Source organism: Somniosus microcephalus, chromosome 24, assembly GCF_052327205.1.
Source record: "Somniosus microcephalus isolate GS21.2 chromosome 24, FLI_Smic_1.0, whole genome shotgun sequence".
Lineage (NCBI taxonomy): Eukaryota > Metazoa > Chordata > Chondrichthyes > Squaliformes > Somniosidae > Somniosus > Somniosus microcephalus.
In genome coordinates this window covers 19,344,252-19,488,430 of record NC_141010.1, presented here as the reverse complement: position 1 = coordinate 19,488,430, position 144,179 = coordinate 19,344,252, and the positions used below count along the sequence as shown (strand labels likewise).

Below are 144,179 nucleotides of genomic sequence, written 5' to 3'. Positions count from 1 at the left end.
CCCTCTGTCTCCTGTCCTTTAAATGGCTTTTTATCCAGGCTGCCAACATTGGGCCTTAAGTTTATCAACAAACCTCCTATGTGGCGCTTTGTTAAATACCTTGATCTTGGGGTATAGCAGGGGTAATTCTGTTATTTGGAGCAGGGAGACACAACCCAAGTTTTTTTTTTAAATTGGTGGGTGGGAGGGTCCACATCCCTCTTATCCCTCCAATAGTTGAGCCTTTGATAGCAGGGTCTATCCTGTAACAAAACACTGACAGACGTGCACAGAGAGCACAATTCCCAAATACTTATTTAAATAACAGTTTTAACACAGCTTCTGGGCTCGCAAACTCCAAAGCAAATGAAAATGAATGCTGTCCTTTACCTGTCAATTCAACAGCCTTTGCTGATTTTTGTCTGCCTCTATGCTGGCAGCTCATTTCCAGTGAGTGATTAGAAAGACTGACACAGCCTGGCTGTATGCTGTGCTGGCACTGACCACATCTTTCCATCTGTTTCATAACAGTTAGAGATAATTATTTGTCCTTCTACATTAAAAGCACAATAAAGCTTTTTATTTCAATGAAGATTATACAGCCATTCAATTCTCATGCTGTTCTTTCTATTCACTTCAGATAAAGCAATGATTATTATTGTCACAATCAGATTGACTCAAAGCTCAAAATAAACCCCTGCGGAAATAATTCCATATTACCATCATAACATCAGCTTTGTTCTTATCAGTTTCACACCATTCAAGTTGTATTGGCATTATTACATCACAAACCAACAATGTCTATCCTTGTCCTTTTTTTGCACCATATACTGTTAACAATCCATTGTATAATTTTATTGAACTCACTTGATTTTTTTTAACCTATGAATGTGTGAGAGCTGAGGAATTCTGGGATACTTTACAGACAGGAATTATAATCTAATACAGGCATTATACACTGCAATATATCTGGAAATGCAGAGCAGGTCATTAGTCATGGTAAGGCCAATTACCCAATCGCCAATGCTCTTCACTGTCCCTCACTCACCAAGGCTCTGCCTAACTTTCAGCCATCATCAACTCTGCCTCTGTTTCCACCATTGGCTGCCCACACTGCAACATGGACCCTGGGGAACCTGCTGCTCCACCGGACTCTAGGATAATTTTCCTCATCCCTGGTCTCCTAGATCAATCTTTACCCTGCTCTAGTTCCCCGGTCTTCGCTGTTCCTGGCTTGCTCCTGCTCCTCCATTGCATTATGCTCTGCCTGGATGAATCTCCATTCCTCCTGTGTTATCACTTGAACCCACTGCTGTGTCTGCACTGGATCCTTGGGCCAGCACCATTGGCTCTTGGTTGGCTCTGTTCCTTCTTCAACTCCGTAAATTCACTGGACTTTCTGTATAATCCTCCGTTAGCACTTTGGCTGATACTCTGCTCCCAGATCTATTTTTTCTCCTTCTCCAAACCAGATCCTCTCAGTTTTTCTGGTGGCTGCTCTAAGTTCCCCTGTCCTCCTACAAACGGATCTCATTTCATTGCTGTTTCCTGCCCTCAGATTCAGATTTTGGACAGGTTATTTTCGTCACTCTTTGTCCTCAACCTAAGACCTCTTCCTGCTTTGTCTAAATCGCTGTCATATTTTTGTAAATCAGATTCCCTCTGTGTCCATTTGCTTAGCTGCCACGCCGATGCTGAGCACAGAATTCCACTATTCCTTTTTTGCTCTCCAAGGGCACTGGGCTCCTCTCTCCCCTTCTTTCTGACAGCCAGCCATACCATCTTTAATTTCCCACCATCACTATTCCTTCACCTACCTTCTCTGCTGCTGAATCCGAAGCTTGAATTCTTCCTGAACAAGCCTATGGTTTCTCTCAATGCCTCCACTGGGCCCACCATGGTATGTGTCATTGGAACAGCAACCCCAGTTGCCCCATCCTTCACTCCTGCTGACCAACTTGCCCAGTGCGGTCTTTGGGCGGATTCATCCTCCTCCTTAACCCACTCACTATCTCCTACTGATCTCACCAGCAGATCAATAATCACTGCCCCTTCCAGAATTTGTTGATCACTCGTGAACAACAGCCTTGCTATACACAGCCTCACCATGGAGGATTCTATCGCCAACATGGTGCCGGCAGTGCAGTGCAGGTGCCGCTAATGGCAAATACGCAAGTTAAAAATATCCTCCGTTAGTGCTTTGAACTGAACTTTCATTATTTGAAGTCTGTCTGAATCTCCTATTTGCTGTTTAGTAAAGATACTTGGAATGATTGAGAGTTCCCAGAAGCACTACTTCCTCTTGTCAGCCTGATTATCTGAAGGTTGCTGCTTGCAATTAATCAGGAAATATCTGTCATGCTGTACTCCTGCTCCTGTTTCTTATGTTCTTATGTCACCTGTGCAAAGCACAGGAGGAACTTACACCAAGAAGATTCCAAAGACATTTTCTAGCAATGTACATAGTGTTCTAAATCTCATCATTCATCAAGAAACTAATCGTGAAATGATGCTGGACAGCCAGCTGGTGGTGCCGTCCAAGGAGTATAAATACTCGGGCGTTGGCCCCAGCTTTGCAGGGACATTTTGTAAGACAAGAAACCAGTGAAGTACAACTAGACCTCCATGTTCTGAAACAAGTTGATTAAAGCCTTGCTTTATACTCAAACCAAGTGCGTAGTGAGTTTTATTACGTCACAAAGTATATGGAAGATAATAGATTGGTTCTTCAAAGGATACGTGGGGTAGAAATATCAGAGGATCAGAAATGTCAGTGGTGTTACATTAATTGTTCCGATCAGTCTTCACAACAGAAGACTGTAAATAGATTGTAGATCCAATCTTTTAACTCAGGAATCTCATGTATGATAGCAACAGTAAAACACGTTATGAGGAAAGTCACACAATTAATTTATACATTTTAAATCTTAAAGGGAACGGGCAAGGCTCTGGGTAATAGGTTTTATGCTCCAGCTGAGGAATCAAGGAAAACAAATGTTATCCCAAAATTCAAAATGTGAGTGAGGTGTGAAACCAAGAATGAAAGACTAGTGAGCATAACATCATCAGTGGGCAAAATGCTGAACGGCATTTTACCTGCCATCACTATTCAGCTAAAAAGCACAAAGGCCATAAAGGATAGTCAGTATGGGCATAGGACACTAGGTATTGCTAACAATCCACTGAATTCTTTGAATTGATAATGGAATTAGTTGACAAGGGCGATTCAGTAGATACTGGGGTGAACAGAAAGCATTTGATAAAGTCCAAAATAGAAAGAAACTTAGGGCGGAATCTTACCTTCCAGGCCAAGTTCGAGGCAGGACTGCTGGTTTTCAGGTTCCAGTCCCGCCCCCAGCGACGTCTGACGAACAAACGCTATTTTGCCCTGATTGGCCTTGTTAAGCCCGCCCTGTGAGCTTGCCAGCCAATTAAGGGAAAGCTGGCGTCAAATGACGTCAGCTGATGATGCTTCATCTGCCGGTTTTCTTAAAGGCATATGCACCACACTTGTTTGACAGATGATTTGACAGTGTTTGACAGCATTGAGGTGCTGCCAAACACTGACAATCATTGTACACAGGTGAGCCCTTGCACCCAGACTCTCCAATTACTCTCTCCTTAGGAAAAAACAGATGGCAACTGCAGCTGAGATTGCAGAAGCCATCTGTTACTTCTCCCGATGAGATGAGGCTACGCAAACACTTCACAGCTTGTCACCTGCAGAAACAGCTAACCACATTAAAAATTACTTTCACAACATGTCCTTACCTCTGATACTAACCAGTGTCAAATTGCATCCTTCACACCACTTCTGCAGCTGTCATCCAAACACCAACATAACAACAGATCCACAGCACGCCTCACTTACCCTGGCGGGGTTCCCCGATGTTGGGAAGCCTGCAGCAGCAGTCAAAAAATTGGAAAAAGCCTCCTAACTGCCTGTTAACAGGCAGTTAAGCGGCTATAATCCTCTTCCCACCGCTAGGAGTCGGGTCCATGTGCAAATCGGGGACCCAACCCCTGGGAAGATTGGTTGGAGGCGGGTTGGGAGCGGGTTTGGGACCCGCTCTCATTTTGGGGGATTTTCCCAGCAGTCCTGCCTCCAAACCCGCCTCCTCAGGGCTGGTAAAATCCAACCTGTAAGTTTTATGGGATAATGATGAATATATAATACAACATAGCATACCCTTAAAAACAAATTAAGTATTCATTAATCAGTCAACTTTTCTGTTCAAATTCTATGTAAGTAAAAATTTGAAAACAAAGCCTTATTCATTTTAATTCTACACCAGATGCTTCAAACTGAATGTTTTTCGGATGAGACGTTAAACCGAGGCCCCGTCTGCTCTCTCGGAGAGATCCCATTGGACTATTTTGAAGAAAAGCAGGGGAATTATCCCCGGTGTCCTGGCCAATATTTATCCCTCAATCAACATCACTAAAACAGATTATCTGGTTATTATCACATTGCTGTTTGTGGGAGCTTGCTGTGCGCAAATTGGCTGCCGCATTTCCTACATTACAACAGTGACTACACTTCAAAAAGTACTTCATTGGCTGTACAGCACTTTGGGACATCTGGTGGTCATGAAAGGCGCTATTTAAAAGCAAGTCTTTCTTTTTTCTTTTACGATATATATGTGAAGAGTGAAAAATATTGAGGCATCAGAATATTAAAATAATCTGAAGGAGGTGTTAAAGGGTTAAGCATCTAAAGGGTTAAAATACTGGAAAGATAGGAACAGAGGATGTTACATTTTATGGTTATCGTAAGGTGTCAATATTGATGGCCTATAGCTTTTCACATAGAGCAACCAGAATAACACCTTTTAGAGAAAAGAGAAATAGTACATATAAAGAGTCACAATTCAGCAACGTGATGAAAGTCTAGATGAAACCCTGCAGTTTTCTGAAGGGAACAGGGAACTAACCAGAGCTGTCTTGTTAGCTATGTGATGTACCTGTACAGCTGATGTTCACGATTATCATGTCCTCAGTCAAGTGCAAACTGCAGCCTGAGAGTGCAAAGGCCAATATTGTAAAGTATCAGATGTAGCAGAATGCGAGATATTGAGCTATGCCCCTCACTGACCTTAATGCATCGTATTTTGTTTTTGTTCTTTCACTCAAGGCAATGATGATTTCTTCAGCCTTTTCTTCGTCCCAGCCTCTTTCTGTCGTCTTGTTTCGTTTTCTGCTACATCAATCCCTCGTTTTAGTGACTTGTTAAATAAAATTTGGGCCAAATTTTAAAATATAAAAGGACAAGTGAATCTTGGGTAGGCTCGCGAGCCTGGTGACTCACCCACCAGCACAGTTAGCTTTGCCATCTCCCTCCAGGAGGGCACCCGGGTGCTGCAGAGGGTACATGGCAAATATTATGTAAGTTGTCAATTACTGTCAAATTAGGAACAGTTTTGTGCTGTAAACTGATGTTCACTAGGAACTGAATTGAGACTGCACTAAGCTCATTTCAAAAAGGACCCCTATACTGCAACAACAACTTGCATTTATATAGCACCTTTAACAGAGTAAAACGTCCCAAGGAGCTTCACAAGAGTGTTATCAAACAAAGTTATTAGGACAGGCGACCAAAAGCTTGGCCTAAAAGGTAGGTTTTAAGGAGCATCCTAAAGGAGGAGAGAGAACTAGAGAGGCCGAGCGGTTTAGGGAGGAAATTCCAGAGCTTAGGGCCTAGGCAGCTGAATGCACGGCCGTCAGTGGTGGACCGATGAAAATCGGGGATGCGCAAGAGACCAGAATTGAAGGAATGCAAATATCTCGGAGGGTTGTAGGGCTGGAGGAGATAGGGAGGGGCGGGACCATGGAGGGATTTGAAAACAAGGATGAGAATTTTTTTAATCGAGGCATTGGTTAACCAGGAGCCAATGTAGGTCAGCGAGCACAGGGGTGATGGGTGAACGGGACTTGGTGCGAGTTAGGACACGGGCAGCAGAGTTTTGGATGAACTCAAGTTTACAGAGGGTGCATCATGGGAGGCTGGCCAGGAGAGCATTGGAATAGTCAAGACTAGAGTTAACATAGAGGCAGCTGACAGAGGACACTTTTGTACCATCATTCTGGGCTTGATTGAGCCCAGGTCACAGGTGTATAATCCACTACACCACTCAGTCCTCAAGTAAAGCTTTTCATTGAATACATTTTACTTAATAATTGCCAAAATAATGGGGTTTTCCCTGTGTGTGCATTTTTAAAATCATTTTCTTTAGGTGCTTAAAGACTTTTTTAAAAATCTGTTAAGTGTTCCTGCCCTGGGTAGACAGCTGGCATGCAGACTTAGTTTTTTTTTATGTTTTCTATTTTGACTCAAAATGCTGAAGTGCTCACACCAGGTAGAAAATCCATAACCTTGGAATGTCCTGGGAATTATCCTTTGGAGTTGTGCAGAAAACTACATTAATGTCACTGTCAATCAAGAGGACCTTGAATCATCACACTTGACATGTGTCCCAACATGCAGGCTCATGCCAGATAAAACTTTGAATTACATTGATACAGACAGGCCTGAGAGCTGAAGATGCTTCAATCCCGAATGGCCTCAGACCCGAAGGTAATATAATTCACGCCGGACTCTCGTCTAAGAGTACTTGAATCCATTGACTTTTCAAGATAATACTTTAATCCTGACAAGATTCAGGCCTGTAGAAAATAGAATCCAGAATGGAATAAAAAGTGAATTTACCTTAGTCTAGAAAGATGGAGGCCTAAAGGTGCTTGATCCCTGTATTGAGTTTTCAAAAATGTTTTTCTAATAACGCTCTGCAGAAGACTCTGGGCTGGATTTTACTTGCCGAGACGAGTTGGGGGTGGGAGGGACTGCTGCCTTCCGGGTTCTAGTCCCGCCCACAGCGATGTCCGATGCACAGACGCTATTTTCCCCCGATAGGCCTTGTTAAGCCCGCCCTGCGGGCTTGCTGGCCAATGAAGGGAAAGCTGGTGTCAGATGACGTCAGTTGATGATGCTTCATCTGCCGGTTGTCTTAAAGGGACATGAAACATTTAATTTTGACAGATGATTTGACAGTGTTTGACAGTATTGAGGTGCTGTCAAACACTGACAATCACTGTACAAAGGTGAGCCCTTGCACTCAGGCTCTCTAATCACTCTCTCCTCAGGATAAAACAGATGGCAGCTGCAGGTGAGGGTACAGAAGCGATCTGTCACTTCTCCCAATGAGATGAGGCCACACAAACACTTCAAAGCTTGTCGCCTACAGAAAAATCTAAACACATTAAAAATGACTTTCCCAACATTTCCTTACCTCTGATACTCACCAGTGTTCCATTGCATCCTTCACACCACTCCTGCAGCTGTCATCTATACACAAACATTACAACAGACCCACAACATACCTCACTTACCCTGGCGGGGTTCCCCGACGTCGGGAAGCCTGCAGCAGAAGTCGCAAAATGGGAAAAAGGCTGATAACTGCCTGTTAACTACCTGTTAACAGGCAGTTAAGTGGCTATAATCCTCTTCCCGCCGCTAGGAGTCGGGTCCCTGCGCAAATCGGGGACCTGACTCCCGGGAAGATTGGTTGGAGGCGGGTTGGGAGCGGGTTCGGGACCCGCTCTCATTCTTTTTGATTTTCCCAGCAGACCTGCCTCCAACCCTGCCTCCTCAGGGCTGGTAAAATCCAGCCCAAAGAGTTTCTGTTCTAATCATGCCAATTCTACTCAAATTGAATAGTTTTTAATCCCTTCCCTCTCTGCTTTGGCCATCCAGAAGATGAATCTGCAACAAACTGTAGTGTATGTGCTTTAAGTCAGAACTACTTTTTACAGCTCCTGTATACTGTAGTACCGACAGTGACCACACCGGTATATAAGCTGTGCGCATGCCTCTGTACCCCAGTCTAGAGATTACACTCCTCCAGTAAAGACCTGTTATTTGTTTATGTACAGCATCCGTGTAATTATTTATCCACTGAACCACGGAAATAACAGTGGCGACGAGTGTTGATGCGCATCTACCTGCAACATAAAAAAAAAAATAGTCAAGTCCAGGAACACGGGCATCGACCACGAGCAACCGCCCAGCAGCCAGGCAGAGATCCAACTTCGCTGGGGAGGCTGTGGAGAGCCGGGCTTGGTTACCCAGCCACAACGAGCAGTAAGAGACCGACGACAGGTCCAGAGCAGACCCTTCCCGAGCAGCGGCGGCTGGAGCCGACCGACGGCAGAGAGAGAGAGCCGGGCAGCATCGACGGGGTAAGAAAGAGGGTGAAGAGAGCAGGGCACAGCCGGGGGTTGATCACCGAGCGGCGTCAAGGAAAAATACTGCAAACCGGAGAGAGAGAGGGTAAGAAACAGCCGGGTTCTAGACTGAGCGGCATCGACAAATATCAAGAGAAGAACGCGCAGAGCACAGCCAGGGATCACGGGCTGATCAGGGTCCGCGGGGCGAAGCAAGGGGAGACGCCATTGAGCCGCAGAGAAGCAGGGAGAGCACGGGAGGCGCCATTGAGCCGCGGAGAAGGAAGAGCGCGGGAGACGCCATTTTGCGAAGTCGCAGCGGAGAAGAAGGGCGAGCGCGGGAAGGAAGGAAAGCGCGTGAGACGCCATTTTCTGCCAGCAGAGAAGAAGGGAAAGCGCGGGAGGTGCCAGTGGTGATAGTTAACGCACAACCAAGGATGCCGAAGAGTGGCAGTATCTCTACGTTCGACAATGAAGTCGAAGATTGGGCGACATATGTGGAACGTATTGAGGTGTACTGCAGGGCGAATGAAGTGCCAGATGCTAATAAAGCACTGGTTCTGTTAAATTCCATGGGTGCAAAAACTTATGGGTTACTGCAAAATCTAATAACCCCAGAGAAGCCGGTAAACAAGAATTTTGAAAGCATAGTAGAAATCCTACAGGACCACTTAAAACCCACACCGCTGCTGATAGCAGAACGATTTAAGTTCCATAAAAGGAACCAACACAAAGACGAAAGCAATGCTGAGTACCTAACGGAACTGCGCAAGCTATCGAAATACTGCCAGTTTGGAGCGGAACTAGCAGACACATTAAGGGACAAGTTTGTGTGTGGGCTACAAAGTGAAGGAACCCAGAAACGGCTTCTATCAGAAAAGGACCTTACGCTGGACAAAGCTTTCAGTATGGCAGAATCACACGAAGCAGCCGCAAGGGGCGCTGCAGAGATACAACGGAGACTACAAGAATGTGGCACCAACGAAATGACCTATGGAACAGGGAAGTGCTATCGCTGCGGCAGAACAACACATGACCAGAAAGATTGTTGGTTCAAGGGCCAAGTGTGCAGACAGTGTGGGAAAGCAGGACACATAGCAAGAGTCTGCAAGTCTGGGAAGAAAACCAACAGTAAGAAATCGCCACAGGAAAAGTACAAAAAGGTACACCAGGTGATGGACAGTGGTTCAGACGAACAGAAAAGTGACACAGACTCCGGAAGCAAGGAGCTGGGTTGTCTGAAACTACATAATATAACCGAAATGGAGGATCCCCAGGTATCTGGGTTACACTCAAGATAGATGGAGTCCAAGTGGAAATGGAATTGGACACAGGGTCAGCTCTAACAGTCATAAATCAAAGAGACTACAAGCGGCTATTTTCACACATACCCTTGAAAGCTACAGAGATTGTCTTGAAGAGGTATACGGGGCAAAAAGTCTACCCCAAAGGAAAAATAAGGGTGAAAGTGACATATAAAGGTCAGGAAATACCTAAAATGGATATATATGTATTGCCAAATGGAGGACCACCACTGCTAGGACGTGAATGGATCCGGAAGATACATTTAGATTGGCATTCCATACAGACACTGAAGGTGGAGGCCAAAAAGGATGACGACGTCACACCTGGACGACTGTCAAAAATGCTAACTGACGCAAAAGAAGTGTTCCAGGAGGGACTAGGAACACTAAAAGGAATAACAGCAACAATTAAAATAGAGGATAATGCAAGCCCAAAGTTTCTGAAGGCCAGACCAGTGCCTTATGCGATCAGGCCAGCGGTTGAAGCAGAGCTGGAAGGGTTGGAACGTTCAGGAGTACTGTCCAAAGTGGACTGGAGCGAGTGGGCTACACCCATCGTTCCTGTAATGAAGAGATCATTGAGTATTACGCCTGGGGAACCAAAGAAGGTCCGCATCTGTGGGGATTTTAAGGTGACAGTGAACCCAGTCCTTCACACGGTGCAATATCCGCTTCCACGAATTGAGGATATTTTCGCCTCGCTATCTGGTGGTAAACGCTTCACAAAAATTGATCTAGCCCAGGCGTACTTGCAAATGGAGGTAGAAGAAGCTTCGAAACATTACCTTACGATCAACACCCATAAAGGTCTCTATCAATACAACCGGCTGGTGTTTGGAGTAGCCTCGGCTCCGGCTATCTGGCAAAGGGCGATGGATCAGGTCCTGCAAGGGATTCCAGGGACCCAGTGTTATTTGGACGACATCTTGGTCACGGGCAAAAATGATGGTGATCACCTCGCTAACTTGGAGAAGGTGCTCACCAGATTAAAGGAATATGGGCTACGAGCTAATCGCCACAAGTGCGAGTTTTTCCAGAAACAGATCTCGTATTGCGGCCACGTCATCGATGATACATAAGTCCCCTGACAAGATAGAGGCAGCAGTCAAGGCTCCAGCACCGGAAAATGTGTCACAACTGAGGTCGTTCCTCGGGCTGGTAAACTATTACCACAAGTTCTTACCAAATTTGTCTACGGTATTACACCCGCTGAACACCCTACTGCAAACAGGGGTACCATGGAAGTGGGATGACGAACGTAGACAAGCTTTCCAGAAGTGTAAAGAATTGATCACATCAAAAGAGGTGTTGGCCCATTTCAACCCAGCACTACCAATTCGTTTGGCATGTGATGCATCACCCTACGGCATTGGAGCGGTGCTGTCGCACAAATTCCCAGACGGGTTGGAGAGGCCAGTAGCCTTTGCATCTCGGTCACTAACCTCAGCCAAGCGCAACTACACCCAGATTGACAGGGAGGCCCTCAGCCCAGTATGGGGAGTAAAAAAATTCAACCACTATCTGCATGGACAGAAGTTCACCTTGCTGACTGACCACCAACCACTTGTCTCCATCTTTAATCCTAAAAAGGGCGTGCCAGTAATGACTGCACAGCAGTTACAAAGATGGTCCCTGTATCTGGGGGCAAATCAATATGAAATAGAATATAAAGGCACGAGACAGCATGGGAACGCTGATGGGCTATCGCGCCTGCCACTGCCTACTGTGGAGGAAGCACCAGCAGTGGACCCTATCGAGATATTTTATTCGTCGATAATTGAACGATTGCCAGTAACAAACGCGGATATAGAGAAGGAGACCCGCAATGATCCGACGCTGTCACGGGTATATGAATTGACGGTGAGGGGATGGCCAGCACATGGCGACTCACTGTTGCCAGCATTCTCATCCAGAAGAGAACAGCTGTCAGTATGTCAGGGGACAGTGATGTGTGGATCCAGAGTGGTGATTCCACCCAAGTTAAGGGAGAGAGTGCTAAAGGAGCTACATGAAGGTCATCTGGGGGGAGTGAAAATGAAAAGCCTAGCTAGGGCTTATGTGTGGTGGCCGGGAATCGATCAACAAATGGAAGACCTAACTAAGAGCTGCTTAGGATGCCAGAAGGTCCAAAATGCACCACCACATGTCCCTCTACACCCATGGGAGTGGCCCTCCTCCCCATGGCAACGGGTGCACATTGATTTCGCTGGTCCATTCATGGACTCAATGTTCTTAATAGTAGTGGATGCTCATTCAAAGTGGCCTGAGGTGATAAATGTGGTGTATGTAACCTGTTCCACCTTAAGAGAACTACCTTAAGAGATGTACTACTTTCTCTTGGCTGCTGTGTACTGTAATACCGGTGGTGACCACACCGGTATATAAACATTGTGTAGGGATTTGCTGGGCAGTTCAGCCCTGACCTCCGAATAGTAAAGACCTGTTAAAAGTTATTCATGTGGTCTGTGTCCAGTGATTTATAATAAGCATAGCTGGGACACACAGACTTAACAGTGGCGACAAGTCCGATCTTACCCTGCAGCAGTTTTACATCCAAGGCAGCTTCGTCCTCAGAACGGGCGTCGAGAAGAGGCATCCGCCCTCATCATCCTGCTGAGCACCATCGCACGGGAGGCATCGAGAACCCGGGTTAAAAAGAAAAATTTCTGACCACGAAGCCCTCCATCAGCGACAGGCAGTGATCATCCCTTCTACCACGGTGGTGGGTAAGCCGATCAGCGACACGAGCAGAAAGTCGGCCGCGTTGACTGTGGAGTGGGGGAGGGAAAATGGAGGAAAAAGGGCGGAGAACTCGGCCACGGCTGGTGAAAAGGGCCGGGCTGCAATCGAGGCCGAGAGGCGCAGCGACTGGGGCAGCTTAAGGCACGAGAGCCGCGGAGAACTCAAACGCAGCCGGTGTAAAGGACCGGGCTGCATGCGGGGCTGAGAGGCGCAACAGTAGGGGAAGCATGAATGCCCACGGGAACCGCGGGGGAGTAAAAGCAGCGTCGGGGAATTGAGAACCGCTGGGGAGGCGAGAACGGCAGCAGCACGGCAATCGCCATTGCAGCCAGCGGGGGAAGAAGGCAAACGCGGGAATCCACCATTGTAGTCGGCGGGGGAAGAAGACGAGCGCGGGAAAGACCGCCAAGCGTGGGAAGCCGCCATTTTAGTAGGCGGGGGAAGAAGACAAGCGCGGGAAGCCACCAATTTGAGAAAAAGAAAAATTTAAAAACTTGCAAGGATGCCTAAACATGGGAACATTAATACCTTTGATAGCGATATCGAAGATTGGACCACGTATGTAGAACGCATGGAAGTTTATTGTAAAGCAAATAAGGTACCAAATGATGAGAAAGCACTAACCTTATTAAGCTCAATGGGTGCGAAGACATACGGGCTATTGAAGCACCTTCTGTCACCAGATAAACCGGCGGATCAGACTTTCGCGAATATTGTTACTGTCCTGAAAAATCATTTAAACCCCACGCCGCTGATGATAGCGGAACGATTTAAATTTTACAGAAGAACACAGCTGAAAGACGAAAGCAACGCTGAATTTTTAATTGAACTGCGTAAGCTATCAAAGTACTGTCAGTTTGGAACAGGACTAGCAGATGCGCTGAGAGATAAATTTGTGTGTGGATTGTTAAAAGAAGGAACACAAAAGCGACTGCTTGAGGAGAATGATCTTACGCTTGATAAAGCTGTCACTATTGCAGCATCGCACGAAGCTGCAGCGACAGGCACTGCGGAAATGCAGCTACGGTCACCGGAACTCAGCACCAATCAAATGGTCTTGGGTACAGTAAAATGTTATCGTTGTGGAAAGACAACGCACGATCAGAACCAGTGCTGGTTCAAAAATCAGGAATGCAGAAAATGTGGCAGGCTTGGTCACATAGCTAAAGTATGCCGGTCAGGAAAGAAGACCAGCAACAAAAAGTACAGAAAGGTACACAAGGTGACAGAGAACAGTTCGAACGAACAGAAGTCAAATTCAGACTCCAGCAGTAATGAACTGGGTAGTCTAAGAGTACACAATGTTGGTAATGAAGCAGATCTCCAAACAATCTGGGTCACACTTCAGATAGCAGGAGTCCAAGTGAAGATGGAATTGGACACTGGATCAGCATTGACGGTCATGAATAAGCAAGATTACAAAAGGTTATTCCCACATATTCCCCTACGGGATACGGCGATTGTATTGAAAACATACACGGGGCAAAGAGTATACCCCATCGGGAAGATAGAGGTAAAGGTGGTCCACAAGGGCAAAGAAAGCCGAGGAATGGACTTATATGTGCTACCTGAGGGAGGTCCACCACTACTGGGACGGGAGTGGATTAGGAAAATAAATATGGACTGGCATTCCTTAAAAGCACTAACGGTAGATTCCGGTAAAAAAGATGTCAAACCTAAACGATTGTCCAGAATATTGGACGATGCTAAAGAGGTGTTCCAACAGGGACTGGGAACACTGTGAGGAATTACGGCAAACATCAAGGTTGAAGAACATGCAAACCCGAAATTTTTCAAAGCCAGACCGGTACCTTATGCGATACGACCTGCTGTGGAAGCTGAGCTGGAAGGGCTAGAACGTTCAGGAGTACTGTCTAAGGTAGACTGGAGTGAGTGGGCCACGCCCATTGTCCCCGTCATGAAGCGTTCATCGAGCAACAAGCCGGGGGAACCGGGGAAGGTTCGCATCTGTGGAGATTTCAAGATCACTGTTAATCCGGTGCTTCACACGGTGCAGTGTCCACTTCCGCGGATTGAGGATATCTTCGCTTCGTTGTCTGGCGGGAAACACTTCACCAAGATAGGCCTGGCGCAGGCGTACTTACAGATGGAAGTTGAGGAAGAGTCACGCCAGTATCTCACGATCAACACGCATAGAGGCTTGTACCGGTATAATAGACTGGTTTTTGGAGTGGCATCGGCTCCAGCAATTTGGCAGAGGGCCATAGAGCAGGTATTGCAGGGAATTCCAGGCACGCAATGTTACCTGGACGATATTCTGATTACAGGAGATGATGACGAGGAACACCTTGCAAATTTGGAACTGGTGCTCACCAGATTGAAAGAATATGGACTTCGAGTTAATCACCAGAAATGTGAGTTCTTTCAGAAGCAGATCTCGTACTGTGGTCATGTCATTGACCAGGAGGGGCTTCATAAGTCTCCTGACAAGATCGAAGCTGTTATGAAGGCTCCCGCTCCGGATAATGTATCCCAGTTGAGGTCGTTCCTAGGGTTGATTAACTATTACCATAAGTTTCTGCCAAATTTATCCACGGTGCTGCACCCGCTGAACGCTCTTTTGCAGAAGGGAGTACCATGGAAGTGGAGCGAGGACTGTAAGAGGGCCTTTCGCAAAAGCAAGGCATTGATCACCTCAGAGGAAGTGTTGGCTCACTTCAACCCAACGCTGCCTATTCGTTTGGCTTGTGATGCTTCTCCATATGGTATTGGGGCAGTACTCTCACACAAGTTGCCAAATGGCCTGGAGAGGCCAGTTGCGTTCGCATCCAGATCATTGACCTCCGCTGAGCGCAACTATGCTCAGATAGATAGGGAGGCTCTCAGCCTTGTGTGGGGAGTAAAGAAGTTTAATCATTACCTGCAGGGCCAAACGTTTACGCTTCTGACAGACCACCAGCCGTTGGTATCCATTTTTAACCCTAAGAAGGGTGTTTCGGTGGTGACAGCACAGAGACTCCAGAGATGGTCCCTTTTCCTAGGGGCACATCAATATCAGATCGAATTCAAAGGTACAAAGCAGCATGGTAATGCTGATGGGCTGTCGCGCCTGCCACTACCTACAGAGGAGGAGGCACCGACGGTTGACCCTGTTGAGTTATTTCACTCGACCATCATCGAATGTTTACCAGTCACCAATGCAAGTGTTGAAAGAGAAACCAGGAACGACCCGACACTGTCCCGGGTCTACGAAGTGACAGTGAAGGGATGGCCAGCACATGGTGATCCACTGTTACCGGCATTCTCAGCAAGACGAGAACAGCTGTCCGTCTGTCAAGGAACATTGATGTATGGAACAAGGGTGATTATTCCTCCTAAGTTAAGAGAGAGAGTTCTAAAGGAACTGCATGAAGGTCATCTGGGGGGAGTCAAGATGAAAAGTCTTGCTAGGGCTTATGTGTGGTGGCCGGGTATCGACCAACAGATAGAGGATCTGACGAAAAGCTGCTCAGGGTGCCAAAAAGTGCAAAATGCACCTCCGATTGCACCGCTGCATCCATGGGAATGGCCTTCAACCTCATGGCAATGTGTACATATTGACTTTGCTGGTCCATTCATGGACTCCATGTTTTTAATTGCGGTGGACGCACATTCTAAATGGCCAGAAGTGACTAAGATGACTACCACTACCTCGGAAAAGACGATCGCGGTGCTAAGAACGATATTTGCAAGAAATGGATTGCCAGAACAAATATGTTCAGACAACGGACCGCAGTTCATGTCAGAAGAATTCCAGAAATTCATGAAGAAGAATGGGGTGAAACATTATACCTCTGCCCCATATCATCCGGCTACAAACGGGTTGGCCGAGAGATTTGTACAAACGTTCAAAAAAGCAATAAAGGCCATGAGCGAAGATCAGATTCCACTACAACACAAGGTGGACAAATTCCTACTGGCATATCGAAACGCCACTCATGCAGTGACAAACCAAAGTCCTGCCATGATGTTCTATAACAGGAGGTTGCGGTTCAGGTTGGACTTGTTAAAACCAAATGTGCGGAGGGAAGTTGAAAACAAACAGTTCCAGCATATAAATAACAAGACCACTCGGAGTTTCGAAATAGGACAACCAGTGTTAGCCCGGGACTATAAAAACGAGAAATGGCAATCTGGAACAATTCGGGCCAGACAAGGACCCCTGATGTACACGGTAGATATTGGTGAAAATGTAATATGGCGTCATGCTGACCAACTGGTAGAATCGAGAACAAGGGTCGAACCCAGGGTTACGGCAGAGACAACCGTGGAAGAAGTTAGTGAACCTGAAGCATCTACCTCAGAAGTGAATGTACCTGAGGATGATGTCCAATCCATAAGAGATCAACTAGATGAGTCACCCCAGCAACGAGAATCAGAGACCCCTGAAAGGCGTTATCCAACTCGAATCAGGAGGCCTCCTCAGAGACTGAATCTTTGAACTGTTTTGCATGAAGTTGCATATATATATATATATCTATATGTTATTATGTTATGTTAAATGGGGATATAACTGTTAAGCTAAAAAGGGAGGATTGTGGTGTATGTAACCTGTTCCACCTTAAGAGAACTACCTTAAGAGATGTACTACTTTCTCTTGGCTGCTGTGTACTGTAATACCGGTGGTGACCACACTGGTATATAAACGTTGTGTAGAGATTTGCTGGGCAGTTCAGCCCTGACCTCCGAATAGTAAAGACCTGTTAAAAGTTATTCTTGTGGTCTGTGTCCAGTGATTTATAATAAGCATAACTGGGACACACAGACTTAACAATAAAGATGTCTTCAACCACTACAGAGAAAACGATTGCAGTCCTACGGGCCATATTTGCCAGAAACGGGATGCCAGAGCAGATCTGCTCTGATAATGGACCACAGTTTGTGTCCGACGAGTTCCAAAAATTCATGAAAAGGAATGGGGTAAGGCATTACACATCCGCCCCGTATCATCCAGCCACCAATGGATTGGCTGAGAGGTTCGTACAAACCTTTAAGAAGGCGATAAAGGCCATGTGCGACGAGGAAATTCCACTACAGCATAAGATGGACAATTTCTTATTAGCCTACCGAAACGCGACACATGCAGTTACCAACCAGACCCCAGCCATGATGTTCTTTAACCGAAGGTTGAGATCTCGTCTGGACTTGCTCAGACCAAATGTGCGAAGAAATGTTGAGGACAAACAATTCCAGCACATCAACGAGAAGCCGACAAGGAGCTTCAATGTAGGGCAACCAGTCTTGGCCCGGGACTATCGAACAGAGAAGTGGCAACTCGGAACGATATGTACAAGGCAGGGGCCATTAATGTACACAGTGGATGTCGGGGAGAACATTGTGAGACGCCACGTCGATCAGATCTTAGCATCACAGGAAGGCATCAACCCCATGTCTCGAGTACCTGGGGATGAACCCGACATACCGGTAGTATCTACTTCAGACCCAGTAGCGGTGGAACCCGATGAACTACCCGATGAAAGGGGGTCAGAATCGCCTCTGCACCAAGAACAAGAACCTCCGGAAAGGCGCTATCCCGAAAGGGTCAGGAAGCCGCCCCAAAGACTGAATCTATAAATGGACTTTTGTTATTGAATGTACATGTAAAAATGTAATTGTTATTTGAATATTAAGGGGGTATTATTAATCTAAAAAGGGAGGAATTGTAGTGTATGTGCTTTAAGTCAGAACTACTTTTTACAGCTCCTGTATACTGTAGTACCGGCAGTGACCACACCGGTATATAAGCTGTGCGCATGCCTCTGTACCCCAGTCTAGAGATTACCCTCCTCCAGTAAAGACCTGTTATTTGTTTATGTACAGCATCCGTGTAATTATTTATCCACTGAACCACGGATCTAACAGAAACCATTGAGGTGATCTAGTTCTTGAAGAAATCCGAGGCACATACCTCATTGGGCTGGGAATTGTTTTCGATAATTCTGTCAGGTTGAAATTTCTACTTGTCTGGAGATCATTCCAGCACAGATGGCTATACATGCTTCCTGCTATGATACCATTTGTTGACAGACAGTCAGTAATTTGTCCATGCCCCATGGCATGGTTTCAGAAGAGAAGTTAAAAGGATGTAGATTTCTGTGCCTAACACTCGTCCTCCGGGAGAATTTAAACCTAAGATAATTACTTTGAACTTCATATCAACTACATTTACAGAGGAAATTAATTATTACTTGCCTTCAGAGAAATATTCTCCTCTGCTCACCAATTTTAGTATAAAGAGGTGTTCTCCACTTTACACACGTTTGATTTTTCACTAAACATATATAACAGAGGGAAACATACTCTTCCCATCAGTAACTCTTCTCATTCACTTTCACAATGGAAAGCATTTTTTAATGTATTATTTTAGGGAATAAAATCATTACAGGACACAGGAAGACTTTGTTCAAATATTTAGTGCCAGGCTATGCTTCAATATCTCTCTGCTTTTGCCACTGAGCAGCTCTGGCTGATACTTAATGAGGGCTTCTTAGCAAAAACAATCATCATTACATTCCAGATGCTTTAAGCTGCTGAAATCTTCCAACCCCGCCACCCCCCCCTCCCCCGGCAACTCACTAATCGTCCTAATTGATGCTTTTGGTGATGGAACTCATCCAATGTCGCATTAAACCTATATTGGAAAATATAGCTCAAAATCAACCATGAAGAGACCTGCTTTAAACCGAAATCATTGGGCCAGAAATTTGGGTCCCCACGGGTGAGTACGCGCTGGGTACTCACGGGTAGGGCCAACGAAAGTGGCGGTTTCGTGCATGCACTGCGCATGCGCTGGAAACCGGAACTTCCGTTCCCTTGAAGGAAGGGGTTCACAGGTCAAACGCGTGCGCCTGGAACTTCTGATTTTTTTACAGGTTTCTCCGTGCGGGTAAGTCTCCAGCAGCTGCGCATGAAAAAGCAGTCGCAAGGCCTGCTTTTAACAAGGTAAGAGGTTAATTAAGTAAAATTAAAACATTTTTTCCACAGGTTTATCATTTTAAAATACTTTAAAGAAACGTAAGTTTATTTTTAGCCCTGTTAAAAACTTTAATTAATTTTTCCAAAAATTTAAATTTTTGTTTAAAATAGTTAATTTATGTAATTTATAGTTATTTTTAAAATGTGATTTAAAAAAAAATGTATTTGAAGTATTACTTAGGTTTTGGGGCCGATCTCTATTCATAGATTTGACAGGTCTTCCTGTCAAATCTATGAATAGAGATTCCCTGTTCCGATTGGCTCCCCATGGCCCATGTGATCCCAAGGGATGCTGCGAACTAACTGCGCCCCTGGGATACGCAAGCACTGCACAGCGGCAGCTGGAGGAGGCCCAGGATCGGAATCCCACGCGGCCCCACAGCACAACGGCCGGCGCGCTATGTAAGTGCAGGTCGGGGGCTTGCGCCCGCGGGAAGCCTCCGACCCGAATTTCTGGCCCAATACTGCTGACGCTGGAAATCTGAAATAAAAACAGAAAATGCTGGAACTACTCAGCAGGTCAGGCAGCATCTGTGGAGAGAGAAACAGAGTTAACATTTCAGGTTACTGATGTTTTGTCAGAACTGTCGAAAGGTCATCGACCCGAAACGTTAACCCTGTGTCTCTTTTCACAGATGCTGCCTGACCTGCTGAGTGTTTCCAGCATCTTCTGCTTTAAATCTAAGCCTGCTGTTACTTGACTGGCATTAAGTCTGCATAAAAGTTACCCAACAAATGGAAAATAAATCATACTGAGTGCCAAAGTCTGAAGGAGCTGAACTGATATCCTGAAATACAAGCACCAGCCCATGGTTCTCCAGACAGCTTGCTGTTTCATTCTGTGTATGTAATTTAGCACACTGTCAGACTACCCTAGTAATGTCATCAGAACTCACTGTTTGAACAAACATATCAAAACAGAACAAGAGCAATAGGCAGGAAAAAGGTGTTAAAATTAATCAGGATTCTTTTGAGCTGCTTGATTTTTAAAAGGAAGTCGTAAGTCAAACTCGCTTTTTAAAACAAGGGTTCTTACGATCAGATTCTCTCTTTAATGGGCTGTTGGTGCAGTTACATTTTTTAGTCAAGGCTAGTGTTCATTTTAAAACTAACTAAATGACATGACTTATCTTTCCTTTAAAACATCATTTGAATTATGACGGTACAACTCTAAAATGTGTAAGGATCGTGACCTCATCCGAGCGCGCATCGCCCTGGACCGGAAATTGATTCTCGCCCCCTGCCTCAGCGCCTGCCGCTAGTAACGACACATAGAGAGGGACAGTGTACAGTCAGCTGGGAGCTGGGGGAGCGCTATTTAAAGGCGCGCGCTTCCTGTTTTTTTCCTGTCGGCAATCAATTCTGCCTACGCGGGTTGAGAGAGGGAGAGAGGCGTTTGGATAGATTTAACGGTGTCCAAATTGAAGGAGTTTTGGTCGTCACCAACACTTATCGGGTTCCCATTCCTGTACCCTTTAGTACTGCCACATTTAGAAGAGTTAATGGGGGCGGTACTGGCACGGGGCCTCGCCTTCCAGCTTCACCGTCAGAGGCAGTGGAAGCAGAGAGAGAGAGAGAGAGAGAGTGAAAATGTGGCCAGAGGGAGGAGGGCCAACAGGGCTCTCCATAGGAAGACCTTATCCTCCCCCAGGGTATTCCGGGAGCAATTCTCATATATCCATCGGTCTGAGGAGCAGTGTTTTAGAAGGCTCCGCTTCAGCAAGGAGGTGGTCACTGAGCTCTGCCACCTCCTGCAACCAGAGCTCCAGCCTTAGCTCAGGACCAGGATGTCTCTGTCGGTGGCAGTGAAGGTGACAGTGGCTCTCAATTTCTACGCCAGCGGCTCCTTCTCAAGGGCAATTAGGGATGGGCAATAAATGCTGACCAGCGACGCCCACATCCCATGAATGAATAAATAAAAAACTATCTTATATACCTTTATAAGATCACCTGTCAGACATCTCCAATCCAGGCTGAAAAGCCCAAGTTTCTCCAGTCTTTCCTCAATATTCAGGCCCCGACACTAGGATCAACCTTGCGTCTGCTCTCTGAACTGCCTCCAAGCACTTGAACATCTCCCTTGTGGATGAATGACCAGAAATGGACACTGTATTCAAGATGGGATTTGACCAGAGCACGATACAGTTTGATCAAGACTTTCTCTGACTTGTATTCTACTGTTCTGGTTATAAAGTTCAATCCTCTATTGGCTCAGGGAGAAACCTCAGCTAACCTTGGGAGGGAATCCTGATATAAATGCTACTCTCAGTGATAAAAGTCTCATAATGTTTCGAGGCAGCTTTTAATAAAAGGCAGTCCAATGCCACCAAAGCAGAACCTGCTACTGTTCAGTAAGTGCCCCAGTTTGACGCAAGGGCTATCAAACTGCAAGAAAGGAATTTCAAAGAGGTGGCAGGAGATGGTGAAGCGGGTGGGCTTGTCCCAGCTGAGGGTTCATGTAGTGTATGTGCCTTTAAGAGCCCCCTGTGTACTGTAATGCCGGTAATGGCCACTCGGGCTATATAAGCCTGTATATTGTGTTGTATCAGTTAGTTCCCCTCCAGACTTTGTTCAGTAAACACCTGTGAAACCAACTCCTGTCTTCAGTGTCTCTATTAACACACGGACACGACAGTGGCGACGAATTGGAAACGGACTTACCTGCAATTCGGCAGCACCTCAAGGACATCGATTCCTCTGACGTCCAAAGTCGAAGAAAAGCAAGAAAAAGAAAAAGCTGTGGTTTCACCAGCTAGCCGAGCTGGTGGCGGGTACTGCAATAATCCTTCCTGGGCGTCGGGCTGGGGCTCCAGCGGCTGGCTCTGCAGCGAGGCCAAGCAGCGAAGGCGGAGGCAAACAGTAACAGACGGGGAGGGAGCACTCGGGAGATGGCCGGCGCTGCAAGCAGGTCGGCGTTCAGACCTAGCAGAGAGAGTCCAGCGGGAACGAGTCTCCACCTGTAAATAAATTTTTCAAAAAATTTTTTTAAACGCGGAGAACAGCGTTGTCATTGGCAGCAGCGGCGGGGAAGCGCGGGAGGCGCCATATCTTTTCTGCAGAAAAGAAAGAAAAGTGCGGGAAGCGCCATTTTTTTTCCAGGATGCCTAAGGCTGGCAATATTGATGCTTTTGATAACGATATAGAGGATTGGACCACATATGTGGAAAGAGTGGAGGTATATTGCATAACAAATGGAATAGAAAATGAAAAAAAAGCGTCAGTACTTCTAAATCTAATGGGCGCAAAGACATACGGGCTGTTACGAAACTTAATCACTCCAGCCAAACCAAAGGACAAGAATTTTAAAGAAATTGCTGATACCCTACAGGAGCACTTAAACCCAACACCGCTGCTGATAGTGGAACGATTCAAATTCTTCAAGAGGAATCAACACAAGAATGAAAGTAACGCTGATTACCTCACCGAATTAATAAAGCTATCAAAGCACTGCCAATTCGGGGCAGGACTAGCAGATTATCTTCGAGACAAATTCGTCTGTGGTCTCCTAAGTGAAGGAACACAGAAAAGGCTGCTTTCTGAGAAAGATTTAACACTGGACAAGGCTTTCAGTATGGCTGTATCATACGAAGCAGCCGCAAGAGGAGCTGCAGAGATACAACAAAAGACACAGGAATTCGGCACCCATGAAATGACACGGGGTTTCGAGAGATGTTATCGCTGCGGCGGATCCACCCATGACCAGAGGGACTGCTAGTTCAAGGACAAAGCATGCAGGCAATGCGGAAAGATTGGACACATTGCACGGGTATGCCGATCTGGACAAAAAAAATCCACGGACAGGAAAAAAAAAATCAATAAAGAAAAGTACAGAAAGGTACAAATGATGACGGACAGTAGCTCCGAAGACCAGAAGAGCGATAGCGACTCCAAAAACAAGAGACTAAGCTGTCTCAAATTACATAATGTAATTGCCAAAGAAGATTACCAGACCATTTGGGTTACCCTCATGATAGCAGGGTCCCCAGTTAAAATGGAGCTAGATACAGGATCAGCTCTGACCGTCATAAATCGCCGGGATTACGAGCGGATATTTCCGCATATACCTTTAAAAGACACATCCATTATCTTGAAAACATATACGGGGCAGAAAGTATACCCCAAAGGAAAAATAAGGGTGCCTGTTGTATACAACGGCAAGGAAATACAAAAGTTGTATTTATACGTTCTACAAGATGGTCGTCCACCGCTGTTGGGACGTGAATGGATCAGGAAAATACGTTTAGACTGGCACTCCATTCAGGCACTGACGGTGACCAGTAAGGAAAAAAATGATGATGATGTCATACCTGAACGATTAAAAGACATCTTGGCCAACGCCAAAGAAGTGTTTCAAGAGAAACTAGGAACCTTGAAAGACATCACCGCCTCAATAAAAGTGGAAGATGCGGCAATTCCCAAGTTTTTTAAGACAAGACCGGTGCCATACGCAATTCGTCCAGCAGTCGAGGCAGAGCTGGAGAATTTGGAAAAGGCAGGCGTATTATCCAAAATAGATTGGAGCGAGTGGGCAACACCCATCGTCCCAGTCATGAAGAAAACGTTGAATAATGATAAATCTGAAGAACAGAGAAAAATTCGCATGACTTCAAGGTGACTGTAAACCCGGTCCTTCACATGGTACAGTATCCTCTTCCGAGGATAGAAGATATTTTCGCCTCACTATCCGGAGGGAAACGTTTCACCAAAATTGACTTGGCACAGGCATATCTACAGATGGAAGTTGAAGAGGCCTCTAAAAAGTATCTCACGATAAATGCACACAAAGGCCTGTACCAGTACAATCGACTGGTTTTCGGAGTAGCATCCGCTCCAGCTATCTGGCAAAGAGCTATGGAGCAAGTCCTCCAAGGGATTCCGGGGACTCAATGCTACCTAGACGACATCCTTGTAACAGGAGAAAACGACAACGAGCACCTTGCCAATTTGGAGCAGGTGCTCACTAGGCTGAGAGAACGGGGCCTACGAGCAAATCGCCCCAAGTGCAAATTTTTCCAGAATCAAATATCATATTGTGGCCACATAATTAATAAGGAAGGGTTGCATAAGTCACCTGAAAAAATTGAAGTGGTCATAAAAGCCCCAGCACTTGAAAATGTTTCACAATTAAGGTCGTTCCTGGGATTAATAAATTACTATCATAAATTTTTACCGAACTTATCAACTCTTCTGCACCCTCTTAATGAACTGCTACAAACAGGAGTAATTTGGAAATGGAGCGAAGACTGTAAACGTGCCTTCCATAAATGCAAAGACTTAATCACGTCCAAAGAAGTTTTGGCTCATTACAACTGTAGGATTCGCAAAATCCAGGAAAATACAGCCTACATTTTAAAACCCCTGAAATGGCCACAATTTTAAGAGCACAAGATGGAGTCGGCAGATCACATGACTCATTTCAGAAGGACATACCACTGCAATACCTTAAAGAAACCTGAGTCACCACCGATTGGAAAATTCCAGACTGACTGCAATTGATATGGTAATAAAGGTAGCAGCAGTAACAAAGTCAAAAACAAAGGACTTGCACTTGAAAAGGTCATGTTAATCGCCAGATAAACGTAAACCCATCACTGAAATCACAGAGCACAGACAAGACCCATTATCTGCATCAAACTCAGCGGGACACGGGACATAACCCATCAGTTTGGTTTCGGCCACGATTAAAGTCGTTAAACTAAAGTACCAGCTTTTGTCAAAGTAGCCGGCCCAAAACTTTGACAAAAGAAAACCCCTGATTTGGCGCCAAAGATAAGGGCAAGGAAACGGTATAACTGTTGGGGGAAAATCGACGGGCAGAAGGTACGATCGGAGGCAGAGAACAACGAGAGGTTAAGGTTAAGTTGAACGGTTCGAGTGGAGAGGTCCGATTAGGAGGTTCGATTACGGTTCGAGGAGCACGGAGGTTCTACAAGTTCGAGCAGGAGAGCAGGTTCAGGAGCCCGTCCCAGAAGGAAGATCAATCGGGAATCCCGGAAGCTACAGGAGCACCAAGGTCAAGGACAGTTTTAAAACCCTGGTGAGCATAGAGGCCCAACTCCACCTAGCTGACCTAGTAGAGGGATACTTTAGAGACGGGAGGGTTTTAATATTAAGGGCTTTGTAATCGGGAGTGTTATTTATCCTTCATTGTACCGCGCGCTTTCCCCACCCCCGTTTTATTATACCGCAGCTAATGAATTGATGTATTTTAAGATAGTCAAAGTAATTCTTGTGTGTTAAATTTTAGTTCCCATTGGGAGGCGTGTTAATGATTTTGTCTGTGTTGTTTCTTTGTTCCCTGTGTTTTTATTCTCCTTATAAATAAAGAAACCATTAATTTTAAAACCTACCTTGTCTCACCTGATCCATTTGTCTTCCGAGTCACAAGTTGGGCCAACACATTAAGGTAGTCTAGCAATAAGTCCAGTGTCTAGAATCAGTGAGGGGGGAGCGCTTCGAAACCACTCACGAGCAGTGTGAAATCAAGAATCAATCTCGCACACCACAAGCTCGTTAAAAAGACCCCTTACACAACCCATCACTGCCAATCAGACTGGCGTGCGATGCATCCCCTTACGGCGTAGGAGCGGTATTATCGCATAAATTCCCTGATGGCTCGGAACGGCCGATAGCTTTTGCGTCACGCTCGTTGAACTCAGCTGAGCGTAACTATGCCCAAATCGACAGGGAAGCACTCAGCCTGGTATGGGGAGTGAAGAAATTCAACCATTACCTGCACGGACAAAAATTTACCTTGTTGACTGACCATCAACCCCTCATCTCCATATTCAACCCTAAAAAGGGTGTTCCCATTATGACAGCGCAAAGGCTACAGAGGTGGTCCCTTTTTCTAGGGGCACACCAATATAACATAGAATACAAAGGATCAAAACAGCATGGGAATGCTGACGGTTTATCGCGCCTACCGTTGCCAATGGTAGAAGAGGCACCTACCGTAGACCCAGTGGAGATTTTCCACTCTACCATAGTTGAATGTCTACCAGTAACAAATTCTGCCATTGAAAGGGAAACTAGAAATGACCCGACTCTCTCACGAGTCTACGATTTAACAGTGAAGGGATGGCCAGCACATGGCGAACCACTGTTGCCAGCATTCTCGCAAAGAAGAGAACAGCTGTCAGTGTGCCGAGGAACCTTGATGTGTGGATCCAGAGTGGTGATTCCACCCAAGCTCCAGGATCAAGTTCTAAAGGAGCTTCACAAGGGGCATCTGGGTGGAGTGAAAATGAAGAACCTAGCCAGGGCGTTTGTATGGTGGCCAGGTATCGATGGAGACATCGAAGAAATGACCAAGAGCTGCCTAGGATGCCAGAAGGTCCAAAACGCTCCACCACAAGCCCCTCTACATCCATGGGAGTGGCCCTCATCTCCATGGCAAAGGGTACACATCGACTTTGCTGGTCCATTTATGGACTCAATGTTCTTAATCGCGGTTGATGCACACTCCAAGTGGCCGGAGGTAATAAAGATGTCCTCCACCACCACAGAAAAAACCATCACAGTATTAAGGACCATATTTGCCAGGAATGGGCTGCCTGAACAGATCTGTTCTGATAATGGACCGCAATTTGTGTCCGAAGAATTCAGGAAGTTCTTAAAAAACAATGGGGTTATGCACTACACGTCTGCCCCATACCATCCCGCCACCAATGGATTGGCTGAAAGGTTTGTCCAGACCTTCAAGAAGGCCATAAAGGCCATGGGTAATGAAGACATAAAACTTCAGCATAAGGTGGATAACTTCTTGTTTGCATACAGGAATGCAACACATATGGTTACAAACCAAACTCCCGCCATGATGTTCTTCAATAGAAGCCTAAGATGCCGGCTGGATTTGATCAAGCCAAACATCAGAAGGGACGTGGAGAACTGGCAATTTCAAGGCATGAATGAAAGGCCAACTAGAACCTTCCAGATAGGTCAACAAGTTTTGGCCCGGGACTACCGTACCGAGAAATGGCAGTCTGAAACTATCTGCACATGACTAGGACCACTGATGTATACCATGGACATTGGAGAAAGCATAATAAGGCGCCATGCTGACCAAATCATAGAGTCATCCGAAAAGGGACAACCTACACCATAACTCTATACGCCTAATGATGAAGTAGAGATACCCATAGTATCTACCTCCGATCCGGTGATACTGGAACCCGATGAACCCGACACTGGCATTCAAGCCGAATCAGCCTTGCCAAAAGAACCTACTACACCACCAGAAACTACTACACCACCGAGGCGTTATCCGGACCGAGTCAGGAAGCCTCCAGAGAGACTGACTTATAATTGATTAACTGCAGCAATGTGTAGATTATTTTTCTTGTAACATGTGATTAATGATTACTTAAAATATTATGTACTGGTTGGCTAAAAGGGGAGGAATTGTAGTGTATGTGCCTTTAAGAGCCCCCTGTGTACTGTAATGCCGGTAATGGCCACTCGGGCTATATAAGCCTGTATATTGTGTTGTATCAGTTAGTTCCCCTCCAGACTTTGTTCAGTAAACACCTGTGAAACCAACTCCTGTCTTCAGTGTCTCTATTAACACACGGACACAACAGTTCATAGTTCCCTTTTTTTCCCCTTCCCTATCCTAAGATCCTAATAATGTTCCCAGATAATGTCAATTCTGATGATGATATAGGCGATTGATTATACAGCAGTTCTTACAGCATTTGCTCTTATGACTATCCCTCTTTATGTCTTCATAGGAACAACATAGCAAACAGGCGCCAGACCCTCCTCACAACCTGCTGGAAACAGCTCACCCCATTATATTGTATGCAGAAGCTCAGTAACATCCACCTGGGGAGTGGGGGATATAGAGAGTATGAGTGAAGCACGGAGTTAGATACACTTGTCACAAGAGAGCAGGAGCATGAGTTGCACGAGGAGTCTAAGAAGAAGCCCCTCGCCAGAGGAGGAGGGCATCTCCTCCCGCAGCTGTGCAGGCAATGAACCCTGATCTCTGAGGTCCTGTTTTCAAAGACAAATGCTTTCTGAACATGACAGAGCGCTGAAGGTTTTTATGATGGCATTGGTAGGGAGTGAGGAAATGTTTTTCCAGATGTTCGTGAGATTTTTTTTTATTGTACTGGAAGATCAAAATGAAGGGATTGAATGATATTATGCTTTGGAGCTCATTGGAGCTTTAAAAGAATGTATCCAGAATGGTGTTTCTGTGATTTTTTTTTCCTGTTGGTGCCAGAGTAACTTGAGGCCTTTCTGGAAGCATCCACCTCGTGCTCCTCCACCATATCCTCATGCTCCTCATCAGACCTGGTGTCCTCCTAATCATCCAGCTGGATTCCACTACCTATTGCAATGTTGTGCAGGACGAGTCCAAAGATGTGCGGGTTAGGTTGATTGGCTATGATAAAAATTGACCCTTAGTGTTAGGGGGATTAAATACGTGGGGTTACGGGGATAGGGTGGGATATGTGTTGGTGTAGGGGTTACGGGGATCGGGTGGGATATGTGTCGGTGCAGGCTCGATGGGCCGAAATGGCCTCTATCTGTACTGTGAGGTTTCTGTGTTTCTGTGTTTCTGTGTAACATGCTATGATAATCCTGGAACCTTTCTCAGATTATACTGAAGGACACCTTTGGACTGGTCCAAGCACCTGAACCTCTGTTTAAGCATCCCAATTGTGTTCTCTATTGTTACTTTGGTTGACAGATGAGCATTGTTATACTGTTGTTCAGCAGCATTGGACGGAGCCCTCAGCAACCATAACAACTGCAGTCCAGATCCCCTAACAGCCAATCCCTCACTGCTTCCACTTCTGCAAACGCTGGTGGGACGGTAGAGTGCCTGAGCATAAAGGAGTGTGTTTTCAAATCCCTCCATGGCCTCGCCCCTTCCTATCTCTGTAATCTCCTTCAGCCCCACAACCCTCCCCCCCCCCACCAAAGATATCTGCGCTCCTCTAATTCTGCCCTCTTGAGCATCCCAGATTATAATCGCTCAACCATTGGTGGCCGTGCCTTCTGTTGCCTCGGCCCTAAGCTCTGGAATTCCCTGCCTAAACCTCTCCGCCTCGCTACCTCTCTTTCCTCCTTTAAGGCGCTCCTTAAAATCTACCTCTTTGACCAAGCACCTACCCTAATTCATCCTTATGCGGCTCGGTGTCAAATTCTTTGTCTTAAAACACTCCTGTGAAGCGCCTTGGAACGTTTTACTACGTTAAAGGCGCTATATAAATACAAGTTGTTGTTGTTGTGTGAGCGGTCAGGGAACCTGGCATTAACCTGCATAATCTTCTTCTGGTAGTCACGCACAAATAAAACGTTTATGGAGCAGTATACCTTTTTTTACTTATGTAAGACGCACTGCCTCCGAAAGAACATGAAGCCCACTGTGAGAAAGGAATCCAGTCCCTTTATCCTGCCTGCTTTGGGAAAATAGGTCAGGTTGGACAGCTAAGGCTCATGGGGGTGCTGTCGACTAGAAAGTACCAGCACAACAGCTGGAAAGCTGCAGCTACAGCAACTTAAAGGGGAAAAGGGAGGTTCAGCCTGTGACCTGCTGCAAAATCTCCTCAGTAAGTTAAACATCTTGTGAGGGCCTTGGGACTGTGAGCATCCCTCGTCCTGGTGGGTGAGATCATCAGACCTCCAGACCCAGTATACAGAATGCCTGAGACAAGATAAGAATTAGGACAAACCTCTCTCCAGCGTAGAATGGTACTGCAGATGGCCACAAGGAGGGTGGATAATTGTGCAAGACTTGCAGAAAAACCCAATGTAAGGAAAGCTGTGCCCCCCAGTTAGGTAGAGCGCTCGGGGCAATTCATGATGCAGGTGCGATTGATAGGAGGAGGATTGATCACCTTTGCATCCTAGGCACAGATATTGAGATTGTACGGTGTATGTTACATTTATGTTTTAGTGTATTGCTTGTAATTGGTAGTAACATTTATGGTTAAGTAGGTTAATAAAAATATCTCCATCGAGTCCAGTGGCAGAACTCTTTATTTAGTCGATACCGAGTAGGCAAGTAAGATGAAACCATCCCACACCCACCTATGACACCCTGAACCCAAAAGAAACCTGCAAGTCTGTAGAAGCCAAGGCACAGGGTTGCTGATCTCTGGTATCCATGGCGAAAACTACATATTGGTTCATTTTGGTAAATAGCATACCTAGAATGTCCCGAATACAGTGATAGACAGTAGACTAGTTGATATGGGCTATGTCCCCATAGCCCCTTGAAAACTTCCATTGGCAAAAAAATGTAATGCCATCACTGGCACAGATAGCATAATGCTAGCTCTTTAATAAGGTGCAGGTCCTCTCCTAATAGATGGCACAATTCCCTGACCACATCTCTACTGAAACAGAGCCTCCGCAAGGACTACTCATCACTGAAGTAAAAGAAATGCTTTTCAGGGACACTACTCTCACACAGTTGGGTATCTCCTAATTGGTGCTGTCTGACTACTTGGGCATCCTGCAGAGCTTCCAGCTCATTCTCTTCATCGTCTTCCAGAGAGCACATGTAAAGGAAGACATTTATATTGCACAAAACTTTCTCCTTCCACCAGCTAAAATCCTCACAACAGAATATCTAATTTTGATTTTTTTTCTGTAACAACCCCAAGAAGTGTACAAAAAGATAAGTTGTCGCTCTTTATACCTTCGCAAGCAAAGTCTCAAGTCGCACCATGCTCAAAAAGAAATCTGAATTTTCGCAGTCCCTTCTTTTTATATGGGCATCTTGCACATGAACTGCACCAGGAAATCAGGCCACAGGTCATGCTCGAGTCAAAACTATTCATTTACGTTACCGCACTGGCTTGTGGTTCAGAGCACTGGGGACCACTGAGAAGCAGGGGCGGTAGTTCAGGGGCAGCGTTATGGGAGCGGAGACCCAGCACTATGGGCCTGCCCAAATTTCCAGTTCACTATGCCTATTCTTTGGGCATTCCTGGGACACAAGGGCCAGGAAAGTCAGTCCTATTGAGTGCTGAAGATGCACTTCATTTGGTCTGCCATTGCATTTAAATACGCCCCTCTACAAATTGGTCAAACCTTTATTGCCATTCAATAGATCATGGTGGATATTCCCAAGACCACACCACTCACCTTAAACCTCGAATCAGCAATGCTGCAAAGTTATGCTGGGCTGGTGATACGAGTCAACACCTTTCTGCAACAAGGACCATGAGGGAGAATCGACAGGAAACGCTCTGAGGATCCATTTTCCTTTTCTTTAATTGAGTAACTGTTGATACACAATACTGATTTCAATGTAACCCAGAGGCGAATCCCTAAGTACATCAAAAGGATACGTGACACTTTGAAACCTCACAAATGAATCAAATGAGAAGACGGCATTTGATGGAAAGTAAAACTTTTTGGCCACTATAAAGTGCAGATCATTATTTAAGAAGCTCGCCGGGATAGCGTATGTTTAAACACATTTCGCCCACATTCTCAAATACTTTTTTTATTCGTTTATGGGATGTGGGTGTCGCTGGCAAGGCCAGCATTTATTGCCCATCGCTAATTGCCCTTGAGAAGGTGGTGGTGAGCCGCCTTCTTGAACTGCTGCAGTCCGTGTGGTGAAGGTACTCCCACAGTGCTGTTAGGGAGGGAGTTCCAAGATTTTGACCTAACGGCGATGAAGGATCAGCGATATACTTCTAAGTCAGAGTGGTGTGTAACTCGGAGGGGAACTTGTAGGTGGTGGCGTTCCCATGCGCCTGCTGCCCTTGTCCTTCTAGGTGGAAGAGGTTGCAGGTTTGGGAGGTGCTGCCGAAGAAGCCTTGGCGAGTTGCTGCAGTGCATCTTGTAGATGGTACACACTGCAGCCACGGTACGCCGGTGGTGGAGGGAGTGAATGTTTAAGGTGGTGGATGGGGTGCCAATCAAAATGTATGAGAAACAATGTATAAAATACTGAACAGATAAAACTCAAAAATACAAAAGCAAAATACTGCGGATGCTGGAAATCTGAAATAAAAATAGAAAATGCTGGAAATACTCAGCAGGTCAGGCAGCATCTGTGGAGAGAGAAACAGCTTTTTCCAGTTCTGATGAAGGGTCATCAACCTGAAACGTTGGGCAGGATTTTCATTGGGCAGTGGAGGCAGGATTGGAGGCGTCCGGGGGGTTAAAATCCCGAAATCGGGGGTCCCGACCCCATCCCGCACCCAACCTGCCTCCATGCCAGTTTCAAAGGAGGCGGGTACTCGCCCCACACTGGGACCCGCTTCCCTGAGGCGGGAAGGGGATTAGTGCCAAATAACTGCCTGTTAACAGGTAGTTAACAGGCAGTTTTTAGCCTAATCCCTATTTTTAATGTTGAAGTGTGGGATTCCCGACGGCTCCAAACCACGCCAAGTCAGAGGAGGCGGACCGTCGGGATGAAGGGCTTGGAGGGGTCGAGATGTCTGGTGTTCAGGTGAGTGATGGGTGCATGAGTGCAAAGGTAAGTGTGTTTGGTGTGTGTAAAGTGTTTAAGGAAGTTTTACATACCTTTACTTACCTTTACAGCCTTCCTTCCTTCAGGTCTTGGGAGTCCCTCATCTCACCGGCACAGAAAGCAGAATAGCTGCGAGCTGACAAAAATTGCAGCATTCAGCTTTCTGTTCCGGGGAGATCTCTAAATCATCCTGAGAGGAAGGAATTAACTTAGTGTACAGATTATCAGTGTTTGACAGCTTCAAACAGCTGTCAAACACTGATATTCCATCTGTCAAAAGGTCTTGACAGATGAAATATCAATCTGTGACGTCACCTGTTGCCAGGTGGCCCTTAATTGGTCTGCTGATCAACAAGGTCAATCAAGTCTAAATCGCGTGGGTTGGCTAGAACTCGATGGAGGCAGGACTACAACCCCGAAAGTTGTAGTCCCGCCTCCTACCCGACTCCTCAGTGAAAATCCAGCCCATTAACTCTGTTTCTCTCTCCACAGATGCTGATTGATCTGCTGAGTATTTCCAGCATTTTCTGTTTTTAAACTCAAAAATAGTTCTGTTGTTCATTTTCAAACTTCTATGCCTACTGGGTTAGAAATATCAACCAGTAAGCAAGGAGTCTTAACATCTTGGCAAATGCAGACTTTAATCAGTCAAGTAAATCTTCCTGTTTATGACTGGGGGGTGGGAGGGAGACGGGAGAGCAGGAACGGTGTAATTACCAAGCACAAGGCAGTACCTCATAGCTTGGAATCCAATCACAAACACAGATTACTATTATTGCACTGAAGCGGTGTGTATTGAAACATGAAAAAAGATGAGGGCAAAGTGGAGCCAAGAAAAAAAATATCTGGAGAATATTATTAACATAAGGTGCTTTTTCATGTATTGCATGAATACTTCTCCTTTGCCCTATACTCATTCCTGGCACAAAAAGGTGTTTACTATGTCCCTGCAGGGGTAGGATTCAGAGCTGTGAAACTGTGCAGGCATTTTTCTCATCTGTCATAGGCCACAATGCAAGGCAAGGCTCATTTATAAAGGTCAAGGGGCTCATTTCCACGTTGTGTGTATTTGGACTTTCAAAAGGCTTTCGATAAGGTCCCGCATAAGAGATTAGCGTGTAAAGTTAAAGCACATGGGATTGGGGTAAGGTACTGACTTGGATAGAGAACTGGTTGGCAGACAGGATGCAAAGAGTTGGAATAAACGGGTCTTTTTCCAAGTGGCAGGCAGTGACTAGTGAGGTACCGCAGGGATTGGTGCTAGGACCCCAGCTATTCACAATATATATTAATGATCTAGACGAGGGAACTAGATGCAATATCTCCAAGTTTGCAGAAGACACAAAGCTGGGTGGGCGTGTGTACTGTGAGGAGGATGCCGAGAAACTCCAGTATGATTTGGACAGGTTGGGTGATTGGGCAGATGCATGGCAGATGCAGTATAATGTGGATAAATGCGAGGTTATCCACTTTGGTGGCAAAAACAGGAAGGCAGATTATTATCTGAACAGCAATAGATTGGGAGAAGGGGAAGTGCAACGAGACCTGGGTGTCCTTGTGCACCAGTCACTGAAGGTAAGCATGCAGGTGCAGCAGGCGGTTAAGAAGGCAAATGGTATGTTGGCCTTCGTGGCGAGAGGATTCGAGTACAGGAGCAAGGATGTCTTGCTGCAGTTGTACAGGGCCTTGGTGAGACCACACCTTGAGTATTGTGTGCAGTTTTGGTCGCCTTATCTGAAGAAGGATGTTCTTGCCATGGAGGGAGTGCAGCGAAGATTCACCTGGGATGGCAGGAATGACGTATGAGGAGAGATTGGGTTGATTGGGCTTATATTCGCTGGAGTTTAGAAGAATGAGAGGGGATCTCATTGAAACTTATAAAATTCTAACAGGACTAGACAGACTAGATGCAGGAAGGATGTTCTCAATGGCGGGGGAGTCCAGAGCCAGGGGTCACAGTCTAAAGATAAGGGGTAAGCCATTTAGGTCAGAGATGAGGAGGAATTTCTTCACCCAGAGAGTGGTGAACTTGTGGAATTCTCTACCACAAAAGGCAGTTGAGGCCAATTCAACAAATATATTCAAGAAGGTGTTAGATATATTTCTTAAGGCTAAAGGGATCAAGGGATATGGAGAGAAAGCAGGGACAGGGAACTGAATTTGGATGATCAGCCATGATCTCATTAAATGGTGGAGCAGGCTCGAGGGGCCGAATGGCCTACTCCTGCTCCTATCTTCTATGATTCTATGTCAGGTTTGTTATCTTGCTTGGTTCAAACATATACATATGAAGGAGAGGAGTGTCAGCTGTGGCTCAGTGGGTAGCACCCACACCTCTGGGTCATTGAAGGTTGTGGGTTCAAGTCCCCACTCCAGGGACTTGAGCACATAAGGCTAGGGTGACACTCCCAGTGCAGTGCTGAGGGAGTGCTACACTGTCAAAGGTGCTGTCTTTCGGATGAGACGTTAAACTGAGGCCCCATCTGCTCTCTCAGGTGGATGTAAAAGATCCCGTGGCACTATTTCGAAGAAGAGTAGGGGGGTTATCCTCGGTGTCCTCAACCAACAAAGCAAAAACAGATTATCTGGTCATTTGTGGGAGCTACTGCGTTTCCCACATAACAACAACCATGGACGTGAAAGGCGCTATATAAATGCAAGTTCTTCTTTCGTTCTTAAAGTTAGCACTGCAAGATGTGTTACTGAACCAAACGTATAAAATTATGTGCTGTTGCATTGACTGTAACTCTGTGGCTTTTCTGAAAATTTGCTGCTAAAACATCCCTACATGCAGCCAACTAGCCTATACAATCTCAGCACTAGGAGGGAGTTAGATAGATGCATAACAAAGAAAAAATATTAAAGGGCTTTGGGAAAGAGATGGGAACGGTGACTAGAGTGCTTAACATTAGTCTTGGGCTAGTAATGGCGCAGACATGATGGGCTGAAATGGCCTCCAATTGTACTCACAGTTCTATGATTCTATGAGGAACTGATAGTGTATCTGATCCTTGGTCATCCTGCCTTAGCTATAAGCCTTGCAATGATTCAAAGTTTGATCCTTCTACCACGAAGCCTGAATAAAATAGAATCATGCTTCAGTCATTTCTGAGCTTTACTTCCTCCCTTATAAACTAGGAAGTTATTTAAGTTGTTGTAAACCCAATGAGCATTACAGCAATAAAGAGCAGTCACTGCTGTGCATGTATTGGAAGAACATTGGTCATTGCAGCCAGCCCATGTTCCTGTAGTAGATTGACCAGTCAATGCAGGATCTAGGCACAACCACTGAAGAGGATGGGGGAGGTCATGCACTCCCCTCCCCTCATCGTCGTCGGTCCCTGCACTAAAAGAGGTGACAAGGGACCTTAAAGGGATAGAAACACCCTAAGCGCCTTGGGACATTTTACTACGTTAAAGGCGCTATATAAGATGAAGATGATGATGATGATGATCAGAATGAAGGCTCCCAATGAAAATCTTGGATGACACTAGGGCCTTCAGCAGGTAGGTGCTTGGGACCAACTGGTGGGAGAGGAGGCCGCTTCAAGGCCCTCTCCCTCCATTGAGGGAACTTTACCACTGCTTCCTGGGCCTACCGCCACCATCCACATGGTGGCCCAGTGAAGCGGTGGTGACTGGAGCAGCCAGCAGCACTCCTGGTGGGGGCAGGGGAGGGAAGTCCCAGTCGGGTTGGTGAGGTGGCGGAAGGCCTCATCGCCCGCATTTTCCAGCATTCTCCACCCTGTGCCACCCGATTTCGAGTGGGATTGTGGAGGAGTATTCCCTACCATGTCTTTCACACTTGGCCTCGTGCACACTTCTCCAATCTTTCAGTAGGCGGAAAACATTTCTGTGAGATGAGGCCAGTTACAAATCATAAGGCAGCTTTATTTTGCAGATAGTAAGTGAATGCACAGACTGATAGTTAGAATTACTGGGCCAACTTGATTTTTCTGGGTCAGTTTTCTGGTTCTGACTGGCTTGAGATGAATGAGTTTTCCATCCATCGGCCGAGCTTCCTTCCCAAACCAGACTGACCTTGAACATGGGCTCTTCTTTTCTTTTTGTTACTTCTGATCATAAAATGTGGGTAGACTGTTCCACTGACTTCTTTCCCAATCATTTGCCAGTAGGGCTATCAGTAAAATAGGCAACATAGAAACATAGAAGATAGGAGCAGGAGTAGGCCATTCGGCCCCTCGAGCCTGCTCCACCATTCAATGAGATCATGGCTGATCATCCAAATTCAGTACCCTGTTCCTGCCTTCTCCCCATATCCCTTGATCCCTTTAGCCTTAAGAAATATATCCAACTCCTTCTTGAATAAGTAACCTCCCCCTAGCAAAGGTGCACTCTCAGCGGACACCCCAAACTGAGTTCAAATAAATAGGTTATTCCAACAATAATAGGTGTGGATGTTCATAGGAATCCTGAGAGCAGATAGCAAATTAACATCTTCAATCTTCAATGCCTGACTCAGTTACACATAAACTTTCCTTTCTCTTAGTGGCTGCAGCATACGAATATAAGGTGAATTCTAAACCCTGTGCGAACTCTCTTCAATTATAAAAACACTAATATTTAAACACACCACTTAAATGTAACTCATTTCCAAATCCTTTCTGTTAAATTATCCCAAAACATGGCATCTGTACGCAACAGTGAATAAAGATGCGGGTTTACAGTTGACAAAGGTCTTGCTTAATGGAAGGTAGAATTCAAGGCAATTACAGCTCTAACTATGCCATGGTCCTGCTGAAAGAAATCACAGCCAGGGTTGAATATGCTCTCTTTACTCCGTGCTCCATTAAAAATGATTCTGCAGCTAAGCTGTCAGGATAGTCAGAACCTATAACAGAGATGACAGATTGATCCCCAGTATAAAAAATATTTGTATCTGTTATGTCTTCTAGCGCTCGTAGTGCTTTGTAAAGACGACTCTGGACTCGGTAGTTTGTAATTATAACTACTGTTTTATTTGTGTTGTAATGGCTGCCTGCCGCATGGTGCGGGGTGATATTTTCCAAGTGCTGTGTGGTGCCTGCGCACTACTTTCCCAGCATCGTAGTGCTGCTACACTTGATTTGAGTGTTAGTACACTTGTACAATGTAGTCCCAACATAACTATGTAACAGTATCATGTTCTCAAACACCTGCTGAAAGGCAAGATAGGTGGCATAAGTAAGGTGCTTAATTAGATCACCAGACATTACAGCCAAGATCTTTCTCAACTGCACTATCTGATTTTCATAAAAAGAAAGAAAGAAAAAGAAAGAAAGAAAGAAAGACTCAGTGTACAATAAACCTTGGCTATAATTTAAAGCATAAACAAAGTAGATCTACGTACCCACTATTAACTCAGGGCCACTATAAATCTTCCCTCAAGGTTTAAAGCATATATGTCATGTCCAGGTTCTTCTCCAAGATCTACCACTAAAAAAGGAGGAACAAGAAACTGCGGGCCTCACTAGACATGGGTGATCCTAGACTGTCATGGCTGCCATGACAGAATGAAAATTTGGCAGTCTCAAAGCATAATGAGTTTAATCAAATGAAATGACTAATCCATAATTTTTGACACTGCCAGCATCATCTGATTCCTCATGTCTGGTCCTCTTTGTATGCAGTCTCAGTGCCATTTTTGTGGATGCCTCTTCTGAAGTGCATAATAACAAGGGTCTGAGCGATAATAAGGCTCATTTTCTGCTGAATGTGTTCACTTGCAGTCGCACCATTGAAATGCTAATCTGTTAATTATTGCTAAAGTCTAGTATTAGAGCAGTGAATATTACAATATCATAATCTAAATTCTTCAAGTAGCCCTCATGGTTCTATTATTGCAAAAGTCATCAATATAAACCAGCATTTCTCTAAATAAATTATAAATAAACCCACTGCAATACTAAGGAAACCATATGCTCTTCAATGTCCTGATTGTTCAGATTGTTACATTAAGTAGTAGCATAACCATACTGTAATAACATAATCCTAAATATACTGCATTCCTTAAAGCACAGTCCTTATATACTTGCACTGGTTAAAATACAGTTCTAATATATGCTGCACTCCATAAAACACTGCTCTTATATACATTGCACTCCTTAAAGCACAGTTCTTGTATACATTGCAGTCCTTACAACAGCTTGCATTTATATAGTACCTTTTAACGTGGGAAAACATCCCAAGGCACTTCACATGAACATAAAGGAGAATTTAGGAGGTGTGACAAAAACTTGGCCAAGCAGGTTAGTTTTAAGGAGGGTCTTAAAGGGGGAAAGGGAGGTGCAGGGTAGGAATGCTTTAGGGAAGGAACTCCAGAGAGTGGGACCTAGATGGCTGGATGCACAGCTGCCAATGGTGGGCAAAGAGAGTGGGAGATGCACAAGAGGTTGGAGTCAGAGGGGCGGTGAGCTCGGGACAATGCTGGAGGAGTTTACGGAGAGAGGAAGGGATGAGCCCATGAAGAGGTTTAAAGACAAAGATGACAATGTTACAATTTGAAGTCTTGAGGGACCCGGAGCATCCACTGCAATCCTTATGGTACAGTCCTAATTACATCAGCATTTTTACACCAAGCCCGTCTATATACTGCACACCTTTAAGCACAGTTTTTGTACTGATTGCATATTCTTTGCAGAAGCAGCTTTATGTGCAGTCCACCTCTTATGGCATCAAAGAAAGAACATTGACTTTCATGTCCTCAAGACATCCCAAAGTGCTTTGCAATCAGTTAATTACTTTTGAAGTATAGACCATGCTGTTATAGAAACAGGAGTAGGCCAGTCAGCCCCTCGAGCCCGTTTTGCTGTTCAATTAAATCATGGCTGATCTGTACTTCAACTCCAATCACATGCCATTTTTCCATATCCCTTGATACCCTTACCCAACATAGGTTGTACATAATACGTGATGTGATGCGGTATGCAATTGTAAATGAGGGAAGAACTGCCCTTTGTGAATTCCCCACAAAGATCCCAATCCCAGCTTCTTTGTGCTGAGGGAGATCACATTGAACTATTTACACTTTGTCGGTCTGATGCACACAGCATTGTTTGACAGGGACACAATGGGATTCCTTTGGTCCACAAAGAAAACACGAGGAGAGATTTTCCACTGCTGGGTGCCCTTGGAAGGTTCAGGGAGGGTCATTGCCCTGAAAGTGAGCTGGCGGTATGCATCCCGGTATTTTCCCACCAGACTGCGCTGGGTTCTCAAAGGGCTCACTCTGCCAGTAACATAGTAACATAGAGATAGGAACAGGAGTAGGCCATTCGGCCCTTCGAGCCTGCTCCGCCATTCAATGAGATCATGGCTGATCCTCGTCTGAGATCATAGCTGATCTTACCAGTTCAGTACCCCGTCCCCGCCTTTTCTCCGTAACCCTTAATCCCCTTAGCCTTCAGAAATATATCCAATTCTCTCTTGAAAATATTTATTGAATTAGCCTTCACAGCCCTCTGTGGCAGGGAATTCCACAGGCTCACCACTCTTTGAGTGAAGAAATTCTTCCTCATCTCTGTTTTAAATGATTTGCCCGCTATTTTTAGACTGTGGCCCCTGGTTCTGTGCTCCCTGGCCATTGGAAACATTCTCTCTGAATTCAGCCTGTCCAGGCCTGCCATAATTTTATATGTTTCGATGAGATCCCCTCTCAATCTTCTAAACTCCAGTGAGTACAAGCCCAAACTATTTCATCTCTCTTCGTAGGTCATTCCCGCCATTCCAGGTATCAGCCTGGTGAATCGCCGTTGCACTCTTTCCATGGCAAGAACATCCTTCCGCAGATGGGGCGACCAAAACTGTACACAATACTCCAGATGCGGTCTCACCAGCACCTTGTACAGCTGTAGTAAGGTATCCCTATTCCTATACTCGAACCCCCTTGATATGAAGGCCAACATACCATTTGCCTTCTTAATCGCCTGTTGCACCTGCATGCTCTCCTTCAGTGACTGGTGCACAAGAACACCCAGGTCCCTCTGCACTTCCCCATCTCCCAATCTATTGCCATTTAGATAATAATCTACCCTCCTGTTTTTACCCCCAAAGTGGATAACCTCGCATTTATCCACATTATAGTGCATCTGCCACGTATCCGCCCATTCCCCCAACCTGTCCAAATCGCACTGTAGCCTCCTGACATCCTCATCAGAGCCCACCCCTCCTCCTAGTTTAGTGTCGTCAGCGAATTTGGAAATATTGCATCCAATTCCCTGATCCAGATCATTTATATATATTGTGAACAGCTGGGGTCCCAGGACAGATCCTTGCGGCACCCCGCTGGTCACTGCCTGCCACTCTGAAAACGAGCCGTTTATTCCAACTCTCTGTTTTCTATCCGCCAGCCAGTTCTCTATCCACGTTAATACTTTGCCCCCAATCCCATGAGCCTTAATTTTGCATGACAATCTTTTGTGTGGAACCTTATCGAAGGCTTTCTGGAAGTCAAGGTACACCACATCCACTGGCTCTCCCCCATCTATTTTACCAGTTACTTCCTCAAAAAATTCCAGCAGATTAGTCAAACACGATTTACCCTTTGTAAATCCATGTTGACTCTGTCCGATCCTTTCCCCATTTGTCAAGTGCTCCGCTATTTTATCCTTAATAATGGACTCTAGCATTTTGCCCACAACCGATGTAAGGCTTACTGGTCTATAATTCCCTGCTTTCTCTCTACCCCCCTTTTTAAATATTGGGGTAACATTAGCTACCCTCCAATCCACGGGTACTGTTCCCGAGTCAATGGAGTTCCGGAAGATGATCCTTAGAGCATCTGCTATCTCCAGGGCCACCTCCTTAAGTACTCTAGGATGTAGTTTATCAGGCCCCGGGGATTTGTCGGCCTTCAGTCCCCTCAACTTACCCAACACCATATCCCTAGAGATACTAATTTCTGTCAGCTCCTCCCTCTCATTAGTCCCTATGTTTGCCGATATTCCTGGGAGGTTATTTGTGTCCTCCTTTGTGAATACAGAACCAAAGTATGAGTTTAATTGGTCTGCCATTTCCTTATTCTCCATTATATATTCTCCCGAATCGGACTGCAGGGGACCGACTTGGGATTTTACCAGTCTTTTCCTCCTGATATACCGATAAAAGCTTTTGCAGTCTGTCTTTATTTTTGCTGCAAGTTTACTTTCGTATTCTATTTTCCCCTTCCTGATTAATCCCTTTGTCCTCTTCTGCTGTATCCTGTACTGCCCCCAATCTTCCGGTCTGGTGCTTTTTTTTGCCAGTTGATATGCCCTTTTTTTTGATTTTATGCTGTCCCTAATTTCCCTCGTTATCCACGGTTGAGTCACCTTTTTAGGTTTATTTTTATGCCAAACCGGTATAAACATGTTCTGGAATTCTTCCATTCTATCTTTGAATGCTTGCCATTGTCTATCCACTGTCAATCCCCCCAGAAACACCACCCAATCAATCTTACCCAATTCCCGTCTCATACCCTCGTAATTCCCTTTATTTAAGTTCTGGACCTTAGTCTCTGATTCAATTTCCTCACTCTCCATCTCGACTGAGAGCTCGATCATATTATGATCGCTCTGACCCAAGGGGCCTCGTACAAGAAGATTGCTGATAAGTCCCTTCTCATTGCACAATACCCAGTCTAAAATGGCCTGATCTCGAGTCGGCTCCTCGACATATTGGTCCAGATAACCGTCCCGAAAACATTCCAGGAATTCCTCCTCCTCAGAATTTTTACTAATTTGGGTAGTCCAATCAATATGTAAATTAAAGTCACCCATGATGACAGCTGTGCTCTTATCGCACGCTTCTCTAATTTCCCTTTTTATGCCTTCCCTCACCTCCATATTACTATTTGGACAGGTGTCATTAAAGGTCTCAGCTGTGGCTCAGTGGGTAGCATGCTCGCCTCTGAGTCAGAATGGTTGTGGGTTCACAGTCCCGCTCCAGGGACTTGAGCACAAAATCTAGTCTGACACTCCAGTTCAGTGCTGAGGGAGTGCTGCACTGTCAGCGGTGCCATCTTTTGGAAAACACATTAAACGGAGGCCCCTTCTGCCCACTCTCAGGTGAACGTAAAAGATCCTATGGCACTATTTCGAAGAAGAGCAGGGGAATTCTCCCCGGTGTCCTGGCCAATATTTATCCTTTTACCAACATCACTAAAACAGATTATCTGGTCATTATCACAATATTGTTTCTGTGAGCTTGCTGTGCACAAATTGGCTACTGCATTTTCTACATTACAACAGTAGCTACACTTCAAAAGTACGTCATTTACTGTAAAACACTTTGGAGCATCCTGAGGTCAACAATATACATTGATGCACTATATAAATACAAGTTCTTCCTTTCTTTTTTGAGAATCCTAGTAATTTGGTTTGCTTCTGAAATACAACGGGTGCGATCTTGCCAGCCCTGGGGAGGCGGGTTTGGAGGCGGGACTGCCGGGAAAATGGCAGAATCTGGGGGCGGGTACCCATCCCACCCCCCAACCCACCTCCGTGCCATCTTCCCAGGAAGCGGGTAGCCGACCCGCGCTGGGTCCCGTCTCCTGGAGGCGGGAAGGGGATTACAGCCACTTAACTGTCTGTAGTTAACAGGCAGTTAAGAGGATTATCCCCATTTTTCCACCAGAGGCACAGGCCTCCCGACGTCAGGAAACCCCGCCAGGGTCACCGAGGCGAGCAGTGGGTCTGCGGGGGTCTGCGGGGGCCAAAAGTGTGCTGTGGAGGTGAATGATGGGTGAAAGTGTAGAGAGGTAAGTATGTGAGGTGAGTGGAAAGTGATAGAAAAAGTTTACTTACCTTTGTTTCTTCCTGCAAGCTTCAAAAGTTGGGGATGCGGAGAGTCTCGCATCTCACCGGCAGAGATGACAGATGGCTGCTGCATTCTCCGATGCAACAACCATCTAATTTCTGCTCACAAAAGAGGTTTGATGAGTCTTGAATACAAGGACTCATCAAACTACAGAGAATGTCAGTGTTTGACAGCTTCACAGAGCTGTCAAACGATGACAATTCATCTGTCAAAAATTTCATTCTCTGTAACCGGCTTCCCCTTAATTGGCCTGCTAAGCCCACAGGGCGGGCTTAACAAGGTCAATCAAGGGAAAATAGCGTGGGTTGGCCACAAGTCGATGGAGGCGGGACTAAAACCCGACAAGCAGGAGTCCCGCCTCCAAAAGCTCCCCACTGACAAAATCCAGCCCATCATCTTTGCTGAAAGTCCAGTTTAAGTAGGTACATTTGGTAACTTGCTCCCTGGAGTTTCTCTTAAAGCTGTGTTTAGCTGTACTGGGAGTGAGTGTGTTGTATTACTTCTTTGGCTTTTTGCTTTGCTTTTGATGCATTTAATTTAGTGCATGCTTTTTTGGTCATTTTGCACATACGTTTTGCTTTTTGTATTATTTTAATTTCATATTTTACTTCCTACTGTCAAAGGGAGTTTACTCTTAACTCAAAGACACCACTCTGGTAGAATGGGCAATCCTCTGGGCATTCCAATCTTCCTTAAGGAGCTTAAGGATTAGGAGACGTTGCTAAGAAATGAACAGAGTCTTCCTGCACCTAAGGCTCAACCTTACGCTTACCTGAGTATGTGGCGTCCACAGACCCAGCCAGAACTACCTGGGTGCGTCAGAGACATTGGCCCAGAAATTAGTGTCCCAACGCGCGAGTAAGCACCGTGTACTCACGCATGGGACCGATGGAATTGCCGGTTTTCTGCATGCACAGCACATGCGCGGGAAAGCGGCATTTTCGATCCTCTGAACCAAGGGATTCAGAGGTCGAACACATGCGTGCAGGAGTCTGCGCGTGCGCGTTGAACTTCCTTTTTTTTTCCAGGTTTGCCCGTGCGTGAAGGCCTCCACTTTTTACACTTTAAAAAAGCAGACGTAAGGACTTAATTTTAAAAGGTAAGTGGTCTATTAATTAAAATTAGAACATTTTTTCCACAGGTTTATTATTTTTAAAGACTTTACAGTAAGGTAAGTGTATTTTTAGCCCCAATTTTTTATAAAATTATTTTTTTCAAAAATTTAAATTATTGTTTAAAATAGTTATTTAAAGTTATTTATAGTTCATTTAAATAGTGTGATGTTTTTTAAAATGTTATTTCAAGTTTAAGTACTGTTTTGGGCGCCTGGAGTTTTCATGAGTTTGACAGTTCTTACTGTCAAACTCATGAATGAACTTTTGCATCCTCTGATTGGTTGCCCAGTGCTCACGTGATCCCAGCCGACGCATCGCACTAAGTACGCCGCTGGATCACGCAAGCACAGCGCGCCGGGAGCTGAACCGGGCCACAGACAGGAAATCCACGCAGGCTCAGGCTTCAACTGCCGGCGCGCTAGGTAAGTGTAGGTCGGGAGGCTTGCACCCACGGGAAGCCCCTGACATGAATTTCTGGGCCAATGTTTTTTCCCAACTTCAAAGGGCGGACTTTCAGAACTGGACCCTCGATGTGCCACCTTGTTGTACAGCAGGAAAGTAGTCTTGAGATGCTGGAAGTTGAAGGCATACCTGCATATTTTGCATCACCTGGGTTTATGAAGCTGGGTTGTTTTACAATGACTTGAGGTGTGATGCCCATGGAACATGTGAATGTGGCATGGCTTTCAATTGTACATTGCATCTTGAAGATGTGTCCTGCTTAGGTATGGATACACATGAGCTGCAGTGAAAGAGCTGTAAGGTTGCGTGAGTGCCAGCCGATTCCTTCTTAGGCAGACCCTCGGAACCGAGGATGACTTGCTTCCACACTAAAAATAAGTTCTCAGGTGACTGATGAGTCCAATGCGGGACCTACAGTCTCTGTCACAGGTGGGGCAGACGGTGGTTGAAGGGGCGGGTGGGTGGGGTGCTTGGGTTGATGTGCGCTCCTTCCGCTGTTTGTGCTTGGCTTCCGCTTGCTCCCGGCGAAGAGACTCGAGGTGTTCGGCAGCCTATTGAAGTCATTAAAACACATCCCAGAGATCATCCATTATTACATTGGAGGGACTGGTTTTATTCGGCAATTTCTGCCCAGACCAAAAAAAAGTGATGGCTTGTTGATAAATATACATGAATTTGCCTGCTTCCATGAAATGTTATTTTATTCCGAATCGAGTTTTACTACCACTTTACCAATTTCACTGTCAGTGGCATTAACACCTTCTTAAAAAGAGTTACGTGCCTCATTTCTGTCTGTTAAATTAAGGGGGTCACAGATGCTGAAATTTGTACTGCCTTATCTTTAAAGTTATATTAAAAAAAACAGCAACTGCGGTATATGTCAAGCTTATTTAGGAAAAGTGCTTTGTTCATGGATTTTTAATTACTGCAGCGGTCAGTAATACTTCAAAAGGAGCTCGTCTGCCTCCTCCTAATTAGCATAATTAGTCAATTCTCTTTGAAGGGAACAAATTATCCTCAGCAGAACAAAATCTTGTATCCTGAAAGAGCCAACAGGTTTCTGTGGCTGGAGTTTTATTTATAAGAGGTTTATTGTGGATTCATAGCACACCAACATTTAATTCTCTTAAGATTGTGCACGCTATGGCAACCCAGATCAAATATGGATTCCATTTCATTTCTTAAGATGCTTTCTTTCTGTTCTTTGAACGCAGATAGATTCCAGCACTTTCTGAATCTGTGAACTGGCCGCTGAGATTTATTCGGTTAATTCTGTAGCCTGAATTAACAGCATATAAATACGACTTTCAACTGGCTGCTCAGAGATGTTTTCTCTGATTTACAGCAACCAGATGCTTTGATCGAGGTGAGAGTTGGAATCTGCATTTTAGCTGTTATGTACGGGATAGGCCATTTGTTAGCAAGTGTCGCAATCCTGTGGCTGCAGACACTGAAATGTTAATCCCCTGCCTGCCTTCCTATTAGCAATCTGTGGAGCCTCCTGATAATTTAGAGAAACTTTAAGAAAATCTGTGCTGTTGTTTGTGTAAAATAATATTGTTGATTTGCTTATAATTGATTGATAGTCTATCTGCCAAGAAATTAAGGGCTTAAAACAACAACAACAACTTGCATTTATAAAGCGCCTTTAACGTAGTAAAACGTCCCAGGGCGCTTCACAGGAGCGTTATCAAACAAAATTCGACACCGAGCCACATAAGGAGATATCAGGACAGGTGACCAAAGGCTTGGTCAAAGAGGTAGGTTTTGAGGAGTATCTTAAAGAAGGAGAGAGAGGCGGAGAGGTTTAAGGAGGGAATTCCAGAGTTCAGGGCCTAGGCAGCTGAAAGCACGGCCGCCAATGGTGGAGCGGTTAAAACCAGGATGCGCAAGATGCCCGAATTGGAGGAGCGCAGAGATCTCGAAGGTTTGTAGGACTGGAGGAGGTTGCAGAGATAGGGAGGGCAGAAAGTAAAACAAGGATACGGTCTAAAATAACAACAGAAAATGCTGGAAAAACTCAGCAGGCCAGGCAACATCCGTGGAGAGCAATTAGAGTCGACGTTTCGGGTGAACCCTTTTTCAAAACTGGAAAGGAAATGAAATAGATCGAAGGCAGGGCTGCGATAGAACAAAAGAAGTAAAGAGACATTAAGAGGTATTCAAAACCAGACGAGATGGTAATAGGACAAGTGGAGACAAAAGACGGCTGAGATTAGGTGTGAAGTGTACTGGCAGAATGAGAGACAGCTGCCATGTGGGAGAGAGAAAATAAAAGAAAGGGGGGGAAGGGAAAACCCAAAACAAAGGGGTGGAAAAAAAATATAAGTAAAAATGTAATGGGGCCGAGGTTCAGATCATAACCTCGGCCCCTATTACATTTTTACTTATATTTTTTCTCCACCCCTTTGTTTTGGGTTTTCCCTTCCCCACTTTCCTTTTTTTTCTCTCTCCCACATGGCAGCTGTCTCTCATTCTGCCAGTACACTTCACACCTAATCTCAGCTGTCTTTTGTCTCCACTTGTCCTATTACCATCTCGTCTGTTTTGAATACCTCTTAATGTCTCTTTACTTCTTTTGTTCTCTCCCAGCCCTGCCTTCGATCTATTTCATTTCCTTTCCAGTTTTGAAAAAGGGTTAGACCCAAAACGTCGACTCTAATTGCTCTCCACGGATGTTGCCTGGCCTGCTGAGTTTTTCCAGCATTTTCTGTTGTTATTTCGGATTTCCAGCATCTGCAGTATTTTGCTAAGGATACAGTCTACTTATGTAAACTGTTGTCGGGCCATTTGAACAAGGAAATTATGTTTAAAAGAGAAAATAGGCTTTGATAAGCTAGAACAGTAACACTGATTAATTTATATTACCTCATCTTGCATCTGGTTGGGTAGTTTAATTGATAGATCTGGGCCACCGTTATTCATAGTGCCATCTGCTAAGGAACTGGGCTGTATCTAGTGAGTCCTCCTTGCTAGCAGTAGACATATTAAAATGATTGAGTTTGTTGCTATTGGTAGTCAAATCATTTAAAGAATGGAACACGTTTACCAGTGGTGGACAGAGAAGGATAGAGGTGGGCCAGAAAAGAGTCACAAGCTAGGTTTTATTCTTTTTTAAATAACACCGCAAAAACCCTTGTTGTGCTAAATTCACGTGCCTGGTGTCCTCACCAGCTCAGGACAAATCTTACCCACTTGGGTAGAAGAATTTCAAAAACAACTGAAAAATCTTGCTGGGAAATTCAGTGAGAAGAGGGACCTTTGTCACCACACCTGTTTCTAGACCAGAAAATCAGAGCAATTGCCACCAGCTCATCCATGATTAATATAAAATACCCGCGGTCGTGGTAAGCCATTAATGATGGCTCAAAATTATGACGGGTATTGATAAGGTAAATCAGGATAAACCATTTCCACTGATCAGTGAGTCAGTAACAAGAGGGCATAAATTAAAGATCATCACCCAAGAGAACAAAGGGAAAGATTAAAAGGATTATTTTTTCTTCTTTCGCAGAGGATTGTTGAGACATGAAATGCTTTATGAGGAAGAGGGATGAAAACACAATCTAGAATAGCTTTGAAATGGGAAGGTGATATATATTTGAAAAAGAAGATTTTAAAAGGGTATGACAAAAGGGCAGGGGAAAGAGACCAATTGCACTTCACCTGGCATGGCCTGAGGGGAACCTGCCTTTTCTCGGTTCAGGTCATTTGCCTTGATCAATCCTCGCTTCTGGAGCAGGGTTGCTCCCTGGCAGGACTTGTGCCTGGACACAGGGGGTGGGAAACAGGGGTGGAAACCCAATGCCTGCTGCAGGCCTCTCAGGCCACTGTGGTGGTAATAGCTGCCGGGTCTTCTGACTGCAATCCCAAAAAACAGCAGCAGAAAGCCTTAAGACCTAAGGGTGATGTCCAGTATCATAGAAACATAGAAGATAGGAGCAGGAGTAGGCCATTCAGCCCCTCAAGCCCGCTCCGCCATTTAGTGAGATCATGGCTGATCATCCACATTCAGTACCCTGTCCCTGCCTTCTCCCCATATCCCTTGATCCCTTTAGCCTTAAGAAATATATCTAACTCCTTCTTGAATATATTTAATGAATTGGCCTCAACTGCCTTTTGTGCTAGAGAATTCCACAGGTTCACCACTCTCTGGTGAAGAAATTCCTCCTCATTTCTGTCCTAAATGGCTTACCCCTTATCCTTAGACTGTGACCCCTGGTTCTGGACTCCCCGGCCATCGGGAACATCCTTCCTGCATCTAGTCTGTCCAGTCCTGTTAGAATTTTATAAGTTTCAATGAGATCCCCTCTCATTCTTCTAAACTCCAGCGAATATAAGCCCAATCGACCCAATCTCTCCTCATACGTCATTCCTGCCATCCCAGGTATCAGTCTGGTGAATCTTCGCTGCACTCCCTCCATGGCAAGAACATCCTTCCTCAGATAAGGCGACCAAAACTGCACACAATACTCAAGGTGTGGTCTCACCAAGGCTCTGTACAACTGCAGCAAGACATCCTTGCTCCTGTACTCGAATCCTCTCGCTATGAAGGCCAACATGCCATTTGCCGCCTTAACCGCCTGCTGCACCTGCATGCTTACCTTCAGCGACTGGCGTACAAGGACACCCAGGTCTCGTTGCACTTCCCCTTCTGCAAAGGAAAAGCACGAACCCTTTGCAGCGGGCTCCATCTTCTTGTTGCCTGAATCTGTTAGATCCACCAATCCAATCTGCGAGGTGCTGCATATAGAACCTAATGCCAACTTCTGGGTGGCCCTCAAAATAGGCGCGATTTCAGCATTGGAGAAGGAAAATAACGCAAGACCACTCCCCCCCCCCCCCCCTCCAATCCTCAATAACATGGCTGCACTTTCATGGAGCATAATCGCCTCTCCCAGCAAATCCCTGGGCATTTAAAGGGTTTATGCCTCTTTTTTCTCTGCTTCATGCCAAAGAATTATGCATCCCCTGCACACAAAGGAGAGGAAAATCGAGCTTAATAATTATGGATGTATCTATGTATATGTGTGAGGGAAGAAAGTAACTTTCCATAGAGCAGTAATCTATCATAGCTTTTAATATTACCAGATTTATAACTGCACTGTGCTGAGCCATTAATTAATCTGCAAAACCATGATAGTTATTCATCTTTATTTTACTAAGTGATGAAGGAAATAGGCTGTTGAAAAGAGCTATGCTTGCTCTTCTGTAAGTCTTATGATGGTATTAACTGATTTTCACCAGCGAGTTTCACTATCAGTGCGCTATCCTATTCTCTTCAGAACAACCCAGCCACTCTCTAATCCATCTTCAACCAATTGTCAAAGCAGTTTTTTGGAAAACTTATTAAAGTGCATTTATGGAGGTTGTCACACACTACCTAACAAAAGACTCAAGGAAACTGCTATAGTGTATACATAATCTAAAAATACAAAGATTACACACTCTCTGCGGGCTGTTTTAAAAGTGATAAATGACTATATTCAGACGATGGCCAACCAAGCCAATGGAAGCCGTGAGCTTTGCTAATAACCTCAGATTTACCATTGGTGATGTCCAGCAATAACAGAAAGGCACAGCAAAATTCTAATTACACTTGAGATTTGGCTGTGATCATTGAGGATTTGTGAATTATCAACAGCACCTTGGTGATAACTGCAAAGGTACTTTTCAAGGCAGGTTGACTTGTGTTCATTTTGAAGGTCTGCTGTTTTCTTCCATTTTATCAACAATAATAGGATCCCCCATTGAGCGTCCCTAAACGAACCTGGCCCGTTTCTGAGCACTAGCACCACTTCAAAGCTTGTTGGATTGCCGCTATCTTTGCTGCTGCGTATGATAAGGAGTTTCTTGGCAATTTTGCCTTTGGATCGTTGCTGGAGCATCGCGGTGAACAATGGTCTTACTTATGGCGATTGGCACCAATAACGCGATTGCAGCAAATTCCAGGCCATCATCATCATGTCCAGCAATTCCATTTAACAAATTAATTGATATTGCTTATTTTTTTTAAATTTCGCTTCTACCTGAACTCTTTCAGTTACATGTGATACTATTTAACATATTGAACCTGGGTTTAAATGTGTTAACTTTGATTATCAAATAACCTATTTCCTTTTGAACAAATACACATTGCAATCTGAATGTACTGGTATTTAAATGCTATCACAATGTTGTTACTGTGCCTGACATAAACTTTCTGTGGATTATGCTTTGCTCGGTATCAGAGATCAACATTACCAACACTGGCTGGGGTTGTTTTCTTTGGAACAGAGGAGGGTGAGGGGAGATCTTATTGAGGTGTATAAAATTATGAGGGGCCTAGATAGAGTGGATAGGAAGGACCTATTTCCCTTAGCAGAGGGGTCAACAACCAGGGGGCATAGATTTAAAGTAATTGGTAGGAGATTTGAGGAGAAGTTTCTTCACCCAGAGGGTGGTGGGGGTCTGGAACTCACTGCCTGAAAGGGTGGTAGAGGCAGAAACCCTCATCGCATTTAAAAAGTGCTTTGATATGCACTTGAAGAGCCGTAACCTACAGGGCTACGGACCAAGAGCTGGAAAGTGGGACAAGGCTGGATAGCTCTTTGTTGGCCGGTGTGGAAACAATGGGCCGAAATGACCTCCTTCCGTGCTGTAAATTTCTGATTCTATGAACACGGAGCAGCGTCTACGTGCTTGCACATTGGCCCAAATCTTCCTGGAAAAATAACGCAGAGTTCACGACGCACACCATTATTAATGCGCTAATCGGCCAGCAAATTCAGGCGAAGAAGAGATGCTCCGTGAGTTCCGAATCGCCATAACTCGCTGGTTGCCGCTCCACCATTTGCCTCGGACAAAGGGCAGCACGCCCTGAACCTGCCCGTTATTTTGAAGAACTTGCTGGATTTTCACATTGAACTCGAATTAAACTCACTACAGAACGTTAGGACTCAAACTTAACAGCGCAAGTACTCTATTAACAATGTGATCATCGTTAATGCAATGCCAATCAACCTCTCCGGCCCAGAAAGGGAACAATTTTATATTTTAAGGCCTAGAAATTCAGTATAGCCACGTTTGGGGTGCTACAGCTGGGCGTTCGCTAAATTTTTCGCCCGGCGCAACTTAGCGCCACCTTCGCCGAAATTCAGTTGCATCACCCCAAGAGGTTGGAGCTGCGCTAAAGCAGGCAATGCACGAGTATCATAAGGCGCTAAGCCGGCGAGCCGGGGTGCTACCACCGAGGGCGGGCGCAGCGCAGGTGCAGCGAGTTGCTGACTGAAGGCAGACAGTCAGGCGCCGGTCAGCACTTAAAGGGGGAGGGTGGAATTGTTTGGCTGCCACGCCCTGCACACTGCAGCCCTGAGGGAAGGCCTGACCAGTGCTACTTCAACTGCTCCACGCCCAGGAGAATGGAGAAGCCAAGGGAGAGAGCGCAGCGCTTCGGCGAGGGTGACCTGAGGGTGCTGGTTGGCGCAGTGAAGCGCAGGCGCCATGTTCTGTTCCCTGAAGGTGGCAGGAGGCCGCTGCCCTCTGAATATCGGAAAGCCTGGAGGGAGGTGGCCAACAGGGTCACCTCCAACAGCGTGGTTGCCAGGACTCCCCTCCAATGCCGAAAAAAATTCAACGACCTCACTCGGGTTGTCAGGGTGAGTACCCTTTCCAGTATCCTCCTCATCCCTGCATGTGCACCTCAGTTGATGGCCAAAGGGACCTGAAAGCCCTAATGCCCAGCCCTCATCCAGCAGCTATGGGACTGTCATGAAAAGCACTTGCACATTCAGGAGTTTATACACTGTCAGTGCTATTCCACCATGGGAGGCTGTGCAGGCAAGATGAGAGCTTCACACTGTCAGGGCTGTTCCACCATGGGAGGCTGTGCAGGCAAGATGAGGGCTTCACACTGTCAGTGCTATTCCACCATGGGAGGCTGTGCAGGCATGATGAGGGCTTCACACTCTCAGGGCTATTCCACCATGGGAGGCTGTGCAGGCAAGATGAGGGCTTCACACTGTCAGGGCTATTCCACCATGGGAGGCTGTGCAGGCAAGATGAGGGCTTCACACTGTACTTAGAGGCCGTCCTTTCTCTTGCAGGGCAAGCTGGCTCATAACCGGAGAAAGCAGCGACAGACCGGGGGAGGCCGTCCTGACCTGAAACAGCTCAGCGACCTAGAGGAGCGAGTGGAGCGGATCATGGCAGGCCAGCTGATTGGCCCCGTCGCCACTGGAGATGCCGACCCTGTTCTGGGCACCAATGGTAAGGTCATCACCTTTTTGACCTCTCTCTTTCCACTTGCGCCTCACACCAGCATCCTTTGCCACTATCGAACCAATGCAGTGCATAGCAGCACTCATGCCTCCCTCGCTGCCGCCCTGTCCTCACTCTAAAGCAACTCTTGAGCCTCCCTGCTTTCAGATGGTGACTCACCAGGTGAGGAGGCGGACCCTCAAGCAGGCACTGTCTCGGAGTCAGAGATAGAGGAGGAGGAAGAGGAAGCCGGCCCATCAGGGACACCCTCAGCCGAGGCAACCCATGGCCATGATGGGGACACGTCTTCCCTGGAGGGGAGCAGGGGGGGAAGGGTCGGGGGAGAGTGAAGCTCCGGGGCCCAGCGGGCTGCAGCAACGCGGGAGGGGTGGGGAAGCTCGGCGGCCTTCTCCCTAGAGGGAGAGTGTGGCCTCCAGTCCTGCTATGGTGAGCGCAGAGGAGGTGCGGCTCCTTGTGGAAATGGACGCCCAGGCTGAGCGCAGGCACACTGAGCTCATGGCTGCAGTGGCAAGGATGCTGGACTCCATAGAGTCACTGGCAAGGAGTGTGCAGGAATTCGGGGCAGCACAGGCCAGGAGTCTGCAGGACTTCGCGGCAGCACAGGCAGCCTCCAGCCAAGTGTTCAGTCATGCCGTGCATTCACTGGCTGGTGTCATCCAGACACAGACCAGGGCCACACGGGCACTAACTGCTGCCACACTCGCTGGATCGGCCAGGCATCGCCGGGGCACTCGCCGCGCTGCAGCAGCCCAGCAGTCTGTGCTTCAGCAGATTGCTGCGCATGCTGCAGTGCTGGTCCGTGCGAGTGCCAGTGAATCAGCCGACCAGGGAGTGCCTGTGCTCTGTCAGGTTGGCAGCATTCCTGCAGCCAACACTGTCACTCCTCCACTGCAGCTGCCACCACCCGTCGGACAGACTGCTGCCGCCCAAGCAGAGTTGGAGCAGTCAGCAGCCGGCCCCTCCAGGTCCAGAGCTAGTCCAGGCCAACCCCCAAGGGCATTTGCCGTCTCACCAACTGACCCTCAGCAGCCTTCCCCCAGCCTTGCTGCAGCCACATGGGTCCCATTGAGGAGGAGCTGCAGGGCGGGTAGGGGCCACTCACGGAAGCGAGATGGATCACCCTCGCAGGGGAAAAAGTAGAAGGTGTGGCCAAATGTGTTGTTTTTTATATAAAGGCCGAGACTGTTGTGTCTGTTTTTTATATAAAGGCCGAGACTGGTGTATCTGTTGTTTATATAAAGGCCGAGACTGTTGTGTTTGTTTTTTATACAAAGGCCGAGACTGTTGTGTCTGTTTTTTATATAAAGGCCGAGACTGTTGTGTTTTTTTCGGGGGGGGTTTCTCTGAATTAGTTTGTCATGCGGGAAGGGCACAGAGTTATCAGAGTAAAAAATTTTCTTTAATCGCACTGTCCATGTTTGCTTTTGGAAGTATTTGTTGCCTTGATCGGCTGAGGGCTTGCGGAGCGGTTACATTCATCTTCTTTCATTGGCACAAGACATTCCCTGAGAGGGGGCCTAGAACCGATTTGCAATTAACCGCCGACGGACGGCCCTTGCACTTTGTGCCTCCCTCCCGTCCTGGTGCTCCTCCTCCTCCTCTGGTGGTCCTCCAATGTCTGCTGGCAGTGGCTAAGTCCTGCGGATAGCCAGGTTGTGCAGCATGCAGCACACGACAACGAAATGGGAGACTCGCTCAGGCGAGTACTGTAGGGCTCCCCGGGAACGATCCAGACAGCGGAACCGTTGCTTGAGCACACTGATTGTGTGCTCAATGATGTTCCTGGTTGCTTCATGGCTGTCATTGTATCGCTCTTCAGCAGGGGTGCTGGGCACACAGTGCGGGGTCATCAGCCAGGTGCACAAAGGATAGCCTTTGCCCCTGAGAAGCCATCCTCGTGGGGGAGGCTGGGCCTCGAACATGTCTGCCACAGAAGTCTGGCGCAGGATGAAGGCATCGTAGCTGCTGCCTGGAAAGCGGGCATTGACAGCTAATATGAGCTGCCTGCGGTCACACACCAACTGCACGTTGAGCGAATGGTAGCCCTTCCGGTTGCGGTAATCCTCGGCATTCTCTAGAGGTGCCCGCAAAGCCACATGCGTGCAGCCAATGGCGGCCTGCACCATGAGGAAGCCCGCTAATGCTGCAAATCCCATTGCACGCTCTTGCTGCTTGGCCACGGTCATGGGGAAGGAGATGAACTGACGTCTCCTTCTGAAAAGGGCATTGGTCACCTGGTGGATGCAGCAATGTACCGCAAACTGGGAGATGTTGGAAATGTCCCCAGTAGCGGATTGGAAGGAGCAAGTGGCATAGAAGTTGAGAGCCACCATCACCTTCACTGCCACCGACAGAGACGTCCTGCTCCTCAGCTGTGGCTGCAGATCTCTCTGAAGCAGGTGGCAGATCTCTGTGACCACCTCCCTTCTGAATCACAGCCTCCGAACACACTGCTCCTCAGACATGTTCAGGTATGAGAACTGCTGGCGGTATACCCTGGGTGGGTAATATTATGTCCGTGAATGATTAAGACACAGACAGCAGGAGTTGAACAAAACGAGTCTTCACTGATGGAAGTCAACAGTGAAACTGAAAACAACAGAGGCTCACTAGCGCCTTTTATACAGGGGTGGTCACTGCCGGTACTGCAGTCTGAGACCAGTTATTCTCTTAAAGGTACATACACAACAATTCCTCCCCTTTTAGATAAACAGTACATAACATTAATTTAACAACTAAATGATAACTAATTACAATCACAATTACGGTTGCTAGATACATTGGTTAAGTTTAAGCAATTATAAGTTCAGTCTTTGAGGAGGCTTCCTGATTCTGTCTGGATAACGCCTCTTTGGGGTATCAGGTTCTTCTGGCAATGTTGAGTCGGGATCAATGTCGTTGTTTGGTTCATCTGCTTCCAATATCACCGGTTCTGCGGTAGCTGCAATTGGTACGTCGATTTCATTACCAGGTGTATCAGATCGTGGTATGGAGTTGACATTTTCCAGTGACTCTAGAATCTGGTCAGCATGGCGTCTTACAATGCTCTCTCCAACGTCCACGGTATACATGAGAGGTCCTTGCCGTGTACAAATCGTTCCTGGCTGCCATTTCTCAGTGCGGTAGTCCCGGGCCAAAACTGGTTGACCTATCTTAAAACTCCTGGTCGGCCTTTCATTCATAGAAACATAGAAACATAGAAGATAGGAGCAGGAGTAGGCCATTCAGCCCTTCGAGCCTGCTCCGCCATTCAACGAGATCATGGCTGATCATCCAAACCCTAGCACCCAGTCCCTACACCGACAGCCATCCCACCCAAGCCCTATCCCCGTAACCCCGTAACCCCACATATTTAATCCCCCCTAACACTAAGGGCCAATTTTTATCATGGCCAATCAACCTAACCTGCACATCTTTGGACTGTGGGAGGAAACCGGAGCACCCGAAGGAAACCCACGCAAACACGGGGAGAATGTGCAAACTCCACACAGACAGTCACCCGAGGACGGATTTGAACCCGGGTCCCTGGCGCTGTGAGGCAACAGTGCTAACCACTATGCCACCATGCAGAATCATATTCTGAAACTGCCTGTTCTCCACATCTCTTCGGACGTTTGGCTTAACCAAATCCAAGCGGCATCGTAGTCTTCGATTGAAGAACATCATGGCTGGAGTTTGGTTGGTAACCGCATGTGTCGCATTCCGGTAGGCAAACAAGAAGTTGTCCACCTTGTGTTGTAGGGGTATATCTTCATTACACATTGCCTTGATAGCCTTCTTGAATGTTTGGACAAACCTCTCGGCCAATCCATTAGTGGCTGGATGATATGGGGCAGATGTGTAATGCTTAACACCATTGTTCTTTAAGAACCTCCGGAACTCTTCAGACACAAACTGTGGTCCATTGTCAGAGCAAATCTGTTCAGGCAGCCCATTCCTGGCGAATATGGTTCGTAAAACCGTGATAGTTTTTTCCGTGGTGGTTGAGGACATTTTTATTACCTCTGGCCACTTTGAATGTGCATCCACCGCAATTAAAAACATCGAGTCCATGAAGGGACCAGCAAAATCAATGTGCACCCTTTGCCATGGAGATGAGGGCCACTCCCATGGATGCAGAGGAGCTTGCGGTGGGGCGTTTTGGACCTTCTGGCATCCTGCACAGCTCTTGGTCATCTCTTTGATTTCTCTATCGATTCCCGGCCACCACACAAACGCTCTGGCTAAGTTCTTCATTTTTACCCCACCCAGATGACCCTCATGAAGCTCATTGAGCACTCTATCCGTCAACTTAGGTGGAATTACTACTCTGGATCCACACATCAAGGTTCCTCTGCACACTGACAGCTGTTCTCTTCTTGGCGAGAATGCTGGCAGCAGTGGTTCGCCATGTGCTGGCCATCCCTTCACCGTTAAATCATAGACCCGTGATAGTGTCGGGTCATTCCGTGTTTCCTTTTCTATGTTTGCATTCGTCACCGGGAGACATGCGACTATGGTCGAGTGGAATAACTCCATTGGATCCACTGCAAGGTCTTCTTCTTCCACCGTCGGCAACGGTAGACGTGACAATCCATCAGCATTTCCATGCTGTTTAGTTCCTTTGTACTCGATGTCATATTGGTGTGCCCCTAGGAAAAGGGACCATCTCTGCAGCCGTTGTGCTGTCATTATCGGTACGCCCTTCTGAGGGTTGAAAATGGAGACAAGAGGTTGATGATCGGTTAGTCGAGTAAATTTTTGACCGTGCAGGTAGTGATTGAACTTCTTCACCCCCCACACTAGGCTGAGGGCCTCTCTGTCAATCTGGGCGTAGTTACGCTTGGCAGAAGTTAACGAGCGTGACGCAAAAGCTATCGGCCTCTCTAAACCATCAAGGAATTTATGTGACAGTACCGCCCCAATGCCATAGGGAGACGCATCACACGCCAGTCTGATCGGCAGTGCTGGGTTGTAGTGAGCCAATACTTCCCTTGAAGTGATTAAGTCCTTACTCTTCTGAAAGGCCCGCTTACAATCATTGCTCCATTCCCATGTTACTCCCGTTCGTAGCAGGGCGTTCAGTGGGTGCAGAATTGTCGACAAATTCGGCAAAAACTTATGGTAGTAATTCACCAATCCGAGGAATGACCTCAGTTGCGACACATTTTCAGGCGCTGAGGCCTTAACAACCGCTTCAATTTTGTCAGGGGACTTATGTAACCCCTCTTCATCAATCACGTGGCCACAATACGATATCTGTTTCTTAAAAAACTCGCACTTGGGGCGGTTGGCTCGTAGCCCATGTTCCCGTCGTCTAGTGAGCACCTGTTCTAGGTTGTTAAGGTGTTCACTGTCATCTTCACCTGTCACAAGGATGTCGTCCAAGTAACACTGAGTCCCCGGAATCCCTTGCAGGACTTCTTCCATCGCTCTTTGCCATATCGCCGGAGCCGATGCTACTCCGAATACCAATCGATGATACTGGTAAAGACCTTTGTGAGTGTTTATCGTGAGATACTTCCTAGAGGACTCTTCAACCTCCATCTGCAAATATGCTTGTGCTTGGTCAATTTTTGTAAAACGCTTCCCTCCAGGCAGTGAGGCGAAGATGTCTTCTATCCTTGGAAGAGGATATTGTACTGTGTGAAGGACTGGGTTCACTGTCACCTTGAAATCCCCACAGATGCGAATCTTCCTTGGCTCCCCGGACTTATTGCTTAACGTTTTCTTCATGACAGGAACGATGGGTGTCGCCCACTCGCTCCAGTCGACCATAGACAACACGCCTGCCTTCTCCAGATTCTCCAGCTCTGCCTCGACGGCTGGTCGAATTGCATATGGTACCGGTCTTGCTTTGAAAAACTTGGGAACTGCATTCTCTTCTATTTTTATCGAGGCGGTTACGCCTTTAAGCGTGCCCAGTTCTTGTTGAAATACCTCTTTGGCGTTAGCTAAGATTATTGACAATCGTCCAGGAGTGACGTCTTCATCTTTTTTACCGTCCACCGTCATTGCATGAATGGAGTGCCAATCTAAGTTTATCTTCCTGATCCATTCCCGTCCCAATAACGGTGGTCCACCCTTTGGCAGTTTGTAGAGATACAATTTCCGTATTTTCTTGCCGTTGTATTCGACAGGCACCCTTATTTTTCCTCTGGGGTATACTTTTTGCCCCGTATACGTCGTCAAGACGATGGATGTCTCTCTCAAGGGTATGTGTGAGAATAGCCGCTCGTAGTCACAGAATCACAGAATCACAGAAACCCCACAGTGCAGATAGAGGCCATTTCGGCCCATCGAGCCTGCACCGACACATATCCCACCCAATCCCCGTAACCCCTACACCAACACATATCCCACCCTATCCCCGTAACCCCACGTATTTAATCCCCCTAACACTAAGGGTCAATTTATCATAGTCAATCGATTCATGACGGTTAGTGCTGATCCTGTATCCAATTCCATTTTAACTTGGGACCCTGCTATCGTGAGGGTGACCCAAATGGTTCGGTGATCCTCTTTTGCGATTACATTGTGAAGTTTGAGACAACTTAGTCTCCTGTTCCCGGATTCACTATCGCTCATCTGGTCTTCGGAACTACTGTCCGTCATCTTTTGTACCTTCTTGTACGGTTCCTTAGTAGCCTTTTTGTTGTTGCTGGTCTTCTTCCCAGACCTGCAAACTCGTGCAATGTGTCCCATCTTTCCGCATTGTCTGCATATTTTGTCTTTGGACCAACAGTCCTTCTGGTCATGGTTAGTTCTGCCGCAGCGATAACATTTTGCAAATCCCCGTGTCATTTCGTGGGTGCCGTATTCCTGTGGTTTTTGTTGAATTTCTGCAGCTCCCCTGGCTGCTGCTTCATACGATACTGCCACGCTGAAAGCCTTATCTAGCGTCAGCTCTTTCTCTGAGAGTAGCTTCTTCTGTGTTCCTTCACTCAGGAGTCCACAGACAAATTTGTCCCGTAGGGTATCTGCCAGTCCTGCTCCGAACTGGCAGTGCTTTGATAGCTTGCGTAGTTCCGTAAGGTACTCAGCATTGCTCTCATCTTTATGCTGAGTTCTCCTGTGGAATTTAAATCTTTCTGCTATCAACAGCGGTGCAGGGTTTAGGTGTTCCTGTAGGACAGCAACAATTTCGTTAAAACTCTTCGCCTTTGGTTTGGCTGGAGTAATCAGGTCCCGCAATCGGCCGTACGTTCTAGCGCCCATTAAGTTTAGCAATATCGATGCCTTTTTCTCCTCAGCTATTTCGTTTGCCTCGAAATATACCTCGACTCTTTCCACATACGTGGTCCAGTCCTCTATTGTATTATCAAAAGAAGTGATACAGCCAGTCTTCGGCATCTTGCAATCTAAAATGGCGCCTCCCGCGCTTTGCCTTCTTCCCCGCTGTTGCTAGCGCTGCTTTCCGCGGTTCCCATTGCAACCTGCAGCTCCTCGCGGTTTCTTGCACGTTTAATATTTCTTTTTTTTATTATTTTCCCATTGTGGAACAACCCTGTGGGACTCTTGCCTCCCTCTTCTCGGGTCTATACGCAGCCCGGCTTCGTAGCACCGGCCGCGCCCTGCGTGCTCCACCCTCTCTCTCTCTTCTTCCCGACAACGCTGCTCGGCCCCGTTGCAAACCACCTGCTCGAGTTCGCGACCGCCGCAGCCCAGGAAGGATCAGTGCACTACCTGCCACCAGCCCGATTAGCTGAAGCACCGTCGACAGGAACCAGGCCCCGCTTCCGACAGCTTCTCCAGCAATCTTCAACTCCGCTAACACAGGGCGGATGCCCACGGTCGATGCCCGTTTCTACTGCCACTTACTTCTTTTCTTTCTGGCCTCGACCTCTGCTCACTTCGCTGTAGGAATGGATCCCAGGAGGTGGTGCAGACTGTAGGTAGGTTCATATCTGCTCGTCGCCAGTATTATGTCCGTGAATGATTAAGACACGGACAGCAGGAGTTGAACAAAATGAGTCTTTACTGATGGAAGTCAATAGTGAAACTGAAAACAACAGAGGTTCACTAGCGCCTTTTATACAGGGGTGGTCACTGCCGGTACTGCAGTCTGAGACCAGTTATTCTCTTAAAGGTACATACACAACAGGTAAGGCCTCCTGTGCCGACGCCTGTTGGCCCTTCTCCGTCTGGCCATGACTGGCACTCTCTCACGGCGTCTCTGAGCCTTTTGAATGCAATGCAGTAAGCCAACGTTTGCACCCATTGCAGCCCCCATTATATGCTTCGAATCAATGCTATGGCACTGAAAGTTAAATCCAAGTGCAAAGCTCTGGCCTGAAGCCACAAGTACCTGAGCGAGTGTTGAGTCAAACCAGAAAGCTCTCTCCCTTTGTCTCTCTCCAAATATCCATCTCTCACAAAGAAGGAGTGGAGCAAAATGGCTGCCATTTATACTGCAGGAGGAGTCCCCTTTAATTTGCGCCCCCCGCGCCCCGCAGCGACTGGGAACCGTTCCACTCAACCAGTCGCTGGGGGCGCCAGACGCACAATAGGCCGGCGCCACTGAATTTCCGGTTCGGGGCGCACAAAGGGCATTGCACCATGAAATGACGTCAGGATCTGCGCGCGCAGCTGCACGCGCGCAAAGGTTTTGCGCCGGCACTAAATCTTAACTGAATTTCGCGAGAGGCGCAGATCGCGCCGCGCCCGGGCGCTAGCCGCTTTGCGCCCCACTTCTCGCCCTCTTAAGGCGCTAGCGGCTGGCGCTAACAACGGAATTTCTAGGCCTAAATGTTTTAATTTTTTTTTCTTACATTTCCTTTCCATCACTTTTTTTCTCTCTCTCAATCTAAACTTTCTTTCCCCCTCTTTATTTCTTTTTCTGCACTTGATTTGACTCTCTAATTCATCCTCCACCTTTGTTCCTCTGTTTCTTTCTCACTCTTTAAATTTCATTGCTTAAGGAGATAAACTATTGGGCCTGTTATTCACCAAGGGTCCAGATGCCTTGTTCCCCTCGCTGTGCCATTATCAGCTCGCACTTCCAGCAATTCACAGGGCAAAAGATTTAGAGCTAAGGGGGTGATTTTGTCAATGGAGGCACGTTGGAGGCGGGACTGCTTCTCGTTGAGTTTCAGTCCCGCCTCCATAGACTTGTGGCCAACCCACGCTATTTTCCCTTGATTGATCTTGTTAAGCCCACCCTGTGGGCTTAGCAGGCCAATTAAGGGGAAGCCAGTTACAGAGAACGTCAGTGTATGACGTTTCATCTGTCAAAAATTTTTGACAGCTGAATTGTCATTGTTTGACAGCTCTGTGAAGCTGTGAAACACTGACATTCTCTGTTGTTTGATGAGTCCTTGTATTCAAGACTCATCAAACCTCTTTCTTTAGCAGAAATCAGATGGCTGTTGCATCGGAGAATGCAGCAGCCATCTGTCATCTCTGCCGGTGAGATGCGAGACTCTCCGCATCCCCAACTGTTGAAGCCTGCAGGAAGAAACAAAGGTAAGTAAACATTTTCTATCACTTTTCACTCACCTCACATACTTACCTCTCCACACTTGCACCCATCACTTACCTCCACAGCGCACTTTTGCACCCCTCCGACCCCTGCAGACCCACTGCTCACCTCGGTGACCCTGGCGGAGTTTCCCGACATCGGGAAGCCCGCGCCTCTGGTGGAAAAATGGGGATAATCCTCTTAACTGCTTGTTAACAGGCAGTTAACTGGCTGTAATCATCCTGCCTCGAGGAGACGGGACCCGGCACGGGTCGGCTACCCACCTCCTGGCAAGATGGCATGGAGGCGGGTTGGGGGCGGAATGGGCACCCGCCCCCAGATTCTGCCATTTTCCCGGCAGTCCTGCCTCCAAACCCGCCTCCCCAGGGCTGGAAAAATCCAGCCCAAAGGTGCAAGAAAAAGTCTAATTAGCAAAGCACGCTGCAAGATGCCTCGCTCCTGCAAGATTTGGGCCAATGTTCCTCATATTATCGTAATGAAACACTAAATCATTTTCTTTACAATACATTGTTATATGTTTAGTATTCTAAAAAAAATCTTTTATTTTAAACAGTCAAATCACAAACTATTTTTTTTATCCTACATCACACAGGCTTTCACTCAGTTTCCACAACTCTGTTTTACCAGTGAAAGACGGGGATCCAACAAGCAGATTTGTGTATCTTTGGCTTTCAGTGTGTTTATGCTGTCTGGATTATGCTAATGTATGTGCCAGAGGTGCTGGAGAGAATTCTGCTGCACACAGGACAGTTGCTCATATCTAGAATGTAGCTACTCTATTCTGCTGTCAGAAAAGTTGGAGCAGGAAATTACAGTCTTGGCAGGCCGCTGTTCACTGGAGTGCAGAGCCAGCAGCCAAATACTGTGCCCAGTGAAGCTATACAGGTCATTCCAGTTGGTGTAAGCATAGACTCTATGTGAACCAGCATGCTGATATGTTTCATCTTCCATGGCCGCCAACCTCATAATCCCCCAACCCCGCACAGCCCGCTTCTACCTCCTTCCCAAGATCCACAAACAGGACTGCCCTGGTAGACCAATTGTTTCAGCCTGTTCTTGCCCCACAGAACTTATCTCTTCCTATCTCGACTCTATTTTTTCTCCCCTTGTCCAGCCTCTTCCTGTTTCCCCTTAAGCTCAAAAGGCATTGTCAGTCTGTAACAGGGTTCCCATGAAGGATGATCTGATCTTTAAGGGCATTGTAGTACAGCACACCTTGGCACTGTGCCGACCATCCAGAATAATGAGGAAATGATGTAAAAGGGATTGACTTGGGAGATTTCCCTGGGCACACTCTTGCACTGATGGGGCTGCACTCCACTGAACAGTGGACTCTTATGGCTGAATTCTCTTACCTTCCTGACAATAGAATATAGTAACTACATTCTCGATGTTAAGGACTGATCTGCGTGCAACAGAATTCCCTCCAGCATCTGCCACACATATTTTAACATAATCCTGACAACCCGTGCACTCTCAAAGCCAAAGATACACAAATGTGCCAACTGATGTAGTGGCTCAGGTCTTTTTAACAACATTTGTATTTATATAGGACATTATCATATCAAAATATCTCAAGCAGTGAATGACTTTTAATTGCAGAGGCTGTTGTGTGGATAACGCGACAACCAATTCTATTGCCACAACTTCCACAAACAGCAATGTGAAGAAGTGACCAGTTCATCCATTTATTTGGTGGTCGTGATTGAAGGATCGTTGAAGAACCTCAAAGCCTCCTTGAAAAAGTGCAACATCCCCACCGACACCTGGGAATCCCAGGCCCAAGACCGCACAAAGTGGAGGAGAAGCATCCGGGAAGGCGCCGAACACCTCGAGTCTCTTCGCCGGGAGCAAGCGGAAGCCAAGCGCAAGCAGCGCATGTCAACCCAAGAACCCCACCCACCCGCCCCTTCAACCACCGTCTGCCCCACCTGTGACAGAGACTGTAGGTCCCGCATTGGGCTCATCAGTCACCTGAGAACTCATTTTTAATGTGGAAGCAAGTCATCCTCGGTTCCGAGGGACTGCCTAAGAAGAAGATTGGCCAGAACACTAGAAGAACTCCAAGCTGGTTTTCAAAATAATGCCATGGAATTCTTATTGTCCACCTGAACCACCAGAACAGGTAGGCAGCCTCTTGGTTTAACCTCTGACAATGCAGTACTCCCTCGGTACTGCACGGTGTTAATTGATATTATAGGGCTGGATTTTGTCAATGGGGACGTGATGGAGGCGGGACTCCCACTTTTTGGGTTGTAGTCCCGCCTCCATCGACTTGTGGCCAACCCACGCTATTTTCCCTTGATTGGCCGTGTTAAGCCCGCCCAGCAGGCTCAGCAGGCCAATTAAGGGATACCTAGTTACTGGTGATGTCAGTGATTTTGATCAAGAGCTTTTGACAGATGAAAAATCAGTGTTTGACAGCTCTGTGAAGCTGTCAAACACTGACAATCTGTCTTCTAACTTGAGTCCTTCTACTCAGACTCAGTTAGAGATCTCTCCAGACCAGAAAGCAGAGGCTGCAGCTTTTGACATTTCAGCGGCCATTCTGCTTTCTGTGCCGGCGAACTGAGGGTCTCCCAAGAATTGAAGGAAGGAAGCCTGTAGGAGAAAGTAAAGGTAAGTAAAACTTATTAAAACACTTTACACTTACCTCTGCACACATGCACCCATCACTCACCTGCACAATGGACATCTCGACCCCTCCAACCCCTTCAGACCGACGGTCCGCCTCGCTAACTTGGCGTGGTTCGGAGCCGTCGGGAAGCCCACACTTCAGGGCTAAAAATAGGGATTAGGCAAAAAACTGCCTGTTAACTACCTGTTAACAGGCAGTTAATTGGCACTAATCCCCTTCCCGCCTTAGGGAGGCGGCTCCCAGCACAGGTCCAATACCCGCCTCATGGGACATTGGCACGGAGGCAGGTTGGGGGCGGGATGGGTTCGTGTCCCCCGATTCTGCAATTTTCCCACCACGCCCGCCTCCAAACCCGCCTCCTCGGGGCTTGGAAAATCGAGCCCTTTGAGTTCAAATCCTGATAGGAGGCATAAATCCAAAACTTTCCAACCAAAAGCTGAGAGTGTTGCTAATTGAGCCCAGCCGAAATGTATGGCAAAGTGAGTCATGAACTGTCCCCCACCCTGTCTCACTTGGCGAATACGCTCAGTTTTTCAGTAAACTGGGAAGTGCGGTAGAAATCAGGAAGTTTCCTGAAACTAAAAACAGAAAATGCTGGAAATACTCAGCCGGTCAGGTAGCATCTGTGGAGAGAGAAACAGAGTTAACGTTTCAGGTCGATGACCCTTCGTCAGAACTGGAAAAAGCTGGAGATGGAACAGGTTTTTAAACAAGATAAAAGAGACAAACGGAAATCCCGTCGGAGAGAGTATCCCGAGACTGGTGTGTATTCATGTGTCTGTATGGGTACGTGTGTGTCACAGAGGGTACTGAGGGACTCCAAAGGTGCTAAGCAACCCAAGAGGAGCACCGACTTCACCAGAAATTCACGTCTTCCGCTGATGTGGGATGAGTCTGAAGATATTACAGTACACTGAAGAATACTGGAGGCTACTGTGGAAAAATGAGTAGCATTGATAGACACAGAAAAAAAAAGGGACATTGAGGAAGACTTCAGGGCACTGAGGGACAAAGATGAAACTCCTCTGTGATTTACCTGCTCATTTTACAACCATTTAACAACAATTTATAAAATTATTCTGCTTAGATATTCAGAGCAAAATTACCTAAATTGTTGTATCTGTGTTTACGTAATATGCTGAAATTATTTTCATATCAATAGTTAAGCAATTTTTTTTACTCCTGGAACAGGCTGTTGTGAAGTAGTTGAGGGAAGAGGAATGTATGGCTGAGACAGGGCGACACAGTCATTCAGTGTGATACTCCGTGTCAGAGCTTGCGGCTGGCTGTGCTGATATGCATAGCACAAAGGCACAGGGTACAAATGCTTATCTGTGCACATGAGTCAGGAGCACGATGAATCCTCCCAAAAGGACAACTAAACTGCAGGTATGGGAAACGTGGGATATAAAGAAATGCATGCTATTGATGTGGAAGGTATGCGGACTTTATTGTTCACAGCGCAAAACAAACCTAAACCAAACCTGGCAGGATAGGATTTTGCAAAAACCAGAAAATGAGTTGCCCCTGTCTAAGCAGCTTGCAGAACAGCCAATAATTCAGTGAGGGATGTATCAGAAGACATGCTTCCTACATAATTGGTCAATCGGCTTCTTATACAACCACGTGTGGAGTCTGTAGATAATTAACGATCAGAGCAGTGAACCGCAGATAAGAACATTGGAGCTAGTAGCAGTGTGGTTCTTGCTGCAGCCCTGATTAAAGATAACCAAGTTGGAACAATTTAATCCCATCTTTCTTTCCCGCTCTTGATTTTGGTTTCTGTACATGATTTAGCATTGAATTAACTATTCTAACTTACACTTCCTGGTTTGGACGCTGCGGGGCTAATTTCAACCCCCAAAAATGGGTGGGTTTGGGTTCATACCCGAACCCACCGACTTCCGCTTTTTAACGGAGGCGGGATGGGGGGGCGGGTCCTTCATTTAAATATTTTAATGAAGCAGCGTGCCTAAGAGTTTATCTGTGTTCCAGATTTAACACTGGCCGGCCGGGTTGCCCGGGACTCAGGAAACCCGGCAGCTGAAGGGAGGACTGTTGAATGGACAGGTAAGTGCCTTTCCAGTACTGCCTGTGGGCCAGGAGGAGCAGGAGTGCGTCCCACCCTGGCCCACCAAGCTAGCTTGTCAACCTCCCCTGTGATCGCACACACCCCCATCCCCACAATCCAATGCCCTCCCAATGGCCTCCTCGGCCTGCGATCTCCTTCCCCCCCTTCTCCTCCCACCCTGTCATGAATCTTATGACTCATGAAGTAACACTGGGCGGCCAGCTGGTGGCACCATCCAAGGAGTATAAATACTCGGGCGTGGGCCCAGCTTGCTCAGGATGTTTCTGTAACCAGGAACTAGTGATTAACTAGAAATCTCATGGTTTTGAAACAGTTGATTAAAGCCTTGTTTTATACTCAAACCAAGCACTCAGTAGTCTTCTTACATCACGCCCCTCTTCACCCCCTCCTCCCCTCCAGCAGGACTTGAAGGAAGCCCATACTTCCGGGATTGCCAACTGACGCCCTCTCCCTCCCCACCTCCCCGTAAATATCAGGGCCTGCGTGTATCAGTGAGGATTCTTCAATCTGATTGGTTAAGGAGATAAACAGTTGTTTTTCCTGCTCACACAGGTCCCAGATCCCCTGTAGAAGGCACCACACTATTTTGAATTTCTAATTACCACAAGTTCCCATGCAAAAACCCACAGAAAGTCTGTGGGCAAGAGTAAGTGTAATGAAGCCGTTTGTTCACCGCTGACCATATAATTCGGGCCATTAGATGTAAGAAGCTACTGGTTGACCCTTAATACAAGTCAATGAATGCGTTAGTTCCATTTGTAGTTTTTTTTTTAATTTGCAGAAGACCTTATTTTTCTTTTACAGCACACAGTTTTTATATTTTAAAAGCTACCACGCAAATTCCACATTGAAATTCATATTTCTGGGTTAAAAAAGTTCCTCTAACGATACAAACCGTAACAATTCATCTTCCTCATTGCTATTAGTTCTTAATGTCATTATGACATAATGCTAGCACAGTTGTGCTCGCAGCCAGTATGCCTCTGCATTAAATTGTGACCTTTTCAATTGCAGGACTTGTGCACATAATCTAGGCTGACACTTCAGTGCCGTATTGAGGGAATACTGCATTGTCAGAGATTCTGTCTTTTAGATCAGATGCTAAACCAAGTGGCTGCCTGCTCAAGCATATATAATAGATCCCACTGCGCAATTCAAAGCAGACAGGTGAGTTCTCCCAGTGTCCTGGTTAATATTCGTCCTTTAACCAGCACCACCGAAAACAGATTAACTGGTCTCTTACATCATTGCTGTTTGTGGGGCCTTACTATGCACAAGTAGGCTGCAGCATTTCCCTAAAAAAATTATTTGGCTGTAACGTGCTTTGGAACATCCTGAGGCCGTGATAGGCACTATATAAATGCAGGTTCTACTCCTACCACTTCCTCCCTCTTGCTAATGTCACCACCTCATATGCAGTCTCTTTCTTTGAGGATTCAAATATTAGCTATGATTAAACTGCAGCTGCCCCCTCAGAGACTTGTATTTGTGAAGTGTAATAGGCCATCAACTCAGCTGAGCAATACCGCTGAGTACAAGCTGGGCCATGTTCAGCAATAAAGGAGCTCTGTGCGCGTATGCATGCTTGGATACATGTGCATAGCTTCACCCCCTAAGTGGCGAATTGCTAATGTTCGGAAAGAGTGGTGAAAGTTTTCTTCCAACATTAAAACAAAACTGTGAAGTACTGTACAATAAAACAGCTGGGCACCTCTAAAATGTGGCTTTGCACTAGCTGGAGTTATACTACACTTGGTGCAAATGCAAACTGGGGTGAACTTTTTTTATTCATTTATGGGATGTGGGCGTCGCTGGCAAGGCCAGCATTTATTGCCCATCCCTAATTGCCCTCGAGAAGGTGGTGGTGAGCCGCCTTCTTGAACCGCTGCAGTCCGTGTGGTGAAGGTACTCCCACAGTGCTGTTAAGGAGGGAGTTCCAGGGTTTTGACCCAGCGACGATGAAGGATCAGCGATATATTTCTAAGTCAGGATGGTGTGTGACTTGGAGGGGAACTTGGAGGTGGTGGTGTTCCCATGCGCCTGCTGCTCTTGTCCTACTGGGTGGGAGAGGTGGCGGGTTTGGGAGGTGCTGCCGAAGAAGCCTTGGCGAGTTGCTGCAGTGCATCTTGTAGATGGTACACACTGCAGCCACAGTACGCTGGTGGTGGAGGGAGTGAATGTTTAAGGTGGTGGATGGGGTGCCAATCCAGCAGGCTGCTTTGTCCTGGATGGTGTCGAGCTTCTTGAGTGTTGTTGGAGCTGCACTCATCCTCCTGAAGTGGCAGCTGGAGGTCTTGTATCATTTGGCTTTACTGCTTCCTGAGTTATACTGCCATTTTTTGTGTTAATGAACACATGTAACAGCTTTACATCAGTGCAATAATAGCAGTAGATAAGCTTTGCATCAAGATCCTCATCACATCTACAGATCTATCACCAACTGAAACATAATTCCCAATCTCCTTAACAGTTGCAATTATAATTAGGAATGAAAATGAATTACTTGCCAAGTAATCCCACCTAACACATCTCTTCACTTGCCATCAATTCACCATAAATCTCTCCTCCTCCTAATAAATGCAATACAAATCTCTATATTAGACAGATTTCTACCCATTCATTAAATTTTGGAGGGCTTTAAGGCTTTATTTGCAATTATAAGAGACTTTAAGATGAAAATGCTGTTACTTGGTGTATTATGAAGTAATAAGAAATCATTCTTCCCTGATCGATCCAAACAGTGACATTTATATTGAAGGCAACATCTAGAATAATTTTTTATTTTTAAGTCGCAAACAATGTCAGGTTTCAGCTGAATATCATTTTTTTTTAATTCATTCATGGGATGTGGCCATCACTGGCAAGGCCAGCATTTATTGCCCATCCCTAATTGCCCTTGAGAAGGTGGTGGTGAGCCATCTTCTTGAACCACTGCAGTCCTTGTGGTGAAGGTACTCCCATAGTGGTGTTAGGGAAGGAGTTCCAGGACTTTGACCCAGCGACGATGAAGGAATGGTGATATATTTCTAAGTCAGGATGGTGTGTGACTTGGAGGGGAACTTGGAGGTGGTGGTGTTCCCATGCACCTGCTGCCCTTGTCCTTCTAGGTGGTAGAGGTTGAGGGTTTGGGAGGTGCTGCCGAAGAAGCCTTGGCCAGTTGCTGCAGTGCATCTTGTAGATGGTACACACTGCAACCACAGTACGCCGGTGGTGGAGGGAGTGAATGTTTAAGGTGGTGGATGGGGTACCAATCAAGTGAGTTGCTTTGTCCTGGATGGTGTCGAGCTTCTTGAGTGTTGTTGGAGCTGCACTCATCCAGGCAAGTGGAGAGTATTCCATCACACTCCTTACTTGTGCCTTTGGGAAAGGGAAGATGATTGTGACAAAAATAAAACACAATGGCCCAGATTTTGCAGTGGGTAATGACGGCGAACCGTCAGCCTTCATTGTCATTACCCCTCTGAAACTGAGCGCAACTTCAGGATTTTGTTCATTCGCAGCTAAACACAGAAATCCTGAAGTTGCGGTCAGTCAGTCACTGCTCCAACATTGACTGTGCTGTGGGCCCTGGGCCCGCCCCACCCCCTCCTCCCGACCCCTATTGTAGGCAATCAGTGGAATTGACGAAAAGTCGTGCTTTTCCGTGCTAATATCACTGCTAAACACCAAATTAAATGTGAAGCCTTGTTGGAATAGATGTAACTGGAGTTTTAACAGCATATTGGCTGAACAACCGTTCTAGCCATAATAAACTAATTTTATATTTGTGGAGTGTCAAATTTCTCCATTATGATAAAAATTACTTGTTCCTGATATTTCAGCTTCTGCCTTAACCACATGCGTATGCACCATTCTTTATTTCGCTCTCTGTAACACTTTTAAAAAGTGCAGATAATTAGTGCTTTTCATTTCCTGGTTTGCTGTCTGTGAGAATTCTTCAATGTGATTGGCTGCTTAGACAGCTTGATGACGTCACTGCTGCTCCTCGCTGGGAATCCCCTATTGACAGCGCTACAGTCAATTACACGCCATGGAAACCAAAGTTCTCACCACAGTGATCGTGAGATCTCTGTTGGCAGCTTTCTTCAAGGTCGCGGCGATCGCCATCGCATCGCCGCTGACCGCAAATTACGGGCCAAGGTTGACTTATTTAACTGTGCCACAGTACATTAGGATTTTTTTTTAAGTTTCACTCACGGATCTCATGTCTCAGCCTAACTTGAGGCAGTGTTTTGACAACTTAGTTGGTTTGATCGCCAGGCTAATTGGCTTGAGGTTTCATATCAAACTCAAACACGCTGCCTGATTTGTTCAGATAAGTTTTTTGTTTGGCAGGTACCTTTGAGTTTGACAGACAGTTATGTACATTTGTGAAGCTCTGGTAACTGCTTTGATGGTATTTATTAGTCTGGATTTTTCAAATCATTGTTTCATCTGGAGCCTTCAAAAATAGTTTATTTGTGATTTCCGTAAAGCAATAGTAAATATAGATAACACAAAAAGAAAATACTGCAGATGCCGGAAATCTGAAATAAAAACAGAAAATGCTGGAGATACTCAGCAGGTCAGGCAGCATCTGTGAAGACAGAAACAGAGTTAACGGGCTGGATTTTATCAATGGAGGCGTGTAGGAGGCGGGACTCCCACTTTCGGGGTTGTAGTCCCACCTCCATCGAGTTGTGGCCAACCCACTCGATTTTCCCCTGATTGACCTTGTTGAGCCCGCCCAGCGGGCTCAGCAGGCCAATTAAGGGCCACCCGGCAACAGGTGACGTCACAGATTGACATTTCATCTGTCATGAGCTTTTGATAGATGAAATATCAGCGTTTGACAGCTCTTTGTCAGTGTTTGACAGCTTCAATCTGTACTCTAAGTTAATTCCTTCCTCTCAGGCTGATTTAGAAATCTCTCCAGAACAGAAAGTAGAGGCTGCAGATTTTGACAGCTCGCAGCCATTCTGCTTTCTGTGCCGGTGAGATGAGGGACTCCCGAGACCTGAAGGAAGGAAGGCAGCATTATTAAGTAAAGGTAAGTAAAACTTATTTAAACACTTTACACACACCAAACACACTTGCCTCTGACTCATGCACCCATTACTCACCTGAACACCAGACATCTCGAAACCTCCAAGCCCTTCAGCCCGACGGTCCGCCTCGCTAACTTGGTGTGGTTTGGAGCTGTCGGGCAGCCCACACTTTAGGGCTAAATATAGGGATTAGGCCAAAAACTGCCTGTTAACTACCTGTTAACAGGCAGTTAATTGGCACTAATCCCCTTCCTGCCTCGGGGAGGTGGCTCCCAGCACAGGTCGGGTACCCGCCTCCTGGGAAACGGGCATGGAGGCGGGTTGAGTTTGTGTCCCCCCGATTTCGCCTCCAATCCCGCCTCAACGGCCTGATGAAATTTGAGCCCAACGTTTCAGGTCGATGACCTTTGAAAGGTCATCGACCTGAAACGTTAACTCTGTTTCTCTCTTCACAGGTGTTGCCTGACCTGCTGAGTATCTCCAGCATTTTCTATAAATATAGATAACTTCTATAGTTGAAAGAAAGACTTGCATTTATATAGTCCCAAAGCACTTTACTGCCAATGAAGTACTTTTTGAAGTGGAGTCACTGTTGTAATGTAGGAAACGCGACAGCCAATTTGCGCACAGCAAGCTCCCACAAACAGCAATGTGATAATCACCAGATAATCTGTTTTTAGTGATGTTGGTTGAGGGATAATTATTGGCTAGGACACCGGGGATAACTTCCCTGCTCTTGGTGTGAAAAGGGGAAAGAGAACCATTACATAAGAAGATTGATTACAATTATTATAGCACTCAATTGCAAATTATTATTTTCCAACTACATGACGAGTTAGCAAATTTTAAGATCCACTATGAAAATATATGTTAACTTGCTATTATTTACTCATTACTGTTCTATAACTTCATTCAGCAGTTAAAGGCTAATACAATGTCTAGTGTAATGTCACTCTTCTGCTCTTCAAAGGCAAGAACAATCCTGTGGAGGCATGAGATAGAACCAGTAGCTAAAACAATCTCAAGAAAGGTTTTCTGTTCATTATTCTAGGCATGCTATCAAACTTACCTAGATAGCAGGCAAGTGGAACACTCAAGGACATAGGGAATGAAAGCTTACCCAAGAGAGTAACTCTGAAGCACAAAAGCCAAAAAAAGAATTCTTAAAAGATTAATTTCATAAATTAGGAGGGTCTTGAAAGATGAGAGGGAGCTGGAGAGATTTAGGCAAGGAATTCCAGAACGTAGGGACTAGATGTATGAAGGCAAGGCTGCCAGTGGAGGAGTGAAGGGTGGGGGAGGGGATGCACAAGAGGCCAGAGTCAGAGAAACAAAGGCTGGAATTTTCCCCTAAAAAAAAACAGGTGGGCTTGGAGCGTGGGGGCAGTTAAACTGTTAAAAAATGGATTCCCGACCTGATCCCACCTCCGACCCGCCCACTTCCGGTTTTAATGGAGGGGGGACAGGTGGTGGACGACCAACCTGCTCCCAGGGGGCGGGACGTCAATTTAATTATAATAATGAGGCTGGAAGCCTCTTTTTGCACCTCCATTTTGAATTTAACTGCACGTAGACGGGTTGCACACAATTCATGAAACTCGGCAGTTAAAGCAAAGCAGGGACTGTTGGATCCAGGACATAAGTGGCTTTATACCTACCTCCTGGATCCAGAGTCCCTACATAATCCACCCCGTGTGGCCATGAGGCCTCCAAACCCACCACGAGGCCTCCCCCCGCCCCCTGATCCCTGGCCGCTACCACCCCTCCCCTTGCACCGATCCTCCGGCCGAGCCCACCCCCACCGATCCCCGATCCTCTGGTCGACTCCCCGCCGATCACCAAACAACTCCAGCCCCCTTCCCCGCTTCCAGTCACCCCCCCCATGATCCCCGACGCCCCCCACCCCCAGCCCCACAAACCCTGACTGCCCCTCCCCCACATCCTTCCCCCAGACTGAACCCTCGCTCCCTCTTTGCAGCTGCAGGCCTACCCGCTTGCAGCCAATCAGCCTCTCGATCTGGCTGGTTGCGGGCGGGAAACCAAGGCTCTCACATGCAAATCAGGCCCTGCCGTTAAAACCGGCCTTCCCGCCCGACTCGGCGGTCTCCCACCCCCAACCCGTCTGTCTGCAGAGAATTCAAGCCAAAGAGTTAATTTACCTACTTGATCTGTTCTTTCAGGTCTCTGCTAATTCTGACATTTAGGGCTGGATTTTGTGAATGGAGGTGAGTCGGAGGCGGGACTGCTGCTTGTCATGTCAATGTCCCGCCTCCATCCTCGCCTGACCAACCAGAGGGATTTTCCCCTGGTTGAGCTTGTTAAGCCCACCCTGCGGGCTCAGCAGGCCAAATAGGGAAGAAGTCACTGACAGTATGTCAGGCGTGCTATCTGTCAAGACTTCTTGAAAGAAGAAATGTCAGCGTTTGACAGCTCTGTGAAGCTGTCAAACACTGACATTCTCTTTAGTTTGATGAAGCCTTGTGTTCAGGACTCATCAAACCTTTCAACTTTGTAAATTTCACATGGCTGTTGGTTTGGAGGTTCCAACAGCCAATCTGTGAAATTGACAAGGAGGGTGTCTCCCAATTCAGCGTGGCTGAAGGCTGTAGGAAGAAAACAAGGTAAGTGAACATTTTTTAAAACTTATCACTCACCTTGCATACTTACCACTCCACACTTGCACCCATCACTCACCTCTACGTCTTACTTCCAGGTAACTCCGACTGCCGCAGACCTTGTCCACGTCTTCTCCAACCCAGCGGGGTTCTCCGAGGTCGGGAAGCCTTCACCTGTGAAGGTAAAATGGCACTAATCCTTTTTTCTGCCTGTTAACTACCTGTTAACAGGCAGTTAAAAGGATTAAATGCCTTTCCCGCCTCCAGGAGATGGGTCCCGAAGCTGCACGTCTTCCCGCCTCCTGGCAAAAGGGCACGGAGGCAGGATGGGGGTGGCTTTGCCATCCGCCCCCACTTTCTCCAAATTTACCAGCTGTCCCGCCTCCATGCCCGCCTCCTCGGGGCTTGGAAAATCCAGCCCTTAATGTGAGCTGGCATGTGGTTCACATGAAGATTAATGCAAAACCCTACAAACTGAGGTAGCGGGAAGGCAGTAACAGAAAACTGGACATTCTGGTAACAAATTCTACTGTTAACATCATTAAAACTACTGCAGTCAAATCAACTCTGACAGCACAGAAGTGTTGTCACGTCAACACCACAAGCAGTCAAGTCCAATTTTTGTCTTCAGGAAGAATCAGACTGAAATGAACCTAACCACCAGGACGAAGAAGCTACACCGAATGTTTTAGTTTTAATGTCAGAATCACAAATTTTCCAATTCTAACATCAAAAATCCAATATAATTAAATAAAAAAATATTGAGTTAGATTCAGGAAGGAATCTAATAATCGGATTTAGATATCGAATAATATACGTATACCCGAGATTCAGTTATAGGTTGAAATTTAATCAACAAATTCAGATACTTTACATATAGAATAATGATGGATATTCAAGAGTGAGTTACACGATGGAATCTGATTAATGGGTTCACATGGTTTATACATAGAATGACAGGCACCCAGAAGTGAATTGGAAACTAAAATCTAATCAAAGAATGCGGATAGCTTACAGATAGACTCTTGGACACCCATGAGTGAATGAGAGGCTGGAATTTAATCAAATGATTTAAATGGTTCACACATAGAATAATGAGTGTCTGAGAATTATTTACAAGCTGTAATTATCAGTTTGACTGATCTGTGCAGAGAATAACAGTAGTTACAAATGATATACTTTAATTGAAAGATTCACCTCGTTTATTTACACAATACAGGAAACTCTTTGGTATCCGGCACCGACGGTTCCGGCGTGTTGCCGGTTGATTAAAAATTCCGGATGATGGAGAGGGTTATCTACTGAGGCTATTTTTAACAAACAAAAATTAAAAAATCAAGAAATGTGCATTATACAGTAACTGGGTACTCACCTACAGAATGTTGTGTTAAATGGATGGTGGAAGATGCTTGATTAAGTACAGTACTGCCAGTTGAGGGTAATCCATAACTCTTTAATTACTTAATAGTAAAACAAAACTTATACAGTAAACGACTGTATACAGCGCGGGAGAGTCAGACTCCTGTTATTGAGGTGTTCGGACTTCCGACAGCGCCAAGAAGCCGAGTAGTGGCAGTTTGGAGAACTACCCCCCACTGACTAACTCGGCCACTGGGGGAGACTCGTACTCGGACTCGGCAACATTTCCGGTTATTGAGGTGTTGTTTTCGGAGTATGAATTTTGCCGGTTAATAGAGAATTCCGGATATTTAGGTGCCGCTTAAATGAGTTTCCTCTACATGATGATGTGAATTTCCTTGACTTTTTTTCAGATTTTTATCATCCAACTGAAATCTGTTTCCTGGAACTACTTTGTTATCTGAAAATTCAGTGGCAGACATTGCTGAAACCATAAACGCCCTCTGCTGCAGGTCAAAATAAAATTCCCAAATCAGTGTCCACTCGACACACACACGTCCCTGCTGCTGTATTACCCATACCAACAATTTCTGTTCAGGCCCACAACAATAGAAATATTAACAACATAGTGTGGCAGAACCACTGAATGACTCTGGCTAACTGTATATAATTCTCTTTAACGATGTTCTAACACCAGCCTAAACCTGTACCATTGTGTTAGGCATTACTGTGTTTTGTATATAGAGTTTGCATGTACGGGGCGTGGCCCCTTTAAGAGCGCGGGAAAACGTGGGCAAACGCAATGATGTCACGTCGCAAACCACGGAGCTACCCAGGCAGTCCTCGTGGAATCTCCGTTGAGTAAAGACCTGTTTAGTTGTTCTCTTGTGTCGATCTCTGTTATTTGTTGGAATTCGTTAATTCCTACAATAGCACATTGAAAAAACCGCACCTGCACGGACTTTTGAACAGGCTGCGCAGCCCATTAAAGGAGCCACACTGCCCCCAATTTTTTTTTTTTTTTTACAGGGAGCATTGCTCATCACGCCATTCAAAATTCACTTACACCTGAATGCACCAGCCCTAACTTTTTCTGGCGAGTTTAGTGGGTGACTAGTGGGTAAGTACTGCAAATTCACCCCCTTTCGTGCATTTCGATGCTGTGTTTCGTGGCAAGGTTGTGGCGAAGTTTGTGGAGGAGCAGGATAACTCAGGTAGCAACTTCCTGACTTCCGCGTTTAATTGCGCATGTGCGGACGCCGGAGGTTGCTGCCCGATTTACTCCACAGTAACTGTGGGCGCTGTTAGCCTCACCGTTATTCCGATCGCAAAATCCAATCCTTGGTCAGGACCTCCGACGTCATTTTTGTATCTCGCACCGCTGCCTCCTCAACCCACCCACAAACTATGGCAGTATATGTTCGGAGACAGCCATTACAGCGTTATTGAAAATACTGCAAAGATTTGGGGGACATTTTGCTGGTACTGTGGTTAATAGTGCTTTTTGGCTTCTTAAAGTGCTTGTAGTGGCTGTACAACCTTATGAAATCTTAAGAAGCTTCTGGCAATGCATTTGTTTTTACATGTGGATCCTCCTGGCAATTGCACTCTAGCTAGAAGAGGAGGAGGAACAGTTTAGAGACAGTGCAACAGGCTCTTAGACTTGAACGCATTACCTAGGCTGGCACTTCATAAGAAAATAAGAAATAGGAGCAGGAGTAGGCCATAGGGCCCCTCGAGCCTGCTCCACCACTCAATAAGATCATGACTGAGCTCCACTTTCCCACCCCATCCCCATATCGCTTGATTCCCTTTGTGCCCAAAAATTTATCAATCCCAGTGTCCTGAATCTTACCATTCATGAAGAAATGACTCATGAAATAACACTGGGCGGCCAGCTGGTGGCGCCATCCAAGGAGTATAAATACTCGGGCGTGGGCCCAGCTTGCCCAGGACGTTTTTGTAACCAGGAACTAGTGATGTAATTAGAATCTTATGGTTGTGAAACAGTTGATTAAAGCCTTGTTTTATACTCAAACCAAGTGCTTAGTGAGTTTTCTTACGTCACCCAGTCTTGAATATACTCATCGACTGAGCATCCACAAACCTCTGGGGTAGATAATTCAAAGATTCACAGCCCCCTGAGTGAAGAAATTTCTGCTCATCTCAGTCCTAAATGGCTGACCCCCTTATCCTGGGACTGTGACCCCTGGATCTAGACTCGCCAGCCTGGGGAAACAGCCTCTCAACATCTATCCCGTCAAGCCCTCTAAGAACTTTATACATTTCGATGAGGTCACCTCACATTCTTCTAAACGCCAGAGAATATAGGCCGATTCTGCTCAATTGCTCCTTAAAGGACAGCCTTCCCAGCATCAGTGCTGTAGCGTGGGAGTGTCGCACTGTTGGAGGTACCGTCTTTAGGGTGAGACGTTAAATCGAAGCCCGGTACCAGCGCCATCTCTGGTGGATGTAAAATATCCCGTGGCATTTTTTCGAAGAAGAACAAGGGAGTTCTTCCGGTGGACTGGCCAACCTTAGCCAACATCAAAAAAACAGATTATCTGGTCATTTATCTCATTGTTGTTTGTCAGACCTTATTGTGCTAATTAGCAGCAACTTTTCCCCACATCATAACAGTGACTACACTTCAAATGTACTTGATCAACTATAAAGTGCTTTGGGAGGTCCTGAAATGTGCTACATAAATGCAAGCTCTTTCTATTCTGAAGGGTAGCTATAATCAAATAAAGTCAGACAAGTATTAAGTCTCATAATATTTTCAACTGCTGGAATAAGGTAAGTTCTGTGTTTCTTGGTCAGTTTTCTCCTCAAGCCAACATCAGCTAATACAGTAGTATTATTACACCTGCTAATAGTACTGAAGGTTTTACTGCTGCACAGCTCGAGAGAGAGAAGAGCCAAAGGGAAAGGAAGGAATGCACAGAAGATCCAGGGAGTAATTTTCACCTTCAGCACCTGGGTGGTGATCCGGTAGAGCGAATTGCCCATCCATTGTAGAACCCGCCCGATTTTCATCCCATTGATTTCCAATTCCCTAGATCAGTATCACTGGCAAACATGTGCACCTGCACCACAGTCACACATTACACTGTGCAACCGAGACTGAAAGCAGTTCACAGAACACTTGACAAGCAGGGGGCTATAGGGGGGGAGGAGCTAAATACGATTAAAATCACTAAGGAAGTAGTACTTGGTAAAATAATGGGACTCAAGGCGGATAAATCACCTGGACCTGATGGCTTACATCCCAGGGTTTTGAGGGAAGTGGCGGTAGGGATTGTGGATGCATTGGTAAGAATCTTCCAAAACTCCCTGGACTCAGCAAAGGTCCCGGCAGACTGGAAAACTGCTAATGTAACACCCTTATTTAAAAAGGGCAGTAGACAGAAGGCTGGAAACTATAGACCGGTTAGCCTAACATCTGTGGTAGGTAAAATTTTGGAGTCCATTATTAAGGAGACAGTAACAGGACATTTGGATAATCATAATTTAATAAGACAAAGTCAGCATGGTTTTATGAAGGGGAAGTCATGTTTGACAAATTTGCTGGAGTTCTTTGAGGAAGTAACATATAGGGTGGATAAAGGTGAACCAGTGGACGTAGTGTATTTAGACTTCCAAAAGGCATTTGACAAGGTGCCACACAAAAGATTATTGCTTAAGATAAAAAATCACGGGATTGGGGGTAATATTCTGGCATGGATAGAGGATTGGCTATCTAACAGAAGGCAGAGAGTTGGGATAAATGGTTCATATTCAGACTGGCAATCAGTAACCAGTGGTGTTCCGCAGGGGTCAGTGCTGGGTCCCCAACTCTTTACAATCTATGTTAACGATTTGGAGGAGGGGACCGAGTGTAACACATCAAAGTTTGCAGATGATACTAAGATGGGAGGGAAAGTAGTGAGTGAGGAGGACATAAAAAACCTGCAAGGGGACATAGACAGGCTAAGTAAGTGGGCAGAGATTTGGCAGATGGAATACAATACTGGAAAGTGTGAGGTTATGCACTTTGGCAGGAAAAATCGTAGAGCAAGTTATTATCTTAATGGCGAGAAACTTGAAAGTACTGAAGTACAAAGGGGTCTGGGGGTCCTGGTGCACGAAACTCAAAAGGTTAGTATGCAGGTGCAGCAAGTGATTAAGAAGGCCAATGGAATGTTGGCTTTCATTGCTAGGGGGATAGAATATAAAAATAGGGAGGTATTGCTTCAGTTGTACAAGGTATTGGTGAGACCGCACCTGGAATACTGCATACAGTTTTGGTGTCCATACTTAAGAAAGGACATACTTGCTCTCGAGTCAGTACAAAGAAGGTTCACTCGATTAATCCCGGGGATGAGGGGATGGACATATGAGGAGAGGTTGAGTAGATTGGGACTCTACTCATTGGAGTTCAGAAGAATGAGAGGCGATCTTATTGAAACATATGAAGGGGTTGGATCGGGTGGATGCAGGGAGGATGTTCCAGATGATGGGTGAAACTAGAACTAGGGGGCATAGTCTTAGAATAAGGGGCTGCTCTTTCAAAACTGAGATGAGGAGGAACTACTTCACTCAGAGGGTGGTAGGTCCATGGAATATGCTGCCCCAAAAAGCTGTCGAAGCTACATCATTACATAAATTTAAAACAGAAATAGACAGTTTCCTAGTAGAAAAGGGAATTAAGGGTTACGGGGAGCAGGCAGGAATTTGGACATGAGTCTAGGTTCGGATAGGTCATGGCCCTGTGGGTAGCGGAGCGGGCCCAGGGGCCGTGTAGCCTGATCCTGCTCCTGTTTTCGTGTGTCTAATGCTGTTAGATTCAGGAGATAGTCCTGTCATAGTGGATTGGCGGTTAGGATCAGATCAGCCATGATTTTATTGAATGGCGGAGCAGGTTCGAGGGGCCAATTGGCCTACTCCTGCTCCTATTTCTTAAGTTCTTATGTTCTTATGAATCACAGAATCACAGAAACGCCACAGTGCAGATAGAGGCCATTTCGGCCCATCGAGCCTGCACCGACACATATCCCACCCTATCCCCATAACCCCACGTATTTAATCCCCCTAACACTAAGGGTCAATTTATCATAGCCAATCATCCTAACCCGCACATCTTTGGACTATGGGAGGAAACCGGAGCACCCGGAGGAAACCCACGCAAACACGGGGAGAATGTGCAAACTCCACACAGACAGTCACCCGAGGCCGGATTCGAACCCGGGTCCCTGGCGCTGTGAGGCAACAGTGCTAACCACTATGCCACCGTTGCAGCAGTTTGTTTTTGCTACGTGGATGGGATCCAAGGAAATAGTAAAGGAAAACTCTGCAATTTTAGAGAACTCTGGGTTCACATGCAATCTGAGTACCAGTTCAAAATGGCATTTGATATCGCTGTTCTGCAGCTCATCCAATCAGGTATTATAGATATATGAAAAACAAAATAGATACCTGGATCGAATCTTGTTAATTGAGAACATTAAATTTGATTATTGCTATTCCTGGTGCTGTACTTCTGCTTCATGAGTGTTTATTGCTGTGGCCACCATTAAATTAGGTCTTGATAAAGCCACACTGTCTGTTGAAGCCACTAAATTAACAAGCACTAAACATCTTTGGTTACAGCATTTGTTCAGTAACAGGGCTCACTGCCTTCAGCATAAGCCTGCTCATTACAATTTCATTGGCATTTATTTCGGATTGTGCACTTTCAACATTGGCACATAATTGGTCTGCTTCTTTTACAGTGTCTTACAACAAAGCGATGTGCTTTGGCTGTGTCACCGCAATACCGTATCTTGCAGTAAGACAGTTGGGCCTAGAAATTGGGTATAGCCCCGCTTGAGGCGTTAGAACTGGCGATGCGCAAAGTTTATAGCCAGACGAGACTTATCTGCGCCTGGCGCGATATTGGGTTGCTTCGCCCCCAAAGGGGATTGAGGCGCTAAATCAGCCATTGCACGGTGCTCTTAAGGCGCAAAAGGTCAGGCGCTACTCAATATCGACACGGGCGCAGCGCAGGTGAACTCAATTACGGCAAAGCACGAGACCTACAGGCGCCGGCCGGCTCTTAAAGGGGTGGGTCAGTCAGACTGAGCTTCAACACCCAACGCTCTGCAGGCCTCAGATTCGGCGCTCGCCCTTGTCTGGCGGTACAAGGTGATCATTATGGAGGAGGTTAGGCAGAGAGCAGAGCGCTTCAGCGCTGAGGCTCTGGACCACTTGGTGGCTGCAGTTGAACACCATCGGGAGGTCCTGTACCCGGATAATGGCAAGAGGCCAAATCAGAAGGCTTACCGACGATCTTGGAGGGAGGTTGCTGTGAAGGTGCGCATGAGGTAAGACTCTCATCATTCCGCCACAGGGGTGTCGAGACGAGTCCAGAGGAGCCTCTGACGTATGGATCTTCCACTTTCAGCAGCCCTTCCATCTTCCTCCTCCTCCTCCTCCTCCACCTGCTCTTCCTCCTCCTCCGCTTCCTCCTCCTCCTCCTCCTCCTGCTCATACTCCTCCTCCTCCTCCGCCTGCTTGTGCAGGGTCCGAGGGAAGGTAATGAATGGACGCGTTCGCCTATAAGGGCCTCTGTCACTTGCCGGATGCAACAGAGGACTGCAGCCTGAGCGTCAGTCGCATTGTCCCCAATGGCTGACTGAAAGGATCCGTTTGCATAAAAATGGAGGCCATCAGTCAGTGTAGCCATCACGGACAGAGAGGCTCTGCAGCGTTCACGCGGCTGCAGATCCTGACCAAGCAGGTGGCACAGATCAGTAACAATGTCCCTCCAGATTCGGAGCCATCGCTAACACTGCTCCACCGAAATGTCAAGGCTTGTCACCTGCTGCCTAAAGACCCTCGCAGCATCCTGTCGGATTGGACGACCTCGATTGCCCCTCCTCCTTCTGGCCAATCCCTGCCCTCTCTCCCGCCATCTCTCTGCCCCTTCACAGTGTTGGGCGATGAGGCCGTCGCCCCCCGAACAAGCTCCCATTCCGATGCCAGTTGGTCAAAAGGCTTTTAGGTGTAGTGCTGCAAGTGCTTCGGACAGGGTTGAGGGTCCCAAGTACTGTGTAGCTCAAATCCCAGAACTCCGCTCCACATTAGCTCGCCAACTCTCTCTAGCAGCGATCGCAATGAGCAGGCCAAGTGGCAGAAGATTCTGCACTAGAGCTGTCCACTTTAAATAGCGCCGCCCTACTCCGAGAAGGGCCTGTTAGCCCTCCCTCGAACTGTCACTAATAGCGCTGGGCGCGAAGGCTCCGGGCGCCACCCAATATGCGCTCAGGCGCTCCTAAAAGGCGTTGCACACTGAAATGACATCATGAGCTGCTTGCGCTCGCGGGCGTGCGCAAACACTTAGCGCAGGCGCTAAATGTATAGTCAATTTCGGAGTCGGCGCTATCTTCATAGCGTCCGCCCCAACATAGGGCTTCACCCCAATTCTAGGTCTCTTTAGGCGCTCAGCGCCGGCGCTACCAACCCAATTTCTAGGCCTTGGTTTTCTATCTTTGCGTATAGTTATTAGTAACTACAAAATTAAAAGTCTTGGAGTCATCGAGCAGCGTTTGTAGTGTCACATCTTAAAAGCGTCATATTTCAAAAGTGTTACCTATCTGTACAGCAAGATGAACACTGCTTTGGCCTCAACTGGAGTATCGTGTCCAATTCCAGGCACGACACCAGTGGAAGGATGGGAAGACTTTAGAGAGGGTGCAGAAAAGATTTACGAGAATAATTCCAGGGATGAGGGACTTCAGTTAGGTGGATAGGCTAGGGAAGCTGGGGTTGTTCTTCTTAGAGTAGAGAAGGTTGAGAGGAGATCTGATAGTGGTGTTCAAAATCATGAGGGGTCTGGACAGAGTAGATAGAGAGAAGCTGTTCCCAGTGGTGGAAGGGTCGAGAACCAGAGGACACAGATTTAAGGTGATTGGCAAAAGAACCAAAGGCAACATGAAGAAAAACTTTTTTATGCAGCGAGTGGTTATGATCTGGAATGCACTGCCTGAGAGGGTGGTGGAGGCAGAGTCAATCGTGGCTTTCAAAAGGGAGTTGGGTAAGTACCTGAAGGAAAAAAAATTGCAGGGCTACGGGGAAAGGGCGGGGGAGTGGGACGAGCTGAAGTGCTCTTGCAGAGAGCTAGCACGGGTTTGACGGGCCGAATGGCCTCCTTCTGTGCTGTAACCATTCTATGGATTCTAAACAAAATTGTGAGCAAATCAAATAACTACCATCTGTTAACCATGCTGATTGACTCAAATATTCCACCAATAAATGTGAACCAATTAATAACCAGCTCCACCTACTGGACAGGTAGGGAAATCTATGAATCAACAATCAGCTACCATGTCAAAATCAGTCAGCACTTTAAAATTATGAAAAAAGAACTACATTGCCAAAACAGCTAACCACTGCATGTAAGAAATTGTGTTTTCCCCACATTGACCTGCTCATGCCCCTGGAACCTTGGGCTTGAGTTTTGCTCTGCTTGATTCTTCAGCGGGACAGGGGTTATAGACCCTGTTGACAAATTCTGTGTGCGAGAGAGAGATGCAGCATGAGAGCTGTAGTTTTCACCCCTCCAGTTTTGGGCAGAAGTCGAAAATCCTCCCCTATTTATTTCATGATGTAAATAGATGAGCTTAAGAGGTTTTTGAGAGAAAGAACAAGATTGCTTACAAAGTGGTAGAAGTCTTAGATATATTATCGGATGGATTTTAACTGTTCCTTTCTACCAGTGTTAAGTGGCCTAACCAACTGGAGGCTGCAAAACAAAACAGCCCAATGAAAGGTTTGACTTTTCGTTTTTAACTGCTCATTCTGGACGAGTTTTGATTGTCCAGAAGGATCGAAGAGAAACTTCTCAGATGTGTTTCCTCAAATTGGCCCTGGTTGTTATCTGGCTTTTCGCCTCTCCCAGGAGATCAGATGGTTTTGGGCGGGGTGGAGAGTGTAAATATTGCGAATCACAAGTGTAATGATCAGTAACATGTCATTCTAGAATGGTACACTAGGTGGAGCTGTATGTTTAGTAGTTGGCTACTCACAAGGCAGTAGTCAAGATGGATGCCTGTACACTAGTCCACAGGGCTGAATAAATGACTAGCTCAAGCTAGCTGTTCATAATGAAAACGTCTATTTATTTATGAACATAACATGGTACCAGGATTGGTAATATCTGCTGAATATTGTGAAATGCGACATGGAGAATTTGAAGCCACCGGAGGGTTTGAAACTCACGGGGAATGTCGACTGCAATTGGCGGACTTTCAAACAACAATTCGAACTCTACATTGCCGACATCGGGTTCGGTACGATGCCAGACACAAGGAAAATAGCGTTACTGCTCACGGTTGCAGGCCCGCAGGCGATAGAGGTATTTAATACGTTTGTATTTCATTACTAGGAGGACAGAGAAAAAATGGACGATGTGCTAAAGAAGTTTGATACACATTGTTCTCCCAAAAAGAACGAGACCTATGAGAGGCACGTGTTCCATTCACAGACACAGCAGCAAAATGAGGCTTTTGATAGCTTTGTGACCGATCTGAAACTGAAAGCACAGACATGTAATTTCTCTGAACTGAAATCATCCATGATTCGTGACCAGATTGTGTTTGGTATTCATGATAAAAAAGTCAGGGAACGTTTGTTGAGAGAAACCAAACTAACATTGGAGGATGCTGTGAAAATATGCCATGCCAGTGAGCTAGCTCAACAGCACGCAAAGACTTTCAGTGAAATTAATAATGATGCGACTGTAATGAGTGACTGTGCTGCTGTCGGTGCTGTGTCCTACAAAGGGAAGAAACATGGGCAGAACAGAAATGCAAAGCAATCGGAGGATGGAATTTTTAATTGTAAACGCTGTGGTTACCAGCACCAGTCAAGACAATGCCCAGCATTTGGGAAAATGTGCACAAAATGTAATGGAAAGAATCACTTTGCCAAACAATGCTTTTCAAAAGTAAAAACAAAGAAAGGGCAACAAGTCAATGTGATTGAGGACACTGATTTAAGTGAGACATTTTTTGTAGGAATGGTGTCATGTGACAATATAGAAAAGGATACAGAAAATGTGCAGCCCTCAGGAGTGGACAATGCTGAAAATAAAGTTAATGCAGTAAAAGAGGACAAATGGATGATGCCACTGCAGGTAAATGGAGCACTAGTTACATTGAAACTAGACACTGGGGCAAAAGCAAACTTAATCAGTATGAGTGACATTAAAAATATGAAAGAAAAGCCCAAAATACAGAAAAAGTCAGTACTACTGAAGAACTATAATGGACAGAAAATAGATAGCTTAAGTGTATGCAGACTTAAAGTGACAGTCAAAGACAAAGTGCATCATCTCATGTTTTCTGTTGTGGCTGAAGGACTTGATTCACTACTAGGTGACAAAGCTTGTGAGGACTTACAACTGGTCAAGAGAGTCTACCGTATAAACTGTGCCATAAGCAGACCAGATGACTCAGTGGATTCTGTAGTGAGTAATTTCCAGGATGTGTTCAAAGGATTTGGAGTTCTACCATTCACTTACAAGATCCAGCTAAAGGAGGATGCTCAGTCAGTGGTACATGCTCCACAAAGAGTTCCAGCACCCCTGCGTGACCGGCTCAAGAAAGAACTGGACAGAATGACCACACTAGGAGTCATCAGGAAAGTCGAAGAGCCAACAGACTGGGTTAACTCCATAGTACGTGTAAAGAAAAAGAACAATGATCTAAGAGTATGCATGGATCCAAAGGACTTAAATGCAAACATAAAACGTGAACACTACCAGATTCCCAAGCGAGAAGAAATCACCAGTGAAATGCCAGGTGCCAGATACTTCACAAAGCTCGATGCCTCACAAGGATTTTGGCAACTAAAACTGGATGAAGAGAGCACCAAATACTGTACCTTCAACACACCATTTGGCAGGTATTGTTTCCTCAGAATGCCTTTCGGGATAATATCTGCATCTGAAATCTTTCATAGAGCGATGGAACACATAACTGAAGGTCTGGAAGGAGTTTGGGTCTATGTTGATGACATCATCATCTGGGGCTCCACACTGAAAGAACACAATGAGAGACTGACTAAAGTGCTACAGAGCATACGCCGGAATGGACTGAAGCTCAACAAAGCCAAGTGTCAGTTTGGCATCCAGGAAGTCACTTTCCTAGGAAATAATCTATCTGGTAAAGGAATAGAGCCAGATACGGAAAAAGTAAACGCCATACTCAAAATGCCCCGACCCACTGACAAAAAAGGAGTGCTACGCATCATGGGGGTGATAAACTTCATTGGAAAGTTCATTCCTAACTTGTCAGCCAAGACAGCCTGTCTGTGAGAGCTGCTACATAAAACAAATGAGTTCGCATGGACAGAAAGACATGAACAAGAGTGGATGAACCTCAAAACAGTGCTGACAACCACACCTGTACTCACCTTCTTTGACCCAACAAAGAGAATCAAAGTGTCAACGGATGGATCAAAAGATGGCCTAGGCGCGGTCTTGCTACAAGCAGAGGGTGAAGATTGGAAGCCTGTTTTCTATGCCTCCAGGTCTATGACTGATTCTGAGTGTCGATACGCCCAGATTGAAAAGGAATGTCTAGGCTTGGTAGTTGGACTAGAAAAGTTCCATGGCTGCATATATGGATTTCCCACCTTCACAGTTGAGACAGACCACTGCCCACTGGATGCCATCATAAAAAAAAATCTGAATGAGATGTCTCCAAGGATTCAACGACTCATGATGAAGCTGCAAAGATATGACTTAAAACTGATCTACACACCAGGCAAACACATAGGCCCCGATTTTCGGCTTGTGTGGGAAAAGGCCGGATTTCCCCGAATGTGGGGTTTCTGACACACAAAAAAGTGTCAGCCAGCCCCACGCAATTTTCCCTCAATTGGCCAATTAATTCCCAGCATGTGGGAAGCCTTGCTAATTGTCTAAATCGAGTCAGAAATCCCCACAGCATGATGTCATCATTCGTGGTGCTTTCAAGGTCCATGGCAAGCACTGCATCCTCTGAAGGCTTCCAAATGAACCATACAGGATGGCAGAGGAGCCTGCAGCAGCTGTGGCCAGTGCCAGACCCCGAGCTGCCTTCAAATTCGACGAGGCTTCACTGCAGGCATTATTGGATGGGGTTAGGGCCCACAGGGAGGTCCTCTTCCCTAGGTCAGGGAGGAAGAGGCCTCCCACTGAGGCCAATGCTGCATGGATGCAGGTGTCAGCAGATGCCAACTCACTGGGAGTCACCAGAGGAACCTTGGCATTACATCTGTAACTCCTTCCTTTACTCCCCCACAGTACCATCCAGAGCCCCCGTCCTCACTGTGGAGGAGGAAGAGGCTGTGCAGCCAGACTCCTCAGAGGAAGCTCCAACCTCTGAGGGTGCAGCGTCAGCAGAAGTAAGCGCACCCAGCACCAGCGCAGACACTCACACCTCGGGGGGACCTTTGGGACATAGAGTAGTGTTGTCACCTGGTGTTTCACAGCTGACAAGTGAGCCTCAGCAGATTCTGGAGACAGGGACAGCAGTGGAGAGTCCTCGTCGGAGGGCGCAGGGCTCTGCCAGCTTAGCTCAGCTGCGCTGCATCTCGACCCTCTGCCTCTGGGTCCATCCGCAAGAGAAGAGGTGATGGATCTCCATGCACAGATGCAGGAGTCTCTGGCAGGTTTTGTCTCCAGGGTCGCTGCGAGTGTGGAGCGAATGGAGGAGTCCATAGCGACCATGAGCAGAGCCTTTGTGGAGTCATTGGTGCATGAACGCAGCACCATGGAAAGGTTGGCAACCTCCATGGAGGAGATAACTCGCCAGCATACGGAAAACATGGTGAGTGCTCATAAGAGAATGATATCTCTTGAGGAGCGTTGGCCATCTGTTGAACAGAGAAACCAGATCTTCATGGAAGTCCTTCTGAGTAGGACTGCCAGTGCAGAAACGGGTCCCCATGGCCCCCTAAAGCGCAGCAAGGTGCTCTCAAGCCGCTTCCAAGCGCTGGCCCCTTCTGGCTTGTGCAGCTTCAGGTGAGTGAGCAGCAGCCTGGTGCTCCTGGTAATCATCCTGCTGTTCCTGTTTCTGCTGCTGCCACCTCTGCTGTTGGAGATCCTCTAATGCCAGGATGGGAAGGTGCCAAAGGGCTCCCATGCTTCTAGCAGATGCCTCGGTTGAGGAGGTCCTGAGTTAGGGTGGTGAGAGGGGCTTCCCAGGAGCTCACACTGAAGAAGTGTGTGAGGCTCCAACTTTCTGCAGCTGCTCCTAAGGCTTCAAATAGTTCCCCCAAGCCTTGATCAACAAGGTCCTGCAGCCTGCAAATGCTGCCTCTTTAAATATCTTCAGCCCTCAGCGACCTGCTGCTGCAAGCAAGCAAGCCAGCTGTTTTCACGCCAGCTCTCATCGGCGGGGTTCCCCGCAGGCGGGTTTCAGGTGGGGAAAGCCCCAAAGTCGCAACGGCATGGGAAAATCGTCCTTAACAAGGTGATCATTGGTGATTAGTGTGCCGACGAGCTGTCCCGCCAGCGGCGGGCGGGACTGAAGCGGGCTGCGTGGAAACGGTGGTCTGAAAGTCGAACGGGGAGGGGAATCAGGCGGGGGGGGGGGTCCCGACCCGCTTTTTCCGCGATTTTCGGACCACGGCCGCATGAAAAGCTGCCCAACAGCTGCCCGAAAATCAGGGCCATAGTGTTAGCAGACGCACTATCCCGAGCACCCACAATGAGTCATGTGAGCTCTACTGAGGAAGACGTGGATGTTCATGTGAGTATGGTCACTGCTGCGCTGCCCGTGTCAGACACAAAATCAAAGCAAATAGCAGAAGAAACAGTAAAAGATAGTGTTACAAACAGTAATAGAGAACATTCATCATGGTTGGCCAAAAGGTTCCTGTCCAAAGTACTATCACATCAGGTCAGAGTTAAGTGTCGCAAATGGACTATTACTAAAACAGAATAGAATAGTCATTCCACAGGCTCTACGTCAAGACATGCTCAAAAGGATTCATGAGGGACACCTCGGAATTGAAAAATGCAAAAGGAGAGCAAGAGACACTGTTTATTGGCCTGGCATAAATAAGGACATTGAGAACATGATAGGCATATGTGAAACATGTCAGAAACACCAAAACAAACAAGCAAAGGAACCAATGATAGTAGCTGACTTACCAACAGCACCATGGCAAAAGGTTGGTATGGACCTCTTTCATTTGAATGGTAAAGACTATCTAATAGTGATTGACTACTATTCTAACTATCCTGAGATGGCGCTGCTCTCAAGCACATCAGCAAGCAGTGTCATAATGCATGTTAAATCTATCTTTGCCAGACATGGAATTCCCAGGATTGCCGTTAGCGACAATGGTCCGTGCTTCAACTGTAAGGAGTGGCAACAGTTTGCAGCACATTATGACTTTCAGTCGAATGGTAAGGCAGAGAAAGGTGTTCAAGTTCTCAAACAGCTACTGAAAAAAGCAACAGAAAGCAAGTCTGATCCTTATAATAATAATAATAATAATAATAATCAACTTTATTGTCATTGTTAGTGCACAAGTGCAGTACAACGAAATGTAGGCTTGCGGCTCCCGAGAGTGTACATTTAGATTAAGACATTTAAACATTCAACATTAATTTGGCTTGTAATATATTAACATAAACATAACCATAATAAAGTGCATTGGCAGATGTGCAGGCTTTAGAGTTTATTTGTGGAGTTCAGTAGGATGACAGCCCTGGGAAAGAAGCTGTTCCTAAATCTGGTCGTTCGGGTGCGAATGCATCTGTAGCATCTCCCAGATGGCAGGAGGGCGAACAGACTGTGGCTGGGGTGGGTAGGGTCTTTGATGATGGTCCGTGACCTCCGTAAACAGCGTTTCTGGTATATGTGCTCTATGGTCGGTAGCCGGGTGCCGGTAATGCGTTGGGCAGTTTTGACTACCCGCTGCAGGGCTTTCCGGTCATAGTAGCTACAGCTGCCATACCATACTGTGATACAGTTCATCAGGATGCTCTCTATTGTGCAGTGGTAAAAGTTAGAGAGGAGCAGGGGTGACAGGTTACATCCCTTCAGCCTCCTTAGGAAATATAGGCGCTGCTGGGCCTTCTTCACCAGAGAGGAGGTATTGAGGGGCCAGGAGAGGTCTTCCGTGATGTGGACTCCGAGGAACTTAAAGCTGTCCACCCTGCTGAGCTACCGAGCCTCCCCTTTAGACTCTGGTTCTTCACCTGCTGAACTCCTAATGGGTCGTAAGTTGTGCACCACGCTACCCTGCTGTGCAAAAGAAAAGCAGAGTAAGGAACTGAGACAGAGACTTCAACTGTTAAAGCTGAAACAGAAATCACACTATGACAAGTCATCCAAAACTCTGAAACCATTGACAAGAGATGATGTTGTCAGGATTGAGGATCCAGATACATGGAACAGGAAAGCTACAGTTCTTGAGGAAGTCGGACCAAGGTCATACACTGTTAGAACTGAGGAAGGACAGATTCTCAGGAGGAACCGCCGTTCCCTCCTGAAAGCATAAGAAACTGTCCAAGAGCAAATTGATGACAATGCCATAACTGAATCTTGTCACTCACCACCAGAACAATCTAACACAAACACACATACAGGCTCTAATGAAAACACATCAGACTTACCTGTGCTGAGAAGATCCACACGTGAAGTAAAAAAAAGCCTGAGACTTAATCTTTGAGCACAAAGAAAACTATAATAAAACAATGAAAAGCTTAGAGCTCATAAAGTAAAGCTTTGAAAATGTGTTGACTGCTGTGAAGATGTTTATGTCATTATGATTGATTTTGATTGATATTGATTTTGTTTAACCTCTAAGGAAGGGGGATGTAATGATCAGTAACATGTCATTCTAGAATGGTACACTAGGTGGAGCTGTATGTTTAGTAGTGGGCTACCCACAAGGCAGTAGTCAAGATGGATGCCTGTACACTAGTCCACATGGCTGAATAAATGACTAGCTCAAGCTAGCTGTTCATAATGAAAACGTCTATTTATTTATGAACATAACAAGGTATCACAGTTGTGTGGGAAAGGCTGGATGGACCAGCGGGTCTTTTTCTGTCCGCCATTGTTCGTATGTCCATATGTAAGGGCTGTAGCTTTCAATATTAGGAAGATGTGCAATATTTTTAACTTGTGCCAGCCATAGGGTCGTGAATCTTTGGAATTCTCTTCCCCAGAGAGCTGTGGAGGCTGGGTCATTGAATATATTTAAGGTGGAGATAGACAGATTTTTGAAAGGTAAGGGAGTCGAGGGTTATGGGGAGCAGGCAGGGAAGTAGAGTTGAGGCCAAGATCAGATCAGCCCATGATCTTATTGAATGGCGGAGCAGGCTCGAGGGGCCAAATGACCTACTCCTGCGCCTTATGTTCTTATATTATATATTGTTTCAGCAAAAACATCAATGAAAGAAGCACTCTTACATTTAGGCTGCCATGATGCTGCGGGAAGCAGCAGAAATATGGTTCCAGATGCAAGATTCTGTACAAGCAACCCAACGACAGATTTGTTAGCACTGATTCATTTTGTCTATTTCCTCTGTTTCATAATGCATTTGCAACAATTTGTTGGTGCTTCAGATGGTCATTACAGGCAAAACATATACACACACATGTGCATTCACGCGCAGACAGACACACAAAGATACAGACATATACAAACACGACACAGCCACACACACATCTACAAACTGAGACACACACAGACATGTACAAACATTGACACACACAAACTTCAGCATAGATGCACCCACACAAACATACAGTGGTGCACAGAAGCATACATGCAAAGACAGACAAGATGGATGTAGAGAGACACATGCACACAAAGATATACAGAAAGGTGCACAGATTTATATGCACACACATGTAAAGAAAATGCAGACCTGGAAAGATTTGGGCATAAACACTTGTTGACACAAACAGCTGGTTGCAGCCTGGGCACTGGATGTCTCTTCCATTTATTACAGACTACACAGTCACAGAAACATACTTATACACACAGACACAAGCACAGATGTCGTTATGCCCGGTTTAATTTGAAATACTGGATGCCTATTTGAATCATTATACACTAAACATATGGACAGTGGTGGATGCATTCAAATGGAAATAATTACAGCTGAAATTATGCATCTCATACTTCTTTGATACTTCCGTTGCAAATCTGCAGGAAGCTCTTTTTCAAATACATTAGATTACATGACCATTAGACAGAATAAATGGAACAGCTTTACATTTGATACCATTTTACAGTGTTAACAAGGGGTAATTATTAAATTATCTGTATATACTGCATTTCCCCATGGATAGTGCATTTTGCATGCATACAATCTTCTGAATGTAGTGCATTCTCCCATGTACAGTGATTCAACATGTATAATCCATTCCCTTGTGTACAGTATATTCTCTGCTTACAGTACATTCCCGTGCCTATAATGCACTATCCTAAATATAATGCATTCTCCAGTATATAATGTATATTGTGCAGTGTCCTATATGTGTTCCATTGCCTTTTCTGTCTTTCTACTGAATGTCAATGTATTGTGAAATATTATCTGCATTCCCGTGTATGAAAGACATTGGCCCCGATTTTCGGCTTGTGTGGGAAATGGTCGGGTTTCCCCGAATGTGGGGTTTCTGACACACATAAAAAAGTGTCAGCCAGCTCCACGCAATTTTCCCTCAATTGGCCAATTAATTCCCAGCATGTGGGAAGCCTTGCTAATTGTCTAAATCGAGTCAGAAATCCCCACAGAATGATGTCATCATTCGTGGTGCTTTCAAGGTCCATGGCAAGCACTGCATCCTCTGAAGGCTTCCAAATGAACCACACAGGATGGCAGAGGAGCCTGCAGCAGCTGTGGCCAGTGCCAGACCCCGAGCTGCCTTCAAATTCGACGAGGCTTCACTGCAGGCATTATTGGATGGGGTTAGGGCCCACAGGGAGGTCCTCTTCCCTAGGTCAGGGAGGACGAGGCCTCCCACTGAGACCAATGCTGCATGAATGCAGGTGTCAGCAGATGCCAACTCGCTGGGAGTCACCAGAAGAACCTTGGCATTACATCTCTAACTCCTTCCTTTACTCCCCCACAGAACCATCCAGAGCCCCCGTCCTCACTGTGGAGGAGGAAGAGGCTGTGCAGCCAAACTCCTCAGAGGAAGCTCCAACCTCTGAGGGTGCAGCGTCAGCAGAAGTAAGCACACCCAGCACCAGCGCAGACACTCACACCTCGGGGGGACATTCGGGACATAGAGTAGTGTTGTCACCTGGTGTTTCACAGCTGACAAGTGAGCCTCAGCAGATTCTGGAGACAGGGACAGCAGTGGAGAGTCCTCGTCGGAGGGCGCAGGACTCTGCCAGCTCAGCTCAGATGTGCTGCATGTCGACCCTCTGCCTCTGGGTCCATCCGCAAGAGGAGAGGTGATGGATCTCCATGCACAGATGCAGGAGTCTCTGGCAGGTTTTGTCTCCAGGGTCGCTGCGAGTGTGGAGCGAATGGAGGAGTCCCAAGCAACCATGAGCAGAGCCTTTGTGGAGTCATTGGCGCATGAACGCATCACCATGGAAAGGTTGGCAACCTCCATGGAGGAGATAACTCGCCAGGGTACGGAAAACATGGTGAGTGCACATAAGAGAATGACATCTCTTGAGGAGCGTTGGCCATCTGTTGAACAGAGAAACCAGATCCTCATGGAAGTCCTTCTGAGTAGGACTGCCAGTGCAGATACGGGTCCCCATGGCCCCCTAAAGTGCAGCAAGGTGCTCTCAAGCCACTTCCAAGCACTAGCCCCTTCTGGCCTGTGCAGCTTCAGGTGAGCGAGCAGCAGCCTGGTGCTCATCATGCTGTTCCTGGTTCTGCTGCTGCCGCCTCTGCTACTGGAGATCCTCTAATGGCAAGAAGGGAAGGAAAAAAGGCATCCCACGCTTCTCGTAGATGCCTCCGCTGAGGAAGTGCTGAGTGAGGGTGGCGAGAGAGGCTTCCCAGGAGATCGCATTGGAAAAGTGTGTGAGGCTCTGACCTTCCACAGCTGTGCCTAAGCCTTGGAGAAGTAGCCCCAAACCTGCAACAACAAGGTCCTTCAACATACAAGTGCTGGCCCTTTAAATCGCAGCTTCTCCTTACCTGCAGCTGACAGCTAGCAAGCTTCACGCCAGCTCTCAGCAGTGGGGTTCCCCGCAGGCAGGTTTCAGGTGGGGAAAGCCCCAAAGTCGTAACTGCACGGGAAAATCAACTTCAACAAGCAGATAATTGCTTGTTAGTGCTCCGACGACCAGTCCCGCCAGCGGCAGCCGGGACTGAAGCGGGGCGCGGGGAAACGGCAGTCCGAAAGTCGGACGGGGCGGGGAATCAGGCGGGGGGGGGTCCCGACCCGCTTTTTCGCCGATTTTCGGCCCCCGGCCGCATGAAAAGCCGCCCGACGGCGGCCAGAAAATCGGGGCCATTTTGTCTATATAGAACATTATCCTGTTTATGGTGAATTCCTCTGGAGTAAAAATCTCCTATTTCCCTTTGGCACTTAATATAAAGCTGAAGTAGCTGGAACTCTTTAAAAAAAAAATGGACAGTGGAACAGTGGCGGGCTGTAGAGACCAAAGAAGAGAGTTGGCATTCAGGTACAGCAAGCAATTAGGAAAGCAAATGCCATGTAGGCCTTTATTGCAAGGAGGTTGGAGTACAGGAGTAAGGAAATCTTGCTACAATTGTACAGGGCTTTGGTGAGGCCACACCTGGAGTACTGTGCACAGTTTGGTCTCTTTATCTGAGGGATGATACCCTTGCCTTAGAGGCAGTGCAACGAAGGTTCACCAGGTTGATCCCTGGGATGAGAGGGCTGTCCTATGAGGGCAGATTGAGTAGATTGGGCCTATACTCTCTGGAGTTTAGAAGAATGAGAGGTGATCTCATTGAAACATAGAAGATTCTGAGGGGGATTGACAGGATAGATGCTGAGAGGTTGTTTTCCCCTGGCTGGAGAGTTTAGAACTAGGGGGCATAATCTCAGGATAAGAGGTCAGCCATTTAAGACTGAGATGAGGAGAAATTTCTTCACTCAGAGGGTTGTGAATCTTTGGAATTCTCTACCCCAAAGGGTTATGGATGCTGAATCGTTGAGTATATTCAAGGCTGAGTTTGATAGATTTTTGGACTCTAGAGGAATCAAGGGATACGGGAATCGGGCAGGAAAGTGGAGTTGAGGTCGAAGATCAGCCGTGATCTTATTGAATGGCGGAGCAGGCTCAAAGGGCCGTATGGCCGACTCCTGCTCCTAATTCTTATGTTCTTATCACAGCTGAAATGAGCTGCAGTGAGTGTGAAGTTAGTCAAAAAGAGGACAATGCAAAGAAAGGTGAAGAGAGCCAGCTCAAATTGAAGACTGAAGCCAAGGAGGAAACTGAAATTACCGCAAACAAAGCAATGAATTAAAGCAAGAAATACGATCGAGCTAGAAGGTTAAGCAGGAGAGGAGACGACACTACAAGGCCCTCTCCCTCTGCTAAACGACACTCATTGAATGGGGGTGGGGGTGGGGGGTCACAACTCTGAACCATCCTGATGCTGCTCGATCCTGGAAAGTATGCAGGAAGCAGAGGATAGGCAACTCAGGATCAGCTCCCAGGCCAGTGCAAAGTTACAACTCTTATTACAGTAATACATTATTTGGGAGCTTCTCTAGCTCAGGCCTAATGAGTTGCACTGCACTGCGGGGGAGCTTATAGGTTGCTCTGGATTGCGCCTAATTTTTTAGAGGGTGCAAGAATTTTGCACTCACTACCTCACATTTTCTCAATGAACTAACTCAGAGCTTGTATCGTGGCTCCACTTGACGATTTGGCTCCTTGATACTGACTGTAATTGACCACTATCAATTCAGGTGGACAGCTGCTTTCTGGATTTTTCAGCAACATTAAGGCAATTACCTCAAATTCATGGTCCTAGAGACAATTAACAAATGGTAATCTCTTCATTTCACTATCTCACTTTTTCTAGGGATGTTACACTCAGATTGTTTACAAGAACCACTCATCATTGAGACATTAGCATCCTACAGAGCTTGCCAACAAGTACAGTTTAATGGATCAGAGCCCCTTCACATCAGAAATCTGTCTCCAGCCTATCTCTTTTTTACTGTGAAGATCAGACTGAAACAAAGGAAGTCAAAGGGCTGGATTTTGTCAATGGGGATGTGATGGAGGCGGGACTCCCACTTTTTGGGTTGTTGTCCCGCCTCCATCGATTTGTGGCCAACCCACGCGATTTTCTCTTGATTGACCTTGTTGAGCCCGCCCAGCAGGCCAATTAAGGAACACCCGGTTACAGGTGATGTCAGGGATTGACATTTCATCTGTCAAGAGCTGTGAAGCAGTCAAACACTGACAATCTGACTTCTAACTTGAGTCCTTTTCCACAGACTCAGTTAGAAATCTCTCCGGAACAGAAAGCAGAATGCTGCAACTTTTGACAGCTCGCGGCCATTCTGCTTTCTGTGCCAGTGAGATGAGGGACTCCCGAGACCTGAAGGAAGGAAGCCTGCATTAGTAAGTAAAGGTAAGTAAAACTTATTTAAACACTTTACACACACCAAACACACTTACCTCTGCACTCATGCACCCATCACTCACCTGAACACCGGACATCTCGAACCCTCCAAGCCCTTCAGCCCGACGGTCCACCTCGCTAACTTGGCGTGCTTTGGAGCCGTCGGGCAGCCCACACTTCAGGGCTAAAAATAGGGATTAGGCCAAAAATTGCCTGTTAACTACCTGTTAACAGGCAGTTAATTGGCACTAATCCCCTTCCCGCCTCAGGGAGGCGGCTCCCAGCACAGGTCAGGTGCCTGCCTCCTGGGAAACGGGCATGGAGGTGGGTTGGGGGCGGGAGGGGTTCGTGCCCCCTGATTCTGCAATTTTCCCCCCGCTCCCGCCTCCAAACCCGCCTCCACGGGGCTTGGAAATTCGAGCAATTATAGCTGTCACCCACTGCAGGTTTATAAAAATAGGACTGGTCTCCCAGAACATGCCTGCAGCCAAACAAGATGACAATAGGAACAGGAGTAGGAGGAGAGGGAGAGGGAGAGTAATAGAGATAGGTGATTCAATAGTTAGGGGAGCAGACAGGCGTTCCTGCGGCCGCAGACGTGACTCCAGGATGGTATGTTGCCTCCCTGGTTCCAGGGTCAAGGATGTCACTGAATGGCTGCAGGGCATTCTGAGGTGGGAGGGTGAACAGCCAGAGGTTGTGGTCCATGTTACGTCCGTGAATAATTGAGACACGGACAGCAGGAGTGAACAAAATAAGTCTTTACTGGTGGAAGTCAATAGTGAAACTAAAAACACAGAGGCTCACTAGCGCCTTTTATACAGGGGTGGTCACTGCCGGTACTGCAGTCTGAGACCAGTTATTCTCTTAAAGGTACATACACAACAATTCCTCCCCTTTTAGATAAACAGTATATAACATTCATTTAACAACTAAATGATAACTAATTACAATCACAATTACTGTTGCTAGATACATTGGTTAAGTTTAAGCAATTATAAGTTCAGTCTTTGAGGAGGCTTCCTGATTCTGTCTGGATAACGCCTCTTTGGGGTATCAGGTTCTTCTGGCAATGTTGAGTCGGGATCAATGTCGTTGTTTGGTTCATCTGCTTCCAATATTACCGGTTCTGCGGTAGCTGCAATTGGAACGTTGATTTCATTACCAGGTGTATCAGATCGGGGTGTGGAGTTGACGTTTTCCAGTGACTCTAGAATCTGGTCAGCATGGCGTCTTACAATGCTCTCCCCAACGTCCACGGTATACATGAGAGGTCCTTGTCGTGTACAAATCGTTCCTGGCTGCCATTTCTCAGTGCGGTAGTCCCGGGCCAAAACTGGTTGACCTATCTTAAAACTCCTGGTCAGCCTTTCATTCATATTCTGAAACTGCCTGTTCTCCACATCTCTTCAGACGTTTGGCTTAACCAAATCCAAGCGGCATCGTAGTCTTCGATTGAAGAACATCATGGCTGGAGTTTGGTTGGTAACCGCATGTGTCGCATTCCGGTAGGCAAACAAGAAGTTATCCACCTTGTGTTGTAGGGGTATATCTTCATTACACATTGCCTTGATAGCCTTCTTGAATGTTTGAACAAACCTCTCGGCCAATCCATTAGTGGCTGGATGATATGGGGCAGATGTGTAATGCTTAACACCATTGTTCTTTAAGAACCTCCGGAACTCTTCAGAAACAAACTGTGGTCCATTGTCAGAGCAAATCTGTTCAGGCAGCCCATTCCTGGCGAATATGGTTCGTAAAACTGTGATAGTTTTTCCGTGGTGGTTGAGGACATTTTTATTACCTCTGGCCACTTTGAATGTGCATCCACCGCAATTAAAAACATCGAGTCCATGAAGGGACCAGCAAAATCAATGTGCATCCTTTGCCATGGAGATGAGGGCCACTCCCATGGATGCAGAGGAGCTTGTGGTGGGACGTTTTGGGCCTTCTGGCATCCTGCACAGCTCTTGGTCATCTCTTCGATTTCTCTATCGATTCCCGGCCACCACACAAACGCTCTGGCTAAGTTCTTCATTTTTACCCCACCCAGATGACCCTCATGAAGCTCATTGAGCACTCTATCCGTCAACTTAGGTGGAATTACTACTCTGGATCCACACATCAAGGTTCCTCTGCACACTGACAGCTGTTCTCTTCTCGGCGAGAATGCTGGCAGCAGTGGTTCGCCATGTGCTGGCCATCCCTTCACCGTTAAATCATAGACCCGTGATAGTGTCGGGTCATTCCGTGTTTCCTTTTCTATGTTTGCATTCGTCACAGGGAGACATTCGACTATGGTCGAGTGGAATAACTCCATTGGATCCACTGCAAGGTCTTCTTCTTCCACCGTCGGCAACGGTAGACGTGACAATCCATCAACATTTCCATGCTGTTTAGTTCCTTTGTACTCGATGTCATATTGGTGCGCCCCTAGGAAAAGGGACCACCTCTGCAGCTGTTGTGCTGTCATTATCGGTACGCCCTTCTGAGGGTTGAAAATGGAGACAAGAGGTTGATGATCGGTTAGTAGAGTAAATTTTTGACCGTGCAGGTAGTGATTGAACTTCTTCACCCCCCACACTAGGCTGAGGGCCTCTCTGTCAATCTGGGCGTAGTTACGCTCGGCAGAAGTTAACGAGCGTGACGCAAAAGCTATCGGCCTCTCTAAACCATCAAGGAATTTATGTGACAGTACCGCCCCAATGCCGTAGGGAGACGCATCACACGCCAGCCTGATTGGCAGTGCTGGGTTCTAGTGAGCCAAAACTTCCCTTGAAGTGATTAAGTCCTTACTCTTCTGAAAAGCACGCTTACAATCATCGCTCCATTTCCATGCTACCCCCGTTCGTAGCAGGGCGTTCAGTGGGTGCAGAATTGTCGACAAATTCGACAAAAACTTATGATAGTAATTCACCAATCCGAGGAATGACCTCAGTTGCGACACATTTTCAGGCGCTGGGGCCTTAACAACCGCTTCAATTTTGTCAGGGGACTTATGTAACCCCTCTTCATCAATCACGTGGCCACAATACGATATCTGTTTCTTAAAAAATTTGCACTTGGGGCGGTTGGCTCGCAGCCCATGTTCCCGTAGTCTAGTGAGCACCTGTTCTAGGTTGTTAAGGTGTTCACTGTCATCTTCACCTGTTACAAGGATGTCGTCCAAGTAACACTGAGTCCCCGGAATCCCTTGCAGGACTTGCTCCATCGCTCTTTGCCATATCGCCGGAGCCGATGCTACTCCGAATACCAATCAATGATACTGGTAAAGACCTTTGTGAGTGTTTATCGTGAGATACTTCCTAGAGGACTCTTCAACCTCCATCTGCAAATATGCTTGTGCTAGGTCAATTTTTGTAAAACGCTTCCCTCCAGACAGTGAGGTGAAGATGTCTTCTATCCTTGGAAGAGGATATTGGACTGTGTGAAGGACTGGGTTCACCGTCACCTTGAAATCCCCACAGATGCGAATCTTCCTTGGCTCCCCGGACTTATTGCTTAACGTTTTCTTCATGACAGGAACGATGGGTGTCGCCCACTCACTCCAGTCGACCTTAGACAACACGCCCGCCTTCTCCAGATTCTCCAGCTCTGCCTCGATGGCTGGGCGAATTGCATATGGTACCGGTCTTGCTTTGAAAAACTTGGGAACTGCATTCTCTTCTATTTTTATCGAGGCGGTTACGCCTTTAAGCGTGCCCAGTTCTTGTTGAAATACCTCTTTGGCGTTAGCTAAGATTGTTGACAATCGTCCAGGAGTGACGTCTTCATCTTTTTTACCGTCCACCGTCATTGCATGAATGGAATGCCAATCTAAGTTTATCTTCCTGATCCATTCCCGTCCCAATAACGGTGGTCCACCATTTGGCAGTATGTAGAGATACAATTTCCGTATTTTCTTGCCATTGTATTCGACAGGCACCCTTATTTTTCCTCTGGGGTATACTTTTTGCCCTGTATACGTCGTCAAGGCGATGGATGTCTCTCTCAAGGGTATGTGTGAAAATAGCCGCTCGTAGTCTCGTCGATTCATGACGGTTAGCGCTGATCCTGTATCCAATTCCATTTTAACTTGGGACCCTGCTATCGTGAGGGTGACCCAAATGGTTCGGTGATCCTCTTTTGCGATTACATTGTGAAGTTTGAGACAGCTTAATCTCCTGTTCCCGGATTCACTATCGCTCATCTGGTCTTCGGAACTACTGTCCGTCATCTTTTGTACTTTCTTGTACGGTTCCTTAGTAGCCTTTTTGTTGTCGCTGGTCTTCTTCCCAGACCTGCAAACTCGTGCAATGTGTCCCATCTTCCCGCATTGCCTGCATATTTTGTCTTTGGACCAGCAGTCCTTCTGGTCATGGTTAGTTCTGCCGCAGCGATAACATTTTGCAAATCCCCGTGTCATTTCGTGGGTGCCGTATTCCTGTGGTTTTTGTTGAATTTCTGCAGCTCCCCTGGCTGCTGCTTCATACGATACTGCCACGCTGAAAGCCTTATCTAGCGTCAGCTCTTTCTCTGAGAGTAACTTCTTCTGTGTTCCTTCACTCAGGAGTCCACAGACAAATTTGTCCTGTAGGGTATCTGCCAGTCCTGCTCCGAACTGGCAGTGCTTTGATAGCTTGCGTAGTTCCGTAAGATACTCAGCATTGCTCTCATCTTTGTGCTGAGTTCTCCTGTGGAATTTAAATCTTTCTGCTATCAACAGCGGTGCAGGGTTTAAGTGTTCCTGTAGAACAGCAACAATTTCGTTAAAACTCTTCGCCTTCGGTTTGGCTGGAGTAATCAGGTCCCGCAATAGGCCGTACGTTCTAGCGCCCATTAAGTTTATCAATATCGATGCCTTTTTCCCTTCCGCTATTTCGTTTGCCTCGAAATATACCTCGACTCTTTCCACATACGTGGTCCAGTCCTCTATTGTATTATCAAAAGCAGTGATACAGCCAGTCTTCGGCATCTTGCAAATCTAAAATGGCGCCTCCCGCACTTTGCCTTCTTCCCCGATTTAACAAAATGGCACCTCCCGCGCTTTGCCTTCTTCCCCGCTGTTGTTAGCGCTGCTTTCCACGGTTTCTTGCGCGTTTAATATTGATTTTTTTTCTTTTATTATTTTCCTGTCGTGGAGCGGATCCTCTGGGACACTTCTCTCCCTCTTCTAAGGTCCGAACGCTGCCCAGCTTCGAAGCACCGGCCGCGCCCTGTGTGCTCCACCCTCTCGCTCTCTCTTTGCTTCCCGACTTGCTGCCTGGCCCCGTTGAAAAGCCACCCGATCGAGCTCTAGCCCGCCGCAGCCCAGGAAGTATCAGTGCACTACCTGCCACCAGCCCGATTAGCTGGGAAACCACAGACCGAGGAACCAAGCCTGGCTCTGGACAGTCTCTCCTGCAAGTTTTCAATCCAACGATTTGGAGGGCAGTTGCCCACGGTCGACGCCCGTTTCTCGAGTTTCTTTGGATTTTATTTATTTATTTTTTTTCTTTTTTTTTCTTCTGGCTTCGACCTTCAATAACGTCGTCTGAGGTGCTGCCGAGTTGCAGGTAAGTTCGTTTCTTACTCGTCGCCAGTGTTACGTCCGTGAATAATTGAGACACGGACAGCAGGAGTGAACAAAATAAGTCTTTACTGGTGGAAGTCAATAGTGAAACTAAAAACACAGAAGCTCACTAGCGCCTTTTATACAGGGGTGGTCACTGCCGGTACTGCAGTCTGAGACCAGTTATTCTCTTAAAGGTACATACACAACAGTCCATATCGGTACCAATGACATAGGTAGGAAGAGGGAGGAGGTCCTGCAGGCAGAATTTAGGGAGCTAGGAAAGAGGTTAAAAAGCAGGACCTCAAGGTAGTAATCTCCGGATTACTACCAGTGCCACGTGCTAGCGAGTTCAGAAATAGGAAGATAGAGCAGATGAATGTGTGGCTGGAGAGATGGTGTAGGAGGGAGGGCTTTAGATTCCTGAGGAACTGGAACCGTTTCTGGGGGAGGTGGGACCTCTACAAGCCAGACGGGTTGCACCTCAACGGGAACGGGACCAATATCCTCGCGGGAGGGTTTGCTTGTGCTATTGGGGAGGGTTTAAACTAGCTTGGCAGGGGATGGGAGTCAATAGGGAGGGAAGAAAAACTGGAATTGGAAAACAAAAATGTAGAAAGTAAATTGGAAGGACAGAGGAATCAAGGGTTAGATAGTAGTCAACAAGGAGGTTTGCCTGTACTAAATGGTATACACTTTCAATGCAAGGAGTATAGTTAACAAGGCAAATGAGCTGAGGGCACGGGTAGATACTTGGGACCATGATATTATAGTTATTACAGAGGCGTGGCTAAAAGAGGGGCAGGTATGGCAGCTCAACATTCCTGGTTACAGGATTTTCAGACGGGATAGAGAGGGAGGTAAAAAGGGGGGGGTCGCGGTACTGATTAAAGAAACTATTACAACTGTGAGGAGGGACGATATGTTGGAGGATCATCAAACGAGGCCATGTGGGTCGAATTGAAAAACAAAAAAGGGGCGATCACACTGCTGGGAGTATACTACAGACCCCCAAACAGTGAGAGGGAGATAGAAGAACAAATATGTAGACAAATTTCTGAAAAGTGCAAAAACTATAGAGCAGTAATAGTAGGGGATTTCAACTACCCCAACATTAACTGGGATAAAATTAGTGTGAAGAGTATAGAAGGGAAGGTGTGGAATTCCTAAAATGCATCCAGGAGAACTTTTTTAGCCAGTATGTAGCAAGCCCAACAAGGGAGGGGACGGTTCTGGACTTCGTTTTAGGGAATGAAGCTGGGCAGGTGGAAGGCGTATCAATGGGGAAGCATTTTGGTGCTAGTGACCATAATTCTGTTAGATTTAAGGTAGTTATGGAAAAAGACAAGGATAGACCAGGAATAAAAATTCTAAATTGGGGAAAAGCAAATTTGTTAAGCTCAGAGGGAATTTAGCCACAGTGGACTGGAAACAGTTACTTGAAGGTAAATCAGTGTCAGGGCAGTGGGAGGCATTCAAGGAGGAGATCCGGAGGGTTCAGACCAAACATGTGCCCTTAAAGAAAAAATGTGGGACTAACAAATCTAGAGCCCCCTGGATGTCTAGAGACATACAGGGTAGGATAAAGAAAAAAAGGGAGGCGTATGACAGATACCGAGGACTAAATACTCCAGAATATTTAGAGGAGTACAGAAAGTGCAGGGGTGCAATTAAAAAGGATATTAGGAAAGTAAAGAGAGAGCACGAAAAATTCTTGGCAAGTAAAATCAAGGAAAACCCAAAGATGGTTTATAAATATATTAAGAGTAAGAGGATAACTAAAGAAAGGGTAGGGCCTATTAGAGATCATGAGGGTAATCTGTGTGTGGAGGCGGGAGACGTCGGTAGGGTTCTTAATGAATACTTGCATCTGTTTTCACAAAGGAGAGGGGCGAAGCAGACATTGCCATCAGGGGGGAGGATTGTGAAATATTAGATGAAATAAACAGTGAGAGAGGAAGTATTGAGGGGTTTAGCAGCTTTAAACGTGGATAAATCTCCAGGCCCGGATTAAATGTACCCCAGGCTGTTAAGCGAAGCAAAAGAGGAAATAGCTGAGGCCCTGACCATCATTTTTCAATCCTCTCTGGCTTCAGGTGTGGTGCCGGAGGACTGTTAAAGTGGTACCTGTTACATTGTTATAGTATCACATCGTTAAATGGAACTACTTTGGTATGGAACTACTTTGGTATGGTGTAGTTATATTGCTATGTGGCGCACTGTGCACGGGCAGTGCACAGTGCAGCGTCGGACATCTTGTATCACTCCGCACCATGCGGCAGCACTGTAACAAAAGCAAGAATACAGCTTAGTAAAAGCACTAACTAAAATGAACTAAAAGTGTCTGTAATATATATAGTATAAGAACACAAGGAGACACAACAGTACCCTTGTTTAAAAAGGGAGAAAAGGATAGACCGAGTAATTACAGGCTAGCCAGCCTAACCTCGGTGGTGGGAAAATTATTGAAAAGAATTCTGAAGGACAGGATAAATCTTCATTTAGAAAGACATGGATTAATCAAGGATAGTCAGCACGGATTTGTTAAGGGAAAGTCGTGGCTGACAAATTTGATTGAATTTTTTGAGGAGGTAACAAGGAGGGTAGATGAGGGTAGTGCATTTGATGTAGTGTATATGGCACTGGTAATGAAGTTAAAAGCCCATGGGGTCCAGGGCAAAGTGTCAAGTTGGATTCAAAACTGGCTCGGAGGCAGGAAGCAGAGGGTAATGGTCGATGGGTGTTTTTGTGACCGGAAGGCTGTTTCCAGTGGGATTCCGCAGGGCTAGTACTAGGTCCCTTGCTTTTTATGGTATATATTAATGATCTAGGCTTGAATATAGGGGGTATGATTAAGAAGTTTGCAGATGATACTAAAATCGGCTGTGTGGTTGATACTGAAGAAGGAAGCTGTAGACTGCAGGAAGATATCAATAAATTGGTCAGGTGGGCAGAACAGTGGCAAATGGAATTCAATCCGGAGAAGTGTGAGGTCATGCATTTGGGGAGGGCTAATAAGGAAAGGGAATACACATTAAATGGTAGGACACTGAGTAGTATAGAGGAACAAAGGGACCTTGGAGTGCATCGCTGAAGGTAGCAGGCCAAGTAGATAAGGCGGTTAAGAAGGCACACAGAATGCTTGCCTTTATTAGCTGTGGCATAGAATACAAGAGCAGGGAGGTTATGCTTCAACTGTATAAAACACTAGTTAGGCCTCAGCTAGAGTACTGCATGCAGTTCTGGTCACCACATTACAAGAAAGATGTGATTGCACTGAGGGTACAGAGGAGATTTACAAGGATGTTGCCAGGAGTAGAGAATCTTAGCTATGAGGAAAGACTGGATAGGATGGGTTGGTTTTCCTTGGAACAGAGGAGGCTGAGGGGAGTCCTTATCGAGGTGTATAAAATTATGAGGGGCCTAGATAAAGTGGATAGAAATGACCTATTTCCCTTAGCAGAGGGATCAAAAACCAGGGGAAACAGATTTAAAGTAATTGGGGGAAGGTTTAGAGGGTAATTTGAGGGGAGATTTCTTCACCCAGAGGGTTGTGGGAGTCTGGAACCCACTGCTTGAAAGGGTGGTAGAGGCAGGAACCCTAACCACACTTAAAAAGTACTTGGATGTGCACTTGGGATGCTGTAACCTGCAGGGCTACGGACCAAGAGCTGGGAAGTGGGATTAGGCTGGATAGCTCTTTGTTGGCCGGCGCGGACACGATGGGCTGAAATGGCCTCCTTCCGTGCTGTAACTTTCTAGGATTCTATGCCATTCAGCCACTGAGCCTGTTCATAGAATCATAGAAATTTACAGCACAGAAGGAGGCCATTAAGCACATCTTGTCCGTAGCCTTGTAGGTTACTTCAAGTGCACGTCCAAGTACTTTTTAAATGTAATGAGGGTCTCTGCCTCTACCACCCTTTCAGGCAGTGAGTTCTCACCATTCAATTAGGTCATAGCTGGTCTGTACCTCTACTCTATTTACCCACCTTTGCTCTGTATCCCTTGATACCCTAATAAAAATTTATCAATCTCAGTCTTGAAAAGCTCAATTAGCCCAGCCTTTGGGAGAGCGAGTTTAAACAAGTGCTTCCTGATTTCACTCTTAAATGGCTTAGTTCTAACGTTAAGATTATGCTCTCTTTTTCTGGATTCCCCCACCAGGGAAATAATTTTTCTGCATCTAACTTATCAAATCCCTTTATCATTTTAAATACCTCGATTAGGTTGTCCCTCAACCCTCTAAACGCAAAGGAATACAGCCAAGTTTATGCAGAATTTAACCCTTTAAGCCCTGGTATCATTCTGGTGAATCTGTGCTGTACCCCTTCCAAGGTGCTTCATAAGGAGCATTATCCAAAAAAAAACATTTTGACACCAAGCCAAATAAGGAGATATTAGGGCAGATGACCAAAAAGCTTGGTCAAAGAAGTAGGTTTTAAGTAACGTCTTAAGGGAGGAAAGAGAGGTAGAGAGGCAGAGAGATTTAGGGAGGGAATTCCAGAGTTTAGGACCGTGGCAGCTGAAGGCACGCCAGCCGATGGTGGAACATTTAAAATCGGGGATGTTCAAGAGGCCAGAATTGGTGGAGCGCAGAGATCTCAGGGGATTATAGGGCTGGAGAAGTTTACAGAGGCAAAGAGGGGCAAGGCCATGGAGGGATTTGAAAACAAGGATGAGAATTTTTTTAATCAACGCATTGCTCAACTGGGAGCTGATGTAGGTCAGCGAGCACAGGGGCGATGGGTGATTTCATTAATTTTATTAATTTCATTAGGCTTTTTCATGACTTATTGTATCTGTGCACTTGTGAAGAAAGCAGCTGGCTCACCTGACAGCACTCCTAAGTGATGTTGACACCATATGCAAATACCCAGTCAAATTGTTGTGTCCTAACCTGCAAATCGGGGCACTTTTGCCAGCCCTGGGGAGGCGGGACTGCTGGGAAAATGGCAGAAACTGGGGGTGGGTACCCATCCTGCCCCCAACCCGCCTCCGTGCCCTCTTCCCAGGAGGCGGGTACCCGACCCGCGCCAGGTCCCGTCTCCTCGAGTCGGGAAGGGGATTACAGCCACTTAGCTGCCTGTTAACAGGCAGTTAAGAGAATTATCCCAATTTTTCCAACAGGGAAACCCCGCCAGGGTCACCGAGGCGAGCAGTGGGTCTGCGGGGATCAGAGGGATCAAAAAGTGCACTGTTGAGGTGAATGATTGGTGCAAGTGTGGAGAGGTAAGTATGTGAGGTGAGTGAAAAGTGTTAGAAAAAGTTTACTTACCTTTGTTTCTTCCTGCAGGCTTCAATCGTTGGGGATCCGGAGGCTCCGGCATCTCCACGGCAGAGATGACAGAATGGCTGCTGTATTCTCAGATGCAACAGCCATCTGCTTTCTGCTCAGAAAATAGGTTTGGTGAGTCTCGAGTACAAGAACTCACCAAACAACAGAGAATGTCAGAGCTGTCAAACGATGACAATTCATCTGTCAAAAATTCCCTTAATTGGCCTGCTAAGCCCGCTGTTGGCTGGACGTCATTGGAGGCGGGAGTAAAACCCAACAAGCAGCAGTCCCGCCTCCATCACGTCCCCATTGACAAAATCACCTCCCATGTGTCAGGGAAAACTCCCAGCATACATCCGCTCTGACAATCTGGCAGATTCAGGAGACGGATAGCTTTGCAGATAGCTAACAGTAAGTGCTTCAAGTCGGATCAACACTAATTGCTTTGCAATTAAAAAGTATTAAGATATTAAGGCCAATTAGTCTCATTGCAGCAATCTGTAGTTGCATTGTCTTTGGAACTGTTTCTTCTCAGCATGAAATTTCCTGCTGTACATAAAGAATGTGGAATCTATCCCAACCAGAGACTCCGGCCCCTATATTTACGTTGGGGTGGGTGTCGTAGCAGAAATGCAGGTAACATGGAGGTCCTGCCGAATTTAAAGACAAGACCTCATTTCCATTGTTTTTCCTAAGTTTCCTGGCCAGATTGAGAGGTTGACTGGCTGTCAGGCGAGAAGGCCTGCGATGGAAGGCCGCAGCCTGGGAGCGGAGAGGAGGGAAGGAGAGTGCTGGCTGGCTGGGGTGGGGGGTTCGTCGAGATCACGGGTCATTGGGAGGGGGCGGTGGAGATCATGGATCGGGGGGGGGCCTAGGAAAAGATCGTGGATGGTTGGGGAGATCTTGGTTTGGGTGGGGAGATCGTGGGAAGGAATGGAGGTAAGCTTGGGGAGGTGGGGAGCGAGAGGAAGCACTCCTGCTCCTCCTGGCCCACAAGCAGTGCTGGAAAGGCACGTACCTGCTGGATCCGGCTGTTCCTGCCTCCCTTCAGCTGCCAGGAAACCCAGGCTGGAGGCGTTAAATCTAAATGTCTGTTAAAATTTGAGGGACGCAGCCTCGTTAACATATTTAAATTACTGACCCACCTCCTGTGAGCAGGTTCGTCACCCCCTCCCCCCGCCCACCCCCCCCGCCCCAAGTCCCCCATAAGCTGCATTGCCTCCTCCGCGGCCTGCCTCCCCTAATGCACGGCCCATTCAATTTTTTGCGCATGCGCGGTATCTGCAATGTAAAAGCCCGTGAGCAGCCTGCATGGGATTTTGCGGGTGACTGCGCAGCCACTTGCAGGCGCAGCTTAGCAGAAACAGGGCCGCCCACCACCCCTCACCCACCCCCCATCCTGCCTCTGTTAAAACCAGAAGTGGGTGTGTTTAAAGCGCGTTTCAGATTTTTGAAATTTTAACCTACCCCCTGACCCTCTCATGCCCATCGTGGAGAGTTAAAATTACTCCCATTAAGCCTGTAGTAAAACAAATTCAAAGTTATGAAGCCACATCTCATCAATAGAGGCTTTCTTATGATGTGAAATGAGACACATCTCCCGATAAATGTCCTGAGATACCTCCTCGACAAATGGGTGTTCATTTAAGGAAAAGTGATCAGAATGTGGACAGACAATACCTTGGTAGCCCATCACACCAACAGTCGTGACAGACTTATTCCCATTTACTATGTCAGGGTGCAATATGGCTGGTACTATGATGCTTGTAATTTAATAGTATATATTTCTTGTTCATTCACCTGGTAGAAGTGAACAACTCAAGGGTGATGCCTTCAGTTGCCTCACTGCCCATCTACATGAATGGCGATTCACCTTCAGGTGATTCTTGGAGTATTCCTTATTTGGGTTGACCTGGTTTCATGCCAGCATGAGGAGAGAGAGCGGTCGGAATCAGGAGCAGAGGGAGAACTCTCAGAAATCGGCAGTGATGAGGGAAGAGGGGGAACGATCAAAATCAGGAATGGGGAGAGAACTACTAAAGTCAGGAGTGGAAGAGAACTGTCAGAATCTGGACTGGGGGAGAAAAGCCAGAATCCGGAGCAAGGGGAAGCTGTTGGAATCAAGAACAAGGGGAGAGCTGTCAGAAGTGGGAATGAAGGGAGCGCTGTGGGAATCAGGAGCAAGGGGTGAGCTATTATAATCAGTGGCAGAGGGACAGCTGTCAGAATCAGGACAGGGATAAATAGCTGCCAGGCACTGAGTTATTACACAAGGATTAGGTAAAATAGAACTCAACCTGTCAGTCACAATGTGTCTGGGGGCTTGATTAACACCTGTTGTTTGGAGATAGTCCAGGGTCGACGGTTAAGCTCCTAGATAAATTAATCCTCATCGGATGATGCTAAGAGACTGCGGTGATTTGTCACAAATTAAATCACATCAAACAAATTGTAGCTCCTTGTTCAGACACACTGCCATCTTCACCTCCTCCTAACATCAACAAGATTCAGCTATTTGAGAATGCTCATTCCTGGCAAGCAACACAAAGGAAACAAATCAATAAGGCAACTATCTATTTATACCAAGAATTCTGCAAATAAGCATTTTTCCCGAAGTTAAGACTTTTTGGAAAGTGACAAAAAAAAACAACAAAAAAATTCTAAGTGTTGCAAAAGTAAAAGAGTAAAGTGCGTTATTGTTCATGCGCTTCTGTGATGAGCAAGCAATTCACAAAAATAGGTTGCATACATACTTTAGGAAGACACAGAAAGCTGATATTTCTAGTGTTTCATGTATGGTTTCCAAATTCTGATACATTGGGCTCGATTTTCCAAGCCCCGAGGAGGAGAGCATGGAGGCGGGACAGCACGTAAAATCGGAGAAATTACGGGCGGGTGGCAAACCCGCCCCTATCCCACCTCCGTGCCCTTTTGCCAGGAGGTGGGAAGATGTGCAGCTTCGGGTCCCATCTCCTGGAGGCGGGAAAGGCTTTTAATCCTTTTAACTGCCTGTTAACAGGTAGTTAACAGGCAGAAAAATGGATTAGTGCCATTTTACCTTCACAAGTGAAGGCTTCCCGACCTCGGAGAACCCCGTCGGGTTGGAGGAGACGTGGAGGAGGTCTGCGGCGGTTGGAGGCACCTGGAAGTAAGGTGTAGAGGTGAGTGATGGGTGCAAGTGTGGAGTGGTAAGTATGCAAGGTGAGTGATAAGTTTTTTAAAAAGTGTTCACTTACCTTTTTTTACTTCTGTAGCCTTTAGCCGTGCTAAATTGGGAGAGCGGACATCCACCTTGTCAATTTCAGGTAATGGCTGATGGACCCTCCGATCCATCAGACATCTGAAATTTACTTTTTTACAATGTTTTTTCAGTCCTCACCACAAAAACGAATCAAACTCAAGAGAATGTCAGTGTTTGACAGCTTCACAGAGCTGTCAAATGCTGTCATTTCTTCTTTCAAAAAGTCTTGACAGATGGCACGTCTGACGTTGACGTGATTGTTATGTTCATAAATAAATAGACGTTTTCATTATGAACATAACATGGTACCAGGATTGGTAATATCTGCTGAATATTGTGAAACGCGACATGGAGAATTTGAAGCCACCAGAGGGTTTGAAACTCACGGGGAATGTCGACTGCAATTGGCGGACTTTCAAACAACAATTCGAACTCTACATTGCCGCCATCGGGTTCGATACGATGCCAGACGCAAGGAAAATAGCGTTACTGCTCACGGTTGCAGGCGATAGAGGTACTTAATACATTTGTATTTGATCAAGAGGAGGACAGAGAAAAAATGGACGATGTGCTAAAGAAGTTTGATACACATTGTTCTCCAAAAAAGAACGAGACCTATGAGAGGTACATGTTCCGTTCACAGACACAGCAGCAAAATGAGACTTTTGATAGCTTTGTGACCGATCTGAAACTGAAAGCACAGACATGTAATTTCTCTGAACTGAAATCATCCATGATTTGTGACCAGATTGTGTTTGGTATTCATGATAAAAAGTTCAGGGAACGTCTGTTGAGAGAAACTGAACTAACATTGGAGAATGCTGTGAAAATATGCCATGCCAGTGAGCTAGCTCAACAGCACGCAAAGACTTTCAGTGAAATTAATAATGATGCGACTGTAATGAGTGACTGTGCTGCTGTCGGTGCTGTGTCCTACAAGGGGAAGAAAAGTAGGCAGAACAGAAATGCAAAGCAATCGGAGGATGGAATTTTTAATTGTAAATGCTGTGGTTACCAGCACCAGTCAAGACAATGCCCAGCATTTGGGAAAATGTGCACAAAATGTAATGGAAAGAATCACTTTGCCAAACAATGCTTTTCAAAAGTAAAAACAAAGAAAGGGCAACAAGTCAATGTGATAGAGGACACTGATTTAAGTGAGACATTTTTTGTAGGAATGGTGTCATATGACAATATCGAAAAGGATACAGAAAATGTGCAGCCCTCAGGAATGGACAATGCTGAACATAAAGTTAATGCAGTAAAAGAGGACAAATGGATGATGCCACTGCAGGTAAATGGAGCATTAGTTACATTGAAACTAGACACTGGGGCAAAGCAAACTTAATCAGTATGAGTGACATTAAAAATATGAAAGAAAAGCCCAAAATACAGAAAAAGTCAGTACTACTGAAGAACTATAATGGACAGAAAATAGATAGCTTAAGTGTATGCAGACTTAAAGTGACAGTCAAAGACAAAGTGCATCATCTCATGTTTTCTGTTGTGGCTGAAGGACTTGATTCACTGCTAGGTGACAAAGCTTGTGAGGACTTAGAACTGGTCAAGAGAGTCTACCGTATAAACTGTGCCATAAGAAGACCAGATGACTCGGTGGATTCTGTAGTGAGTAATTTCCAGGATGTGTTCAAAGGATTTGGAGTTCTACCATTCACTTACAAGATCCAGCTAAAGGAGGATGCTCAGCCAGTGGTACATGCTCCATGGAGAGTTCCAGCACCCCTGCGTGACCGGCTCAAGAAAGAACTGGACAGAATGACCACACTAGGAGTCATCAGGAAAGTCGAAGAGCCAACAGATTGGGTTAACTCCATTGTATGTGTAAAGAAAAAGAACAATGATCTAAGAGTATGCATGGGTCCAAAGGACTTAAATGCAAACATAAAACGTGAACACTACCAGATTCCCAAGCGAGAAGAAATCACCAGTGAAATGTCAGGTGCCAGATACTTCACAAAGCTCGATGCCTCACAAGGATTTTGGCAACTAAAACTGGATGAAGAGAGCACCAAATACTGTACCTTCAACACACCATTTGGCAGGTATTGTTTCCTCAGAATGCCTTTCGGGATAATATCTGCATCTGAAATCTTTCATAGAGCGATGGAACACATAATTGAAGGTCTGGAAGGAGTTTGGGTCTATGTTGATGACATCATCATCTGGGGCTCCACATGAAAGAACACAATGAGAGACTGACTAAAGTGCTACAGAGCATACGCCAGAATGGACTGAAGCTCAACAAAGCCAAGTGTCAGTTTGGCGTCTAGGAAGTCACTTTCCTAGGAGATAATCTATCTGGTAAAGGAATAGAGCCAGATATGGAAAAAGTAAACGCCATACTCAACATGCCCCGACCCACTGACAAAAAAGGAGTGCTACGCATCATGGGGATGATAAACTTCATTGGAAAGTTCATTCCTAACTTGTCAGCCAAGACAGCCTGCCTGCGAGACCTGCTACATAAAATAAATGAGTTTGCATGGACAGAAAGACATGAACAAGAGTGGATGAACCTTAAAACAGTGCTGACAACCACACCTGTACTCACCTTCTTTGACCCAACAAAGAGAATCAAAGTGTCAACGGATGCATCAAAAGATGGCCTAGGCGCGGTCTTGCTACAAGCAGAGGGGGAAGATTGGAAGCCTGTTGCCTATGCCTCCAGGTCTATGACTGATTCTGAGTGTCGATACGCCCAGATTGAAAAGGAATGTCTAGGCTTGGTAGTTGGACTAGAAAAGTTCCATGGCTACATATATGGACTTCCCACCTTCACAGTTGAGACAGACCACTGCCCACTGGTTGCCATCATTAAAAAAAACCTGAATGCGATGTCACCAAGGATTCAACGACTCATGATGAAGCTGCAAAGATATGACTTTGAACTGACCTACACACCAGGCAAACACATAGGGCTGGATTTTGCTATGGGGGCGGGTTGGAGGTGGGAAACTCACATTCGGGCTTGTTGTCCCGCCTCCATGGAGATGTGGCCAACCCACTGGATTTTCCTCTGATTGACCTTGTTGAGCCCGCCCTGTGGGCTCAGCAGGCCAATTAAGGGCCACCCGGCAACAGGTGACGTCAGAGATTGACATTTCATCTGTCAAAAGCTTTTGGCAGATGAAATATCAGGCCTAGAAATTCAGTTGGGCGCGCCAGCCGTTAGCGCCTTAGAAGGAGTAGATCTCGAGCGCTAGGCGCTTAGCGCCCAGGCGCAGCGTGATCTGCGCCTCGCCCCAACTTCAGTAGACATTTAGTGCCGGCGCAAAGTCTTTGCACGCGCTTAGCTGCGCGCGCAGATCATGACATCATTTCGTCGTGCAACGCCCTTTGTGCGCCCGGAACCGGAACTTCACTCGCGCCGCCACATTGTGCGCCTGGCGGCCCGAACGACTGTGAAGTGGAACGGTACACAGCCGAGGCGGGCCGCGGGGAGCGCAAATTAAAGGGCACTCCTGCAGTAGAAAAGGCAGCCGTTTTACAACACTTTGTGAGAGATGAAGGAGGAGGAGATTGGGATTGGTGTGCCGGTACCACATAACAAACTGATGGAGAGAAGCCCTCCCCAACAACACAAATACAGCAGTCTCAGCCTTTCAAAAAAACAAATCCACCCTCCCCCTTTAAGAGCTCACCGGAGCCAGAGTGTCTGCCGTCAATCAGCAGCTCGCCGCACCTGCCCTGCGCCCAACTTCCGGTGTTAGCGCCCGGGCTGCCGGCTTAGCGCCTAAAGAGAGGCGTGCATCGCCAGTTTTAGCGCTCGAGCAAACTCTTAGGGCGAAGCTAATGAATATCGGAGAAGTGGCCTCGAATTTGCGCCGGGCGCAAACTTTAGCGGCCGCCCGACTTTACCGCCCCAAAAGTGGCTATAATGAATTTCTAGGCCTCAGTGTTTAACAGCTGTTTGAAGCTGTCAAGCACTGAAAAACTGCTAATTCAGCCTCAGTCCTTTCTCAGGATAACTTTAAAATCATTTTGCTGCAGAAACCAAGAAGCTGATTTTTTTTTAAAAATCGGAGCTTCTGTTGTTCTTGCAGCCGACTCCTGACACCGGAATGCAGGACTCCTGTAAAGGTAAGTAAAAGTAAGTTAAACTTATTTAAACACTTTAAACACTTGCAAAACACTTACCTTTGCACTCCTGCACCCCTCACTCACCTGAACACTGGGCATCTCGACCCCTCCAAGACCTCAGACCCACGTCCCGCCTCGAAAACTTTTCGTGGTTTGGAGCTGTCGGGAAGCCCACAAACCAGCAATAAAAATCGCGAATAGGCAAAAAACTACCTGTTAACTACCTGTTAACAGGCAGTTTAATTGCCTTTAATCCCTTCCCGCCTCTGGGAGTCGGGTTCCAGCACTTGTCGGCAACCCGACTCCTATGAAATTGACATGGAGGCGGGTTGGAGTCGGGACCCCCGGATCTCCGATTTTTATCGCCCGCACGCCTCCAACCCGACTCCAGGGGCTTAGGAAAATCCAGCCCATAGTGTTAGCAGATGCACTATCCCGAGCACCCACAATGAGTCATGCGAGCTCTACTGAGGAAGACGTGGATGTTCATGTGAGTATGGTCACTGCTGCGCTGCCCGTGTCAGACACAAAATCAAAGCAAATAGCAGAAGAAACAGTAAAAGATACAGGCCTAGAAATTGGGTTGGGGCGCCAAAGTGGCGCAAAAGTCACCTGAGCGCAGGATTTAGCGCAGCGTTCGAGGCTTCAGCGATCGTCAGATATTCAGTTTCATTGCCCCTTGAGGGACACAGGGCAAGGCTCGAGGCGCTCCGCGTCCCTCTTAGGGCGCTGAAACTGAATATCGCAGCGCAACGTGCCGCAGCGCCACATGCTGCGGCACGGCACGCTGCGGTACTGCAGGCCTTCCTCCCACTGTTAAGGGGGAGGTGGCTGCAACAGCGCGAACCCCGATCGCGAGAGCCGGCAAATGAGTCCGGCACCAAGGAGAAGTGCCGGGCTCTCGGAAAACAGCCGGCCATGCCGTGGGGGGGGGGTTTAAGGAGGCCGGGGACGGAGGTGCTGGCAGGCGGCCACCGAAAAAGGCGGCCGCCCCGCACCTCCACCTTAACTTGTGCCGCTGCCGGCACAGTAAGGCCCCGTGAACCGGGCGCGGGTAGCGAATGGCACAACTGCGGCGTTCGCAACCAAATATTGCGAATGGGGCGCTGCGCACACCGATGACGTCATCGGTGGCGGCGCAGCGCAAAAGACTAACGCCACCATTATCGCCCCAACTCAATATCGCGGGTGAAGTAAGATATTAAAAATTGGATTTAATAAGGTAAAACAAACCAGGATTCATCTGTAACACCAATATACAAAATGGAGGGAATAGGTTAATTCGTGCTCTGAGTTGAACAATAGAAGTCTGTAAAAGTTGTATAAACCCAGATAAGGTTTAAACAGGACTACGGGTTACCTGCTGAGAGATTAAAACTGTCAAAACAACCCCTTAGAAAGAGGGAGAGATATATTGGGTTCGGCCACGCGAGTCGACACCTTTGCACTTAAGGGTTTGTTAGAGTGAAGCTCAACAGGGTTCTATTCTTTTAACTAACTAAAGTGTTTTTGCTCTGTAGAAATAATTCGAGAGAGACAGAAAGTCTGCGGATTGCCCGCTTTGGAAAGATCTACTATCTTAGAGAAATACTTTAAAAGACCAAGCCATCTGACAACAGCAAATGGACGATCGTAAAGTAATAAAGTTGAGGCCCTGGGTCATGAGAAAGTAACAGGACCAACTGATAATGAAATGTGAGATTTGTAAGCGACTGGAAGAATGGAATGTCACGGTTTTATAATTATAATTTAACTATAATTCTGTATATGTTAATAAGCTTATCCCCGCCTTTAGGGCAGGGCCTTCATTTTTGTATAATTGTGTGAACCTCAAGAGATTCGGTGGAGTTGGAGCCTTGTGTTGGGACGCAAGAGCCATAGCTCCCCAGGCCTGAATAAACCGTTTTTACTTCAATTATTGGGTCTGTCTTTCTTACAACAAGCCAGTGTTGTCGACTTTGTATATCACTTAGTCCACACTTTGGGGGCTTACATCAGCGGGAGGCGCAGCCAATGGCGCTACAGCAACTGCCTGCCTCTTTAGGCGCTAACAAGTGGCGCTACTCACCCAATTTCTCCCCCGCAGTGTTACAAACAGTAATAGAGAACATTCATCATGGTTGGCCAAAAGGTTCCTGTCCAAAGTACTATCACATCAGGTCAGAGTTAAGTGTCGCAAGTGGACTATTACTAAAACAGAACAGAATAGTAATTCCACAGGCTCTACGTCAAGACATGCTCAAAAGGATTCATGAGGGACACCTCGGAATTGAAAAATGCAAAAGGAGAGCAAGAGACACTGTTTATTGGCCTGGCATAAATAAGGACATTGAGAACATGATAGGCATATGTGAGACATGTCAGAAACACCAAAACAAGCAAGCAAAGGAACCAATGATAGTAGCTGACTTACCAACAGCACCATGGCAAAAGTTTGGTATAGACCTCTTTCATTTGAATGGTAAAGACTATCTAATAGTGATTGACTACTATTCTAACTATCCTGAGATGGCGCTGCTCTCAAGCACATCAGCAAGCAGTGTCATAATGCATGTTAAATCCATCTTCGCCAGACATGGAATTCCCAGGATTGCCGTTAGCGACAATGGTCCGTGCTTCAACTGTAAGGAGTGGCAACAGTTTGCAGCACATTATGACTTTCAACACATCACATCCAGTCCTCTGTATGCTCAGTCGAATGGTAAGGCAGAGAAAGGTGTTCAAGTTCTCAAACAGCTACTGAAGAAAGCAACAGAAAGCAAGTCTGATCCTTATCTCGCCCTGCTGAGCTACCGAGCCTCCCCTTTAGGCTGTGGTTCTTCACCTGCTGAACTCCTAATGGGTCGCAAGTTGCGCACCACGCTACCCTGCTGTGCAAAAGAAAAGCAGAGTAAGGAACTGAGACAGGGACTTCAACTGTTAAAGCTGAAACAGAAATCACACTATGACAAGTCATCCAAAACTCTGAAACCATTGACAAGGGATGATGTTGTCAGGATTGAGGATCCAGATGCATGGAACAGGAAAGCTACAGTTCTTGAGGAAGTAGGACCAAGGTCATACACTGTTAGAACTGAGGAAGGACAGATTCTCAGGAGGAACCGCCGTTCCCTCCTGAAAACACAAGAAACTATCCAAGAGCAAATCGATGACAATGCCGCAACTGAATCTTGTCACTCACCACCAGAACAATCTAATACAAACACACATACAGGCTCTTATGAAAACACATCAGACTTACCTGTGCTGAGAAGATCCACACATGAAGTAAAAAAGCCTGATAGACTTAATCTTTGAGTACAAAGAAAACTATAATAAAAGAATGAAAAGCTTAGAGTTCATAAAGTAAAGCTTTGAAAATGTGTTGGCTGTTGTGAAGATGTTTATGTCGTTATGATTGATTGATATTGATTTTGTTTAACCTCTAAGGAAGGGGGATGTAATGATCAGTAACATGTCATTCTAGAATGGTACACTAGGTGGAGCTGTATGTTTAGTAATGGGGCTACCCACAAGGCAGTAGTCAAGATGGATGCCTGTACACTAGTCCACATGGCTGAATAAATGACTAGCTCAAGCTAGCTGTTCATATGAAAACGTCTATTTATTTATGAACATAACAGTGATCTGTCAGTGACTTCTTCCCTAATTGGCTTGCTGAGCCCACTGGGCGGGCTCAATCAGGGGAAAATCCCTCTGAATGGTCAGGCAAGGATGGAGGCGGGACATTGACACGACAAGCAGCAATCCCGCCTCCAAGTCGCCTCCATTGACAAAATCCAGCCCATTACATCAGGCATCTCTGTTGCACCATTACACCAGACCTCCAGGGTAAACTCACTATGTGGCATCATGCCTGGCCACACCAGGCTGTTCTGGCATACACAGTAAATTGCACTCTGTCCTATTAGATGACCGTCACTTTGATAGGTAAAAAATTCGCTCTGGAACAAAATAAACTTCCACGAACACGTACAAACAGCTCAGATAGCATGGCAAAAACTTCAATGATGAAAAATATGCTTTAGTGCATCAAGATAACATGACTAGCTAATCTCTTGTCTATGGAGAGATGCTGTATATCAGTGAAACCAGGCACATCCTGTGAAACCATTCCACTCAGTACAGTCATCTGGGGAAGTGACTTACTCTTAGTACACGGAGCATGCATTAATGTTTAAAAAAAAAGGTTTTTTTGCACCGTGGCACATCTACACAATTTTACTCAGGAGTTAGGATGCACACAAGTAAAAGCTACTCAGAATGCACCTTATAATAATACTATTGAATCACTCTTTAACCATCCAAATAAGCACTTCAGTGGTATACGTAACACATAAAAGGGCAAGACAGCTGTGGAGCATAAAGATAGAGGGAGAAAGGAGATACTGAAAAACCCATAGATACATAGAAGATAGGAGCAGGAGTAGGCCATTCGGCCTCTCGAGCCTGCTCCGCCATTTAATGAGATCATGGCTGATCATCCAAACTCAGTACCCTGTCCCTGCTTTCTCCCCATATCCCTTGATCCCTTTAGCCTTAAGAAATATATCCAACTCCTTCTTGAATATATTTAATGAATTGGCCTCAACTGCCTTCTGTGGTAGAGAATTCCACAGGTTCACCACTCTCTGGGTGAAGAAATTCCTCCTCATCTCAATCCTAAATGGCTTACCCCTTATCCTTAGACTGTGACCCCTGGTTCTGGACTCCCCCGCCATCGGGAACATCCTTCCTGCATCTAGTCTGTCTAGTCCTGTTAGAATTTTATAAGTTTCAATGAGATCCCCTCTCATTCTTCTAAACTCTAGCAAATTTAAGCCTAATCGACCCAATCTCTCCTCATACCATCATTCCTGCCATCCCAGGTATCAGTCTGGTGAATCTTCGCTGCACTCTCTCCATGGCAAGACATCCTTCCTCAGATAAGGTGACCAAAACTGCACACAATACTCAAGGTGTGGTCTCACCAAGGCCCTGTACAACTGCAGCAAGACATCCTTGTTCCTGTACTCGAATCCTCTTGCTATTAAGGCCAACATACCATTTGCCTTCTTAACCGCCTGCTGCACCTGCATGCTTACCTTCAGTGACTGGTGCACAATAACACCCAGGTCTCGTTGCACTTCCCCTTTACCCAATCTATTGCCGTTCGGATAATAATCTGTCTTCCTGTTTTTGCCACCGAAGTGGATAACCTCGCATTTATCCACATTATACTGCATTTGCCTTGCATCTGCCCAATCACCCAACCTGTCCAAATCATACTGGAGTTTCTCTGCATCCTGAAGAGGCAGATTGTTGTGAATGGAACGTGGGAAGAGCAAGCCAAAAGCAACGTGTGGGAGGTGATTACACAGAGAGTGAGCACCATATCTTCCACTCACTGTACATGGAATCAAAGGAAGATGTCTGATCTGAGGTAGAGCGCCACGGTAAGCTATTACTTAGGCTATCTCCCAACAATTTTTACTCACTTTCACAACTAAAAGGCAGTGGGAGTGATTTTTGTGTCACAACTGCCCCATTTGCACTTAAGAATAGGGCAGTAGTGGAAACAAAAGTGCCAACTTATTAAGGTAGAAGATATTTGTTCTTGCAGTGTCCAGCAATATGCTGCAACCTTCCCAACTCTCTTTTCTTTCCAGAAGAGGACATTTAACAGACACCAGCGTCCGAGGACTGGTAAAGCAACTGCATAAATAAAACTCCTTACAACTGCAAGAAGATCAGCAGCTGAGAAACGTACATGACCTTGGGGATGCTGAAATCTGTGGATGTGACAGTGCTTCTGTTTTGTGTAATGATAATAACATACATTACTGTGGCAACGATTCTGACTTTCATCAAGTTAAATGCAGTGATTTTGTTCTGCCGCAAAACACAAGAATGTCTATCACTGAACAGCGACGTGTGTAACAATGCCACATGCTCATCAAGTACCATTTTCCCTTTCACAAAATGCCTACAAGCTGAAGAGGAGGAAGCTGGACCGACAGGACTCCAGTCTGCGTCACTCACATCGCTTGACGTAGGCACCAGCTCAGACTTTGGAGGCTTTTAGTGAGTTTGAGGTGGGAACAAAAATGAGTTACTTATCACAAGCGAGGAAGGACTTGAGTGGATAACTGAAGAAGGGCTGGCTGCTGATCAAAGATCCAGTAAGGTCAAGGGCCCTACTGATTTGCTTTGTGATTCTTACATCGGGGACCATCAATCAAATGGAAGATACTTCACAAGCATAACCTGGTGAACTAGTCATTTATCTCACTACACAAAGCAATGTGAGTTGGTCTGGGTAATGTTGCAAAATCTGCCATTGAATTGGGCACTGTACTGGAGCAAAGGTCCTCTGCTCTACAGACTCCCACTGAGCAGCAGCTGACGTCAGTGAGCCCTGCAGAGGTCCGAGACCTCAGGCACACACATGTTGAACCATCTCTATGAATGCTCCCTCTGATGATGTTGAGTTGCTGAGGTCCAAAATGGAATAAAGGCCAAGGTTCAGTCCGTAAGGGTGACCCCGAGCTTCCAGTCACCTGTCACTTTAATTCTCCATTTCACTCCCACTCTGACCTCTCCATCCTCGGCCTCTTACACTGTTCCAAAGAAGCTCAACATAAGCTCGAGGAACAGCACCTCATCTTTCAATTAGGCACTTTACAGCCTCCTGGACTCAACATAGAGTTCAACAATTTCAGACCATAACCTCTGTCCCTATCGTTTTTTCTCATTTTTTCTCTCTCTCTCACATGGCAGCTGTTGATCATTCTGCCAGTGCCATTTACACTTCATCTAGAGCCATCTTTTGTTTCTTAACTTGTCCCATTACCATTTCCTTTGGCCTTGCACCATCATCTCACTTGTCTCTTAATCACTCCCGCCTTCCACCCTATCACAGACCTTCCCTTTTGTTCTTTCCTCCCCTCCCTGCCCCTACACTTGCTTAAAAACCTGCTCCATCTCCAGCTTTTTCCAGTTCTGATGAAGGGTCATCGACCTGAAACGTTAACTCTGTTTCTCTCTCCACAGATGCTGCCTGACCTGCTGAGTATTTCCAGCATTTTCTGTTTTTACTTCAGATTTCCAGCATCCGCAGTATTTTGCTTTTTGGAATAAAGGCCATTTGGGCACATTTGAACATACAATCGGGACAACCATATTTGAGGCATTCAGTGACCTCGTAACCACGCAGCAGGTATGCCCATACAGATTAGTGGCTGGAGCTAGTCCTCCAACCCCAGCATGCATGCTGGAGTGCAGGAATAGGCAGATGGCTCTTGATGCACCACCAGTCCCTTGCCAGCAAATACCTCTGTACAGGTAACAAGAGAAGCAGACCAAAACATACAGACCCCTACAGTCAGAATGTATGCTGGTACACAGACAGGACTGTCTGGATCTGCTTCACATGGCCTCCACACCTACTCTTCCAATAGGCCGTCACTTAAGCCTGGTAGGAGAGAAAGAACACAGCACACAAATACGTGTGGCCGCAAGGGCATAGCATAGTGACACATCACATTAAACACACTTCACAAGCCTGTTCTTGCATGAATAAAAGCAAATGCTCAACGCTGTAAATATTGCAATAATTTTTCTTTTAACAAAACCACATAGGACTGGATAGAAAAATAAATGAACGAAAAACAAGGAACTTCATGTAAAATGTATTTGCATTGTTCTATATTCTGTCCTGATATAAAAAAAAGTGTACAGAACTAGAAAAAAAAATCTTTAAAAAATGCCCGTCGTACAGCAAAGGCTGCTCTGCTGCAGGGGATTCACATTTCCCCTCATAATCTAGCTGGGACCTGGCTTATTGTTGCTTCTCTTCAGTAAGCAGGCCTCTTTCAATCACAGCATCCACCCATTACGATTATGTCAACTTAGTTTGGGTCGCATTGTAAAGCACCTCTAGAAAAGGTCCAAATATCTCAAATGTTGCAGTAAAATGCCAAAGGTGTGTGGTGTGCTACTATATTTTTGTCTCAAAAATCTGAGTCATTGTTGATTCATTCTTGAGGTATGTCTGTCCTGCACAGACGTCATCAGCCACATCAGGAGCAGGTAATTGAACCCTTGCATTCCATTTCCATGCTCACATAGCCGAGCAACACTTGATTGTATTAAGATCTGTCCATCATGAGCAGTCCCAGAAAACAAATATCAGCTTACAAAATTTATCAATATTTGTGAATCATCTGGACATTAATGGAGCAGTAAACCGTTCTGTTGATAAGAGAGAATGCACTACCTGCAGGCACCTGAATGGTGACATGAGCCCATTCAATAGTACCTTCAACCCAGGGAATGCCACACTGTTCAGAAAATTGGGTCTGAGTCTCCAGCCTCCTGGAGTTGAACTTCAGTGTGCAGATGCACGGTGAAAGAGAACATCGATTAGCTCAGTAACTTAATAGTGAACTGCGTACTGGCTGACTCCATGGCTCCTTCCGGTGCCCAGAAGGAACCAACGGCAGAGAAGATTATGAGATTAGATTCAGACCTATTCACTCAATTCCCATTGTGTGCCTGCATAACAAGAACAAGATCTAGCTGAGTTCCAGGTAGTTGGCATGTAGAACATACTGATGTATTACAGTTAGGTTCATTGCAAATCCTGATAATCCCTCTCTAATTCCCTTGAATCTCCTGGGCTGTCCTGTCCTGCTCTATGTCGTCCAAAGCATCTAGCAAAGACAGAGGGCTAAATTTTAACAGAAAGAAATGGATGAGTTGGAGTCAGATCAGGTGTTGAAATTTTAAAAAACTGAAACCAAACCCCAATCCGCTTCCAACCTGCCCACTTCCACATTTAACAGAGGCGGAACAAGGGATGGACAGCCAACCCGCTCCTAGGAGACGGGTTGGCAATTTAACTATTTAAATGAGGCTGGCAGCCTCTGATTTAACCTGCTTTGCAGGTTTTAGAGTGCGCGGCCGGGTTTCCCAGGCCTTGGGAAACCTGGCAGCTGAAGGGAGGCGAGGACAGCTTCAGAGAGAAGGTAAGTGCCTTTATAGCACTGCTTGTGGGGCAGGAGTAGCAGGAGTGCTTCCCCTTAGGCCCTAAAGCTCCCTCTCCATACAAAGACCCCTGGGATCGGATCCCACCACCTGGGATCGGTCCGCCTTCCTCGGGTTCGGGGGTCAGACCCCACCACCCCCACCTCAGGATCGGACCCGCCCCCTTCCCCCTCGGGTTTTGGACCAGACCCCCCTCCCACCCCGGGATCGGGCCTACCTGCTCCTGCGGCCTGCTCTGGAGTGCTCCCCGCCCGACTGGAAGTCAAGCCTGTCAATCAGGCTGACCTCCTGGCGAGGAACCTGTCAATGTCAAAAGACGCACGCTAAAACTCCACAGCTTGCGGGGAACCGTCCAAAACTCCGCCCCACCCCTCCCAGCCCACCCCTGTTAATATCCAGGCCAGACTGCTACAGTGTATACAGAAAACTCCTCTTAAATTATTTCCATTAGCTATTACCTGCTCTGCTTAACCCTCAAACTCTGCCAACTCCTTTTTGTGCTTTTACACTAGCTTCAGTTGTAGAAAATTAAAGCAATAAGCAAAGGAAGGAAATCCTGAGCAAATCTACACATTAATAGAGCATGAACAAGCATTTAACATAGCTCACGAACGAGCACTTAAGAAGCAAAACACATTCAACACGGATCTGTACTGTTTACTCTCTGAGAATCAATTTTTGGCGTGTAGACAAAGCTTAGTCACAAAATTACTACAGTTTAACACACAATTTGCGTGTCCCACACCTCTAACACACAGGGGAAACTGACGCCTGATGTAGAGATTCAACCTTTGCTGCAATTCCTGTTAAAATAAGGGCAGAAATATGAGTATTTCAGTCGGAGATAGACAAAATGTGCAGAGAGTAAAAGACTGAAGATGGAGTTAATTGACTATGGCAAACACACTGATGGGGGATAACAATCTGGGTGGAGGATAATCTTCTTGGGCCTCATGTTGATCTAAGATCGTATGTATACTGCATGATATCATACCGATTTTGCAAAATTCACAGTATCTTATTCACTTAGAACGTGACATGAATGGCAACAAATAAGATCTGAGCTGCATTGGTGCAGATATGAACGCTTGCAATTTAAAATGAACCCTCATTCAATCCATTACATTGGGAGGCCGCGTGGTACTGAACTTTCAGGTCTGGTCACTTGCGTATGAACTCTGTGCACTGTCACATGGGGCTTGCCGGAGTTTGGGGCTGTAGCGTCGCGCGATTTGTTCCGGGCGCTTTCGGACATCCATAGGGGTGGAGCGATCGTCTGGTGTGTCGTGTACAAATAAATTGTATTTATTACAACCAGCTCCAAACTGCTGTGCACAGATATGCTGCCTAAGCTGCCACCTCTGTATAAATCTATAACTTCGTATTACATTGCACGGTGCCGCAGTGATCTGTAGTTTTTCATTATATTGCGCAGTACTGCAGCGATTTATAACTTATGTTACACTACACGGTGCAATAGTGATGTGTTACTTTACCTTACGTAACACTGCACAATATCCTGTGCAAAAGAATTCACAATGCGAGTGTTGACATGAAGTGAAGAGAAATTTTGTAAAAAAAAATGATGGACTTTGTGAAATTCAGTGGTCAAGTAGAAAAGGACAATGTTCATTCAGTCATAAATACCAATGTTTGATTTATTCAGTGAGAGTGGTCTGCTTTCCTATTTTGAAGTGGATACATTCCAGTGAGCATGCTGGACTCCCTTTCAGTTAGTCACTCAACTGCCCAATGGACTAATTCAACTTAAATTGCTTGGAATATGAAGGAGAGCTTTGATGGTTTCCACCTTCTATAATTTCAGAGAAGACATATTACAAGTATAAATTGCAGTTATGAAGGGAATAACATGTCGACTAATCAGCTGCGAATAAAGGCACAGCACTGTCTTTCTATTCCCTCCTCATCTCTGACAACTGCTTATTGTGTTGCTGATAAGCACGATCAAATCTGGTTGAAGGTCTTGTAAGCTGCCTCGTTAAGCACAAAAGGAGTTTGACTGACGTAAAGATGAAACATTTAATTTGAATGTAATTTTATCTCAAAGATCATCTTGGATCCTATTCATTGAATGAGGTAGTAGTCAAACAATTGTAGTGAAAACGACAGCTCACTTAATATAACTGATTCAATACTTGGGCCCTTGGTCATACAAAGAATATGTGCCTGAAACCGTACATCCACCCATCTATTTATGTTACTAATATCTCCTATGACTGGCTTGGAGCCTGAAGCGAGACATTCTGTGTATCACACTAATCTTAGCAAACTGGCGCAACAGATTAAACAGGCTTAAAGTACACAGTGAAAGGTAGAATTAGAAAGAAATCAATAAGGAAATTGAATTGAAAGCCTCAAGAAAGGAAATTAGCTAGATTTATATCACATATGAGATGACAGCAGCAATGATTTGATCTCAATGAGTTATTCATGGCACAGGTTCTGGTCAAAACTACTTTCTAACTGCTGTGTGTTGCTGCCAACCATCAAACCCTCACTAGTGCAGCATCACTGATTGGCAACCCTTGCTGTCATGTGCTCCCAATGACGGTCAGGCCCTTACTAGCATGCATCAGTGCTGACTATTGAATTGTTACCGCCACGTGACAATATTCATTGTCACTGTCATGTGCCACCATTACTGGCACATGTTAGACATTGTTGATTGAATATTGAGGACTTCTGGCCAATGGAGCTAAATAGTAACAATGGGCCAGAACTTGGTGTCGGGGGCTTGCCGCGCGTGCAAGCCCCCGACCTGCACTCACCCTGCGCGCTGACATCTGAAGCCCGGGCCTGCTTGCATTTCCTGTCACAGGCCCGGTTCCGATGTCGGCGCGATGTGCTTACCTGATCCAGCGGCGTACTTAGTGCGATGTGCCGGCTGGGATCAGGTGAGCACTCTGCAGCCAATCAGGGGAGGGGAAACTCATTCATGAGTTTGATAGTAAAGACTGTCAAACTCATGAAAAGTACGGGCGCCCAAAAGACTACTTTAACTTTAATTAAAATTTAAAAAAAATCCCAATAATTAAATAAACTATAAATAACTTTAAAAAACTATTTAAAACAATTAATAAAACTTTTGAAAATTTTTTTTTTTCACGAATTCGGGTCTAAAAATAAACTTACCTTACTGTAAAGTCCTTAAAAACAATGAAGCTGTGGAAAAAATGTAATAATTTTAAATATTAGACCACTTACCTTCAAGAATCCACTGCTTACGCCTCCTTTTTTCATTTCCAAAAAGTTCAGTCCCTTGCACACGCGCAAACCTGTCTAAACGAAGGAAGTTCAACGCGTGCGCGCAGAGTCCTGCACGCACGCGTTGGACCTCTTAACCCCTTAGTTCGATGGAGAGGAAATGCCGGTTTCCCGCGCATGCGCTGTGCATGCTGGAATCCGGCACTTCCAACGGGCCCACAAGTACACCGTCCGTACTCACGCGTTGGGACCGGAATTACTGGCCCAATATGTAAAAACAAATTGTTTTATAGTAATAACAATCCCTTATTCTCCAAATTACAAAACACAAATCAAACATTTACTCTTTCCCAGTCTTAATTTTTTTATTCTTTGACCCTTCTCTCAATATGTTTTAGTCTTCTTAATGAATGTTCTCCATCTGCCTGGCCCCACGACCTCAACCCTACTTGCCATTACTTAGCTCTTCATTCTGTGTAGTGAAGTCCCCATTCCTGCACTTCCATTTGCCCTTCAATTGATCTGTGTTCTGCTAACCCTGAATAATAACACTAATCCCACCAACCACTCCACCCTTCCCCCCCACAGATAAACCAATTGATGCACTTAAAGGTACAGTTGTGATGACAAGTACTAATGTAATCCCATGATAATCTCCAGATAGTGTCTTAAAAAGTATGCTGACTAGATTGTGATTCAAAAGTAGATGGCAATTAAAGTGGTAGAAACACATGGACACTTAACTGAAAGTATATTGTGCAAACAACCTATACGATATGTACATAACTACCCACAATGATGGGCTGATTGGCTCCTTCTGTGCCGTAAATTTCTATGATTCTATGATTGATTCTATAACCACAACGCAATGTAGCATCTCTCCTGCTAAACCTGTTCTCCCTCTTGTGCAGCCAAGTGAAAGGAAGGATGAATGTAGGCCGAGAATACCAGCCGGCCCAGGACAAGATTGTATTGTGTCATGCAAATACATTGTAATATTTAAATGAAGCTCTTGCCCATTTTGGGCGAGTTAACTTTAGGCCAGGAAGACCGCACGGCACAAAATGGCACAGACGCACCTAATGGATCTGCGCCCATACTACAGCCCCTATTGTCCATTCCATTCCTGCACCACTGACCATGCAAACTATAAAATCCACACTAATATTGCAAATGTCACTTTATTAATGAGCTATCAATGGGTTAAAATGACTGAAAATCTTTAGTGAATAGACAAAAACCAAATCCAAATCTATTCCATAAAATCCACCTTTGGCATTGGACTCACGTTGCCAACAAAGTTTCATGCACCAAAGTGCATCACTTGACATTTATCCACCTTAAAGTCCATCTGCCATTTCTTTACCATTTACCTAATTGATATAGATCCTGTTAAATGTTGTCAATTCCCTCTATGCTGATCAAAGAGTCACATAGCTTGACTTTATCATAATTTGATAATAACTAGTCAATTAGTCATGGCACTATTGACTGTAAGCGGATATGCCATGTTGTAAGGATAGGAATAATATACCACGTAACATGCAATGTATTGTTCTGTTTCTACGGGAAAACTGATGTATTGTTTTGTGCAATGTAGCCTATCACTTTAAGGCCACAAGATCTTGGTGTGTAAAGAGGCACATAAATAAAAAACGAACCTGCATTTATATAGCGCCTTTTATGACCTCAGGGTTACGACCAAAGCGCATTACAGCCAGTGAAGTACTTTTTGAAGAGTAGTCACTGTTGTAATGTAGGAAACGCAGCAGCCAATTTGCACACAGCAAGCTCCCACAAACAGCAATGTGACAATGACCAGATAATCTGTTTTAGTGATGCTGATTGGGGGATAAATATTGGCCAGGACACCGGGGATAACTGCCCTGCTCTTCTTCAAAATAGTGCCATGGGATCTTTTACGTCCACCCGAGGGAGCAGACGGGGCCTCACCTGAAAGACGGCACCTCTGACTGTGCAGCACTCCCTCAGTACTGCATTGGGAGTGTCAGCCTAGATTTTTGTGCTCAAGTTTTTGGAGTGAGACTATGAACCCACAACCTTCTGACTCTGAGGCGAGGGTGCTACCCATTGAGCCACGGCTGCCATCCTGAAGTCAAGCAGGTTCTCAATGACAGCAGCACTCGGCAGAATACACTGAGGGATTGACATTTCCTATGACCCCGTTGTGCACTGTACCTGGCACTATTGCCCAGGACACATCAATGAAGAAATGGCAACTATTATTGGCAAAGGACAATTATTTGATTGGATCAATAGCAAAAAAAAAACAGGCAGCTGACTTTATTAACTACATGTTATCATTCCACAGGCAGTGATGTAAGCAGTGCAATTTATTATACATTTTTTAGTAAGTAAACACACAAAATCCTGTTTGCTGTCGAAGGTCCAGCTCTACACTGATTGAAGGTGACTACACTGGTAAGCCAGTTTTTTCCTATTTTAGTAAGACCCAAAAGGACTTGCTGTCAATTTGTTCATGCAATCTGTTTGTGTTTCACTCTGGAATGGTTTCAAATAAATTGCAAGTTAAATATATAATTGCCTTAAAAACCTTACATTAAAACCTTGGCGTGGGCAAAAAGAAATTTTAAAAAAAATATTTACTATGCAGATTTATGAACATAAAATCATTTGTAACAAAACTGAGTTTAATAGAGCAAATTAAAATAATATTGGGGGAGAAATTGGCTCACATACGTCTCAAGCATGAGTCCTCGCTAAAGTTGAGAGAATTGCTCCTAAAGACTCTCGGCGGATATGGCCTCCTGCTGAGAGCCCTTCTCCCCCCTCCTTCTCCTCCCTCTTCTAGCAGCTTGTCCTGCTCTGCGTGACCTCTATTCATTTTCCCAGTCATGCTCAATTTCAAGAGGAAGGCCTACCAGGCCACCCATGTCTGGAAGCAACTTGTTTCAGCACAAGCTATTAAATGAACAAAAAAGTACTTCAGCACCAGCCAGACTTTTCAAACTTTACCCAAGTATAGGAAAGCTCCAAAAACGTGTACAATTGCACCAGCAACCAGAAGAAATAATCCAGCAACCAACATGTAAGTTGTTCATGATCTCTTTAAATAGAGTCCTTCATGCTGTTTAACATCGTGTTCAGCTGTGCGAGGTTAGGGCATTCGAAAATGGCAGTGCTGGCATCAAATCGGCATTGAACACTGATTGACATCATAATCTGCCTGCTCTGCATGCTGCTGGCGGCCGTTAAGTGCGCGAGCACAAACCCCTTTACAAGGATGGCATCCGGCGCACTTCCTGACCGAAGTGTGCGCGCGCGCATTTCAGACGCCATTTTCCACCATTAGGAGACCGCATAGCGCCTAAAAAACAGGTGCTTCAGAGCCCAATTTCTCCATAGATATGACTGCAATGGGACTAACATCAGCTGATGTGTTGTCTGATCAGAAACAGTAGTTGGTTACTTGATTACCCATAAAATACTTTTTGGAACTCTAAAAATATGAAGGGTTGTGATTTAATGTAGATGTATCAAAGTGTGAAAAGGAACTGCACTGTGTGGAACTACAGTTACAAAGACAGACACCTAACATCAGAGTGAAAAGCCTATACACAGAAGCTTCATTATAAGCTGGCACTGCTACAGTTCTCTGCAAAAATACTGGGCTGGATATTAACTCAGAGGCGGGGAGGGAGTGGGGGGGGGGTGGTGGTGCTGGATTGAGGACGGGAAACCCGGAAGAACGGGTCTCCCTCAGGTCCTGCCGATTTTAATTATTACAATTTTTTGTCTCCGTTTCCCAACCACAGCCAGCCAGCTGGCTGGCTGGCGGGCAGGTAGGCCTTCTGCACTAGGCCGCAGCCGGGGACCGGAGAGGAGGGATTGGGGAGATGGAAAATTGGAGTCCGCAGGCAACATCGGAGCAGGGGGAGATCGGAGTCCAGAGGCCACAAGGAAGATCGGAGGCCAGAGTGGGGGGGCAGTGAGATCGGGAGGATCAGAGAGTGAAATTGGAGGCCTTGTGGAGGAGATTGGAAGAGTCGGGGCGGGGGGGAGAAGATCGATGGGTCGAGGGGGGGGTGAGATCAGAGGCTTTGTGGAGGAGATCGGAAAGCTCCCCGACCCTTCCAATCTCCTGCACAAGGCCTCCAAGGTTGGTGAATCAGGTAAGCTGGAAAGGCACGTACCTCCTGGATCCAGCACACCTCACACCCTTTAGCCGTAGGGTGTCCCAATACCTGGGAAACCCGGCCGGCCAGAGTTCAATTTAAAATGGCGGATAAATATGAGGCACACAATCTCATTGCAATATTTAAATTGCCAACCCGCTCCCTCTCTCTACCCCAGTCTCTCTCTCTCTCTCGTCCCGCCTCCGTTAAAACCAAAAGTGGGTGGGTTGGAGGCGGATTGGGGTCGGGATTCAGATTTTTAACATTTTAACATCCCACCCGACCCAAAACCGCCCTTTTTTGGGGGGTTAAAGTTTCCCTCCACTGAGTTTACTCTAATGTGGAGTAAAACCTTTTGCTGTTACTATTGCCAGTGCTTTCCCAAAGGCCGAATACAATAATCCATTGCCTTTTCCAATGCAGCACATACTTCTTGGACATTTGGTTTAGGGTAACTGACTGCTGCCTGGAGGGGGGAGGACATCAGCACATTTGAAATCTTTTCCCGGGCATGTGCAACATTAATATTTGTTTAATTGAGCTCAACGGTCAGGCTTGTGTCTCTCAATGCTGCACATCATCACCCAATGGGAATTAACGTGGATTATAAATGAAACAATCCGCACATTATCTAAATGGACACAAACTCTGTGACTGCACTCATTCAGCTCTAGAACACTTGTTCTAAATTTTGCTCACACTGAGATGAATTGGTTTTGGATGAGCTGAAGTTTATGGGAGGACGGGAAGCTAGCCAGGAGAGCTATTGGAAGAGTGGAGTCTTGAGGTGGCAAAGGCATGGATAAGGGTTTCAGCGTCAGATGAGCTAGTAGGGCTGGAGGCGGGCTACTTTACAGAGGTGCAGTTGGGAGTTTGAAAGTGCTGTTGGGAGTTTTTTTTCCCGGGGCGGATGCGGAAAGAAGTGAGATTGGGAAGGGATAGGTGGATGGTGAAGGATAAAAGAAAACGGTCAGAGATGGCTTTGTCAGTAATCAAGAACATACAAGTGCAGGCCATGGCGGACAGCAAGGTCGAGGGGGTGACCGTGAATATAGATAGATGAGTTTATATGTAGGTAGAGGTATGGGGAGAACAGGAGGGAAGTGAATTCAGAGGAGAGCAGGGGGAGATGAGATGCAGAATGAGGAGTTGCTCATCGCAAAAGCTGAGGAAGGAGGGAGAAACTCGGGGTAGGATTGGGGGAAGGCGGGAGATGACAAGGACTTTAAGAAGGAGGTTAGAGTGGTGAGAATGCTCGAAGGAGAATAAGGTGCCAAAGTAGTAAGGTGAGAGATCAAGCTGCGACAAGGACCACACTGCCACCATGGTGGTTTGAGCAGGTCAAGTGATGGAAAGTCTAGCCAAGTGAGGAAGCTTTGGTAAGGGCAAAGGCGTCATCATCCGTAAGCCAAGTTTCAGTGAAAGTCAGATGTCAATGCAATCATCCACAATAAGGTCGTGGATGCGAAGGGCCTTGTTCACGAATGAACAGACATCCTAGAGGGAAATGCGGAATGGGATGATGATTGTTGATCTGCTGGCAGAGTCCAAAGGGGCAGTGGTGAGTGAGGTGAGCGGGACGGGAAGGAAATTGGTGAAGTTAGCCCCCAGCGGGCACACTGGGTGGGAGTATCAGCAAGAGAGGAGGATGGGGAAGCTGGGGTTGCTGCCCATAAGGAGGTAGTACAGGTGTTTCAATGGGCCCTTGAATGCCAAGAGAAGCACAGAGGTTAGCTGTAGGATTATTCAATGGGGATTCAAGCCTGTGATGGCAGGAGAGTAGTAATGAGTTGAGGTGGGGATTGGGGGAGGGCAAAGTACCTGAAAGGGAAGAATTAAAAGGTGACAGGGCTGGGTGACAGTAATGAGAAGAGAGAAGAACCCAAGAGGGACCAAAATAAACAAAAGGGAGATAGAAGTACCTGTAATGGGCTTGAGTCTAAAGCAGCAGCCAAAATGTGCATGTGAAGGAATTCAGGTTTACAAAGGCTTGCCAGAGATTAGGAGAGACATGACTTGGTTGTAAATAGGGCAGAAAGGAGATAATATGAAAGAGTCCAAAGTTAAAGTCTAAGGCCCTGTGGTGGGATGGAGGCAACTTGTAGACAGCATGGAGACAGCTTGGAATATTCACGAACCAGTGTCCAGTTGTGGAGAGGAGTGGATCCAGGAGCCATTCAAGGGGTACAGCTTCAGCTGGCACACTAGTGGAAGTTGTCCAGTGGATTCAGGGGGCTAAGGAGGAATGAAGTGTCAACCATGAGCCTGGGGTAGTGGCCTCAGGCGTAAGCAATGCGCACCAGCAGATCCAGTGGACCAGCAGAGGAGTGAGGAGCAGTGGGAGTGAAATCTGAGAACCAAGAGCAATGAAGAGCAGAGAGCCACGGAAGAGTGAAGGGTTAATCCATGGGATCAATGCAGTTGAGGGAGCTGGTCCGAGGAGGGAGGTGAGGAGCACACATGATCAGGAACTTGAAGACCCAGTCAATGAAGTCCAGAGAAAGATGGCAGAGAAGTTCTGAAGGACGAGTGGAGCAGAACAGAGTAAGCAGCCACAGGAAACAAGCGTATAGCAGTTTGGGAGCAGAATCCAGGGCAGGATGGGAACCAGTACGATTGGATGAGACTCTTTGCTTTTTATGGGATTTTGTTGTGTGCTAAACAAGTTCCACGTGTGCCAACATGACTGTCGCTGCTCTTCAAACCAACTCATTGTATGTGAAGGACTTCAAGACATTTCTAAGAGGTGTTATAAGGCATTATATGCAAGGCAAGTCTTGCTATTTTTTTTACGTTGCCTGCAAACATTTTCTGAATGAAACAGTTTTGTACAGGTTACCAATTAATGGGTAATGAGTCCTTCATGGAAGGGAAACATTATGGAGGACAACGTTATGAAGTGTCCTTTAGACACAGCAGAAGGATACCAAATATTGGGAGTCTACTTATATATGAAACAGCTTCTGGCAAACATGAACATTTTTTTAGGAAGATGCACAGTTGCTGAAAAACAAGTAGCATGTTCAGAAAGAACCACACACTGATTGGTGAACACTTCAAATCAAACCTTTTTTCTTTGTTTTTGTGATTCATTTCAGTGCTCAAGGTGAGGGATGCCAGTATTAGGAGATGGAATGCTTCCGTCACCTAATTTTACACATAGCATGCCTTTGATGAAGGGTGACGTGCTCTCTAATCTTCCCCAACCACATCCACAACCCAATTGCAGAAAAGAGACCCCTGTTGCATCAGTGTGACTTTTCTAAATCCTTGCCAGCCTCACGGAGTGATAAATTGTACCAAGCTGCAGTAGCTTCATGCTGTGGAACCATCCCTACAAGCAATTAAGCTGAGGCGGCCCAAACTCAATCCATGCAGGACCACAGGCACCACCAGTAAGAAAATGGTTATCCCATCAGGCCAAGACAGGCTTGTACCCTGGATTCACTAATGAAAGGACAGTGCTTTAATTGATTGTAAAACTTAATTTCTTCCAAAATATTTGTTTGTTAATAATTCGTTAAACAAATAAGTCCCCACATTTTCTAAATGCACAAATTCGAAATCACAGTGAAGTTATTATGAAGTTGTCATGATCTGGAATTCACTGCCTGAAAGGGTGGTGGAAGCAGATTCAATGGTAACTTTCAAAAGGGAAATGGATGAGTACCTGAAGATGAAATATTTGCAGGCTTATGGGAAAAGAGCAGGGGAGTGGGACTGATTGGAGAGCACTTTCAGAGAACCAGCACAGGTACAGTGGGCCGAAAGGCCTCCTTCTGTGCTGTATGATTCTATTGATTATGATATGAAAGGAAGTATAAATTCAGAATTGGTGTCAAAATAATTTTGCAGACTAAGCCAATAAGGTGTAGCAACTCCCAAGTGAAATCAGAAAAAATATTAGTCATTATTGTAGGTATCAGAATTAATTACTGTGGACCAGAACTAATCATTACAGGAAATGCCAACACTAATAATTACTGTGGGATGTCAATGTTGCTTTTTCCAAGTTAAATTGTTGAACCTTTGAGGATTGTAAGTGAACTGAAATCCACAGTACAGTAGTATTTATTTTATCTCAGACCCAACTGTCAGTTTTGCGGATCAGCTACAGTTCATCATATCTGAATGAATGGAAATATAAAACCTGTAAGTGGAAAATATGGAACTTGCTGATGGCTACTGTGCCTAAAGGCTTTTACATTACTTTAGAGTGATATTTGTACTCCATTCTCAGAAGGAATTGTTTTCAAGGATAACTCATAACAAAACAGTATAATTCTTATTTAATGCTACTAAGTATGTCAGGAGGTCTACACTGCTCAATCATTCTACACTCCCACCTGTTATATATTGTTCTGTATAGCTCCATTGCCCTCATTATGTATACATTATGTATTATCCTGCACAGTTCCATCACCCAGTTACATATCATTCTGCACAGATCTATCCCTCGAGTTATTTATCATTTGATACAGATTCATGTCTTCAGTAATATATCATTCTACACAGTTCCTTCCCTCCAGTTAGATGTGATTCTATACAGTTGATGAAGGGTACACATCCAAAACATCAGAACCTGCCCTTCCGCTTTACAAATGCTGATGGATCGGCAGCAGAGTGTTTCCAATATTTTCTGATTTTGTTTCATTCCATACAGCTCTACCCCTCTAGTTCTACATCATTCGATACATCTCCACCCCTCCAGTTGTAAGTCATTCAGTATAGTTCTATCCTCCTATCTATATAACTGAAGAATCCTCCTTAAAACCTACCTCTTTGACCAAGCTTTTGGTCACCTGCTCTAAATCTCCTTATGTGGCCCGGTGTTAAATTTTGTCTGATAACGCTCCTGTGACGTGCCTTGGGGTGTTTTAGCATGTTGAAGGCGCTACATAAAGGCAAGTTGTTATTATTATACAAGATCCAGCATGATTACTCCTGTTAAATATTATCCACTACAACTATATGAGGCAGAATTTAAAGTGCTAGCAGGACAAAACTTGCACAAACAATGTCCCACTGTTAGAACTTGCTTCTGTGTCAGGTGTCCCATCATATCTCTAGGCCATTGTCCGATTAGGATATGCTAATACAAAAGCAAAATACCGAGGATGCTGGAAATCTGAAATAAAAACAGAAAATGCTGGAAATACTCAGCAGGTCAGGCAGCATCTGTAGAGAGAGAAACAGAGTTAACGTTTCAGGTCGATGACCCTTCGTCAGAACTGGAAGAAGTTGGAGATGTAACAGGTTTTTAAGCAAGTGTAGGGGCAGGGAGAGGGGGGAGGGGAGGAAAGAACAAAAGGGAAGGTCTGTGATAGGGTGGAAGGCGGGAGAGATTAAGAGACAAAAGGGATGATGGTGCAAGGCAATAGGAGATGGTAATGGGACAAGTTAAGAAACAAAAGATGGCTCTAGATGAAGTGTAAATGGCAATGGCAGACTCCAACAGCTGCCATGTGAGAGAGAGAGAAAAAAAGATAGGGGCCGAGGTTATGGTCTAAAATTGTTGAACTCGATGTTGAGTCCAGGAGGCTGTAAAGTGCCTAATCGAAAGATGAGGTGCTGTTCCTCGAGCTTACGTTGAGCTTCATTGGAACAGTGTAAGAGGCCGAGGACGGAAAGGTCAGAGTGGGAGTGGAGTGGAGAATTAAAGTGACAGGCGACCTGTAGGGGTTTCGCAAAATTCCCCTGTTTTTCCCTGAAGATTGAAAATATTGGTCCACATCGTGGATGAAGAATTGGGTGATGTGACTTGTCTACAATGTTTTAAAATGTACCTAGAACCGCAAAAGACTGCTCTGAGATGGAAAGAACGTGGACAACACGGGAGTCGAGGAGCCCTGTGGAAAATATTCACACACCTTAAGACAGTACTTTGATTAATAAGATTGTTCCCTGGAGTTTGAGCAATCACAAAAGGTTTTAAAATGGCAGAGAAAGCATGGCAAAAGGACAAAGAAGCAGCTCGAGTTGTCTGTGTGAAAAAGTGGGAGGATACAGTGGCAGTCAAAGACCTGCCAATCAAAGGGAGGTTCCCTTCTAAGCACTTGAAGTTGCTTATTGACATAAGGGATTACAACTACTTGAGACCAACCGCAGGACAATCGATTGAAACTGCTTCTGTTTACACAGCAATTCAAAGCACTCACAGTCAATGAGGCACATTGAAACTGTGGAACGGATTTTGATATGCAACGGTTTAAGCATTGAATGGGTTTGAATCACCCATCATTCTGGACAATAGGGCAGTTGCATTCCCTTTTGTTTTAGCCCAGGTGAGCTCCGGATGTGGGTGGGAACATTTCGGCCCCACAGTGCAGACACATTAACCCATTCCAACCACTTTGAATCAACCAATCATCAGCGTTTCTTTTGTGTATTGGAACTTTGGGCACGAATTTTGCAGACAGACTTTTTCAGGTATAAAAGATAGCTCCTGAGAAGCTATCTCTCTCTTAGCTCTTACTTCGCTGGACCACAGGTGAGCAGGTTTCTGACTCCTCAACAAAGCAACCTAGTAAGGAGTTGGGGGATGGTAATTAAGGGGATATTGCTAAGATTGTTGAATCAACATTGTAGCCACTTACCCCTCATTTTGCCATCTGCCTTCCTCCATTTAAGCAATTTTACTGTAATTTACTGTGTTCGTGTGGTATAGTTTTATATTTGATTATAGTTTCTTTTAGTTAATAAAACTTGATTTTCTTTCATCCAGACCATTTGTCCGTTTTAATATCATTAATTATAAGCCCTTCAGTCAGAACTGGAAGGTGGGGTAGCGATTCGAAACTGCTGTTTGAAAATTGGTTTATTGGAATTGATTTACAGTGTAGCAGCAGGCTGCCTGACCAGGTGAATTACCGTAAGCCAGGTAAAAGATTGGAATTGGTCAGAGTGCAGGCAAAGGCTGCAAGACCAGGGAAATTACCTTAAATCAGTTAAAAGATGCCCCCCTACAGACCGGATATGCTAATATTGGAGATTGGTCAGAACAATGGAAGTAGCAACTAGCAGACATGTTGGCTACATCCCATGTGAGGTGCAAGTATCAGGTATTGGCCAGAACAATGGAAGCACCCAAGTAGTATCACATTAACTATCTGGGATTGTCTAAGTCATCCTGTTCCCTTTGTAATATGTCAGGTTGAACTGATTAACAGTTAAACCATTAAGATGGCTGTTATGTCAAGTCTGGAGGTTTGGCGATAAGGAACCTCACTTCAATATACATTCTGGGCATCATGTGATATGACTCACAAAAAAAGGAGGATACAAAAAAGAACAGGTAGCAGCCTTCTTGAGTTAGAGCTCACAGGACAGTCGGAAGTCCAACACCTGCGGAGGCCAAGTTTGATCACCCTGGGTCTGCAGGAAACCAGGTTGTTTGAGTCTATTGTATAACCGTAATAGTTATTATACTATTGGTGTCTGAGTAATAGACTTGCATTTGGACAATACGCTCAAGCCTGAATCACGAGGAATCATTTAACTGAGTTTAAGAGATTTCCTTACACCCACCAACTCACCATTGGATAGCTGCCATTTCAATTTTCGGGCAGTCCTCGATTTAGGCAGTCAGCACTTCCAACAGAAACGGGCACGGGCCTAACCAATATATGTGAATAGGATCAAATGACACAGTTAAGACCTCAATGCAATTTTCAGGTCCATCGGTGCTGCCACCACTATTCCCTCAACATGCCCACAAAACAGGAATGGTACAGATCAGGAGACAGCCATTCCATCATTACTTAAAAGGATTATTAGCTGCTGTAAGGGAAAGCTGGAGGCAGTTCAAGCACTCATTTCTCCTTGTGCCGCTTGGGAGTTTTGAACCATATGGTCTACTTAACTTCAATACCTTGTGGCTCGTTATAATTCTCCCACCCTGAAGTAAGCTGCTTCTTTGAACTCCTGATCTTTAAAAATGCTGCTCCAGGCTCATAATCAGTGCCCTACTGGATTCCCCACCCTCCCAAACGGTGAGCTGCCTATGGGGGCTCATCGATTCGATGAGACCTGACCACAAAAATTGATCAGGCCTCCCACCGACATCATCAGGTGAGCAGCGGGGGACATGTATTTCCCACTGCTACCCAATTTCTGCCAGAGATGAAACTCACCCCCATCCCTCCAGTCATATATTATTCTATATAGCTCTATCCCTTTGTACTTCAGTCAGTACAGCATCATCCCTTTACAATCTCTACTGATACCAACGTGGGCTGTAATATTTTACATAAAGCCATAATACATAAAGTTTGGAATATCTACATGATACCATTTTGATTAGATTTTCACAAAAATCTAAATTACATCACTGTGTTATTTTGTCATACTTTGATTTGTAATTAGGTTAAAAGTAGTTCGGGATTTTTTTTCAACAGAATTATATTCAGTTGCAGGAAGATGACATTTAATCAACGATACTTCAAAAATGAAGTAGAAAATAGCCTTGCATCGTAATTACTTCATCCAATACATTTCTGCACAGAATCAGATTCCTTATCTTGTAACCTTGTGTTCAAGTCATCAGTAAGTTACATCATTTCAGCTACACACACACACACCCTAAATGGAGTCCAATCATAATTTGTTCTGTGTGTTCACTTGCTATGAAATAAATTGGCTGAATCTTGTATATCTGGCCTTGGCCCACTAGGCACTTCCACATTCAAAAATAGAGGCACATGGGAACATGTGCAAAAGACACAAACATCCAGTTCAGATCACAAGGACGTGAACAGCACCTCATCTTCCGATTAGGCACTTTACAGCCTTCCGGACTCAATATCATGTTCAACAATTTCAGATCATAACCTTGGCCCCATTACATTTTTACTTATTTTTTATCCACACCTTTGTTTTGGCCCTTCCCCCTTTTTTTCTCTCCCACATGGCAGCTGTCTCTCATTCTGCCAGCGCATTTCGCACCTAATCTAGAGCCGTCTTTTGTCTCTTTACTAGTCCTATCACCATCTCGTCTTGTTTTGAATACCTCTTAATGTCTCTTCACTTCTCTTTCGTTCTCTCCCAGCCTGGCCTCTTAATCTGTTTCATTTCCTGTGCTTTTCCAGTCTTGACAAAGGGTTTGACCCAAAACGTTGACTCTATTTTCTCTTCACGGATGTTGCCTGGCCTGCTGAGTTTTTCCAGCATTTTCTGTTGTTATTTCGGATTTCCAGCATCTGCAGTATTTTGCTATTGTACCATCATTCCACCCTTGACTTATGATATTGTATAAGCAGATGTTACACAGTATGAACCCACACTGGGAGATGTGGAATCCACTTATGGGAGTGACTGATAATCCAAGAAGATATCTAAAGAACAACAAATGTAAGGGGTAGAGAGCGAGGATTTGTGTGTATGAGGGAGAGTGTACAAGAAGGAAGAGGGATACAGAGCACCAGATATAATGAACAAGAGAGAGATAAAGACATATGTACAGAAAGAGAGACAAAGTAGAAACTATGGGGTCAATTTTGTCTGTTGGGTAGCTGGCAAAGATGCAGCTGCGATTTAGAGGCCCCGGCCCAACTCTAAGCAGGCGTCCTGATGAAGCTCACTACAATTCAGGCCTGGAATGTTGGCCAGCTGGGACAAGATCTCCACGCAGTGGGTGGAGGGAGCTGCCAACACCAAGGTGAGGCTCCTTCTGGCTCCAGAAAAAAAACCAAATCCGTTTAACATTTTGGGGCCGTTTCCTCATCGGAATGTCAGTACACAAGGGCGGATCGTGCGCACCGGTAACTCTGCCCATGTGTCCCTTAAAAGTGCAATTGGTGGCCGAACTGTGTCATTAGAATCCTGATTTGCATGCAAAACAGGCCTACTGATCAATTTTTGTGGTCAGGCCTCATCGAATCGATGGGGAGCTCACCGTTTGGGAGGGTGGGGAATCCAGTAGGGCACTGATTATGAGCCTGGAGCAGCATTTTTAAAGATCAGGAGTTCAAAGAAGCAGCTTACTTCAGGGTGGGAGAATTATAAAGAGCAGAAAGTTGCAGCGAGCTGATCATTGGGGTTAACGGGGCGGTTAAGCTACCGATCCCATTTTTAGGCCCTTTCCGCCCTATTAACATCGATTTTCCCCAAGTGTTAATTGGCTCCTAAGAGTCAGACATGTAAAAACGAAGAGATAGAATCAAATAAAAAAATCTGCAAAAGGAGGCAGGGAGAGCGAAGGCTGGGAGATACATCCAGTTCTAATCAGTAGTATGATTTAAATTGCCCATGATCTGTTACATTCAGCATACCTAACAGTCAGCTTCCAGCTTGTTAACAGCTCGCCATACAATCACTAAACACTGAGATTGTTTAGAATTAGAGCTTGGATTAAATTGCTGGTAAGAGATGCACATGCTGACAGTACAAGCAGCTGTTACAGTATGATTGCGAACCTTTTTCACATTTTAGTTTGAGAGAGACAGAACATCAGCACTTTAAAACATATTGGTAACTAAAATGAAAGTTTCATGATATAATGGGCCTGAATTTACTGTGAAATAAAAGTGATGCGAACAGCACTCACCGTTATTTATGCGCAAATCGCACAGCAACTTCAGGCAGGGCAGATGCGCAGTTAAACGCGAAAATCCAGATGTTACTGTCTCAGCTGCTGTTAGCTTCCCAAAAACAGCATCTCGTTGTCTGACTCACCATTCACATGCATCGAATGGAGTGAAGTTTCTGTACTGGCACGGCAGCTATGAACTAAACCCACCACAGAAAGTTAGGGCTTGTCCAGTTCAGTCTAAGTATCCTTTTTAACAGTGCGATAAATCTTAATTACTGCCAAAAAACCTCTCCGCCACTGAAAATTAACTATTACAAGTGTGGGGTCTTATTCCTCCAGCTTTTAATTGTTGGAGATTTTTTTTTTAATGTAATTTGTTTTATTTTTTCTTTCTATCTTTTTTTCTCTTTTATTTCAGTCTTTCTCTCCCTCTCTTTATTTCTCTTTCTGTACCTGATTTAACACTGAATTAGTTATTCTAACTTACACTTCCTGGTTCAGATTCTGCGCTGGTCATTTCACAATACTTCAATCTGATTGGTTAAGCAGATACACCGTTGCTTGCCCTGTTCACACGGGTCCGCGATGCCCTGCACTGTTTCCGTCTCCCACTTACAGCAACTTCCAGTGCAAGGTCTCATGGGGCCAGAAATTCAGGTCCCCACAGGTGAGTACGCGCTGTATACTCACGCGTAGGGCCAACGAAAGTGCTGGTTTCGTGCATGCACTGCGCATGCGCTGGAAACCGGAACTTCCGTTCCCTTGAAGGAAGGGATTCACAGGTCAAACGCGTGCGCCGGAGAGGCAGTGTGTACGCCTGGAACTTCCGATTTTTTTACAGGTTTCTCCGGGAGGGTAAGTCTCCAGCAGCTGCAAGGCCTGCTTTTAACAAAGTGGTGAATTAAGTAAAATTAAAACATTTTTTCCACAGGTTTATTATTTTTAAATACTTTAAAGGAAGGTAAGTTTATTCTTAGCCCCATTAAAAACTGTAATTCATTTTTTCAAAAATTTAAACTATTGTTTAAAATAGTTATTTTATGTA

General features: G+C 45.9%; 1 long non-coding RNA gene across 1 annotated transcript; it reads left to right on the top strand.

Annotated features, from left to right (window-relative positions):
• The first annotated feature begins 44,463 nt into the window (after window positions 1–44,463).
• On the top strand, window positions 44,464–118,176 carry LOC147101108 (uncharacterized). Its single transcript, XR_015073447.1, has 4 exons — window positions 44,464–44,563; window positions 46,256–46,407; window positions 66,590–66,787; window positions 117,718–118,176. It is a non-coding gene; the product is annotated as an uncharacterized LOC147101108 (long non-coding RNA).
• Window positions 118,177–144,179: the final 26,003 nt, after the last annotated feature.